This window comes from Salmo trutta, chromosome 6 (genome assembly GCF_901001165.1).
Source record: "Salmo trutta chromosome 6, fSalTru1.1, whole genome shotgun sequence".
Taxonomy (NCBI): domain Eukaryota; kingdom Metazoa; phylum Chordata; class Actinopteri; order Salmoniformes; family Salmonidae; genus Salmo; species Salmo trutta.
The window spans coordinates 37,637,805-37,773,402 of record NC_042962.1 but is presented as its reverse complement, the minus strand read 5'-3'; the positions used below and the strand labels follow the sequence as shown (position 1 = coordinate 37,773,402).

The following is a 135,598-nucleotide window of genomic DNA, read 5'->3' as shown; positions in this document are numbered from 1 at the left end:
CTTATGCTCGGACATCCCTACTTGTGTGGTAGGAAACTTGATGAGTGAGTACATTCTCCTCCTCCTCTGTCTTGTGTCCAGTGTCCTTAGTCAAAACAGGCCATGTTAGTTTCCATTGTTTTACAATGGGCTGCATTCAGGCAGGCCATGGCTGCTCCACCTCTCCTCTGGTCTGGCTGCTCTAGTGTCCTGGTCTTAATTAGCCTCCCAGGCTTACTGTAGCACTCAGCCACCGAGCCACTGGAGGCATCCCAAATGGCACCCTATTTCCTATATAGTGCATAGGGCTCTGGTCAGAAGTAGTGCACTACACAGGGAATAGGGTTCCATTTGGGACACAGGCCCCTGAGACTACTGACTCCTCCTGACTCCCATAAAACATTTCAAGGGACTTTCATCATTAATAATATCAGCCTGGCTGAGCTAATATTGAAAATTAGCAAAACATAAAAAATATGTGGTTGAGAAATCTTCATCACTCTTGTGATGTTTTAAGCAGTACCAGCTGTCACTGAGGGTTACTGTGGGAGCACGGAGACAGAGAGGAGAGAGTGAACTTTAACTTGATGACTCTGAAGAGGGACCTCCTTCCAAAAATCTGAACGAGGAGCTGGAGCTGGGCTGAGGAAGGCCATTGTATTGAAACGATTCAAAACAAATAAATACCCCAGTGATTAATGGCACTTTCATTGCTCATGCAGATGCACTTTACGACCTTTCAAAAAACATGCCGTATCTGAAAACAGATTTTTAGGAAACGTTTAAATGAGAAGCATTTGGTAACCTAAACAAGCAGATGCTTAAGCAAGCCCCTCATGTTGTGTGCTGTCTCTCTGTTTCTCTGTATTTCTTTCTCTCTGCCTCTTTCTCTCTCTGTTTCACTCTCTCTCTGTTAAATGTTTGAATTTGGAGGTTGCTGACTGGAAGGATATACATAACTAACATCATTAAACAAATGTTGCATGTTCCGCTGAAGGAAAGGAATTTATGAGATGTACAACTCCACTACATGTTTTAGCCATTGGAGAGGAGGGGCAGAGGCACCAGAGGCAGATGCACTGCTGCCTGGGAGTTCAAGGGGCATAGCATAATCCACAGTGCTTAAAAATAAAAAATATTTATTCCTCTTGTTCACGATGTCTTCCCAATGTATGCTGCTCAGTCAAGATAACTGATTAACCAATTGAAAGCATCCTCCTTGTTATCTTAAATAAATACTGTGTTTCTTGTCTTGACTGTGTTTCTGAGCCCTGTGTTGCACTTTGAAGAACATCAGGGAAAGGAAAGGGAAGTAATAACTAGTAAGATGGTTTCTCTGAGCTCTGGTCCTCTAGCCCATTGGTCATAAACCCACAGTTCAGTTGAGTGTATTAGCGGAGCCACAATCCCTCTGAGAAAGGAAACTGCCACTTTCTGTAGCCTGTTGGCTGGCACAGGTACATTATTCATGGAAAATTAGAGGTTGTGACTCCACGCCTTGGCAGAGGCAGCAATTACGTCTGGTCGGTCCCTTCCCTTTAGTCGCCATCACTGGAGATTCCGTCCTTCTTATGGCTTCATTGAAAGGGGACAGACATAGTGAAGGGATATCCCTGACTGTTGTTGACCAGTCTGTTGTCCCCAGGTTCAAGGAAATGTGAAGGCCTGGCTGCCACACCGGCTAGACTGACTAGAACCTCTGACAGATAGCATGACCCTGCTGTACAATACACGCACAGTCCAGAATTCGTACTACTGTGATGGGCTTAACCAAGGTTCAAAGGTCATATTGACTGTTTAATATACAATACAAGACAATACATTTAGTAGGAACTGGTACTGAAATATTGGGATACGAGCTGCTCAACTGTCTCAGAATGGAACTCTTCTTTTGAAGCTTCTGAAAACTTCACATCTCCCCAGGTAAAGGGTGGCTACTTTGAAAAATATAAAATATATTTAGATTTGTTTTACACTTTTTTGGTTACTACATAATTCCATATGTGTTATTTCATAGTTTTGGCGTCTTCACTATTATTCTATATGTCACGTCCTGACCAATATAAGTTGTTATTTTCTATGGTAGAGTGTTCAGGGCGTGACAGGGGATGTTTTTGTGTTTGTTCTCTAGTTCTATGTTTGAGTTTCTAGTTTATCTATTTCTATGTTGAGGTTTATTGGGTTGACCTTCAATTGGAGGCAGCTGTTCCTCGTTGCCTCTAATTGAAGGTCATATTTAGTAGGGGTGTTTTTCCCTGTTGTTTGTGGGTAGTTGTTTCCTGTTTAGTGTATGTTTACATGACAGAACTGTTTACGGTCGTTTTTGTATTAGTATTTCATAATTAAAGTAAAGTATGAGCACTTCACACGCCGCACCTTGGTCCCCTTTGTACGACCCACGTTACAGAACTACCCACCATGACTGGATCAAGCGGCGTGCCCGGGCAGAGATGGACACCTGGTCGTACGTGGAGTGGATAGAGAGGAGAAACTAGACTTGGGGGCATGTTATTGAACGATATCAGAGCCTACCAGGGAAGAACGAGAGGCAGCCCCCCCAAAAATGTTTGGGGGGGGCACACAGGTAGTTTGGCTGGGCCAGGGGTGAGCCCTGAGCCAACTCCCCGTGCTTATTGTGGTGAGCATGTGCCTGCTTCTCGCACTATCTCTCCAGTGCGCCTCCATAGTCCAGTAAGTCCTATGCCTGCTCCTCGCACTCTCCTTTCAGTGCGCAGCCATAACCCGGTACAGCCAGTGCCTGCTGTGAGCACTCGGCCATTAGTACGTCCTGGTCCTGCTCCCCCCCTAGCCCTGAGGTGCGTGTTACTAGTCTGGCGCCTCCAAAGCCAGCCCCACGCACCAGGCCTCCAGTGCGCCTGCCCAGTCCAGTACATTCTGTTCCTGCTCCCCGCACTCGCCCTCCAGTGCGCCTCCATAACCCGGTACAGCCAGTGCCTGCTGTGAGCACTCGGCCATTAGTACGTCCTGTTCCTGCTCCCCGCACTCACCCTCCAGTGCACCTCCATAACACGGTACAGCCAATGCCTGCTGTGAGCACTTGGCCATTACTGCGTCTTCCCAGTCCGGTGAGACCGATTCCTGCTCCTCGCACTCTCCCTCCAGTGCGCATCCATAGCCCGATACAGCCAGTGCCTGCTGTGAGCACTCGGCCTTCGGCGGTGGTCTGCAGCCCAGAGCCTTCGGCGGTGGCTTTTAGCCCAGAGCCTTCAGCGGTGGCTTTTAGCCCAGAGCCTTCGGTGGTGGCTTTTAACCCAGAGTCTTCGGCGGCGGCTTTTAGCCCAGAGTCTTCGGCGGCGGCTTTTAGCCCAGAGTCTTCGGTGGCGGCTTTTAGCCCAGAGTCTTCGGCGGCGGTTGGCGGTCCGAAGCCTCCGAAGATGATCCATGGTCTGGTTCCTCCGGACAAACAGAAGCGGGGGGATCAGCGGGCGGTGGGGGTACTACGCCCAGAACCAGAGCCGCTGCCATAGACATTTGGGGGGTTTTTTTGTGTTTTTTTTTTTGTTTAGTTTGCATTCGGAATCTGCACCTTTGGGGGGGGTACTGTCACATCCTGACCAATATAAGTTGTTATTTTCTACGGTAGAGTGGTCAGGGCATGACAGGGGGTGTTTTTGTGTTTGTTCTATGTTCTCTAGTTCTATGTTTGAGTTTCTAGTTTATCTATTTCTATGTTGAGGTTTATTGGGTTGACCTTCAATTGGAGGCAGCTGTTCCTCGTTGTCTCTAATTGAAGGTCATATTTAGTAGGGGTGTTTTTCCCTGTTGTTTGTGGGTAGTTGTTTCCTGTTTAGTGTATGTTCACCTGACAGAACTGTTTACGGTCGTTTTTGTATTAGTGTTTCATAATTAAAGTAAAGTATGAGCACTTCACACGCCACACCTTGGTCCCCTTTGTACTACCCACATTACACTATAATGTAGAAAATAGTACAAATAAAGAAAAATCCTGGAATGAGTAGGTGTGGCCATACATCAAGCAAGTATTTTTTTTTTCCCACAAGTATTATCAGCTTAACTATTTTGCATAGATAATTATCAGAGTCAAGTTACAAATGCTGGTAAATACTCAAATACATTCAGTAAAAAAAAAAAAAAATCACAAAAGTAGTACACTGGGCCATTACTGGTCCTGTATTAGCAGACAAAATAGACCTCTTCAGCCCATGCGAAAAAATATATATGCAAAAAAATTGCAGCACCCTGACCCACAAACTACTTCCTGCGGCTACGGGACTCAACATAGCCTCTGTTCTCAATCTGTAAATTTGGTTTTATATCATTACAGCTCTCTCACACAAACAGCTAGGGCCAGCCAGGCCTGTTTGTTGGTTGGTCAGTAGTGTGGTAGCGTGTCGTAACATTCTCCTACTGTTTGCCCAGCAGGTAGTGTGTCAGTTTCCCTCCCCACGGATCATGTGCCCTCAGAATTAAATTTTCCTTAAGGTTAAATGCTTCTTGTAATCCACTTGCATTAATGGGTGGTTTCGAGACGTTTTTAATTCTGACGTTCCCATCTATAAAGTGTAAATAACTAGCTGGCCCGACAATAAATAAACAGATAAATTAGTGGGCAAATACCACAGAGTCTGGGTCATGTTTCAGGGCTAGTAGAGTAATGTCTCCATAAAGGTCTCAACAATATTAATAAATAATACCTACATTAGTAATGACAGCCCATGTACTTTATAGGGCTTCAAGGTTTGCTCAAAGAGGAAACTTACCTGTGGTTCTACAGACCAAGTAGAGCAAGGCAGTGATGGTTAGGGCATTAGGAAACATTTTCATTAAGGGCAAGAGATTTATAGACAAATATTACTCAGTCGTTAACCTGTGGTGTTTTATCAGTAAAACTGACATTACCATTGTGTTCACGAAATTGAACTTTTGACCCAAAAGTAATAATTTACTAACATAAAGCTAATATATACTATGATAAACCCAGTCTTTACACCACAAGCTGGAATGATATAGCTGTGACATATACCTTTTGGGAAACACTGATACACTGTAGGCTGCTACTGCACATACTGTACACGTACAGTACCTTGTAAAGCTGCTCAGGCACATGCAGAGTCACACACACATGCACTAAGACAGAGATGAATTGGCGTAGACACACTCCCACACAGCTGTGAGCCATAAGCCATCCAGATTTTCTTCATTGTTCAGAATCAACCTGAGAGCTGAGCTACTTGTGGCTCCCCAACGAAAATTATATAATCCCTGAGCTTTCATCAGGGTGTTTTCATCAAGCTATCACAGGTCAGCTCTGGACAACAGAGGGAGAAACATGCAACACAGAGGAATGATACCCAATCAACACATCAACTGTGAGGTATAACAGAACTTCCTACTGAGTATCTGTAACAATGTTTTTCTGCACTTTTAAAGACACATTTATACCTGAAATGAGAGACTCTCAGAAGATTATGCTTCAGAGGTAGCTACTCAAAAGCAAAATGATTGTACTCAAGGTTTCTACTCAAAAGCTATATGAGGGCCATTCATTTGATTTCCCTGTCAATCAACCTACATGTCTCTATTACCTGTCTCTATTCCACCAATAGAATAGAGACAGGCTTCCTGATACATAACCTGTCTCTCATGTTTTGCTCTCTCTGACCCAGAATTGGATACTGTTTTTCTCCAGCTATGTTTCTGACATTAATGAATGTCCTTCCCCTCCGTGCCATGCGTCACGCTAAAGCACAGCCCAGCTTTCTGCTGTCAGTTTCTCATCTGTCTACTCAAAAAGAAAAACACACGTACAAAGAGAGTGAGCGGCATGACATTTTTTTGTCAAAGACAAAGATATGAAACAATAAAAGACACATGTGCAATGCATAAAACCTACATATTCAGGAGATTCAGAAGGCATTGATGGATTTTTAGGAGGCCATACAGTATATGTAAAGGTAAATAGAAGTAGGAAAGGTTAGAAGTGCATAGTGTGCCCAAACATTTACAGTATTCATTAACACACTATAATTGCCAGAATTGCAAGCCTCAAGGCCACTAATTGCATCTAGGATGTGTCCCAAGTTGCCCCCTATTCCCTATATAGTGAACTACTTTCAAAAGTAGCAGTGGTGGAAAAAGTACACAATTGTCATACTTCAGTAAAAGTAAAGATACCAGTACGAAAAAAAAATAAAAATAAATAAATGTATGAAATGTATGCATTCACTACTGTAAGTCGCTCTGGATAAAAGCGTCTGCTAAATGGCTAAAATGTAAATGTAAATGTAAATGTCAATAGAAAATGACTCAAGTAAAAGTGAAAGTCACCCAGTAAAATCCTACTTGAGTAAAAGTCTAAAAGTATTTTGTTTTAAATGTGCTTAAATAGCAAAAGTAAATGTAATTGCTAAAATATACTTAAGTATCAAAAGTTAAAGTCAAAAAAAATTCTAATTCCTTATATTAAGCAAACCAGATGGCACCCTTTTCTTGTTTTTTTAATTTATGGACAGACAGGGCCACGGTCCAACACTGAGACATAATTTACAAACAAAGCATGTGTTTACTGAGTCCTTCAGATCAGAGGCAGTACGGATGACCAGGGATGTTCTCTTGATAAGTGTGTGAATTAGATAATTTTCTTGTCCTGCTGAGCATTCAAAATGTAAAGAGTACTTTTGGGTGTCAGGGAAAATGTATGGAGTAAAATATACATAATTTTCATTAGGAATGTCGTGAAGTAAAAGTAAAAGTTGTCAGAAATATAAATAGTAAAGTAAAGTACAGATACCCCAAACAACTACTTATGTAGTACTTTCAAGTATTTTTACTTAAGTACTTTACACCACTGAAAAGTAGTGCACTCTGTAGGGAATAGGGGCCCATTTGGGATATAGCCCTAACAGCCCTGGGTATGCCACTAGTTTGTGGACACCCCTTCAAATTACTGAATTTGGTTATTTCAGCTGTTTATACACCTGTTGGTGTATAAAATCGAGCACACAGCCAGAAGACATTGGCAGTACTGAAGAGCTCAGTGACTTTCAATGTGGCACCGTCATAGGATACCACCTTGCCAACAAGTCTGATTTGGGATTGGCGGATGCCAGGAGAACGCTACCTACCCGAATGTATAGTGCCAACTGCAAAGTTTGGTAGAGGAGGAATAATGGTCTGGTGCTGTTTTCATGGTTCAGGACCCTTAGGTCCAGTGAAGGGAAATCTTAAAACACTACAGCATACGTTGATATTATATGCGATTATGTGCTTCCAACTTTGTGGCAACAGTTTGGGGAAGGCCCTTTCCTGTTTCAGCATGACAATGCCCCGTGCACAAAGCGAGGTCCATACAGAAATGGTTTGTCGAGATCGGTGTGGAAGAACTTGACTGGCATGCACAGAGCCCTGATCTCAACCCCATCAAACACCTTTGGGATGAATTGGAACGCCAACTGCAAGCCAGGCCAAATCACCCAACATCAGTGCCCGATCTCGCTAATGCTCTTGTGGCTAGAATGGAAGCAAGTCCCCTCAGCAATGTTCCAATGTCTAGTTGAAAGCCTTCACAGAAAAGTGGAGGCTGTTATAGCAGCAAAGGGGAGGCCAACTCATCTGTAGTAATTCTCCTTTAAGAAAACAGCCCCTTCCCACAATGACATCTCCTTCAGAAAGTGTCATCATTTGTTTGGTGCAATGCTAAATAAATAGAAACACTAGGTTTTATCTATTTTCCATGTTTTATGGTGTTAGCCTGTTCGTCTCACTGATACATTTCCACCCCGTTAGGCTAAATTATAGTGAAAATTAATCAAGTGTCAAAATGTTAAAATATACTGCTCAAAAAAATAAAGGGAACACTAAAATAACACATCCTAGATCTGAATGAATGAAATAATCGTATAAAATACTTTTTTCTTTACATAGTTGAATGTGCTGACAACAAAATCACACAAAAATAATCCATGGAAATCCAATGTATCAACCCATGGAGGTCTGGATTTGAAGTCACACTCAAAATTAAAGTGGAAAACCACACTACAGGCTGATCCAACTTTGATGTAATGTCCCTAAAACAAGTCAAAATCAGGCTCAGTAGTGTGTGTGGCCTCCACGTGCCTGTATGACCTCCCTACAACGCCTAGGCATGCTCCTGATGAGGTGGCGGATGGTCTCCTGAGGGATCTCCTCCCAGACCTGGACTAAAGCATCCGCGAACTCCTGGACAGTCTGTGGTGCAACGTGGCGTTGGTGGATGGAGCGAGACATGATGTCCCAGATGTGCTCAATTGGATTCAGGTCTGGGGAATGGGCGGGCCAGTCCATAGCATCAATGCCTTCCTCTTGCAGGAACTGCTGACACACTCCAGCCACATGAGGTCTAGCATTGTCTTGCATTAGGAAGAACCCAGAGCCAACCGCACCAGCATATGGTCTCACAAGGGGTCTGAGGATCTCATCTCGGTACCTAATGGCAGTCAGGCTACCTCTGGCGAGCACATGGAGGGCTGTGCGGCCCCCCAAAGAAATGCCACCCCACACCATGACTGACCCACCGCCAAACCGGTCATGCTGGAGGATGTTGCAGGCAGCAGAACGTTCTCCACGGCGTCTCCAGACTCTGTCACGTCTGTCACATGTGCTCAGTGTGAACTTGCTTTCATCTGTGAAGAGCACAGGGCGCCAGTGGCGAATTTGCCAATCTTGGTGTTCTCTGGCAAATGCCAAACGTCCTGCACGGTGTTGGGCTGTAAGCACAACCCCCACCTGTGGACGTCGGGCCCTCATACCACCCTCATGGAGTCTGTTTCTGACCGTTTGAGCAGACACGTGCACATTTGTGGCCTGCTGGAGGTCATTTTGCAGGGCTCTGGCAGTGCTCCTCCTGCTCCTCCTTGCACAAAGGCGGAGGTAGCGGTCCTGCTGCTGGGTTGTTGCCCTCCTACGGCCTCCTCCACGTCTCCTGATGTACTCCTCCACGGCGTCTCCAGAGTCTGGTGGAGAACGTTCTGCTGCCTGCAACATCCTCCAGCATGACCGGTTTGGCGGTGGGTCAGTCATGGTGTGGGGTGGCATTTCTTTGGGGGGCCGCACAGCCCTCCATGTGCTCGCCAGAGGTAGCCTGACTGCCATTAGGTACCGAGATGAGATCCTCAGACCCCTTGTGAGACCATATGCTGGTGCGGTTGGCCCTGGGTTCCTCCTAATGCAAGACAATGCTAGACCTCATGTGGCTGGAGTGTGTCAGCAGTTCCTGCAAGAGGAAGGCATTGATGCTATGGACTGGCCCGCCCATTCCCCAGACCTGAATCCAATTGAGCACATCTGGGACATCATGTCTCGCTCCATCCACCAACGCCACGTTGCACCACAGACTGTCCAGGAGTTTGCGGATGCTTTAGTCCAGGTCTGGGAGGAGATCCCTCAGGAGACCATCCGCCACCTCATCAGGAGCATGCCTAGGCGTTGTAGGGAGGTCATACAGGCACGTGGAGGCCACACACACTACTGAGCCTGATTTTGACTTGTTTTAGGGACATTACATCAAAGTTGGATCAGCCTGTAGTGTGGTTTTCCACTTTAATTTTGAGTGTGACTTCAAATCCAGACCTCCATGGGTTGATACATTGGATTTCCATGGATTATTTTTGTGTGATTTTGTTGTCAGCACATTCAACTATGTAAAGAAAAAAGTATTTTATACGATTATTTCATTCATTCAGATCTAGGATGTGTTATTTTAGTGTTCCCTTTATTTTTTTGAGCAGTATATTTTAACATTTTGACACTTGATTAATTTTCACTATAATTTATCCTAACGGGGTGGAAATGTATCAGTGAGACGAACAGGCTAACACCATAAAACATGGAAAATAGATAAAACCTAGTGTTTCTATTTATTTAGCATTGCACCAAACAAATGATGACACTTCCTGAAGGAGATGTCATTGTGGGAAGGGGCTGTTTTCTTAAAGGAGAATTACTACAGATGAACATGGTGGAAAGTGATATCAGGGACACAGACAATGTTAAATACAACAATAATAAATATAATAAATATTAGGGGGGAAAAAAGAAGAATTTAAATATGTCATTATTTTTTGGCTAATATTTATTGTAGAAGTTGATGAATTACACCCAGGGACATGGTAAAAATATTGACATCCACATTAAAAAAAAATCTAAATGCATAAAATTCCCTTTCAAGAGCCATAATTTTGTGTTTTTAAGGTAAAGGACACTTGATATTATGTTTAAAGCCTTTTGGAATCCAGGTTTTACTTTAAATAAAAAGTGATATGTATTTCTTGGGGACAGAAAAGGCACCACATGGTAGAATGGCCCAACTGGTAGATTTAGATATGCTGTTGAAAGGAGGAGCCACTATACATGTTAATCTCAGGGGGATATGTTGACCCTTAAAGGTGCCCCTAAAGGTCATAGATCATATCAGGAGCATGTAAAGTGAGTTACTTTCAGAAGGGGCATAGGCCGCCAAGTTAGATATCACACATAGCTAGCTTATTGAGCAAATAAACTGACCTTAATTACAGTTATTACATGACAGACTCATTCATAGTCTGTTTGCAACAATCTATTTGCAAAAGTCCCCCCCATTAAATGAAAATAAACACAAATAAACAATAATTGCATGGGTCTCTAAACATCTATATAGGTCTGCTGCTTAGTCACATACAGAGAATCACTACCTTGAATAAACCCGAAAAGGCAACAACTCTAGAGCACAGCATTTCTAACTCAGGCAGAATGGCCTTAAAGGAGCAATCTGGGATTTAAAAATCAACAAAACGGTCACCTGGTTTAAAAATCCTATAAATGGATGTACCAATCCCAGATTGCCCCTTTAAAAACGTGTGCAATTACAGTAAATGAAAGGGTTCATCATTGGTGATCAGTGATACGCTAGGCGATCTATAAAAGCACAACATTTTTCCTGAATGCCACCACACTCTACAGATATGCTGTTTTCTGTTTTCCTGCAGCAGGGCTGCATTTACGACCTTGTAAAAACCAAGGAGCATGTTAGCTCAACATAATATCAAGTGTTGCCAGAAGTGATAACATACAGCTAACGTTAAATTTTAGCATATGCAAATGTTATATAGTTGTATTTCTTAAAAGGACAACAATTTTTAAACTTGGCCTACTTTTAAACGTTAGCATTTGATAGGCTATACTCAAAACATAAGCACTCTGGCAGATTGTGCATAAAATGGAAAATGCTCAATATGAACTGATGTCTGGAATAAGAATTACATTTCAAGTCCATAATTGTAAATAACCTCGCATTTTACACGCTCCAATTGACTGCAACCTATAGCCGAAACTCATGAGCACCTGCACAGATGCAGTTGACCAAGCCAGGGACCGTTATTCTGTGAGAATGTGTTGCTTCACGTCAGACTACTCCTTCCACATACTCAAGAAAGTGTGCGTACAATAGAATGAAACAAAAATCTCACTAATATATACTTTATTGCTTAGAAATTTGATATTGAGTGCAATAATAGACCGATGGAAAAAGTCTAGCCGCGAACTAGCAGCGAAACACTGCAGCGCTGTATCCCCGATGCCTTAAGGCTGTGCGAGCGGCGGAACAGGCATAGAGCATTAACTTTATGTTCGCATGCTGGGGCTCTGTGCTAGGAAACATGAGAAGGGTGACACATTCAGATTCCCGGGCTGAGAATCGGAGGCCACTGAATAAAGCAGAGAGGCGACCGCGGTTCGTGTGGTTTCAGCTAAGGAACTTAGAACGGGAACATGTGAGCAGGGAATGGACAACTGGAAGCAGGATTACTACACACTACACAAAGACGCAGGCGGGCTGCGGTACAGGTAACTGAGACTGAGACACCGTCTGATGGGGTTTCTTATGTGTGACTACAATGGAAAAACGTCTACCTCAACATGAAAGCGCGTTACCTTATCCCCGGAATGGGATATATCTGGCAACATTGTTCCATGGTGATGGCACGGTATATCCCTCCCGTGACTGGAGTCATGTTAAGCCAGAAATATTTATCGGTATGGTAGAAGGCTACTCTAACTGTAAATCATATACCTTGACGGTTTTAAATCAAACAAAAACAATCTCAAATGTATAGCTGAACTATTTTGTGTCAGCTCAAATGCACCTCTGAAATGTCTGACGACGATAGAGAGAGATTTCATGGCAACATGTGGTGGTGTGGAATGCATTGTATCTCTAAAATCAGGGGGGAAAGGCGATGGAATGACTACGAATGAGCCCGTGAGGCTGTGGACCCATTTAGCACATCTGATGGACCGTATTTTTTCTCAATGTATTGACATTCTCTGTATGTATGGTGAGGTTGTTTTGACATTTTAGTCATTTTGTAGCCTAGTGAATATATTTTTAGTGAGTAAAATATGAAAATATCGCACACAGGAATGCTTAATGGGTTCATGGCACCGCACACCACTGCAGAGAGGGATGTGCTTTATTGAGATGGATGGTCTTTGAGTATAGTCAAGAACACTACTGTCTTTGTGGTTTCATTCAGGCTTTCGCTTATTGCGTAAATTGATCTACCATGAATTAGGATAAAATACAATGCACTTTGATTTTTGCGCATCATCATAGATTCAAAACCATAAACCCAACTTTAGTAAATGATACCAATCTGAATCTGATAACCCCAGCTGCATGAATTTTGAATCCCAATATTCCACTTGCTTCACAGGGGACTCACCGGGACACTGGGGCAGCAGCTTCAATAAGAAGTGAAGTGCAACAATATTTGAGAAATATAATTTTACGAAGCAGAGATAACAGAGGAATACCGAACCAAAGATGAATACTATTGTGTTTAACAAATTGAGTAACCAGGTCCTCTTCGATGAGAAGGCGAAGGAGGTCGAGAGGAGCAGCATCAATTATTTAGAGGTAATAGATGGACAGCATCCAGACCTTCATCCAGACCTGCTATCAAGCAATCATCAAGTTATCAAAGACAACGGCATCAGACACAGGAGGTATGTCACTCATTCAAACTTCTCATAAACAAAGCAGACAACAAAACGTGCAACAGTGTTTAGATGTTTTAATTATTGCACTTCGGTTTGCATTGTAAAGTCATATTTGGGTAAGGGAACCTTTTTGGTGGCGCAACTGAATAAGGAGTGATACACACCGTGTAAAGGTGTAAGAAGTCGATGGTGCAAGTTCGAATTGTGCAGATTCGTTTTTTTTATGATGGTGACCCCAGGTAAACAAGTGTGCTTGATGTGTAATTACGTATTTATAGTGCAAGAGGTAGGCTTTTCGAAAGCAATGTTATCTAATAATGTTTTTGGATATGTTCTAAACAGTCATTTAAATGATACATTCAGACAAAAGGTTATCTAAAGTGAAATCATAGCACATCTTAGCAAAATATTAACCACATTAGGTTTTACATGCATATTTCATTTTCCCATCAGTGCAATATAATCTTATTGTTTTAAGGAAATTGCAGGAAATTAATATTTACTATTACAACCTGGTTTGTATTTTAGGGTTGATATTCACAGATAATATACAGATGAATATCTAGGCCACCTGTGTTCAGTAGCGTGTATAAAACACTCTTCGCCTGTTTCCAATATATAAATGTGCCCTTCAACTCTGTGTGTGGTGTAGTCAATCATGGCATTTTTATTTGAGAGAGAGAGCGAGAGTAAAAAAGGATTAATGTCATGCGTTATTTTCCATCTAATCAGTATTCAGAGAGTCAAAATTCTTCTGATTGACCCATGGGCTGTTTACACTCAAGACGCAATTTATTTACAGACGTACAGTAGTCCCTTATATGTTTGGATAGGCACCAGCATCGTGATGCTGGGTGAAACACTAGTCAATTTAAGCAAACATCCTACACACCGACGGTCTCGGTCAGAGCCGGAGTTATTGAGCTACGTGTGAGAGACCGAGGGATAGATAACACAATGCCGTGAGGTGCCGCTTCGGGAGGAATATCATTACTAATGAAGAATATTCATTTAGATACGAGGTGTGTCTCGCCAAAATTCCGTACAGGCCAAAATTCCGTACAGGGGAGTAAAATGTAATTTAACATACAGATCTAGATTAGAAGGGAATTATTTGAAGAACATGAATTTCAGGCAGACTTGAAGTTAGTAGAAAATATGTTACATCTGCAGCGGAGCTTCGGAGACAGAAGATAAAGCAGGGCCATAGTGACATCTACAGGTTTAAAAATCATAGGCAGCAGATTAGAAGTATCAAGAAAAAATGTCTCCCATTTGGAGTCCCTTTCATTATCAAAGTCTGAGAATGTTTCGTTACCAAAATACGTAGGCTATTGCTCGATTTGGAAGTAGCTTATTTTGCACTTGGTTGAAAGATAGCACGTACACAGACAGCACCACGCACTGACCATAAAACGTAGCCATACTTGAGACACGTCTAGCTGCTACCATGGGTGTAAAATGGAATGTTATTATTTGTTTCATTGCGACGTTTTCGTGCTTTGCGGGAGGAGAAGCACAGCAAAGAAAACAAGCAACCAATAAAACGCTTCTCTGCGCCAGCTTAATTATAGCACACTTTGGTGAGAAAATGACACACTCTCCAACGGTCATTCAACGTGTTATGACTCTGGATAGCCTTTCTTCATCAAGTAAGACTACAACATGGACGGAATATCCACTTTAGGTCGTGTGTAAATAAACAACAATATTCTCTCTACTATGGATAAAGTACAACTCATCCACGAATTCAATCTAGGATCACGTCACTTGTTTTTTGTGTGTTTCTTTTCCCCAAAGATTTCCCCCACCCAAAATGCATTAAGATGTAGGTCTAATTATATGAAATTGATATGTTGGTAATGATAGCCTATTCCTTTATCGTTGTTTTTCAAATACGTTTTAATGAGAGGCTATCTTTAATTGATTAGCCAAATGGTATTTTGGCCTATATTAGAACTAATATAGCCTACCTCAGGTATAATTAATCTATGCACAGTGAATTAAACCCTAGGCTAAATGTAATCGATATCCGCGAGTATAAACGCAGGGTCGTTACAATATAATCGAATTAGTCTACTCTTGAGTGTAAAAGTTGTGCATCACTGATCAAGTTTTTGTCAACAACTTCTATAAAGGGAAAATACGTTGTTGCCTACGAAGAGAAATAGCAAAAATGATTTCCCCGTGTCTTAACAAAAATCTTAACAGCAATGTTTCAATATTTTCTTTAAATTCACTATTGTTTCATCATGTCAATTTCTTATAGGCCTACAGTCTGCGACCTTGACAACTACGTTATGAAAACAAAATCAGAAAAGTATGTGCCACTATTCCGCATAAATTAAACGTCAATAATATATAGATTTTTCTTAGTAGATTTGTTTCATAACGAAAATGTTTATTGACAAGGGCCTCAATTCAATTATTTAGGCCTATTTTCTCTAGAGCAGTGACTGACGAAGTTGTTGCTCTCTCTCTCGCTCTCTCTCCCTTGTGCAGGGGCCGTCAGAACAGCGGGAAGGTGCGACACAAGCGTCAGGCCCTTCAGGACATGGCGCGGCCCCTGAAGCAGTGGCTCTACAAACACAGGGACAATCCGTACCCGACTAAAACGGAGAAAATCCTGCTAGCCCTTGGCTCTCAAATGACGTTGGTCCAGGTGGGTTTTTCTCTTGTTTGAAATATTTCAAGATCTCAGAACAGTTCAACTGGAACAACAGTTTAACCACAACGTAATTTGATTGTTGTTGATATGACATTATATTGAAATGAAAATACAAACAGTATATAGATAAATAATTAGTAGTAATTATCATAGTGAAAAGGCCTAATTACAATTCATTCTAGTGTAGCCTACATTTTAATTTGTCACAGAATGGTCAATATTAAAATCATAGCATTCAGATTGCCTCTATGAATAATCCATCTTTATTTAACCTTTTATTAACCTATTATTTTCATTATGGACAATATTGACCTTGTTCATATCTCTTTTTATAGCTTGTTTATACTTGTTTGAAAATACAGCCTCGTTATAGCCTACTTGTCTTTGCAAATAGGCAGTTTGTACTTAGGTGACCTTTTAGTGTTGTGAGTCATAGAGCATAGCGTTCCTGTAGATTACTATGTTTCCATCATAAAGTGACAAACACCAGAGAGAGAGAGAGAGAGAGAGAGAGAGAGAGAGAGAGAGAGAAGGGGGAGACAGAGAGAGTGTGTGTGAGGAAGAGAGAGAGAGAGAAAGAGAGAGAGAGAGAGAGAAATAGAAAGAGCCAGAATGTGAGAGAGAGAGCAGCAACAGAATGCAACAACTGAGCTCCTCCCTATGGTATGTTCTGTCTGACATGTGGAGCTTGTACAGACCTAGGATCTTAATTTGAGACAGTTTGCTATAATGGTAAACTAATCCTGCAGCAACAGGAAATGCAAATTATTATGTGGATTATAATTCATGGACATTATTTGTAGGGGTTGATGCATTTTTCGTTAGGGCAAATCAAGTCTGACATTTTAAAGTGAAATTAGAGGCCTTTTTAAACTTTGAATACACTACAAAATTACATTTCCTCAGCAACAAAGAGTGATCAAATTAAAATCCTACATCTGCATGTTGCTGTGTCATCTGCACACAACACAAGGTCATAAATGATAGAGAGAGAGAGAGAGAGGGAGGGAGGGAGGGAGGGAGGGAGGGAGGGAGATCTAAGGCTGTCATGGTTATTTCTCCGTTCCTGTGTCGGTCGCCTAATCTGTTTTTCCTTTGGATCCTAATGAAGCTGTTTTGGGGAGAAGAATGCTTTACATGGAACACACACACTCAGGCCCACACCCCATACGGGGGTGCAATGCCATGTCATGTCATGTCATGTCATGTCTGTCTGTCTGTCTGTCTGTCTGTCTGTCTGTCTGTCTGTCTGTCTGTCTGTCTGTCTGTCTGTCTGTCTGTCTGTCTGTCTGTCTGTCTGTCTGTCTGTCTGTCTGTCTGTCTGTCTGTCTGTCTGTCTGTCTGTCTGTCTGTCTGTCTGTCTGTCTGTCTGTCTGTTTGACTCAGGGCAGTAACAAGGAACAAGGTGATGAACCCTGTGGTGTCATAACACTGTGTAATATCATCACACTGTGTTTGATATCTGTGGTGTTAACCCGTCGTTGTGATCAGGAGTGAGTCCCAAATGGCATCCTATTCCCTACATAGTGCACTACTTTTGACCAGAGCCCTATGGGCCCTCGTTAAAAGTAGTGCACTATATAGGAGAATAGGGTGCTATTTTGGATGTAGGCCAGGTGTGACACCCATCCATCCTCTCGCAGTCTCAGTCTTAATAACATATTTTCCTACAGGCTGATAAGCAAATTGCCTCAGACCTCTAAGTGCGCTCTCAGTGCTCTCAGTCTTTCTCAGCCTTCTCCAAGCCACATGTAGACGTCTCAGCTAAGGCCCCTGGTGTAACATGCCCTCAGCTAGAGACAAAGGGACGTGGGACTCTCTTCGTTAATGAGAAACATGATACTGAAACACAGGAAAGATCCAAAAAGAAGTACTCTAATATATGGCCAGTCCAACCCTTTCATAAGTTGCTTGAAGTCTATTGAGCATGAACAAATATTCTAGTATAACATCTTATGGGCTCTGGATCTTGTGAAATGGAGAAGGCAGGGTTGGGTATCATATTATTGCATTAAAGAAGACGATGCTTGAAAAAAATAATATTAGAAGGAGAGTGGCGGAATCCAGAATGAGCACATAGGACTGGGTACATTGGGTTGGAAACAAGTTAATGTAACGTTACATTCGCTGGTCCTGTCAAGCATTTGGGAGTGTTAAATGTTTGTGAATGGGATTTTGAAAGCCTTTGATATAGACTAGAGGACTAAAGATGACTAGACTAGATGAATGCTACGACCCATTTCCTCAGTGTGTCTGGGATGTCTCGGCGACTCTGGTTCAGCGGTATTATTGGTATCAGGGAACGCCATACTGCAACCTGACTCTCTCTCCGTCTCTCTCATGCCCAGGGTAAGGCAGGCCGGATGGAGGGAGGCACAGCAGACATTTCCCTAAAGGATAGTCTGTGTAATGTCATGGATGTGGGGGTGTTTTGAATCCAAACAATAATATTGATTTCTATTTTCTTTTTCTTTATTTGTCTTCCTATTTCTCTCCATTTTCTTCTCTCTCTGACTCTCCTTGTACCTTGCCCTCTGTCTTTATTTCTCTGCCGTCTCGATCTCTCTTTCTCTGTCTCTAACTCTATCTCTCTTCTGTCTCTCTCTTTATATATGTTTCTCTCTCCCTATCACTCTGTCTTTCTTACTTTCTCTCTCTCTCCCTCCCTCTCCATCTCTCAGGTCTCTAACTGGTTTGCCAACGCCAGAAGGAGGCTGAAGAACACAGTGAGACAGCCAGACCTGAGCTGGGCCCTGCGCATCAAACTCTACAACAAATACGTCCAAGGCAACGCAGAGAGACTGAGTGTCAGCAGCGATGACACCTGCTCAGAAGGTAAGCCTTAACCCTTCCCTCACTGCCAACCCATCATATTATAACATATGTCTATCTAATGAAGATAACCCTCACTGCCAGGGCCAATCTATCACATTACACCTCATACATCACATATTTCAAAAGGTAACCACCCCTCACTGCCAAAGCATCAGCTCATAACAACTCATAACATCATTCATCGAATCCTTCAAATCATATCTCTATCTCTATCTCTATCAGCACAGGAAAAAAAATTATGAAATTGTATGAAATGTATGCATTCACTACTGTAAGTCGCTCTGGATAAGAGCGTCTGCTAAATGACTAAAATGTAAATGTAAATGTAAATCTCGAAAATGAGGTCAGCCAAACCCAAGCATCTTCCTCCTCCCATATGCCTCGTATCCGACAGCTCCAGCTCCAAAGTAAGGATCCAGTCATGCATGGCCATGTGCTGGTGTTATAAATGGCCTGTCTGTGCCTGTGTCCTAAATGGCACCCTACTCCCTATATAGTGCACTACTTTTGACAAAACCCCTATGGGCTCTGGTCACACGTAGTGCACTATATAGGGAATAGGGTTCTATGTGGGATGCACAATGTGTGTCCTGGTAGACAGAAGCTGAGGTTCAGAGGCTGTGACACGCTGTCATTAAGACACCCTACTGGGCAAGCAGGGCTGAGGACTAGCTTCCCCTTCAGATCCCAGCCTGCAATTGGAAATGAGAGGCTCTGTTAGCTGTGTATTTCTCTCTCTCTCTCAGCTCTTTTCGGTGACACAGAAAAACACCCATGCACTATACTGTGGTGTCACTCAGTCTCTTAATCCCTAATTAGGTTTGTTGAGGAGGAGAGACACACAAATGTGGGCAGGGTGGAATGTCTATAGTTTGTACAGTCTTCAATTTGCATGGTGTTCTCCAGTGCCCAGAGACTTACTTCTCTTGTCATAATACAGTTCTGAACTTTTTCTCAGCTTTTCTCCCTGCCATGATCCATATACTGCTAGCCAAGCCTCTCTATCAGATCCCCCACTGTGATCTGATAGAGAGTTAGTTATGTGACTGAGGAGACCATAATCACAATGACCCTGTATTTATTCAGTCTAACTGTTAAGGTCTCGCTGTTAGATATTTCACCTCAGTGTCAGCGAGGTTGCTGTGGCAATGCCTCAACAGGAAGAGGTCAGGGGTCAGACCGAGGGAGGCTAAAGGTCACATGTAGCTCAGGTTTATGTCCGACTTGAGGAAAGGCATGAAAGAGAAATGTCAAAGGCTTAAAAAAGGAACCTTTGGCTAGCTTGTTTTACATGTCGCCTGAGGATTTCAACCTCACTCTCGGATGTGCAATGTACGCCTCGATATACGCCTCAAATATCTACTTCAGGAAGCAGGGGGAAGGAAAGCAAATTTGTCCATGTGGTTCTGATATGTAAAAGCTATAGTTATAATTTGGCCCAAACTGAATCAAAACTCAGACCTGCCGAAATTACCCAATTACAGTCTTGGCACTGACACTATCTAGAGTGGAGCTCTCTTGATTTCCCTCATCCCGAGAGGGTTACTGTTTTTCAGCAACGTGTTTTATCTTCTGTATTTTCTTTCATCGGGGGGGGGGGGGGGCAATATTTTAATTCAATCTCAGCCGCAAAGAGCTCCCTGGAAAGGATTTATTTCTGCAAAGAGTAACAGCAATGTGCTTTTTATAGAGAGGAAATGGGCTACCAACCGTTATGGTTTGGTAATGCCTTGGTCTTAAGCTGATAGCTGAGGTCTTTCTTCACTGTAGTTGTTTGAAGCCCTGCAAACTGAAGGGCATACAGAGAGGAACTAAATGTCAGATTTTTCTTTCTTTCTCTCTCTACTTTGTCTGTTTTCTTCCTCATGGCGCCCCCTGGTGTTGTAGATGGGGACAACACTCAGCGGACGCAGACGAGTGGCGTTGAGTTTAGCAAGCCCATGTACCAGAGCGTCATCAAGAAAGAGGGCGCAGCCATGATGGGGGTGGGGCTCCGGGCTGCCGCCGCCGCCTCATTGGCCGAGGACTATGTGACTCCGCCTCCCAAGTACAAGAGTAGCTTGCTCCACCGTTACCTCAATGATTCGCTGCGACACGTGATGGTAGCCAACGCCGTCATGGATGCCAGGAAGAGGAACCACTCAGGATCCTTCAGCTCCAATGAGTACGACGATGATCTCCTCTCCCCGTCATCCTCAGAAACCGAGGCAAACTTTGTTTATCGAGCTGGTAAGAGTCCTACATTCCTTCTCACATTCTTTCCTCAAGATTTAGCCGCCTGTTGCTTCTCTCTTCTCTTTTTTCTCTTTCTGTCCCCATCTGCACATTTTGTTTTAATTCCCGGTCCTCAGCCCCATCTGGCCCATTCGTTGTGAGGAAGGCGTTCTTGGGCGCTGTGACGATGTTCCACTCCCTGTTGTCCAGTTTCAACAGCCTGGTTCTGGTTCTGGTTCTCTGTACTCCCTGTTCTCACACTTTCCTTTCATTTCAGATGTGTGAAAGTTAATATGATACTTGTGGCTACTGAAATGGACCTCCTAGATACCTATAGGAAAGGATAGCCTGGCCGGAGCCTTAAATTAGTCTATTATTAGATTAAATCTGTGTCCCAAATGGCACCCTATTCCCAATTTAATGCACTACTTTTTACATTTGGGACCTGGCCAAGTCTAATATAAATCTCTCTGTGTGTTCTGTTCATACCAACAGAGAGACCCTGGTCTCGCCCTGTCTTAGGTTTGCCCCCTAATGCCAAGTATACTGTGGAATTCCCCCTTACTCCCTCGCGAACTCCCGTTCCTTTAACTGGGGTTTACGGTTTAACACTAGAGACACAATAAGACCATGTGTAACTTACTCACATTCTGACTACTGTTTAGCATGTCTTTGATCCTGCCATGAGGCCTTACTGAAAGAGAGAGAACAGGGCAGACATGGGAGGGAAACCTGTGTGTGTGTGTGTGTGTGTGTGTGTGTGTGTGTGTGTGTGTGTGTGTGTGTGTGTGTGTGTGTGTGTGTGTGTGTGTGTGTGTGTGTGTGTGTGTGTGTGTGTGTGTGTGTGTGTGCCAGCGTGTGTGAGCCAGCATCTGTGATCGTGAGCGTGCAGCTTTCCCCAAGGCGGAGCAGGGGCTCAGTGCAAATAAAACAAAAACCAAAGCTAAAGTAATACAAAACAATGGATATATTTGAGCAAGGCACATGAAACAAAGAGTGTGCATGTGAGTTTTCCACTTGGCATATGAATTTCTCACAGTGCAGTGTCCCTTAACCCCTGGTTTTAGTGCCTGTGGGCTGGCCTTCATGGTTTCATGATGTTTCACCCACAGGTTTCAGGTGCTGTTACCAATCAGACCTAATCTCACAGAGTGCTGCATGAAGTTCTTACAGTTCTTCTTCAGTTCTAGAACAACTGGGCCTCTGTTTATTAAAAAGTGCCTATAGGGAATTCAGATTGAGGTGGAAGAGTGGGATTGGGAGGGGGTAGGGTGAGGGATATTATCCAATTTTAATTCAAACTTGATCATATGGCTAAATGTGTTTTACATTGTCTGTGCGAAGGAAGGCAGAGGCGCTACAGAGGGTATTGTGTACGGCCCAGTAGATCTCTGGTGCCAAGCTTCCTGCCATTCAGGTCGGTGTCAGAGGAAGGCCCAAAAAAATGTCAAAGACTCCAGCCATAGACTGTTCTCTCTGCTACCGCACGGCAAGCTGTAACGGAGCGCCAAGTCTAGGTCCTAAAGGCTCCTTAACAGCTTCTACCCCAAACCATAAGACTGCTGAACAATTAATCAAATGGCCACCTGGACTATTTTTTACTTTAGTTTATTTAGGAAATATTTTCCTAACTTTATTTTCTTAAACTGCGTTGTTGGTTAGGGGTTGTAAGTAAGCATTTCACTGTAAGGTCTACACCTGTTGTATTCGGCGCATGTGAATTTGAAGTGATGTTTAAGCCGGATAGGGGATGCAGTCCAATGAAACTCTCCAGCGACCGCGACTGTTACAATCCTCCATCCCCATCAAATCCTTAAAACTCCCTGACCCGAAAAACTCTATTTCTCTCACTGAAACACCTGCTGAGCACGGCAGTCACCAGCCAGACACAGACAGAGAGAAATACAGAGAGCGAGCGAGCGAGAGAGAGAGAGAGCGAGAGAGAAAGAAAAAAAGAGACACAGAGACAGGGACAGAGAGAGGGGGAAGAGAGAGAGAGATGGATAGAGAAAGAGATAGAGAGAGACGGAGAAAGAGAGGAAGTGAGAGAGAGTGAGAGAGAGAAAAAGGGAGAGAAAGAGACAGAGAGATCAAAAGAGAGAAAGAGACAGAGAGAGAGAGAGAGAGAGAGAGAGAGAGAGAGAGAGAGAGAGAGAGAGAGAGAGAGAGAGAGAGAGAGAGAGAGAGAGAGAGAGAGAGAGAGAGGAGAGGCTTAACTTAGGCTTCAGCACAGGACTCAATTTAATAAGAAAAATATATAAGGAATTATTTACCTGGCCCACATAATGTTTTAATAGAAAGTAACTATTTTATCTCCATGGTAATTATAATGTCTTGGCTATGACTTCTCCCTCTTGGGTTTCTGGGCTGGCCAGCCAGGCATTATTGGGAACGGTTACATGCGAGAAAAGAAGGGAGCTTGAATCCCGATGCACGGAAAGTTATCTGAAACTTGGGCTCACAAGAAAGTTCACATGAACACCTGCTAGCCCCTCATCATCAAAACGCAGCAAAAAAGAAAACAAATTAAATTAAAGTTTAATTCTATGATTCTACATCTGATCTTGTTGTCAGAGAGAGAGCGAGAAAGAGCGAGAGGCTCAGACAGAGTAAGAGAGAGTGAAATAGAGGAAGAGAGACAGTTAGAGGGAGAGAGAAGGAGCGTTAGAGAGAGTGAGAGTAAGAAAGAAAGAAAGAATTAGAGATAGAGAGAGAATGGTTAAGCTCCAATTTGCATCATTTCCTCTGGAGTTTTTTTCTCCTGTCTGAACATTCCAGATATTTTAGTAGTGAAATAATTCCTGAGCCTTTTGACAATTACAGAGTGTCTGAAATTTCAGGCTTGAGCTGAGCTTCCTGGACTGGAGGTGTGTGTGTGTCTGAGCGTGTGAATGTGTGTGTGGGTGAGTGTGTTCGTGCGTGCCTGCATGCCTGGGCTGTAGGAGATTGAGAGACTGAGCTCTCAGAACTCTCAGAGTTCTTGGCACTGGCACATTCGTTATAAGCCCCTACCTCTGCCTCACTTCTGATTCGCTTAAGCCAAAGTGGCGTGCCCGCTGATCAGTGCCCATTGGTTAAATGTCCATTAATGGGACAATTGGTGGATGTCTGCCGTGGGTGTTATCTCTTGACTTCAGAGAGCAGTCAGACGTGGCAGGAGATGGTGAGTGTAGATTTACTATGCTTGCGTCCCAAATGGCACCCTATTCCCTACATACTTTTCCCTATGGGCTCTGGTCAAAGTAGTGCACTACATAGGAAACAGGGTGCTATTTGGGATGAAAGCTTACTCTGTCCCCGCACTCAGTGGGAAAACCAAAAGCTTTTTTTTTTGCTTGACGTAAAGAAAACATATCTCTGAAATATCCTGTTGGGAATTTCATTGAAAACAAGGAGCAGTAGAATTCCAATGCACATGCCAGTGGTTTCATGCCAAATTACCCTTTAATGGCATATTAAATGGCAGGAATCTCACTGAATGTTTTTCTTCTTGCTCACTACCAGATTTTGCCCCGTCCGATATGATATAGATCATTACACGCCAAATAATTATCTTCATTTATGCGAAAGGGGAAAGATGGAGAGAGAGATCTTTGGCAGAGGTTTCTCAGAGGTTTGACAGTGGTACATTTTCTCAGGTTCTGTTCTGCGTAGTGTAATGTACTGTATAAGTAATCACAACTGATATATCATCAATACATGACTTAGGGCTTTATTCAATCCACATCGCGGAAGTTCAGCTTTATAGCGTTTTTTAAATTTAAAGGCAACGTTCCTGCTTTAGCGGATTGAATAGCGCCCTTAATTTGTGATTTTTTGCTAGTTTTTCATATTAAGTTAATGGTGCTCTTTTTTCTTATTTACTAAACAGTTGGTTTGTTCAGCCAAGTTTCCCCAAACATATTTTATAGGTTCTGTTTAGATTGGATAAGTAGATAAATCAAGAAGAAGAAAATGATCAATTATTGTCTATTTCCCTAATTGTGTAATTTCATTTAAAATCTATTATTGTTTGTAGTTTAGTACCATGACAGCATGGTTTCTATTCCTACTAAATAGTGATAAATGTGGTTTATGTGTTTGTGATATTCCGTAGGCCCAAAACGTCTCAGTAATTTCGAGAAGAACACACTCTTTTTCCATTCAGCCATTTTCTCAGACAGACAGGGCCATTCGTTGGTTGACATTCAGGGACAACCAACACGTTATGATTGAATACCACCTGTAAAATTATTTGTAAAATACACTGGCATTAAAGTGACTTTTTACGAATGCAGGGAAGCAACATTTAACACATAGTTGAGTCTGAAATATGTTAAATGAAAACAGTAGTGTTTGACAGGGCCTCTGAGACTCATAAGGGTCTGTTGAATTAGGTCACAGCAAGTGCCAGACAGTTATTGAATCCTAGAGAATTGTAGTCTAAAAAGCTGTTTAAAAAGCACTTAAAAATCCTATCTACCTGAATGGAAATGTTTAGTAGTTTAGTAGCTGCCAGGCTGACTCGGTAGGTGCCTTGGAACAATGACAGAGCGAGAGTGTCCACCGTCCGTACCGTTTCAGTGTTTCGTGTGGCTTCTATCAAGTGTAACCGATGTGAAATGGCTAGTTAGTTAGCGGTGGTGCGTGCTAATAGCGTTTCAATCAGTGACGTCACTCGCTCTGAGACTTGAAGTAGGGTTTCCCCTTGCGTTGCAAGGGCCGCGGCTTTTGTGGCGCGATGGGTAACGATGCTTCGTGGGTGTCAGTTGTTGATGTGTGCAAGGGTCCCTGGTTCGAGCCCAGGTTGGGGCGAAGAGAGGGACGGAACCTACACTGTTACACAGGCTGCCGTCCCATACAGGTGGAAAGAAAAAGGAAACGTCTTGAACACAGTCATCATTATCAGTGGAGCTGGTCTCCTTTTCGTCTAGTCTAAAAAGCTATAGAATACTATATGCAGCTGGATATGTATCCCCCATGATCAATGAATCCTCCATGGCTGCGTTGACACAGGCAGCCCAATTCTGATATTTTGCCCAATTATTGTAGAAAGAGCTGATCTGATTGGTCAAAAGACCAATAAGTGGAAAAAGATCATAATTGGGCTGCCTGTGTAAACGCAGCCTACTACTCTCAGCACGTTTATAAAATAAACTGAGTACTGTCATGATTTATACAGCAGCAGTACAATTCCGTTGAATGGGTGGAAAGTGGAAAACGTCTGATTTTAGAAAAGAGAAATGTCTCAGACAGTAGCGTTCGTTGAGTGATGTGTAATTTAGTGAAGCTAGTTGTTAGGCGGCCACAGGGAGCGGAGAGGACAATACTTTACTGGGTCTGTATGATGACAATAAGCCTCTGTGGCTGCGTTTACACAGACAGCCCAATTCTGATATTTTTTTACCACTAATTGATCATCTGACCAATCAGGTCATCTCTTTTGCCAATAATTGGGCAAAAGATCAGAATTGGTTTGCATGTGTAAACACAGCCTTTGTGACATTGATGGATGCGGATTCCTCTTGCAGTGGCTCATCTTAGGAATCCAACTAGCCAGGCAGGGACGGGAGGACTGGCCACAGATTCCTCTTTCCACCCTTTCATAATAATAAAGGAGGAGAGGGAGAAGGGGGGAGAGGAGGGAAGGATGGAGGGAGGGAGGGAGAAGGACAGAGGCTGTTCCAAGAGAACAACGCAGCAGCCAAGACTCACTAAGGTTCAGTGTGTGTGGTGTCTCTGTGTGTGCACGTTCCTGCATGTTTGTGTGTCTGTGAGAAAGATCTTGACTTTTAGAATAAATATAAGGGGGGGGGGGGGTCCCATTCTTCCATCCCTGGCCAGATATTTCTCAGAGAGTGGAGGGGGCTGTCGGGAGAAGAAAGTGAGCGTTGCGGCTGTGATTAGTAAAAGACAGAGAGAGCGTGGTGTACACCAACCTTTCTTTCTCTTCGTCAGTATATTTTGTTGAAAGGCTGGAATGAGTGAGTGAGTGTGTGTGTGTCTATGTGTCTGGTAGAATGAAGACTTTTCAACACAAAGACAAAGCCATCTATAGTAAAACATTCATAATGGTTAGGATGTGAAGTAAATCAGTTATTTTCCACAAAGCAGAGAGTAGAGTAGAGTGGATTAGAGTAGAATATCTAATGTATTGCAACCCCATTGTGACTTTTTGGGTGTGGTGGGTACTGCTTATGGTGGCAAACAGAAGTGGAATCCTGGCTTGATTCGATCTTGATCTTGGCTTGATGTTGTGGTACAGAGTACGAAGTGTGCTAGTGAGTGGATAGGTACATGGAAAGAAAAGGAGGGCTGAGTTCGGTTGGGCTGGTTTTATATTTATAAGATAAATGTTGTCCACCACCTACCAGACAGAAATTGGGTGTGATGCTAACAGAACAGAACAGAGTAGTACAGAACAAGCCTAGTTCATTCAGACTAGAACAATCGGTTTCATAGAGAAATAAAGTGTGACAAACATGACCTAGGCTCTGTTTATAGTGAAACTCCTAACATAGATGTCAGAAGTGGGAGATTAATGACAGAGGCATTTCTCAAAAGAAAGTCATCAGCGTCAAAGTTTGAGTAGCGTCCAGATTCCCTCACCCCAAGTCTGTAGAAAACACAAATTGGTTTCATAAAAATAAAACAAACAGCCTCATGTCTAAAACAATTGTCCACAATAGTGTTCCCATGGGATGGCTGTGAAGGGAGAGAATGGCTTAATGAGAGAGTAGAAGCTGTGACCAGGAGTCAAGGCCCTCACACACACACACACAGGGAATTGCAACATATGATGTTAAGACTGCAGCACAAACATATCATATGGGTTCCAAGTTGGAACTTCCAACTTCAGAATGGGGTATTTTTTGTCCAAGAAAACACTTAAAAATCCCAAGCAAATTGTGTTTACACAAGAGTTTGGTGTACATAATTTCTTCAGTGCATTTTGTGTACTGCAAACAACTTCCATTTGTCTCCGAGGACCAGGGTTATTGAGAAAGGCTGGGAGCAGAAATAGCTTTTAGCTCTGGTTCAGATTCAGAGCAGCATGTTTTTTTTGTCTGTACCTGTTCAATTAAACAGAGGATAATGATAAAGTATCTGTTGAATAGTTTAAGAATGGGGCCTGTTCTGAATCTCACTTCGACCACTCGGTCTACGTCATCGGGTGATATCGTTACCATATTAATACATCCCCAGTGACCCATACACCTCTCTGGTCTTTAGGTCAGTGTTTGAAGTATGCACGTACTGATCCACAGATTTCAGACAAGGCTCCGATTGGAGCTTGTGTCCAACTCTCCTTAATCTCTAACCGCAGGAGGAGCAGAGCTCGCTGTCGTGATGACCGTTTCCGTGCCAACCATCTGCGGCAAACAGACATGTATGAATCTCTGTCACGCTCATCTCTGCTGTGGTTCTGATCTTCCTCTGAGATGTTGATGTGCGGTGGTGGTCGACGTCTCACACACACACAAAAGATGAGCCTTAGTTGGCTGTGACTCTGATTAGCTAGTGTTTGCTGCCACTCGTAAACATACAGACTCTCTGAAACTCAGCCATGTTTAAATACACCAAACACTATTATGTCTTCATCTCCAAAAACAAAGTGTGAAAAACATTTTTGGATTGTTATCTTTTCCCCCTATCACTGACTGCTGCATTGTGGTCTGGGAATGTTATGGTCCGTGTCATCTGCCTCCAAGTCGTAGAAAAAGTTGCAGGAATAGGAAAAAGGAAAGCTATTTTAAAACAGTTATATATAGTGTGCATGGTTAATATTTTATTCATCTGGGATTCTTAATATCTATTATAACATAGCCTGGATGTTATTACTAGCTACAGTAATATCTGGGGTTCTTACCAGAAAGACGACAATAATGTAATATTCCTAGCAGGAATACAGTGACTGCTGACCTGAATCCATGGTTGTGTCCCAAATGGCACCCTATTCCATATATGGTTACCTGCTTTTGACTAGAGCCCTGGTCAAAAGTAGTGCACTACAAAGGAAATAGGGTGTCATTTGGGATGCACACTATTACTCCCAGTACAATGGCTCCTCTGTGGCTGCAAAGTTACGACTTACTAGAGGATTAACCAACTCACCAACGTGCTGCAGCGCTCAACCAAGTCAAAGCCATGATAGATTTACAGACTGAAAACCTGAAACCTAGTGTCCATCCCAAATGGCAACCTATTCCCTATAGTGCACTATGTAGAGAATAGGGTGCCTTTTGGTACGCATCCCTAGAAAGGTGAAACGTTCTGGACTGGTTTGAATGCTAATACTCTGTAATACCACCTGCTAGTTTGGATTCACGTACTGCACTTGACTGGAATATAAAAGTTCATGCAAATTGGCAATGTAATAGAATACCATATTTTTTTATACCTATTTTGCGTTTACTCACTCACTGGTTTTGTGAACTTCTTTTTTCAATGTAAAAGTATGAACTCAAAGCCATGTCATTGTAAGCAAGGCAGGGAAGCAGCGAAAGCACATTTTCCATAAATTCTCTGTCTCTGTCTTTGTGTCTTTGTGTGAGTGTGACTGGCTTATATCTTGGCCTTGGCCCCTGGATGGCCAGTATGTGCCAGTGAGGGCCCATGGAGCCCCAGCCTCGGAGTGGCTGCCCAAGAGAGAGGTTGGAGGGTGGAGGGAGTGGCGGGAGGGCCCAGGGATGGGTTGGCAGTCCTGGGTCCAGAGAAGTGCCAAGGCATCCCTAACTTCATTCACAGACACCCCTTGACGTTATGAAAAAGTGCAGACCATTTAAAACCACCAGAAAAATAAGAGCAAAAAACCAAGCTCTTCATCGTGTCACTAGTGATAGTCTAGTTACAAGTGTCTCTCTGCCTCACTCTTTTCTCTCCTTTGTTTGTTTATTTGTTTAAGAATAAATATAGGGTCAATATAGGGTTTTTAATGTATTTTCCAACAATCATGGCTGGATAAAGAACTTCGTAAATTATTATCTGATGTGAGGGGCTAGGCGCTCTACCCTGAGAGTTAAAGTATGTGACAAGTCAGTCAAATGCATGTCATCTAGTTGATTTGATGATCATAATGTGCTGTTGACCTGTTAAGTACGCTTTCACAGGGAGGAAGAGGCAAATCTTTGGCTTCATGAACAAGTGTTCTTTGCAGGTCTTCTGTTTCCTAACATTTGTTGATGAATTTCCCACCGTGAAAATGTTTCCCCATTCCCCATTCAAATATCTTCATACAGTGCATTCGGAAAGTATTCAGACCCCTTGACTTTTTCCACATTTTGTTATGTTACTTCCTCATTCTAAAAAAGAACATTTCCTCATCAATCTACACACAATGCATCAAAACGAACATTTACATAAGTATTCAGACCCTTCGGTATGAGACTCGATATTGGGCCCAGGTGCATCCTGTTTCCATTGAGATCCTTGAGATGTTTCTACAACTTGATTGGAGTCCACCTGTGATAAATTCAATTGATTGGACATGATTTGGAAAGGCACACACCTGTCTATATAAGGTCCCACAGTTGACAGTGCATGTCAGAGCAAAAACCAAGCCATGAGGTTGACGGAATTGTCTGTAGAGCTCCGAGACAGGATTGTGTCGAGGCACAGATCTGGAGAAGGGTACCAAAAAATTGCTGCAGCATTAAAGGTCCCCAAGAACATTGTAGCCTCCATCATTCTTAAATGTAAGAAGTTTGGAACCACCAATACTCTTCCTAGAGCTGGCCACCTGGCCAAACTGAGCAATCAGGGGAGAGGGGCCAGCATCATGCTGTGGGGATATTTTTCAGTGGCAGGGACTGGGAGATAAGTCAGGATCGAGGGAAAGATGAACGGAGCAAAGTACAGAGAGCTCCTTGACGAAAACCTGCTCCAGAGCGCTCAGGACCTCAGACTGTGGCGAAGGTTCACCTTCCAACAGGAAAACAACCCTAAGCACACAGCCAAGGAAACGGAGGAGTTGTTTCGGGACAAGTCTCTGAATGTCCTTGAGTGGCCAAGCCAGAGCCCGGACTTGAACACGATCTAACAGCTCTGAAGAGACCTGAAAGTAGCTGTGCAGCGACACTCCCCATCCAACCCGACAGGGCTTGAGTAGATCTGCAGAGAAGAATAGGAGAAATTCCCCAAATACGGGTGTGCCAAGCTTGCAGCGTCATGCCCAAGAAGACTCGAGGCTGTAATCGCTGCCAAAGGTGCTTCAACAAAGTACTGAGTAAAGGGTCTGAATACTTATGTAAATGTGATATTTACGTTTTTTTATACATTTGCAAACATTATAAAAACCTGTTTTTGCTTTGTCATTATGGGGTATTGTGTGTAGATTGATGTGGGAAAAAAATGAGTTAATCAATTTTAGAATAAAGCTGTAACGTAACAAAATGTGGAAAAAGTCAAGAGGTCTGAATACTTTCCAAATGCACTGTAGATACCGCCCCCATTTTTACCCCAATCAACATAAAACATGCGTTCACTGCACAGGAGGCTGCTGAGGGGAGAACGGCTTATAATAATGGCCGGAAAGGAGCAAATGTAATGGCATCAAACACCTGTAAACCAAGTGTTTGATGTATTTCATACCATTTCACCAATTCCACTCCAGTCATTACCACGAGCCCGTTCTCCCCAATTAAGGTGCCACAAACCTCCTGTGATTCACTGTAAACGCTGCATATGTCAGCTCATTGGGAAATTATCTTTAAATTCCTATCGCGCAATCTGTAGCGCTTCCGCGATACAGATTGAATAGAGCCCTAACCCTTTTATCAGAGATTTTAATTGAAATTTGAGACAGAGAAATACTTTTTCTAATGTTTGCAAGTATGGCCCGTTATTGTCAGCAACATTTTTTTTTCTAAGTTAACAGCGTTAACTTGGCCCATAATGTCTCTTTTCCAGTAAGTTGTGCTGAAAGCTTGGTTGTGGACTGAAAGGCTTTCTCTCTGTTAGAGATGACAGCAGTCAGGATTACTCATCTCTAAGGATGCTTCTCAAATAGCACCCTATTTCATATACAGTGCACTGCTTTTGACCATGGCCCATAGGGCTTTGGTCAAAAGTAGTACACTATGTAGAGAATAAGGTGCTATTTGGGACGGAATCTAATACTGTAACTCCTGAGTCATCACATACTGATTGACCTTCTCCAGTTAGCGGAGAGACATGATTGGATGATCACAGCGCTGTCCAGCTCTCCATTGGTCGGTTGACCTCTGGTCTATCAGTGGAGTGTCTGTGATTGCGTCCGTCCCATCTGTGATGTATATTTATTCTCGTTTGTCTGGCTTTCAGGAGCTGCACGGGTAATAGGCTGAGCTCACTGATCACTAATCTAGCGCAGCCTTTGGTTTGGTTTGTGCACCAGAGGCTGGTGTGGTGTGTTTATTGTTGTGTGTCGCTAACAACAGCACCAGCTGGTTGTGATAAAACATACCCATCCTCTCTAAGCAGGTGGACTTTATTCCCACTCTCATTTGTCAGTTTGTTGTTGATTGTTTTTGCTCCAATGTTTTGTTTCTACATTTTCCTCTGTATTCACTCTCCCCTATTACCCGCAGTGATGTTAAGTGAACAAATATTTTTGGACTTTCACCTCCACGCCAGAAACCATCAAACTTCTTTCCCCTCGCTGATCTTTAAAAAAAGTCTATGAAATCCTGCTGTCAGTATAACAGAAAGGCAACAGCAAAGTTAACTGCTTGACTTTCAGTTCAGTAGCAAAGAAGGACAAAAAAAAAACAAAAGAACAGAAAAATAATAAAAGGTCCCGCTATGGTTTATTGACAATTTATAGTTTGTTTGGCACGGTCATTGTTTAAAAAAATCAGTTTTAGATGTTTTAGGCAAAGGAGGTTGGAAATAGAGTTTTAGCTTGAGATGGTCCATTTCCAGCTCAGCTCTCCATCCGTCGTTCCCTTCCCGGGGGCGGTGGCCCTGCTGGGCTCTGGCCTGGGTCTGGGTCAGGGATTCTGGGTAAACCACGCTTGTAGCCCCACCCTCTGCTACACTCTTGCTCCTAACCTGCAGGAGGCGTCACACAAACACAGCTTTTATGAGACTTTGAGGGGATTCAATGGCATCTGGACACTGGCTGCCCTGCTCTGAAACACGCTGGACTGGAACCCACAACGGCTTTTCAGCCTCGCTGCACAGAGAGAGTGTCCAGATGCCATTGCTTGATTTATCTTGCCTACTGCAATTGATCCAATAGAAAAGTATTTGACAGATTGCAAGTAGTATTTGGACACAGGTCAACTGCAGATATTCCCTTTTAGCCTACTAAACAGTCAGGCTCTGTAAACACCACAACGCAGATTACAGTAACTACAAGACAAAAGATGCAAAAAGGTGTCTTGTAGCAATACCATAATCCCTTGTAGGGTATTATTTTAATATCTTTGTTGTCTTTTGTTGTCTGCTGTATGGCTTGTCGTCATTAGCAACCAATCCATACCCTTCCTGACACCATAGTAAACATTGTGCTAATATATCCATGTAGGAACATTACAACGTAACAGTTTACAGCACATTAAAACAATGTAATTGGGATGTAATTACATAGCTGTTATTATACAGAATGAATGAATGAATGAATGAATGGAGCATATTTTAAGTCAGTCCCAGTCCTGTCTCTAGCACTGGTATTAGTCAGGGAGACTAGATAGAGATACATGTACTTGAAATATGCTGGAATATACTAAACCATTGGCACCTGAGCCGTAGAGAAAACAGAGTGCTTGCTCCCCCACTATCAAAATAGGGGAAGCAAACATGTTTTTGCACCTTGTCACACTTATCGTTGTCGTCTGACGATATAGCGAAATCATCGTCGGAAAAGGAGGACCAATATGCAGCAGAATTGACAATGCTCATCTTGAAGTTTATTAACTCAGAAGTGAACACAAAAAATAATAAACAACGTACTCACGATTTACTAGACAGTCCTGTTAGGCTCACACACACTAAACAAGAAACAATCTCCCACAAATGACACACACAAACACACCCTAATATATAGGACTCTCAATCAAAGGCAAAGAGGAAACACCTGCCTTCAATTGAGAGTCCCAACCCCAATTAACCAAACATAGAAACACACTCACTAGACTACACATAGAAATACATAAACATAGACCATAAACCAAAAACCCGGAAATACTAAATCAAACGCCCTACTACCAAAACACCACCCCGAACCACATAAAACAAATACCACTGCCACGTCCTGACCAAACTACAATAACAATTAACCCTTATACTGGCCAGGACGTGACACACCTCCACTTTTCTTACCATAAAATTATCGTATTTCATTGGGTAATTTGTCATTTCCACTGATTACTAATGTAGAGTAGACCCCTGCAAATTCCTGTGAAGTATTACAGCAGTCTAATAAAGTAGAAGAAGGGTTTTCACCTAATATTGTGAGATAAAGTAAAAATTAGGTCAATTCAATCAGAAGTCAGAGAGCAAAGCTGGAAAGGGAAAGGAGGGAGAAGAAGAAAAAACATTGTAATAATTTCAAGGCTTTTAAATGGCCTGTGAAGCCGTGGAAGAAATGCTTGTTCTTGACATATAACAGATATAGTTTTTCCTCGCGAAAGCAAAGGCAGAAACATAATTGCATTTGTTTTGGCTGGACTGCCTGTGAACAGTCAATCTGAAGCACCTTAAACACAGTGTGTTAGTGTACGTCACTCCAGTCAGAGGAAGAGTGAGAGAAAGAGGAAAGAGAGAGAGAGAAAGAACTGGTGAGACTGATAAAGAGAGAAGGAAAGAGTGTGAGAGAGAGCAAAAGAGAGGGGAGAGACTCAAGAGATGAAGTGAGAGATAAGAACCAAAAGAAAAAGGAAAAGAGGGAGAGAGAGATGTGGCCAGACGAGTATTCAGGAATGTTCTAAAGAGTTGAAACCCAAGCTGCGGTTTGTTCTCTTTGTAATCGCCTCACAACTTTCTCTCTCCCTCTCTCGCTCTCTCTCTCTGTCTTTCCCCCCTCTCTTTCTTAGAATCTCAAACAAGGTGAGGTGAGTTTATCCCCTTAAAGACCATCTCTCTCTGTGGAGTTAAACTATTACTGAGAAAAACAGGAAACAACAGGAAATGTCATAATCAGCTTCGTATCAGCCTGGGGTTGTGCAGGTCAGTGCGGGTCACGGCACATGTGAACGTTTTCGGAAAACAAGCAGCCAGCGAGGAGAGAAAGGCGTTTGGAATGATTAGGTGTTTTGCTGTTTGGCCCTGCAGGAGTCTGTATTCCCGGTCTGGACTCCGGATTTAGGTCTTTGGAAAAATGAACGGGTGAGGTGAAAGGCAGCGGTGCGCAGCGGTGAAATCCGTCTGTCCATTCTCCGGTGTCGGAGGGGTTCTTGGGACCCTTGCAGGAGGAAGTGAGGACATGGTTTTCCAGCTCCACAGTTGTGTAGGAGAAATGACTGTAACTAACAACTCTGTCCCCACCCGACCCTCCTTCCCTGCTAGTTAGAAGTGTGGGAACAAATTCCAGTGCAAATGTGCGATGGGAATTTTCATTAGTGTAAAAAACGTTCAAAATGACTTGCGGTGTTGGCGGTACAAGTGGCTGCTTGTTAAAGGGACTCATACTTGTTACGAACATTTTCTTTAAGGGGACATGCGGTGCGAGGCGAGCGTCTGTCTCTCCTCCATGTCTCTGAGTCTATGGGGCGATCTGGGAGGGCAATCATCGTAAATGAAAGCAGCTGGCGTCCACATGAGAGAGAAAGAGGGAGAGAGAGGGAGAGAGAGAGAGAAATGGAAGAAAAAGAAAGAGAGATAGAGCCTCACCTCACCCAAATCAGTCGCCTGGTCTAGACTAATGCTCAACTCAAACACAGGACAGCCAATTACTGATTATCTAAGCAAAGAATTCTGGGTATTACTGTACAAATTCTTCAGAGAAAGGCACAATTCTCCACAGCAAATCTGACAGACCTGAAGCTTTGTGGTAGTGTTAACTTTAGCACAGACACTCACGGGTTCCCTCTTAGTTTCATCTCTCTCCCCTCACACCCTCCCTCCTTAAAAGCACCTCATTGGCCTTAGCCATGTGTTTTGTTAATTCAAAATGTGAGCCTGAAGGCTTCATGAGCAGGAAATCCAGATGCTCTGGTCTCTTTTAATGGGCTTGGAGGGTGCCAAGCCAGTGTCATCATCATCACTGGCTAGAACTCGCCGCTAGGCAGAGGCTAGCCCTGGACCCAAACACTGCCCTCTTACACCACCACCCCACCCTCCCACCCTACTTCCTACCCCCTCTCGAAGATCTCTACAGCTTGGCAGCTAGTAAGAGTACATGAGTCCTGCTGTTGCGGCTGTGCCACCATTACCCAAAACACACAAGCACTCACACACATATAGACATACACTCACACACATACGCTCACACATGCACGAACGCAAGCATGCACACAAACACACACACACACACACAGAATCTCACACGCCATCATAACAGCCCTTCTACCTTAAGGTCTGTCTGGTAATCTCACAGTGAGAACACAGAACATTAGATGGGCCTGGTTGTGAACAGACCGGTTGACTGACTTCATTGTTTTATTCCTGACTAATGTTTTTCATATGAGCTATAAATGGCTCCTATTTGTGTATGTGTGTGTCGGTAAAGCATATGCAGATACATATCTCTATTTCCATCTCTCTCTCTCTCTCTCTCTCTCTCTCTCATTTTCTCTGACAACACAATCATATATTCTCAGTCTCATTTATTTTCAAAGGAAAGTATTAGAGTATACAGTTTGGGATTCATAAATATCAGAAAGTGCAGTTGTGTTATTCATGTCAAAATATGGTTGTTACAGTGCCTTTTTAGTTTTTTAAATATGTCCATTAGTACATGGCTACTATTTGTTTTGACATCTGAATCAGGAGCGGAAACAGAGAAACACATGTTACTGCAGCGCGCGCACGCACACGCACGCACGCACGCACGCACGCACGCACACACACACACACACACACACACACACACACACACACACACACACACACACACACACACCCCACCTCACCAGCCCTCAAGAAAATCCTTAATTAAGCCTCATTGACCTCTGGGTGTGCGTCATTAAATTAACCTATTTTACTGTTGTGATTCCAGAAACCATGGATCATGGATCAAGTAAATGTGACAAGTGAGTGTATTTTACAGATACCTTCTGTATGTTTTCGTGCTCCCTCTGACATTGTTTTTTCTCTCTCTATGATTATTAACTACTTGTAGAACTCCCCCTCCTTCCTCCAACTCTGCGTTTGTTCTGCCTCTCTTCTCTGTGTGTGTATTGTTCACCTCTTTCTCATCCAACTCTGCATTCTCTCCTCTGCGTTGTGTGTAGTTTCCCATCTTCTAACTCTGTGACGTTCTCTGTGTGTGTTGTGAGAGAAAATGCAGTTAGAGGACAGCATACAGGTAGACACAGACACTGTGTTCTTTCTCTGCTCTCTCTCTCTCTCTCTTTGTGCAATGTTCTCCTTCTTCTGACTGCGTTCTTAGTCTCTCTTCCTGCATGCTGTGTAATGTTTTCCCTCCTCTAAATCTGTGTTCTCTCTTTGTGTTATTTAGTGTCCCCTCCTCTAACTCTGCGTCCGTTCTCTCTGTGTGTTGTGTTCAGGGGTGGCGTTCTGAAGGAGAAGGTACGGGGCAAAGACGAGACGTACTGGAAAGAGATCAACGCAGCCATGGCCTTGACTAACCTGGCGCAGGGAAAGGACAGCAATGCATCAGGGACGACTAGCTGCATCATCCAGAAGTCCTCTCATATATCAGAAGTAAAGACTGTCAAAGTGCCTCTGGTGCAGAAGTACTAGCGCCTATCACATTGCTGTCTGTCTCCAACTTATCTTCCCTTCCACTCTCTATGCAACACCAACATTCCCTCTGAAAACTCACTCTGAAGAGTTAGTCAAAAAACAAAACAAGAAACAAGTACTCTTTTCTTTTGTTCTGTTTGTTTTATGTCAGTATAAATGCAACAGAACTTGTGACAACCTATTTTGTGTCGGTCGATGTGTTTTTTTTTTTTACCTGCAGTACATGCATTAGACAAGTGTTGATATGATCATCTTTAACTGCATTATTCTGTTCTCAACGAGACACTTTTGTAATGTTAACTTATTCGCATTTTTATACTCCGAAATTTGTATTGTACTTTTGCCAAAGTGCCTTTTGGAAGCAGAGCAACACACCCTGTGTGGTAAATAATGTATAGACAGAGTGTCTCTGGGAACATAAAGGACTATTTGAAGTGGCTAGAGGAATGAAGTAGAAATATATGGTCATATAAGCTTCTTCTGAAGCGGTCCCTTTCTCCCTGATATGTGCCTTAGAACTTGGATGAATTTAGCTCATCATCGAGGCACCGCTGTTAAATAACATCTGAACTGATCTAATTTATCAAGACACACACCATGTTAAGCCACATCTCCCTGATGGCATTGTGTATGTTTTGTCTGAGTCCTCATTATGACTGTAAATTGAACACTGTTATATCTCAGACAGAATACAACAGACCTGCCAACAATAACTGTGAATATATATAAAGTTCACTCCAGTACAGCCAAACACACTAACACTGACATGAAGCCCTCGAGGGTTAGAATCGATAGGATAGCAGCAGATCCACTGTTCTGTTGATAGTCACCACCATCATCATATTTTCCACAGCTTGCCCTTGGGGTTTTATTTTCCAAAGAGGAAGTATTCTTATCAAGGCTTTAGCCTGGAAAGCCCAAGCAAATGTTGAACTAGCACCATCATCCAGGCACGCGCACATGCACATACACACGCAGGCAGGCGCACACAGTCACACACACACACACACCTGGTCGAAGGTTTGGTCGGCAAAGTGCTGTTTAAACAAAGAGTGGCATGAACTAAAGGGATGCTTTTGTTTCTGTTATCAGTGTTGTATTATATGAACTACAGTGTCGCTGCCTTCTCTTCTCACATGTTTCCGTTCAGAGCAAGGTACTTCAACAGTGAAAAAAACACTAGCTCACCAGGCCGTTTGATCCTACACTCCTCCTCAGCTGTTTAGAATCACATTCAAATTGCTGTTTACAAGAAGAGAGAGCGAGCGAGAGACTTACTGTTTGACCTAATTCTTTTTGAAATTGCCTTTTCAGTATTATCTCTTTGTCAGAAGGCAAAGCAACAAGTGTTCAAGTATTTGTTATTGTGAGTTTGTTTATTGCAGCGGTTGTTCTGTTCCTATCAAAGTTTTACTTAGCCATACCGCATTAAGTGTTGTTTTTTTGACCGAATGGAAAGAATCCTCCTTAAATACTTATAAAGTATGTACAGTGCATATGTTATTTACATTGTAGCAACCCGATGCCAAGTACGCAACCGAGAGAAATCAAGTTGGACTCTTTGAGTAACTGTAGTCGGTCATTTTCTGCCGACTCACTAATTGTATGTATATCTTCAAGGTACTGTTTATGTGTCAAAATGTACACTTCTTTATTCTCTCTGCTGTTTGGGCCCTTTGTTTGACAACCTAGACTGTGCTTGTGATCAAGGGGTGATTGAGAAAAGCTGCACAAAGTTACTTTTAGAAACAACTCTTAATCTTGAATGTGCAAACCGTTATAAGCTGCACTTAGCTCTCTGTTCTCCACTAGAAAGAAACAGAAGAAAAGCCGTCACTGAGAATTTATGGGATTGAGTTTAGTGGAAAAACAATGTGTTGATTATACATATCTTGTTAAACCACGCACACACACACATACACACACTTATTTTTGTTAGCGTACCTATGGTAGCAGCGTAATAATATAAGGAATCACACTAGCCAATCCCCAGGCACTATATTCTCATGCGGGAGACTTCGGTCCACATGTGTTTTTTATACACCTGATCCTGTAAGAGGCGCTCTAGGGTAACCTTTTCCCTCGCTCAGTGTGTTAATAATCCACCCATATGTTTAGCTGGGGCACAACCCTCACACCTCACAGGGAATGCAGCCCATTCCATACGGAATACAACCCCCTTCATACGGAACACAGTTGCCAGAGAGACTAAGGCTTCTAAAGCACAGAACAGAACAGCCATTGTTATACCTGTAGGCACTCAGCAACTACCCTGAGTGTACAAAACATTAAGAACACCTCGTCTGAGGGCAAAGGGGAGGGGGGGTGCAGCTCAATATTAGGAAGGTTTTCCTAATGTTCAGTGTACTCAGTGTAAAACTGTACCCCAAAGCTTCGGTTCGGTATGATAGATATTTTCCTTTCCTGTGCACAAACACATGCTTTCAAACAACAACTGACAAACGGAGAGCAATTTACTTTTGTCATATTTTTGAAAATCTATAAATTATTAAGGATTGTAAAAAAAAAAGAAGCTGGTGACAATAGTCGTTTTTTTATTGTTAAGTTATATGAGTTCGAATTTTTTGATAGAGACTGGATTGTTATCCAATGACCAAATGCATAATATCTCATTGTATTGTCTGATTTCGCTTTTATGTAACATTTACTTTCGTTATACTATGGTTACTTCCACAAAACATTGAATAAACCCTTGAAGAAATTGTATGATATTGCCTTAGTGCTCAATTTGCGATCCTGAGAAAAATATATATTAATGGAAAATATATAAACTTTTAAAAAAAATTGTTCAACCATTGGGTTATTTTTCTGTCAACTTTTGAACATGAAAAAACAACAATGTTATTTTGTTTTTATTTTGATAACAAATATGAAACTCTTGCATCAGTAAATTTGACATGAAATAGAAAGATTTAGAAGAAACTACACTGTGTGTATTTGTCTGACAAAACAACATAAACTCAACAGTGTTATCTGCTAAAAACCTCGTCCTTCCCTCCCAGCCCGGTCTTGTTTGCTGGATAATTCCCTCAACATACAGCCTCGCGAAAATATAATGTAGCAATTGATCTCTGATTGGGCCCCGGTTCAAACACAGGCTGTTGACGTATTTTGCTTTCTTCTGTGAATTATTCTGAAAAGGCAACCCATTAATTAAGCTACATACAATTGTCTGGTTTCTGTTCAGTAAGTATTGAAACACTAAAGACAAATACAAGGCAGGAGAGCATGAATTATGTAATGTAATTTCCTAAGTGAAAAAACGTCACCCACCGCTGTTCTGATGGTCTTAATTCTTCCCATGACCATGTCCCAAATCACACCCCATTCCCATTCCCAGAGCCCTGGTCAAAGTAGTGAATAAGGTGCCATTTGGGACGCAGGCCATGATTCAACAACAGATGTGGGACATGTTTATTTACAAAACAGGAGGGATGTGGTTTTCTAAAGAGCATTTTCAGAGCTAAACAAACAAATCAGACAACCCCTCAGTGGGATGTCTCTGTCGCCGCATATACACGGTTACACTGGGCCGCGGTGTTTGGTATCACTGGTCTTGTTTCACTTCCTTCATTGGGATTCTCAAACATTGCTTCCAGAAAGTTGTGCCTTCTTTATGCGTTGTGGACATTGACTTATTACAGCATCAACTTTTTTCTAACCTATTGTGGTGAATAAATGTGCATTGTATACAATGCTATTGAGACAATGTGGAGAGTGGACAATCAAGCCTTTGTGAAGGGATCATGCTGTCTCCCCTCCACAGTGAAGCTGAAGGAAGAGTGAATTCATGGCACAGAGGTGAGCCACTAGATGTGTCCTTGTCCTCTGGGTGTGGTGTTCTCCTCTTCCTTTCCTCTCCTCTTTAGCTTATTTTAATGGCTCTACCATGCCACCACTGCTCTGCTCGCCACCCAAACCTGAGCCCTACCGCGGGGTCGGGTCCAAGGTACTCTCACTCCCGGGGGGGGGGGGTTAGAGGGAGACAGAGAGAGAGAAAGAGAGAGGGAGGTATAGGGAAAGGGGGAAAGGGAGAGACAGAAAGGAAGAGACAGAGCGAGAGAAACATATACAGAGGCAGAGAGAGAATGAGAGACAGACAGATGGAGAGAGAAAAAAGACAGAAAAAGAGAGTCTAAAGGAGTCCTTCCCAAGCCAATGGCAGTGAACACTAAACACCCCAAGCTGCATGGTGCTGCCCGGCCCTGGAAAGCCCTCCACCCCATGGTTCCATCTGTCAGTCATGACCAATCAGACGAGGGCTCTATGAAGGGCCAGCGGCTCAGCGAGGGACCACTGGGAATCCACTGGATACACATGATCCCGGACCCAAAGCCAGCTGGAGCTAACCTCTGCCTCTCTCTTTCTCTTTCTGGAGCTTACTGCTCTCTCCCCCCGTCTCCCTTCCCCCCCCCCACTCTCTCTCTCTATCTTTATCCGTCTCTCAGACAGCTATCCCTGACACTTGCCAAAATAATTATATCAGGTGTTTTGACCCATCTCTCTGTTCTCATCTCTCATTAAGTGACCTGGCAAAACACCCACATATGAGCAATAGTTTCCATCGAAAATACTAAGCGATATTCCATCATGTTTTCTTTTTTCCTTTGTCTCCCAAATGGCACTCTATTCCCTATATAGTATACTACTTTTGACCTGGGCAAATGGGGCTGTATTCAAAATTAGTGCACTATGTAGGGAATAGGGTCTCATTTGGGGCAAAGTTTTGTGTTTGTCTGGTGGGCTTGAAGTTGAAGACACCCATTTGCTGAAAGATTTCAAAAGCGGCGCGTAACTATGAGCTGTTATCTCAGAGCGGGAGATGGACAAGTGGAGATGCTCGCTTGGCGGACGACTTGACTTGACAGATTCCAGGTCACCTTGTTTTTACCCCGGACAGAAAAGGAATTCAACTCAGATAGCGTAATAGGAAGACCACACGGGATTGAATCCAAGAACCAAATACGTTATTCCTGAAATTCCATGAAATTAAAAAAAGAGTAAAGTATTTCCTATTTTTTGATGAGGAAATCTAACCTCTTCACCATACTGAAGTAATTAGTTACTTTGCAGAGGAGAGGATGCTCCAACAGTAAGTTCATTAGATCCAGTCCTTACTGTGTCCCAAATGGCACCCCATTCAATATGTAGTGCACACATTTTGACCAGGACTCATAGGGCTCTGATCAAAAGTAGTGCAGTAATAATGAATAGGGTGCATTTAGGACACATACCTTGTTGTGCATCCACTCAGTACGCTTGGAGACAAATATAAACAGAAAAGTACATTCAGCTTGTAATTCATAAATTCCTCAACTAATTTATTGATTACAAATGTGTCTGGCTTTGCAATCATCTCAGTAATATGTCTTGCCGTTTTTTCATGTGTCTTTTTAATACATCATATAAGTTGAGGAGGCTTTACCATCATACAAAGGTGAGGGGGCTTTCAAAGCCACGTGAACAATGCTGTAGGAGTCTCAACTCTCATGATAAGGAGTGTCGACAAGACACACAGGAGTCAATGGACAAGACACACAGGAGTCAATGGGTCAAAAAGTGTCAACAGTTAAAATCTTAGAACTGTTGAGACAAGACTGATATACCCTACCCTGACCTAAAGACAATGTTATACTACAAATAAGACTAAATCAAAACACTCTAATTACTATAACAAATCAGAGGTTCATTTATATTCATAAAGGAATTACGTAATACAGGAATTGTTATCCGAGTATGATATGTGAAATGAGAAAAGTTTAACTCCTTTCATTGAAATCCAGAATTTCTAATGGCAGGATGACTATTGTTAAGAGCCACACTGAGAAGGTTTATTTATATTACATTACTTAATTATTTCCCCAAGAGTATGAGAGATGAATACTGGTGTTGTTTTATCCCCATCATTTTTTATTGAATTAAATCCACAGATGTTTAACTCATCTCCTGTTTTTATTATTTCAACTCATAGGATTCATAAAATACATTTATAGATATATATTTTTTAAATCATCCCACCCCTTACTGGCAATCTGATAGCATGTAAAATAAATAATGTCATAAAATCAAATAAATTAATATTAGGAAAGGGGGATACCTAGTCAGTTGTACAACTGAATGCATTCAACTGAAATGTGTCTTCCACATTTAACCCAACCCCTCTGAATCAGAGAGGTGTGGGGGGCTGCCTTTATTGACTTCCACATCATCGGCGCCCGTGGGGGAACAATGGGCTAACTGCCTTGCTCAGGGGCAGATCGACAGATCGGTGACTCGATCCAGCAACCTTTCAGTTACCGGCCCAACGCTCCTATCCACCAGGCTACCGGCCACCCATAGTAAATCTACTGAACAATACATCATTATAGTCTCAGAAATAGGGACAAATTATTGATACACATTCATGGATGTAAAGGGACGTTGGTTAAGAGTTCAGAAACATCCGCTGCTGCTTTTTTCCATGTGTCCAGAGTGGACCATGGCTGTGGAGAGCTCTATAAGTACAATTTCCTTAAATGTGAGCAGCCATTGTTGCAATGGTAACTGATGAGGTTGAATCCACCTTTGTTCAATCATTATCTTAGTAGCTGTGGTTCCTGCCAACCACACTATCAGTTGGCGTTCTGACGAGCACAAATCAGAGTCATCACAAAGCAACATCACTACTGGATCTAATGGCAGTATTTTATCTATAAGGACAGAAATGACGCCGTTGACTTTCCCCCAGAGTTCAACCACCCCCTGGCATTTACACAACACATTCTGAAAAGTACCAAGGTCCCCTGTGGTGCAGAACTCACATAATGGCGATGGATTTTGAGGTGTTAGAAAGGTTCTATGGCAAATGTTTTAATTAATTAATTGGTGATTGGGGTTTTTAGATGATCCAGATATATTTTTCTATACTGTCTCCCAATACATTTGTCTGTCAGCAAGTGTAAAATCCTTTTCCCATACAGTGGATAGAGTTAATGTTTTTTTGTGCTGCTAGAATTAATTGACTATAGATATCAGAATCAACTCCTTTTGAGGGGCGTCTTTCCGTTAGAAGTTTGACCAATGGGTGTACTGTTAGTTCTGCTCCCCAGGGGACCCCATAGGATCTCATGGATAGGCGGAGTTGAAGGTAAAGACAAAATGATGAACCTGGGACATTAAAACACTGGCGGATTTCCTGGAAACTGAGGAGTCCATTCAAATTGAATATGTCTTTGAAAATATAAATACCCTTCTTAGACCAAGAGTCTGATGTGTGTCTTACACACTAAGAATTCTTTATTATGTCATATAGGAGAGTATGAATGCCATTTAAGATTAGATCTCATATGCTTCTCTGTAGCTTTCCACACATTTACTGAATATGCTATAATATGTCCAAATAACGCAATTTTTTTAGGAGTCAATCCAGAAAATAATACATCTTGTAATCTAATTGGTTTAAACTATTAACTTTTCTATAGCACACCAAGGAACAGAAGCCTCTGGGTATAACCAGGTCTTCAGGAAATTCATTTGGAATGATAGGTGATACAATTTTAGATTTGGAACTACAAGTCCACCACTTTTGTTCTCTGTGGTGTTGCATATTTAATCTGTTGTCTCTTTCTCCCCCAAATGAACTTCTTTATGACAGAGTCAAGTTTAGAGCAATAGTCTATAAGAGGAGTCAGTGGTAACATGGAACCCATAAAATTGATATGAGGGAGGACATTAATTTTAATTATTGAGATTCTAAAGAAGTTGACATAGCGGACCATCTTTGTATGTCTTTTGAAGGGGTTCTAAATAGTTCTTCCTGCAGTAGTGTGAATAGAGGAGGATACGGTAATGCATAAGTTGTTGATTTGTTTCTTCACTGGAATCATGGGTGGTAGTTGCACGCTTCCCATAGCTGAGTTAAGATGTAGTAGTGCTTATTTAGACCAGCTGATCTTGTAACCAAATGAAAGTGAAAGTCACCCAGTAAAATTCTACTTGAGTAAAAGTTTTAAAGTATTTGGTTTTAAGTATAATTAAGTATCAAACGTAAAAGAATGAATCATTTAAAATGTCCTTATATTAAGCAAACCATACGACACAATTTTCTTGTTCTTTTAATTTATGGATAGCCAGGGGCACACTTCAATACTCAGACATAATTTACAAACAAAGAATTTGTGTTTAATGAGTCTGCCAGATCAGAGGCAGTAGGGATGACCAGAGATGCCCTCTTCGATTTGTATCGCAGACGTTCAGCGCCGTAGCGCGACTGAAATTGAAAGCAATGTTCCCACATTCGCCTGAGACTGCATTCACGGTAAATGCTGCATGTGTCGACTCAATCGGAAATCGCCGTAACATTTTCAAGCGCGCTATAGTGCTGAACTTCGGAGATACGTATTAAATCGAGCTCTAAGTTTCCACTACAAAGACCATAACACGTTGTGATGCAATTGTCTTTCATATACACTCAATACCCCAGTGGACACCTTGAGAAGATCATTATAAAATTGCATCCAAAACGCTAAACAAATCCGTTATGCACAGCCACATGTAGTGGGATTCCTTGAGTGTTTATTTCAGAATAATTCCTGTGAATTTCCTCCCCTGTATCCCAGGTCTTAGTCCAGCCAGGAGTCACACATAGCCTACAGCTATAGCAGAAGTGTAACACACACACACACACACACACACACACACACACACACACACACACACACACACACACACACACACACACACACACACACACACACACACACACACACACACAGAGCAAGAAAAAGTCAGGTTGAGCTGCGTGTCCCCTCAGCTTTTTCCTAACCTTCATAATCCCCTCTTCATAATTGACCTGTTGTTGTTCTCCTGAGACGGACCTGGCGAAACAGCTGCTACAAACAAAGTCAAGCTTTTACACACGCACACACACACACACACACATACGCACACTTTGCCAAAACGAGGTAAAGAGAACCAGATTACCAGTAGATACAAGTAGCAGATGGCCAAATCCACATTATTGATAGTTTGACTTAAAACAGCCTGTAGATCCCTACTGAGAGAAAATATAAGACTCTTACCAACATGACTTGGCTGCTCTTAAAGTATCTCCTTTCATAAATCATCATCACTTAGACCCAGTTATTGTCTTCACCTCACCATTTATTTATTATTTAACTAGGCAAGTCAGTTAAGAACAAATTCTTACTTACAATGACAGCCCACCGGGGAACAGTGGGTTAACTGCCTTGTTCGGGGAAGAACGACAGATTTTTACCTTGTCAGCTCAGGGATTTGATCCAGAAACCTTTCGGTTACTGGCCCAACACTCTAACCACTAAGCTACCTGCCCCCTCATGCTGGCCCAAGGTCATAAGAGCATGTATAAAAACAGCTATAACTAGGTATAACTCAGTTTCTGAATGTCATCATCGAAGGAAATATAGAACCTATGCTATCAGCAAGACCCATGATTTAGTTCAGTGTACTTTCCTCATTCTCCCAATTTCCCTTGGATTAAGTATTCTCTGTTCAGTCTATTCTTCAGGATTAAATAACCTCTGGATTTGGTGTTCTCTGTGTAGTCCTCGTCTTGTTCCATGGTAAAGAGGAAGTCACTAAAATATTTCTATACTCAAGTTTCAAAAAATATTTGCCATTCCATGTCCACGGACAGTGAAGGTTGGGTTAAGTCAGAGATGTCCCACATGCACCAGTTCAGCAGAAGAAGTAACATTGGGCAAGCATCAGAACAGGAGCCATAACCACTCATAATATAATGACAACTGGGAGATCAAAAATAAGGAAGAGAAGAGGAAAAAAAGTTTGGGTCTATGTTTCTGTACTGTGTGTAGTATTTGTTAAAGGGATACTTTGGGATTTTGGCAATGATGCCCTTTATCTACTTCACCAGAGTCAGATGAACTCATGGATACCGTCTCTGCATCCATTATAAAGGAAGTCAGCGTTAGCTTTGCGAGCCAATGCTAACTAGTATTTGCACAATGACTGGAAGTAGACAATAGACTTCCATCAGTATACCACTGTCATGACGTTGCCCTCTTTGGGTACAGCGAGCACAGTTGACCCCCCTCCCTCTGCACCAGGCCTTTACTATGCACCATCCCCTGACCTCTATACTTCTGACACCAGGCTCTGTGAGAGCGGTCGTAAATTCCTATGAGGAAATTCTCTCCTCATGGCCACAGTATAGAGAACAAAGGATTCTTCCACCTCACAGAATTGGAGAACCGAACGACATTTATGTTCTGGAGAAGGTATAAAAGATCGGTGAAGAATCCAGCTACGAACTCGTTCGTTTGATACAATTTTGAGAAACTCATGAGACAAAATACGGCATATTACCATAATAATGTTTATATACTAGCCTCAGCTATGAGACTTACATCTAAATGGTTGTATTAAATTAATGAATAAGGATAAAGCTATTTGGAATATGTTGGGATGCTTGTAAGATGTTAATGTGAGATAATTTTATTTTCTGTTTAAAGTTTTACCAAGTCTTCGGCACGACCCCATGAACAGACGAGACCTGGCGTCATTAGACAGCCTTTTTCTGTCATTCCGAATAAAACCCCCACCCAGGGTTTCTATCACCATTACGAGTTGGCTAATAGGTTTGACCATGCATCCCTCTACTGAACTTTAACCATACCACGTGGTTAAACTATTAGACTATCGATACAGAATAAGAACAAGTCTTTGATATTAATTACTAGTCTGCAGCTAGGAACTCGGTTTCATTGAATGCGACAACCGCCGGAAACATCTGTCCTATAACGACATGAATGAATGTCGCTTTGAAAGATCCATTCTAACCGAGAGAGAGGGAGAGAGAACTCTCCAACAGAACGACCTTTCCAACAAAGATCCCGACGACACACTGAGTGTAAATATATATATATTGATTGCAATTGTTCCCAAATGAGTGAGCGTTCATGTGCAAAGGATTAGCAGTTCAATTGTATAATATTCAATTCCGAACCATCCCTTTTGTTTAACAAGCCGCCATGCCGGTTTAGCCCACTAGGGCACATTCCTCTACCATTTCTTTGTAACGATACCTACTGTTTTGTATGCCTTTCTGTGAATTACTTAGTTTAGTACATAAATGATTTTAAGACAATTGATGTATGGATGACTCATAGTGAAGACTGGGTTCGTGCAGATAACCAACAATTTACGACGTTTGGAATGAGACTGACGAGGTAAAGAATACATCATAAATCAGAAGACTCAGATCAGATATAATGATATCTGAAAGTTATATTAGGAAAATTATAACTTTGTAACCTGAATATTTTCCTTTGTGCCCCTACTTCCTAGTTAATTACAATTACACGATCAATCAGTTTAATCGCGTAATAATAATTACAGACAGTTATTTGATAAACATGTCTTCAGTTTTAATGATGCCAAAGACACGACACCACCCTGCATCACACTGCTGGCTTGCCTCTGAAGCTAAACATGGTTGGTCCTGGATGGGAGATTAGATGCTGCTGGAAGTTTTGTGGAGGGCCAGTAAGAGGCACTCTTTCCTATGGTCTAAAAAATATCCCAATGCCCATGGGCAGTGATCACCGGCAAGAATGAGGCAGCCTATAGGGATGAGGTTAGAGAAAACAACCTCTCTTTCAATGTGAGCAAGACAAAGGAGCTGAACGTGGACTGTAGGAAAAGGAGGGCTGTACAGGCCCCCATTAACATCGATGGGTATGAAGTGGAGCGGGTCGAGAGTTTCAAGTTCCTTGGTGTCCACATCACCAACTAAGTATTATGGTACAAACACACCAAGACAGTTGTGAAGAGGGCACGACAACACCTTTTCCCCCTCAGGAGACTGCCATGGGTCCCCTGAGCCTCAAAAAGTTCTAACGCTGCACCATCGAGAGCATCCTGATTGGTTGCATTACCGCTTGGTATGGCAACTGCTCGGCATCTGACTGGAAGGCGCAACAGAGGGTAGTGCGTACGGCCCAGTACATCACTGGGGCCAAGCTTCCTGACATCCAGGACCTATATACTAAGGAGGTGTCAGATGAAGGCCCAAAATATTGTCAAAGACTCCAGTCACCCAAGTCATAGACTGTTCTCTCAGCTACTGCACGGCAAGCGGGTACCTGAGCGGCAAGTCTAGGACCAAAATAATCCTTAACAGCTTCTACCCCAAGCCATAAGACTGGTGAACAACTAAACTAATCAAATGGCCACCCACACTATTTACATTGAACCCCCCGGGGGCCATTGCCCTGTGTTGGATGCAGTCCTTCGGATCGGATGTTAAACAGGTGTCCTGTCTCTCTATGGTCACTAAAGATCCCATGGTACTTATTGTAAGAGTAGGGGTGTTAACCCCGGTGTCCTGTCTAAATTCCCAATTTGGCACTCATACCATCATGGTCACCTAAACATCCTCAGCTTCCAATTACCTCATTTATCCCCTCTCCTCTCCCCTGTACCTATTCCACAGGTAATTTCTGTAAATTCAAATGTGGTCTCAGTCAACTTACATGTTAAAAATTGTGCTAACGCCAGTTAGAAACTGTGCTTACACCAGTTAGCAACTTCCTTCAAACTGCATACAGAGACATAAAAATGGTATCCATGAGTTCATCTGAATCTGGGTAGGTAGATAAAGGGCTTCATTGCTAAAATCCTGAAGTGTCCCTTTAAAAGTTAAGTAAATTCCTGACTACAGTCGAGTTAAACCACGTCAATGCAGCAGATGTAAAAAATGGCAGCTGCTGAAGGAATGTGGCTTGGCAGGGATGAGGATGGTTGGGGAGACTGTGGCCCTGTCCCAAATGACAACGTATTCCCTACATAGTGAAATCCTTTCGACAAGAGTCCTGTTGGCCCTGGTCAAAAGTAATGCATTATATAGGGAAAAGGGTGCCATTTGTGACAGGCCTGTAAGGCCCCCTCACGTTAACAATGTGTTTAGAAACACAAAGATACATTGTTGATGGACAGAGTTTGCCTCTCCCTGTTTGAATCGCATGTCGGCATGTACAGGGTATCATATCTCATTGACTGGTGCATGGAACAAATTATACACAAAGGCTTCCATGTGTCCAGACCATACTCCTAGGATAGTTTTCTATAAAATAATATTAGAAATATTGAGAATGAGTAGATCTCCTATTATGGCACTGGACACGCCCGCACGCGCACACGCACGCACGCACGCACGCACGCACGCACACACACACACACACACACACACACACACACACACACACAGAGACACACACACACACACACATAGTGTTGATTGAATTGCATTGAAGCATGCTGAGGACTTATATAGAGAAAGGTACTCTCCTCTGGTGATCTGTCTGGGGAGCTAGAGAGAGAGAGGGAAACTAAACCTGGCAGGCAGCATGGCATCAGTGTGCACCCAGTTCTCAGGGCCAGCAAATAAATACGACTCACAACGCTCCAGCCTGGACAAGCCGCCAAAACGGTAATGTTACCATGAATATGGAATCAAATGGCCATATGGAATCATGTAGTAACCAACAAAAAGTGATAAACAATTCTAAATAGATTTCAGATTTTAGATTCTTCAAATTAGCCACCCTTTGCCTTGATGACAGCTTTGCACACTCTTGGCATTCTCTCAACCAGCTTCACATGGAATGCTTTTCCAACAGTCTTGAAGGACTTCCCCACATATGCTGAGCAAACAGCCCTTACACAGCCTGGGTGGTGTGTTGGGTCATTGTCCTGTTGAAAAAAAATGATAGTCCCACTAAGCGCGAACCAGATGGGATGGCGTATCGCTGCAGAATGCTATGGTAGCCATACTGGTAGCCAAGTGTGCTTTAAATTCTAAATAAATTACTGACAGTGTCACCAGCAAAGCGCCCCCACACCATCACACCTCCTCATCCATGCTTCACGGTGGAAACCACACATGCGGAGATCATCCGTTCTACTACTCTGCATCTCACAAAGACACAACGGTTGGAACCAAAAATCTAAAATTTGACCAAAGGACAGATTTCAACTCAAATCAAAAATCAAATTAAATATTATTAGTCACATGCGCCGAATAAAATACTTACTGACGGGCCCCTAAACAACAATGCAGTTTAAAAAGAGAAAAGAAATACGAAAAAGAAATAGAAGTAACAAGTAATTAAAGAGTAGCAGTAAAATAGCAACAGCGAGACTATATACAAGGGGGTACCGGTACAGAGTCAATGTGCGGGGACACCGGTTAGTCGAGGTAATTGAGGTAATATGAATATGTAGGTAGAGCTATTAAAGAGATAACAACAGAGAGTAGCAGCAGTGTAAAAGAGGGGGGGGGGGGGGTAGCCATTTAGTCTGGGCAGCCATTTGATTAGATGTTCAGGAGTCTTATGGCTTGGGGGTAGAAGCTGTTTAGAAGCCTATTGTATCTAGACATGGCGCTCCGTGACTATGCTTGCCGTGTGGTAGCATAGAGAACAGTCTATAACTAGGGTGGCTGGAGTCTTTGACAATGTTTAGGGCCTTCCTCTGACAAAGCCTTGTATAGAGGTTCTGGATGGCAAGGAAGCTTTTCCCCAGTGATGTACTGGGCCATACGCACTACCCTCTGAAGTGCCTTGCAGTCGGAGGCCGAGCAGTTACCATACCAGGCAGTGATGCAACCAGTCAGGATGCTCTCGATGGTGCAGCTGTCGAACCTTTTGAGGGTCTGAGGATCCTTGCCAAATCTTTTCAGTCTCCTGAGGAGGAATAGGTTTTCTCGTGCCCTCTTCACGAATGTCTTAGTGTGCTTGGACCATGTTAGTTTGTTGGTGATGTGGACACCAAGGAACTTGAAGCTCTCAACCTGCTCCACTACAGCCCCGTCGATGAGAATAGGGGCGTGCTCGGTCTTCTTTTTCCTATTGTCCACAATCATCTCCTCTGTCTTGATCACGTTGAGGGAGAGGTTGTTTGCCTGGCACCACATGGCCAGGTCTCTGACCTCCTCCCTATAGGCTGTCTCGTCGTTGTCGGTGATCAGGCCTACCACTGTTGTGTCATCGGCAAACTAAACGATGGTGTTGGAGTCGTGCCTGGCCGTGCAGTCATGAGTGAACAGGGAGGCACGCACCCCTCAGGGGCCCCTGTGTTAAGCATCAGCGTGGCGGATGTGTTGTTACCAACCCTTACCACCTGGGGGTGGAATGTCAGGAAGTCCAGGATCCAGTCGCAGAGGGAGGTGTTTATTCCCAGAGTGCTTAGCATAGTGATGAGCTTTGAGGGAACTATGGTGTTGAACGCTGAGCCTTAGTCAATGAATAGCATTCTCACGTATGTGTTCCTTTTGTCCAGGTGGGAAAAGGCAGTGTGGAGTGCAGTAGAGATTGCATCATCTGTGGATCTGTTAGGGCGGTATGCAATAATAATTGTGTTGATGTGAGCTATGACCAGCCTTTCAAAGCACTTCGTGGCTACAGGCGTGAGTGCTATGGGTCGGTGGTCATTTAGGCAGGTTACCTTAGTGTTCTTGGGCACAGGGACTATGGTGGTCTGCTTAAAACATGTTGGTATTACAGACTCGGACAGGGAGAGGTTGAAAATGTCAGTGAAGACACTTGGCAGTTGGTCAGCGCATGCTCGCAGTACACGTCCTGATAATCCGTCTGGCCCTGTGGCCTTGTGAATGCTGACCTGTTTAAAGGTCTTGCTCACATTGGCTGCGGAGAGCGTTATCACACAGTCTTCGGAACAGCTGGTGCTATCATGCATGTTTCAGTGTTATTTGCCTCGAAGGGAGCATAGAAGTAGTTTAATCATCTGGTAGGCTCATGTCACTGGGCAGCTCTCGGCTGTGCTTCCCTTTGTAGTCTGTAATATTTTGCAAGCCCTGCCACATATGATGAGCATCAGAGTTGGTGTAGTACGATTCGATCTTTGTCCTGTGTTGATGCTTTGCCTGTTTGATGGTACGTCGGAGGGCATGGCGGGATTTCTTATAAGCTTCCGGGTTAGAGTCCCGCTCCTTGAAAGCGGCAGCGCTAGCCTTTAGTTCAGTGCGGATGTTGCCTGTAATCCATGGCTTCTGGTTGGGGTATGTACGTACGGTCACTGTGGGGACGACGTCGTCGATACACTTATTGATGAAGCCAATTACTGATGTTGTGTACTCCTCAATGCCATTGGAGGATTTCCTGAACATATTCCAGTCTGTGCTAGCAAAACTGTCCTGCAGCTTAGCATCTGCTTCATCTGACCACTTTTGTATTGATCAAGTCATTGGTGCTTCCTACTTAAATTTTTGCTTGTAAGCAGGAATCATGAGGATAGAATTATGGTCAGATTTGCCAAATGGAGGTCGAGGGAGAGCTTTGTATGCATCTCTGTGTGTGGAGTAATGATGGTAAAGAGTTTTTCCCCTCTGGATGCACATTTAACATTGGTAAGACCAATTTAAGTTTCCCTGCATTAACGTCCCCGGCCACTAGGAGCATCACCTCTGGGTGAGCGTTTTCCTGTTTGCGTATTGCGGAATACAGCTCATTGAGTGTGGTCTTAGTGCCAGCATCAGTCTGTGGTGGTATGTAGACAGCTACAAAAAATACAGATGAAAACTCTCTTGGTAGATAGTATGGTCTACAGCTTATCATGAGATACTCTACCTCAGGCGAGCAAAACCTCGACACTTCCTTAGATATCGTGCACCAGCTGTTATTTACAAAATACAGAGTCCACCGGTCTAATGTCCATTGCTCATGTTTCTTGGCCAAGCAAGTCTCTTCTTCTTAATGGTGTCCTTTAGTAGTGGTTTCTATGTAGAAATTTGACCATGAAGGCTTGAATCACGCAGTCTCCTCTGAACAGTTGATGTTGAGATCTGTCTGTCACTTGAACTCTGTGAAGCATTTATTTGGGCTGCAATTTCTGAGGCTGGTAACTCTAACGAACTTATCCTCTGCAGGAGAGGTAACTGTTCATTTTCCATTCCTGTGGTGTTCCTCATGACAGCCAAAATCAGAGCTCTTGATGGTTTTTGCGACTGCACTGGAAATGTTCCGCATTTACTGACCTTCATGTCTGAAAGTAATGAGAGGGCTGTCGTTTCTCTTTTGCTTACTTGAGCTTTTCTTGCCATAATATGGACTTGGTCTTTTACCAAATAGGGCTATCTTCTGTATACCACCCCTACCTTGTCACAATACAACTCAAACGCATTAAAAAGGAAAGAAATTCCACAAATTAACTTTTAACAAGGCACACCTGTTAATTGAAATGCATTCCAGGTGACTACCTCATGAAGCTGGTTGAGAGAATGCCAAGAGTGTGCAAAGCTGTCATCAAGGCAAAGGGTGGCTACTTTGAAGAATCTCAAATATAAAATATATTTAGATTTGCACTTTTTTGGTTACTACATGATTCCATATGTGTTATTTCATAGTTTTGATGTCTTCACTATTATTCTACATTGTAGAAAATAGTAACAATATAGTAAAGACCTTGAATGAGTATGTGTGTCCAAACTTTTGACTGGTATTGTATATATACTGTTTACAGTGCATTCGGAAAACATTCAGACCCCTTTACTTTTTCCACATTTTGTTACGTTACAGCCTTATTCTAAAATGTATTAAATTGTTTTTTCCCTCATCAATCTACTCACAATACCCCATAATGACAAAGCAAAAACAGGTTTTTAGAATTTTTGCTAATGTATTAAAATAAAAAACTGAAATATGTCATTTACGTAAGTATTCATACCCTTTACTTAGTACTTTGTTGAAGCACATTTGGCAGCAATTACAGCCTTGAGTCTGATTGGTATGATGCTACAAGCTTAGCACACCTGTATTTGGGGAGTTTCTCCCAGTCTTCTCTGCACATCCTCTCAAGTTCTGTCAGGTTGGATGGGGAGCGTCGCTGCACAGCTATTTTCAGGTCTCTCCAGAGATGTTCGATCGGGTTCAAGTCCGGGCTCTGGGGGAAAAAAAAGCGATTTAATCAATTTTAGAATAAGACTGTGACGTAACAAAATCTGGAAATATATATACATACACACACTACCGTTCAAAAGTCTGAGGTCACTTAGAAATGGCGTTGTTGTTGAAAGAAAAGCAACATTGTTAATGTTGTAAATGACTATTGTAGCTGGAAACGGCTGATCTTTAATGGAATATCTACATAGGCGTACAGAGGCCCATTATCAGCAACCATCACTCCTGTGTTCCAATGGCACAATGTGTTAGCTAATCCAAGTTTATCATTTTAAAAGGCTAATTGATCATTAGAAAACCCTTTTGCAATTATGCTAGCATAGCTGAAAACTGTTGTTCTGATTAAAGAAGCAATAAAACTGGCCTTCTTCTCCAGAGTATCTGGAGCATCAGCATTTGTGGGTTCGATTACAGACTCAAAATGGCCAGAAACAAAGAACTTTCCTCTGAAACTCGTTTGTCTATTCTTGTTCTGAGAATTTAAGGCTATTCCATGCGAGAAATTTCCAAGAATCGGAAGATCTCGTAGAATGCTGTGTACTACTCCCTTCACAGAACAGCGCAAACTGTCTCTAACCAGAATAGAAAGAGGAGTGGGAGGCCCCGGTGCACAACTGAGCAAGAGGACAAGTACATTAGCGTGTCTAGTTTGAGAAACAGACGCCTCACAAGCCCTCAACTGGCAGCATCATTAAATAGTACTTGCAAAACACCAGTCTCAAGGTCAACTGTGAAGAGGCGACTCCGGGATGCTGGCCTTCTAGGCAGAGTTTCTCTGTCCAGTGTCTGTGTTCTTTTGCCTATCTTAACCTTTTCTTTTTATTGGCCAGTCTGAGATATGTCTTTTTCTTTGCAACTCTGCCTAGAAGGCCAGGGAAATTTCTAAGTGACCCCAAACTTTTGAACCGTAGTGTATGTTATGTATTAAGAGTGTGTGTATCTATGTGTGTGTGTGTATATGATGAGCTGTATAGTCTATACTTTATGTCTATATGTACAGCGTAAAGTGTATGTGGAATGTTGGTGTGTATGTTTGTCTATGTGTGCACACAACATATGTAAAATGTCATGGCAGAGATGTCTGGATTTCATGGTCTCACTGTTGGAGATTCACAGTTGAATGAAGCTGGAGTTATGATGCACTCTGCACAGCCATTCTACTTCACTGGCCTGAAATGTATCATCCAGCCAGCGATATATTAAATATTACCCAATTGAGGAGTGTGTTCACAGGGAGCTTGCCTATCAAGATGCATAGCTCATCATCCACCTTATAAGCTCATTCAATTATCACGGTCAGGTTGGGTACTGTGACTACAGAAGATAAAGAATAGCCTTGCAAACACTGAAGCAAGAATGGCATTGGGTAAGCCAGACATAACTAGAGGGCTTTGATTGTATTATAGAGTGTGATTGATTATTCCGCTTCTTTGAATCAACATCAAATGTATCTCTATACACGTTTTCCTTGTACAGTGGCTTCTGCCTGACATAATTTGCGTCCAAAATGGCAGTCAATTCCCTTTATAGTGCACTACTTTTGACCAGGGCCCATAGTGGTTCACTATATGGAATAGGGTGCCATTTGGGATGCCTCATCCTCATGTATATCATTCCAACCCCAGATGCTCTGGCATGTGTCAGGGATGAGTTTTGCGTTGATGCCTCCAATTTAAATGACAGCTATTGAATCTTACACAGCCCATCTCCTTCAGATGAGTCCTCACTTAATAGAAATAAAGAGCTACTGTAGGTAGATCTATACGGGCATATGATATATATGCACTGAGTGTACAAAACATTAGGAACACCTTCCTAATAATATGATTGAGTTGCACCCCCCTTTGCCCTCAGAACAGCCTCAATTCGCTGGGGCATGAACTACAAGGTGTTGAATGCGTTGAAAAGTTGTGTCAAGTTGGATGGATGTCCTTTGGGTGGTGGACCATTCTTCATACGCACAGGAAACTGTTGAGTGTGAAAAACCCAGCAGCGTTGCTGTTCTTGACACATAAACCGGTGCACCTGGCACCTACTACCATACCCCGTTCAAAGGTACTTCAATCTTTTGTTTTGCCCATTCACCCTCTGAATGGCACATACACAATCCATGTCTCAATTGTCTCGAAGCTTAAAAATCCTTCTTTGACCTGTCTCCTTCCCTTCATTTACACTGATTGAAGTGAATTTAACAGGTTACATTAATAAGGGATCATAGCTTTCACCTGGATTCAGTCTATGTCATGGAAAGAGCAGGTGTTCCTAATGTTTCAGTGTAGATTTATACAGTATTATGTAGGGTAGCCCAACAATAGCTCGTTATAATATAACCAATGATCTCTAACATCAATAAGAGAATAGTTCATAAGAACTTTAAAAAATGTATTCCTTATTATACACTGTTAATAATACATGTCTGGTTTTTGTTTTTAGAATGAACCTAATAAAACTAACATTGTGGGTGGAAATGAGATCTCAGATGATTTTTTAGCACCTTATCCGGTCATATGTTCACTGATCAATCTATGATGGTAGCCTGGTTCTGACCCCTGTATGGCTGTCATTTCAGTTGCAGTGCTTTACACTGAGAGCAAGAGAAAATAAATCAAGGAGAAAACAGGGGGAGACCACTGAAGTGGTCCAAAACAGAATCTAGATGACAATAAACCACCTCAAAAGTGCATTTGAAGCTGGGAGAGACAGACAGAGGAGGGGAGTGGGGACAACATCAATAACGGTCGACTGTGTGTGTATGTGTTGGTGTGAGTGTGTGTGTGTGCGAGACTCTGATTCTTCTGTGTCCGGGAGACTACTATGAGCTACCAGAGGTGTGGACTCGAGTCACATGATTTAGACTCGAGTCACATGATTTAGACTCGAGTCACAAATATGATGACTTGCAACTCGACTTTAATTTTAACACCAATGACTCGTGACTTAACTTGGACTTGAGCCTTTTGACTCAACCTGACTTGATACCCTCCTCATGCGCAGATATTGAAAATTATGCTATTAAGAAAAGTGTGCAGTGCATCAACTCTTCATTTAACAGATTACAGTTTGAATCAGATAGCAGCCAATCAAATTGTGCCAGCTGAGAAAAAGTTGCGCGTGGAGTGAGGAGGAACGTCGGCGGGTGAAGCCCTTGAAAAGATGATACCCAAAATTATTATTTTAGGATATAAAGATTACGCTCTATCAACAAAAAACGGATTGCAACTTGCAAAACATGCGGTAAGAAAATTACAGACGGAGGCGCAACAGTTTCCAACTTTGTTCGACATTTGAAGCTGCACAAAGAACGGTAAGTCGTGGCTAATATAGCCGACAGCTATATAATTTATATCTTTGCTAGAGTAGCATGTAGGCTAACGTAACATTAAATGAATGAGCCTCCACACAGTCAGTCAGTGCGGGAACGTGAACATTGCACCCAAGATTGAGCTACAACTGGCTAGGCAGTTGGTAGCCTAAATCCTTGCCTGATGTTACTGCTGTTCCTAAAACCATTGACATATGTTAACATACTGTAACCACACACAGAGAGGGTGTGTGTGTGTGTGTGTGTGTGTGTGTGTGTGTGTGTGTGTGTGTGTGTGTGTTAAGGTTGGGCGATTGTGTACAAGCCTACATCGCCCGATTGCGCCCCATATCGATCATTGATAGTCGATCGCTATGGGGGGGGGGGGGGGGGGGGGGTCTTTTCATGGCTACCCATGTATTTCCATGGAAATATGAAGTAATAAATATATATATTTTTAAAAGCATTCATCATTTGCGTAAATGTAATATACTAACTCTTACTCTTGTTAAAAATATGAAATGGTATTACATTTGGTGAAGAGCACATTATGACTTCTTTAGGACTCGAAACTCAAAGTTTAGGACTTGAGACTTGACTTGTCGGTCTTGACTTGAGACTTGACTCGGACTTGCCTGTCTTGACTTGGGACTTGACTTGAGTGCTAAGACTTGAGACTTACTTGTGACTTGTAAAACAATGACTTGGTCCCACCTCTGTGAGCTACAATACAGTACTGGATCCCTTAAGCTCTGAGGTGGGAGTGGGACACTGATGACCTAACTGAACTATATGCGCTACTGTCTGCTGCTTGATTGGACGAATGTAAATATTTGAACTCTTGGAAATGTGCCTGCTGTGATCGAGGCCAAAGTATCCAACACCATAAATGAGTTCAGAGCCAACGCACGCGCAGACACGCACACACGCACGCAAGCACACACAGCCTGTCTGGTTAGCAAGCCACAGCTAATGTGAGGTGTCATTTTTCCAGCTTCTACATCTGCCACTAACTAACATAAGCTGTGTCCCAAATGGCACTCTATTCCCTTTATAGTGCACTATAAAGGGAAGGTTGTGTGTGTCACAGTGCATGGGCATCGAGGAATGTTATTATGGTGCTATTCTGAACATATTGTTTGTGAAAGCTGATGTAATGTTAGACGTGGAGAGTGTTTTGGAGCCGGTGCCACTCTGTGTTAAGCCAGGCTCAGGCCCAGCAGGTTACTAATGTCCTCCACATTACGGCCCAAGGTGGGCGAGGTGTAGACAAAACAGCTAAGCCCAAACACCCCCGGCAATGAACGCACACAAACAGACGTGCACACACAAATACATGCATATGTGCACGCGCGCGCACACACACACAGCTTGTCTGGTTAGCAAGCAACAGCTAATGTGATGTGTCAGCTACATCTGTCACTAACTAACATAACCTGCATCCCATATGGCACTCTATTCCCTTTAAAGTGCACTACTTTTGACCAGGATCCATAGGGCTCTTGTCAAAAGTGCTGCATTATATATGGAATAGGGTGCCATTTGGGACGCAAGCATACAGTGTGCGTTCTCCAGTATGCGTTCTCTTGCCATTGTAAATTATTCCACTGTATTAATAAAACTACCGTAAATTCCGGACTATAAGCCGCAACTTTTTTCCCAGGCTTTGAACCTCGCGGCTTAAACAATGACGCGGCTAATATATGGATTTTTCCCACTTTCAAGTTTTTTTCTCTCCAAAAAACACATTCTGTGACGTGATCAGTTTTTTGGCGGCATGAAGCTTTCATTAGGCCAATGAAATTTCCGAACGGGTTAAGGTCAAACAACTTTTTTGTTTACTGTTTAGATTAAATCGAGCGCTCTCAAACTTCCCATCATTCTGATTACGGTAGTCATTTTGTCACCCTCATCATGGCAAAGGCACGGAGAAATGCATATGACGCAGCTTTCAAGTTGAAGGCGATTGATCTGGCTGTTGGAAAAGGAAATAGAGCTGCTGCATGGGAGCTTGGTCTTAATGAGTCGATGATAAGACGTTGGAAACAGCAGCGTGAGGAATTGACTCAGTGCAAAAAGACAAAGCTTACTGCAAATGTTTTATTGTTTGTTACAAGCAGTGTTTCGTTAAAGCCTATTTATTTTTGATACAAGCCGTGTTTCGTTAAAGCCTGTGTAAAGTTCATTTGTTTCAATGTACCGGTAGGCACCTGCGGCTTATAGACATGTGCGGCTTATTTATGTTCAAAAAAATAAATGTAAATTCAGTGGGTGCGGCTTATATTCAGGCGCGCTTAATAGTCCGGAAATTACGGTAGTAAAATGAAAGTCCTGAGAGTGTCCTAAATAGGTCCTGATATGGTCCTCAGTGATAACCTGGTAACTCCCAGAGAACTAGACAAATGTCCCCCAGAGGATGTTCCCTTGGGACCATCACGCAACGTTCTTAGAATGTTCTCAGAACGTCAGTGGGATAACGTCACGCTGAAACGCTTAAGCGCCATAATGGGACCGTCGCCGAATGTCGTCTGTTTGCTGGGTAGTCTCTCCTGACAGACTTAACATAAATGCAACAGAGATTTGGTTCTTGTTTCTGAGATTAGTCAGACAGACTACAGTTTTCCTTTTGAATCTGTTTGAAATAAATTCTCTAAATGAAGTGGATATGAGATACATTAAGCAAAACTCAAATACAGTACAGTACTTTTGATGTGTCTTTCTATGTGCAACTCATCTTCTATAGTTTATTTATAGAGCAAGAGCTGTATTCTACCGGGGGGGGGAGGGAAGAGAGTTGGAGAGAGAGAGAGAGATTATATTTAGCCGGTGGTAGTCTAGAAAGCGGTTGAGGTCAGGGCCTGTCTGGGTTTTCAAATTCAATTGTCCGTCTTACATCTTAAAGAACCTGAGCTTCCTGTGGTTCAGGATAATAAAAGTAACATCAAGTTACATCCTGAGCACAATAGACCACTTGAAACAGACATGTTGGAAAAACATACAGTGATTAAGCAAACACCCTGCATAAACCAAAAGTGGCAAATAAGCAACCGACAAAAATGGCAAAGCAACTGACCAAAGTGTCAGAGCAACCAACAAAAGTGGCAAAGCTACCAACTAAAAGTCAAGCGTCAAAGGTTTACTACCACTTAACAACTTAAGTCCAGGGCGGCACGCCTATCCAACATTTGAATGATGGAGAGCGTTTCAGTTCTTGAGGAGATTTTCATGAAGTAAGTAACTCTGTATATTTCCCACCCAGTCAGACTTACACGCCTCATCAAATCCAGACAAACTACATGGACTTCTGGTCTTTGAGGGTTGTGATGAATTCACTGGTATAGCCCCAAAAACCAGATCAGCCTGGCAAAAGAAAATAAACAGGGCAGGATTATTTATCCAAAATAATGAATTTGTTTCTATACATGCCAATCATATCGCCCAAAGAGGGTTTAATAATATAAAAACAATTTCAAGACAAAGACGGGTGGAGATGGAAGTGTGGCAGTAAAACATGCTGCTTTTCCATTGATGGAAATGTGTTTCAGGCATGTGGAAAGCTTACACCCAACCCATGTTGATACAATGTGATTAGTTTATTATAGAATCCAATAAGCTTGGATATTTGCTTCCATGTTGTAGTAGCACGAGTCCAGATCCGACCAGAGGGCTTTTTGTGAGATGCGGTGTGGGTGAATGACAGCACGGTCAAAGTATTCCGGGGAGAGCCAGAATGGCCAGAAATATGCCACACGGGAGCGGATAAAAAGGGGAATTATGGGTAGATGAATGATGGTACTCATCCTTCCATTTTGTTTCCATAGGATGGTGGTGTATGTGTGTGTGTGCCTGTCATAGAATGTGTGTGTGTGCCCCTCATCTGTCCTTCTCTGAGCCCTGTGCTTATTAACACAGTAACCCGAGGCCAGGATGAAAGACTCTCCCGTAGAGAAAGGAGCTTCCGCTGTATGGGTGAGTTGTCACTGGACTCCCTCTCCCTTGCTTTCTTTAGGGGTCTTTACATAGAAGTCAGTGTTTCCAAAATAACAAGTATAGGTTACAATACAATCATTTAGGTATAAATTAGATTGACAGTTTCAAATCCTGAGGAAAATCAATAACAACTGCATTACAAGTCAAATGGACTTAGGCTAAAGGTTTGCACCAAACATGGGTAGAGGTTTCCTACTCACCCAAGGTCAGGGATAATTAACTAATGGGCTGCACCAGTCTGATTGAAAGGTGATCTTGTAGACCTGGTACCGCAGAGGATGTGGCCACATCTCTCAGAGGAGGACAGAATCTAACTTCAGTGGACCCTATTCTACTCTAACCCTGTAAGTCGTACCATTGTGCCAACAAAATCTCTATTCATAAAAATACTTCATAGTCTTACAGTTAGGGCTGTGACGGTCATGGAATTTGGGATGACGGTTATTAGTCAGCAAAACGACCGCGGTCACCATAATAATCGTTAAAATAGCAACAATAACAAAAAAAGCACAAAAATGAGGGCCGTACATCTCAGACAGAGGGACCAGTCAAATAGTGAAACAAGAAGCTCCTGATGAAATACCAGGAGACAGAGTGTAAAGCGACTACAACAATCTAAACAGGAGATTTAACATAATTAGGGTGTTTCCACCTACATTGACAGTCTCATAAGTTCTGGGGCTGTTGGTTGTATTACCTCAGAGGCTTCTGGTACAGAGAGGGGTTACGTCCCAAATGGCACCCTGTTTCCTTTATAGTGCACTATAGAAGTGCACTATATAAGAAATAGGGTGCCATTTGGGACCTAACCAGCGTAACCTAAGAGAGGAGAGTGCCGGGGAGCTTTTCTGAAGCTCGAGCTGGAACTTACTGACTTCAGAGGATAGAGGAACCTGGATGGAAGGGCATTTTCCTCTACCTCACTTCAGAATGTAAACACTTGATCAGTCTGCAGACGCACAGGTGCCTTACAGGCTACCCTTTTCACACTACTGAGCTGAGCTGAGCCCAGCCGAGCTGTACTGCTCTGGCCTGCTCACGCATCCAACATACCTGCTGGAATTGTGCTGAAAAGGACAATGTGAATCAGGGAATCAGATCCAGAACAGTACGGTTTGATTCAAGTCTGCACAATAGTATTGGAAAGTGTAGCTTATTAGTCAAGACCCAATACAGTGCCGACTCCCAAGTACTCCCCTATCACTTTCACACACACCACTCTGTTCCTCCTCATGGTTAACCCATTAGCCTTAATATTGGGGGGAATGACTCTGAACTTACAATGGCTAGCCCCAAGTCGTTGTATTTTTTTTATTGTGCTTTATGTAATTTGCCTCATGACTCCTGCATGCTTTGTTGACTATGAACTTGCTTGTTTACCAAACTGTGGGACAGAGTGTTGTCACGCCCTGACCAGGTGAACTCGGGTATATTGGGTCAGGGTGTGTCATGTTAGGTATTTTTCCTTGGTTTGTGTTTTGTTTACGTTTTAGCCTTGTGTAGGCTCTAGGTGAGTTATTTCTATGTTGGGTTCTGTCGATTCCCAATCAGAGACAGCTGTCGCTAATTGTCTCTGATTGGGATCACATTTAAGTTGCTGTTTTCCCCACGCTGTTTGTGGGGTGTTGTCTCTTTGTTTGAGCACGTAACGTATCGGCATTTTTCTTGATTTTTGTGTACATGTTTAATTCCAGTGTGTTGAATAAACATGTGTTCGCTCCCAGCTGCGTTTTGGTCCGCTTCCTCGTCACCAGGCGACGAACGTTACAACTGTTTCTTCCCACACTCGGGACTCTGACTCTCTATTGGTTACAGGGACTCTTGACCTCCCATCCAATTCTAACCACCTCTCGCCGGCTTTGTATTCATGTTACTTGATGAAATTGCTGTACAATATGATCGTTACCATCTAATGCACATTCAAATGTCATAAATCAACATTGCAGAGCTCTCCCTGTCCTCTGTCATGCCCTGCTTGTATTACTACTGATGATATCTGGAAATGTGCATGTACATCCTGGCCCATCTACTGTTGCTAGCGCCAATTCTGATGTGCTCTGATATCTGCTTCACTGATTTCTGCTCTTGTAAAAGCCTGGGTTTTCTGCACGTTAACACTAGAAGCTTATTACCTAAAATTGTTCAATTGAAAGTGTGGGTTCACAGCTCCAATCTAGATGTGTTGGTCATTACTGAGACGAGGTTAAGAAAGAGTGTTTTGAACACTGATGTTAACCTTTCAGGATATAATCTTTTTCGGCAAGACAGATTTTCCAAAGGTTGTGGAGGGGCAATCTTTACCAAGGAACACCTTCAGTGCTTGGTTGTCTCCACCAAGTCTGTCCCCAAACAATTAGATATTCTGGTTTTAAGCATTAAACTTTCAAATAGCTCTTTGTTGACTGTTGCTGGGTGTTATTGTCCACCATCAGCACCGGCCTGTATCCTAAATGCCCTAAGCGCTGTCCTGGCCCCTTACACCAAGTCTGAATTTGTCCTGCTAGGTGACCTAAACTGGGAAATGCTTAAACCACCTGAAAAAATCCTAAAGCATGGGACTCCCTAAATCTTTCTCAGATTATTACCAAAACACCCAAAAAAGCCTACTCTCCCTTGATGTTATCCTCACAAATAATCCTGATAGGTATCAGTCTGTTTTAGTTAATGACCTTAGTGATCACTGTTTTACAGCCTGTGTTTGTAATGACTGCTCAGTGAAATGACCTGTCCTGATTTGCCAGACGCTTGATAAAAAACTTGAATGAGCAAGCTTTCCTCCATGACCTGGCCTCTGTAAATTGGTATAGAATCAGCTTGATCCCTCTGTTGAAAATGCTTGGACCTTCTTTGTTGATATTTTCAGAGGTATTGTTAACAAACACAACCACATAAAGAAAATAAGAATTAAAAACAGGTTCAGCTGCTGGTTCGACTGTGATCTGGCAGAGATACTCAACCTCAAGAATTCCATTTGGCGAAAGGCTCGGCACACGCATACTCAGGCTGACTGGCTCTACTTCAGGCAAAAGAGAAATAAGTGCACTCAGGCTATCCGGGAAGGCCAAAGCTAGTTACTTTAAGGAGCAGTTCTATCTCTGTGGGTGTAACCCCAAGAAGTTCTGGAAAATGGGAAAAGAGCTGGAGAATAAACACTCCTCATGTATCTTAATGTTGATGATGTAGTTGTTACTGACAAGGAGCACATGACTGAGCTCTTTAATCAGCACTTCATTATGTTAGGATTCCTATTTGACTCAGCCATTTCTCCTTGCCCGTCCAACATCTCAACTCCCACCCCTTCTAATGCGACTAGCCCTGATGCTCCTCCCTCCTTTTCCCCTGCCCGCTACAAAGTTTCTCCCTGCAGGCGTTCACTGAGTCCAAGGTGCTAAAGGAGCTCCTTAAACTTGACCCCCCCAAAATATCTGGGTCAGATGGTTTAGACCCTTTCTTCTTTAATGGCGCTCAAATATATTTTATTTTGTTTTAGATACTTTGAGCAATTGATTGAGGTCTGCCTGGAGAGTGCAAGATGGACAGGGTTTGCGTTTTTGGAAATGGATACTATTTGAACTCAGGTCTGGGTTTTGAGGTTGTGGTGGGTGAGCACCCTCTGGGACAAATGTGCCTTCTATTTGGAAGTTAGCAGTGCCTGCCTTGGCAACCTCTATTCTGTGTAATAAAGCAGATATTTAGGTTGAGAATAAGATGAATGCTACATTATGTACGAGCTAGGTCTCTGTTGATGCTAGAGACATTCCGTTATGTCGTAGGTCTGTGTTGGTGTTTGACTGAGACATATTTTGAGACTAACTGCCTTTGCAGAGCGGTGAGAACGGAGGTTAGCGGGTAGCAGTCAGCTCTGCCAGCCCTTTCATAATCACACAGGAATGATGCACATCCCAGTCAAACCCACCGCACCAGGGTAAAAGAGTTATTGCCATAGTGCTGTTTCCTGAACCTCTGCCCAAAAGATGATTTAGATACATCACAGGCCTGGGAGCCAACGGAAGAGTCCTTGGACTGTTTTTAAAACAAACACACGTCTACGTATCTACGTCTCCATTCTGTATCTATAAAACTGAGGAATTCAAATTCTGAAAAAATTAAACGGGCAAGAAAAAAATAACTTCCTCTCACCAAATGATGACATTTCCAAGTCCGACATGGTAAGTAGTCTAGGTCGTTTTCCACGAGACTTCTTGGATGAGGTGAAGTACAATTACTGTGTGAAGATTTATATTAAGTTAATAGGGTCTGGCGCTTTGTTTTACAATAGGCGAAGGCTCCTTAGCTTGGGCAGGAATAAGCATTAACTTCAGAATCCTTTAAAAAGCATTTTATTCACTTAATACATAGGGTGGTTTTATAATTGTAATATGGATACATTAAAATTGTACAATCCATACAGGAATTATTTTTCATAGAATTCCTAAATACACACATTCATTTACAATGTGTTTACATGTTGTCACATAAGCAAAAAAATAACAGAACAGAGTTCAAGAGTTAGTCTGTTTCAATCAAAGCAGACATTAGTTCAGGACAAATAGACCATATAATATCCCAATGTAGTATACTCTATAAATCTGTTTGGAAGTTTCTGGATGCAGGTAAATCTAACTAGTGTTAAGTGTGGTTCACACAGTCCAAGATTGTGTCCGAAATAGAACCCTATATAGAGCGCTACTTTAGACCAGCTTGGTCAAAAGTAGTGCACCATATAGGCAATCGGGAGCCATTTGGGACACAACCCAAATGTCTCTGCAAGTCATTCCCAGACTAAACATGAATAAAATAAGAATTCTCATGCAATTAAGGATGAATAATTATATTCTGATTAGATATACTGTAAAGGCATCTGTGTAACTCCTGGCACAAATATAGGTCATAGGTATGGCCACCCAAAACTACATTTCCCAAACACATTCTGGCACTCAAGTAGGGCTGGGCGGTATACCGTATTTTACCTAATACCGGTATTGATGCACTTACCAGTTTGAGTTTTTACTTTACCTTCTATAATGGTATTTCTGTTTGGTTTGTTAACTCCGGCTCGTATAATTTTTAGAGTTTACTCCATTTTCAACTTGAGTTGTCTCTCTCCATCTGCTGCATGCCGCTAACCACACTAAGCCAAGCCCCATCACTTAAGAGAGCAGTTGCTCGACATGCTGCTTTCCACAAGCATTCTATACACTATTAGTTTGTGTATCTTACTGTCCGCAAACTACTACCTACTAGTTTGTCTTTTCATAGCAAGGTGTGCTAAAAGTATCTTATCGGCGCAGAATAGGCGAAGCATGATTATGTTGGCTAGCTAGCTACATTAAGTTAGGTAACATTTAATTAGGGTCACCTGGAAACACTGACCAACACTTGGGTTCCTAGCCTGTCAATAATTCCTCTGATTTATTCATTCGTCATGTCAAACAATGTATTCAAGGTGCTGCCCACTATATTCCAACTATAGAATTAGAATAATTATTACATTTCCATCACTCCAACAGTTCACTGGGCCTATATTTTTTTCCCCCCATATCATCCTGGGTGGCACAGTGTAGAAATTATAATAAAAGTGCAGGAAACATAGAAATTAATCAAAATGCTGAAAATGTATTTTTTTTGGAGTTGGATTGAACAATATAAACGGAGAAAGAGAACTCTGCAAAAAACATTTGTACAGGGTTTAAGCCTCTTTAATTTCAGATTTCAATGGAAACACCCATATGACTCATTGTATTCTTTAATATAAAACACTTTTCCTTTTGTATTTTTTTCCCCCCCACATAGGGATGAATTATGAAAAGCTGAAGCTAGGCTATAGTGTTGATATTTACTAATATCATCTGTCTGAGTGGCAGATGGGCTGTGACCAAACAGGCTATTAGAACAACTAGAAACAGCAGCGGTTGATCGTTTAGTTCCTTTTTCATAACACACACAATGGAAAGCCACCCCCCAGTGCCTGCCAATCTGTTTGATTTTTAAACCCTTCAAAAACACGCTGAAAGTTTGGAGTCCAAGTCAATAAACATAGTAAAACTTCATTCCAGAAACTTGGTAACTATTACTTTTGAACAAAATAGGTTTGTGGACAAAAGAGAGACTCATGTTGTGGGACTGAGTGGTGAAAGGGAATACAAGACGACTTGGGCTGATAAGACTATAAAACACAGAGCTGTTAGGAGAGTGAGCACTGGAGGATGACAAAGGTTGCATGATCACACAGGCAGATACACCGGAGAATCAGCTCTGCAGCCAACACACACTAGTTGTGCTTGCCTTGCTAAGAGGAACAAAGTGCTAAGAGAGAGAAAATAGGGGGAATCTACAAAGAGGGGAGGGCAAAGAACATTTGTAAAAAACGTGATTGAGAACAGGTGATTAAAAAAAAAGATCCTTGCTAAATAAGCATAATACCCCCATGTGCTATTGATGGTATTGTGTTTTTCCTCACTATTCATTACCAAGTCATACACTCATTAATTTTCTCCATTCCGGTCATTGGACAAAGAGACAGACAGGGAAGACGACTTATAAATAGCATTATAGCCATGATACAAGGAAGTGTGCAAACGGCAATGTCCCTATGAATGATCACAGCCAGGAAGCTTAGGGTGCTGGTCAGGAGCAGCCCTGCTTCACACCACACCTCAGGGGCTGATGGGGGAAATAGTCTGAATACCATAGCCTTCATAGTCCTCTTCAAAGGACATCAGCCATTAGTCTTTCAAGTGTGCGTGTATGTGATTTTTGTATATGTATGTGAGTATGTGTTGTCTACACCAGGGAGCAGTAGCCCCCACAGCTACCCCCTGCAGCCTGGTCCTGCCTGCCCAGCTGGACTCCTCGGCCCTGCGTCTCGCTCTCCCACAGTCCCGGGGTCTGGATGATCTTCTCAACCAGCTCCTCAAATGCACACTGCACCCCATCTCGCGTCTTCGCACTGGCCTCTGGCCCACACGAGAGAGAGAGACAGAAAAAGAAAGGATACAGACAACTGCCAGTGACTGGCTGCTTCATCATCTCATCTAGCTGCTGAAAATATACTGAAACCAGAATGTGTAATTTTCCTGAAGAATCCTTGTGTGCCTCCCCTGTGCATAGGGCCCAACAACGCCATTTACCCGTGACCATATTCATGACAGAGCACAGACTCTTAATGTTTAATTAGAATGTGCTCCCCTGTGCTATAATTGGATAATTTCAACATCAGGAAGTTATTTTAGCTAAAATAAAAATAAAAATTAAAAGTTTGCAGTTACTCAGCCGTAAACTCTTGATTGGTAGAAGTTAATTTCTGTTCTGATTGCTTAATGGAATAGTGAAGACATGGACAAGTAGTTCATACACTACTTTGTTGTCTTGTTGGGAAAGTGGTCAACATTATTGTTTCTTAAAGTGGAGAGAAAAAAAGTAGTTGACGCGGTTACTAAAACAGCCGTATCTCCGGATTGGTAGAAGGTATCTCTGTTCTGATTCATTATTTATTCCAATGTTGGTCTCACTGCTCTATAACACATAGCGTGTGTGGTTATCATATGAAAATGATCTAAAATGTAACGCAAAAGCATGGTAAATGTACACTAATTTCAAAAGTCATTAAATTGCTTTATTCAAATAAATCCTGTAAAATGTGTCCACAAGAGCCAAGGGTTTGACCATGAATCAATGTGAAAAAATGTTAGAGGACAAAAAAAAAAGTTAAAAATAGAACTAGGCAAACATTTCAATCCAAGTATGAGAGATATCCAAAAAGCAGATTCCCCTGCATAACGGTCTACGATAACTCATGCCCCGGGTCAGTCCGAGAGGGGAGAAGAGAGGGGAATCTTCTCAGCTCCTGGCTTACCTATAAACAGCATGGAATGTTTTCTTGCAAACTTCAGGCCTTCGTTCCTGTCCAGTTCGCGGTTTTCCTAAAACAAAGAATAGTCATCTTTTATGAGGTCTGTCCGGCATACCTGTCAGCTATGGGGAATATGACTGGGCTGGGAATACAGGAAACATAGTAGTCCAGTCAGTCCCACAGACAAAGGCTAGTACTACACAGTACTGTAAATGATGTCTACTCAAGTTATTACTACAGGGTCAACAACAACAACCAAGGACATATAATGGTGGAAGATGAGCATGACATGAATACATGATATGTAATTACATGTTTAAAATAACACAAACTTATGGAACTAAACCCAGAGAAAACAGTTGGTGGAACATGTGAAAATTTTTAAAAACTGCTGTGGGCCACATGGGCTCGAGCTGTGTTTAAAATATGAGGACATACACACTAAGACCTCTTCTCTCAGTTCAGTGGGACACAACTGGATGGGGGAGGTAATATTATTAACCATACATTCCAGCTCAAATTGGTAACACACCCATGTAGTAACAATGTTATTAGTGATGCACCGATGTGACATTTTTGGCCGATACCAATAGCCGATATTTTCCTTGCCCAAAAAAAACGATACTTTTTTTGCAGCTTTCTAGTACAGTTAAATAGTTAACACACACATGGATGCAGCGGTCTAAGGCACTGCATCTCAGTGCAAGAGGCGTCACTACAGTCCCTGGTTTGAATCCAGGGTGTATCACATCGGCTCGTGATTGGGAGTCCCATAAGGCGACGCACAATTGGCCCAGCGTCATTCGAACTGTTATTGTAAATAAGAATTTGTTCTTAACGGACTTACCTAGTTAAATAAAGGTGAAATAAAATAAATAAACAATGATTACACTTGTATTTCATATGGCACAACGATTCATCGATACATATTCTATAATGCTGTTAAAGTTCTCGCGCGCACCAACAGTGATGGTCATAAAAAAAAAATGCAAACAATGTAGTTCCTCCCCAAAAACATAGCAACACGACAATCTGTTTCAGTAGCTATATTTAGCTAGCTAACTATATATGTAGGTGTCATCTAAAATAACCCTAATTTATAAGACAGTTCTTATTTGATTAATGGTGGTCGGACCCATCTATGTGAAGCTAGCCACAATAAGGATTAGCCACAATAGTGGACTTTGCTGTTAGCCTTTAAAATAAAAGTATGGCATAATTCTACTATTTGTATTACTGTCAATGGCATACTTTTATTTTGAAGGCAATCCGCAAAACTCCACTATTGGGCCTAATCCTTGTGGCTAGCTTCACAACACATAACCCGGTCCGGCCGAGCCTCACTAGCCAGATGAAGCTAGCTGGCAGCTTATAACCTTAGCTTTGGGCACCAGGGTTAAGTAGCTGGCTAGCTATTTATTTTCATGAACTGAAGTTCAATTTCAATAGGCGAACAACAAGTGGCAACCTAGCTAATACTTAGTCACAAGGATTCCTAAATCATTGATAAGAATTATGAAAATGACTGCAGTTTCTACTGGTCATTGTTTTCAGGCTGGTTGTATTGGTGATAGCTATGGACTAAGCTAACGCTAGCTGCCCAAGAAGTTGCAGTTGAACAAATGATGCTTTATTACCAACGCGGTATTGTAAACACATTGTTTCTGGCCGGTGATTGCAGACTTTTTTTGTACAGCTTTGACAGTGCTACTGTATCTTTTTTGACACGCAAAGACCCAAAGGGTGTTCCGTAGTATGTATGTCGTGAAGCTAATAGCAGTGACGCTATTACTGTGTAACTCCGGTAGGGCAACATCTGAAAAATAACACACTTGGTAGTGTGTACTGTTGCTTGACCAGTCAGCGGAAGCCAACATTACCCATGACAGATAACGGTTGATTGTCAAGGGCAAGGAATTCCATTATCTTGGCTTTAATGGATTTCACCTTTGAGTGGTCTCGCTGAAATTTTCTTACTCTTTCAAATGACTGCTTGATCCACACAGCAGACATTCTGGGCTAGGTTAAGAATACTGTGTTGCACGTGTAGCACAACATTTTACGTGGCGTCATTACGTCATGTACCAACGTTATATAGGTATGCACGGTATCGTTGACAGCGGCTTTTAACATCGGGCTGATACCGATTTTTGCATTTTTAGCTAATATTGGCCGATTCCGATATGTTCACCGATATATTGTGCATCCCTAGTTGTTATTGTAGTATTTACTGGATTACTACACAGGCATAAAATAAAAACTTAATGTAAAGTGTTACCCTCATACTTAAACAGAAAGCATTCCACAAATTGTATAATGTACGCAATAAAGTATGTGTTGTCATTCTGAAGACGGAATCCCTTGTTACCTGTAAACTATAAACTAACATTTCTGTGGGGAAAAACTAATTCTGATTGGCTCCCCAGTGAGTGGGCCTACGCCCTTGCAGGCCGACCCATGGCCTGCCCAGTCATGTGAAATCCATAGATGAGGGCCTAATTTATTTATTTCAATTGACTGATTTCCTTCTATGAAGTGTAACTCAGTAAAATATTTGAAATTGTTGCGTTTATATCCACATACACAGCCATGCGAAAGTATTCACCCCCCTTGGCATTTTTCCTATTTTGTTGCCTTACAACCTGGAATTAAAATACATTTTTGGGGGGGGTTTGGATCATTTGATTTACACAACATGCCTACCACTTTGAAGATGAACAATATTTTTGTGAAACAAACAAGAAAAAAGACAAAAAAACGGAAAACTTGAGCGTGCATAACTATCCACCCCCCCATAGACAATACTTTGTAGAGCCACCTTTTGCAGCAATTACAGCTGCAAATCTCTTGGGACACGTCTCTATAAGCTTGGCACATCTAGCCATTGGGATTTTTGCCCATTCTTCAAGGCAAAACTGCTTCAGCTCCTTCAAGTTGGATGGGTTCCTTCTGGTGTACAGCAATCTTTAAGTCATACCACAGATACTCAATTGGATTGAGGGCTGGGCTTTGACTAGGCCATTCCAAGACATTTAAATGTTTCCCCTTAAACCACTCGAGTGTTGCTTTAGCAGTATGCTTTGTCCTTTAGCAGTATGTCATTGTCCTGCTAGAAGGTGAACCTCCGTCCCAGTCTCAAATCTCTGGAACACTGAAACAGGTTTCCCTCAAGAATCTCCCGGTATTTAGCACCATCCATCATTCCTTCAATTCTGACCAGTTTCCCAGTCCCTGCCGATGAAAAATATCCCCACAGCATGATGCTGCCACCACCATGCTTCACTGTGGGGATGTTGTTCTTGGGGTGATGAGAGGTGTGGGTGCTGGGTTTGTGCCAGACATAGCGTTTTCCTTGATGGCCAAAAAGCTCAATTTTAGTCTCATCTGACCAGAGTACCTTCTTCCATATGTCTGGGGAGTCTCCCACACGCTTTTTGGCGAACACCAAACGTGTTTCCTTATTTTCTTCTTTAAGAAACAACTTTTTTTCTAGCCACTCTTCCGTAAAGCCCAGCTCTGTGGAGCGTACGGCTTAAAGTGGTCCTATTGGCAGATACTCCGATCTCCACTGTGGAGCTTTGCAGTTCCTTCAGGGTTATCTTTGGTCTCTTTTTTGCCTCTGATTAATGCCCTCCTTGCCTGGTCTGTGAGTTTTGGTGGGTGGCCCTCTCTTGGCAGGTTTGTTGTGGTGCTACATTCTTAAAAAAATAAGTATAACAGATTTAATGGCGCTCCGTGGGATGTTCAGTTTCGGATATTTTTTTGTAACCAAACCCTGATCTGTACTTCTCCACAACTTTGTCTCTGACCTGTTTGGAGAGCTCCTTGGTCTTCATGGTGCCGCTTGCTTGGTGGTGCCCCTTGCCGAGTGTTGTTGCAGACTCTGGTGCCTTTCAGAACAGGTGTATATATACACTGAAATCATGTGACAGATCATGTGACACTTAGACTGCACACACGTGGACTTCATTTTACTAATTATGTGACTTCTGAAGGTAATTGGTTGTACCAGATCTTATTTAGGGGCTTTATAGCAAAGGGGGTGAATACATATGCACAGACCATTTAAAAAAACAAAAACAAAAAATGTAATTTCACCAATTTGAACTATTTTGTTTATGTCCATTACATGAAATCCAAATAAAAATAAATTTAAAATACAGGTTGTAATGCAACAAAATAGGAAAAACGCCAAGGGGGGTGAATACTTTGGTAAGGCACTGTATGTGTGTATGTGTATATATGCATGTGTGTATGTGTGTATGTGTATATATGCATGTGTATGTATGTATATATATATATATATATATATATATATATATATATATATATATATATATATATATATATATATATATATGTATATATATATGTATATGTATATATATATGTATATATATATATATACACACACACACACACACTGCTCAAAAAAATAAAGGGAACACTTAAATAACACATCCTAGATCTGAATGAAAGAAATAATCTTATTAAATACTTTTTTCTTTACATAGTTGAATGTGCTGACAACAAAATCACACAAAAATAATCAATGGAAACCCAATTTATCAACCCATGGAGGTCTGGATTTGGAGTCACACTCAAAATGAAAGTGGAAAACCACACTACAGGCTGATCCAACTTTGATGTAATGTCCCTAAAACAAGTAAAAATTAGGCTCAGTAGTGTGTGTGGCCTCCACGTGCCTGTATGACCTCCCTACAACGCCTGGGCATGCTCCTGATGAGGTGGCGGATGGTCTCCTGAGGGATCTCCTCCCAGACCTGGACTAAAGCATCCACCAACTCCTGGACAGTCTGTGGTGCAACGTGGCGTTGGTGGATGGAGCGAGACATGATGTCTCAGATGTGCTCAATTGGATTCAGGTCTGGGGAACGGGCGGGCCAGTCCATAGCATCAATGCCTTCCTCTTGCAGGAACTGCTGACACACTCCAGCCACATGAGGTCTAGCATTGTCTTGCATTAGGAGGAACCCAGGGCCAACCGCACCAGCATATGGTCTCACAAGGGGTCTGAGGATCTCATCTCGGTACCTAATGGCAGTCAGGCTACCTCTGGCGAGCACATGGAGGGCTGTGCGGCCCCCCAAAGAAATGCCACCCCACACCATGACTGACCCACCGCCAAACTGGTCATGCTGGAGGATGTTGCAGGCAGCAGAACGTTCTCCACGGCGTCTCCAGACTCTGTCATGTCTGTCATGTGCTCAGTGTGAACCTGCTTTCATCTGTGAAGAGCACAGGGCGCCAGTGGCAAATTTGCCAATCTTGGTGTTCTCTGGCAAATGCCAAACGTCCTGCACGGTGTTGGGCTGTAAGCACAACCCCCACCTGTGGACGTCGGGCCCTCATACTACCCTCATGGAGTCTGTTTCTGACCGTTTGAGCAGACACATGCACATTTGTGGCTTGCTGGAGGTCATTTTGCAGGGCTCTGGCAGTGCTTCTCCTGCTCCTCCTTGCACAAAGGCGGAGGTAGCGGTCCTGCTGCTGGGTTGTTGCCCTCCTACGGCCTCCTCCACGTCTCCTGATGTACTGGCCTGTGTCCTGGTAGCGCCTCCATGCTCTGGACACTACGCTGACAGACACAGCAAACCTTCTTGCCACAGCTCGCATTGATGTGCCATCCTGGATGAGCTGCACTACCTGAGCCACTTGTGTGGGTTGTAGACTCCGTATCATGCTACCACTAGAGTGAAAGCACCGCCAGCATTCAAAAGTGACCAAAACATCAGCCAGGAAGCATAGGAACTGAGAAGTGGTCTGTGGTCACCACCTGCAGAACCACTCCTTTATTGGGGGTGTCTTGCTAACTGCCTATAATTTCCACCTGTTGTCTATTCCATTTGCACAAAAGCATGTGAAATTTATTGTCAATCAGTGTTGCTTCCTAAGTGGACAGTTTGATTTCACAGAAGTGTGATTGACTTGGAGTTACATTGTGTTGTTTAAGTGTTCCCTTTATTTTTTTGAGCAGTATATATATATATATATATATATATATATATATATATATATACACTCACCTTATCAATTTTGTTCCCGACCAGCATCTTGATGAGGTCATTCCTTGTACAGTACGTCTCCAGCTCATTGAGCCAGTTGTCCAGCTTGGTGAAAGTATCCCGTCGTGTTACGTCATACACTGAGGGAGAGATAAGAGACGAGATGCTCGGTCAGAAACATTTGATTTCTTCTGTCACCAGAAGGCTGCAGGACATACTGTCATTGAGGGGGGCCATTTGACCTTTCAAACAATGTTCCAGGATAACCCGAAATATGTAAAACGTACAGATTCTGGTGTTTTTATAATTGAATAGGCCTAAGCTTAGGGCTGGCACCGCCATAACTCTTGGGGAACGAACAGCTGACTGAAGACGGGCTGGCCAATTACTGTCATCCAATTACCGTTCCCCCTAATTTCATGACCGTCACAGCCCTACCTGACCTGTGTATCAACATAGTGAGTTACAACACTGGTCCTGATCTTAATAGGAACTGAAATGATGAGGTAGGGTTGCAAAATCCCAGTAACTTTAACCAAATTCCAGTTTTTCAGAAATCCTGGTTGGAGGATTCCTAGATTTCCTGCTAACTTGCCCTCCTGATACTGGGAATTTTCAAACATGATTTCTGGAAAACCTGGGAATTGTGCAACTCTAAGATGAGGAAAAAGATACCTACTTTCATTTCGAGTGGGAGCTCTACTTCATCCGTGGTGTTAACCACTATATCATAGCCTCCACACATCGTGTGCTTTGGAGGATGTCTGCTTTAGCGTTAAGAGTAGTAAAGTCTGTTCCAGAGAGTAAGGAAGAGGACAGGACAGGATGAAAATCCATCACTGTCTTTATGGTGGCTGTACGGACCAACGGTGGCTGACTGCATCTAAAGCGTCTGAATTATGAAGTTGTTTGCTCACCCAGGATGACTCCCTGAGCGCCCCGGTAGTAACTAGGCGTCAGGGTTCGGAAACGCTCCTGGCCAGCCGTGTCCTGCAAAACACAACCATTACAGTTCTGGAGTCTGGACCATAACAGCTCTGGGCACATCAAAACACAACCATAACCCTCTCAGCTATCATGCTCTGGACACATGGGGAGGAAGATATGGTGGTGTGACTAGGACAGAAGCATAATAAGTGATGCAGGACCAGGACTAAAGCATAAAGATACATTTGACTGCCATTTATCATTGATGGTTGGTGCTCAGAATGCTGTACATGATCGCTATCTTGTGGACATTTAGTGAACAACATTTTAAGCGGAAGGAATGGGAATTCAGCAATGTGATAATTTTTTCACTAAACCTTAAAAAAACACATACCTAGGAGGTAGAACTGTCAACAACAATACAATTGAATGTGCAGCCCAAACCAGCTCCTTACCAGTCGGAATTTCTAAGTTCAGAGGACAGAAGAATACATACCCATATTGCCAACTTTGCCTTGTTCCCATCCACTGAAATGGTCTTCACTTTGAAATCAACGCCTGCACGAACACACACAAAATATCACAGATGATTCATCACACAAGTCATATACGCCAAGAATATGAATCAAGAAGAAGTATGATGATATTATGTGATTCATTTAAACTGAATGGTCAAAAACATTCATAGGCCTACATACCACACAATATGTGTCTTAACTAAAACTGACCCTTCCACTAGTCAAGACAGGGTCTCAGCCTTGTGCACTTAAATTATGATGCGAGTCCTGATTTAAAACTACACAGGGAATATGTGGTTTAATATGTAAAGATCAAACAAATACAGCAGCTTTCAATAAAAAAAAAAACTCAGTGACATCGCTCAGAAGTGTAATGATTCATTCTTTAAAATCCCCTCCGTTCGGCAAGAGAAATACATTTACATAAAATAACAGCGCTGTGCTCGTCACACTCAATGAGTAAATCTCTATGACTTTTTTCAGCGCACATAGCATGAAGCGTTTGGCTGGACGTATTGCCCATAGTTTTAGCACATACTGAAAGATTTATCAAGAAAAACATATCATTGGGATGGAGTTGTTTCTGTCTGGACCAGGACCCAGACAAGATCCAAAACAGAGTGGGGGGGGGGGGGGGGGGGGGGGAACATCAGCCTCCCATTTTCCTACACCACACGACCCAGTAGGTTGTCAATCATGGCCCCTCGTTCTTCTCCGAGCCCAGCAGGGTTGCTCCACTTCTGTCGCCAGTCACGTAGCGCGCCGAGCAAGTGACAATTTACACTAAACAGTCCTGCTGGCCTACAGGCCGTGGTGTTTAGCACACACTACAGCAGTTCACCAAGTGCCATGATGCAGCATCTGATTGATATATCATCAACCCAACAATAGCTCACCATACTATATACATTTTACTCACACAGCATATTGTAAAATATACTGTGTCCGTAAAATGTATATAGTATGTAGCGTATAAGCTGGAAGTAGATGCCTAAGTGTTGTTGTCCATTAGTTTACTCCAATTAGGGGAGGGTTAAAATAATACAATAAATATATACACACACACTTAGAAATGTTCTTGTTTTTGAAAGAAAAGCATATTTTTTGTCCATTAAAACATAACATTTATCAGAAATACAGTTTAGACATTGTTAATGTTCTAAATTACCATTTTAGCTGGAAACAACTGATTTTTAATAGAATATCTACATAGGCGTCCAGAGGCCCATTATCAGCAACCATCACTACTGTTCCAATGGCACGTTGTGTTAGCTAATCCAAGTTTATCATTTTAAAAGGCTAATTGATCATTAGAAAACCCTTTTGCAATTATGTTAGCACAGCTGAAAACTGTCGTGCTGATTAAAGAAGCAATAAAACTGTCCCTCTTTAGACCAGTTGAGTATCTGGAGCATCAGCATTTATGGGTTCGATTGCAGGCTCAAAATGGCCAGAAACAAGGAACTTTCTTCTGAAACTCGTCAGTCTATTCTTGTTCTGAGAAATTAAGGCTACTCCATGCGAGAAACTGAAGATCTCGTACAATGCTGTGTACTACTCCCTTCACAGAACAGCGCAAACTGGCTCTAACCAGAATAGAAAGAGTGGGAGGCCCCGGTGCACAACTGAGCAAGAGGACAAGTACTTTAGAATGCCTAGTTGGAGAAACAGAGTCACAACAGAGCCTCACAAGTCCTCAACTGGCAGCTTCATTATATAGTACCTGCAAAACACCAGTCTCAATGTCAAAGGTGAAGAGGCAACTCCGGGATGCTGGCCTTCTAAGTTCACAACAATGTTTCTGTAGCGCTAATTGGTTTGCAAAACAAATGCCCACTGGATTGATGCAAATAATCATATCATCATTCTGACAGGTAGGCATTGGCTACTTTGAAGTTAACATTTAATTGAGAAGGTTAATGGGAAAGCCTTTCCATCTCTACCAGAAGGATATCATTAGCACTGCACACATACATAGATAGGGGCATTCCTGTGCCGTTTCAGAAAGTTGCAAGAAAATACAAGTCACTGATGTATTTTGTTCTTGTCTTATGATTAACTTGACAAATTAATGCACTTCTAATAAATTCTAATAGATTTAGTTGATTTTCAATAAAAAAAATGTATATTGTTGAATTCCATTTTAATGTCTGGATTCTGTCCGCAATGCAGATTTTATAGGGCCCTAAACATAGTGAACAACAGCCAAAGGCACCAAGTCAGTAGCAGTGCCAAGTATTTTCCCCAGGTTAATAGATTACAGACAAACAGTGTCTGAGGTACTGCTTTTAGGCTATTTATGAGATATTCATCTGAATCTCTCATCACCATAGTAGTTGTTGAATAATAGGGAGGTATTTGTATTTGGTTTACTCTATTTAATGTCAAAGGGGCAATACAAACCATGTGTTCCAATACAGATTTATTTAACACGATGCTACAAAATTAGAGCAACTCTCAAATAAGATGTCTACAGAGACCTCGGAATGTTTATGCCAATATGACAAATTTATAGTGAACTGTTGTGTTTCGACACCCACCATCTCTGATTGTTCTGAAATTGTTTCTTTTGTTAGATAAGATTAGCATTCCTGCAACATTTTTTTGATTAAATAGAATTTGATCTGAGAAATTAAGCTAATTGATTGCACTCAAATTGTCCATTTTAATTTATAGAATTCATATGTTCCTGGGGGCCGGAACATAATTACAAATCATTTATAGACTGCAATTTCACAGCAAGAATCACAAACAGATATAATAATAATTGACAAAAACATGATAATTTCAAACCTTACATTTGTATACGATCACGTGTCTCTCTATTATTCGTGGGAATACTTGGGAACAGATTTCCAAAAATAAAATAACTGGTGTTTTTATTTTATATATTTTTTCTCTCAAAAACCTGAGGGGGGCCAAATAAAATCACCTGGGTTTTTTTTAGATACATTTTTAGATACTTCAGGATGATTTGCATTTGAAACAGTGGAAAACTAAACCAAAGCATGGATTACTGTCATACCTTGTCCAGTGTCATTGGGTGAACTATCCCTTTTACGTTGGGGGGAGGTTAAAAAAAACAGCCTGGAACAGCACCATCTAGTGGTCAGAAACTGGTAATGACGTAGACTGAGAGATAAACCTTTCAACTTCAATAACTCATTTCTCTGAACAGGGGAAAAAAACATCACCAAATTCACTGGTTATACATTACATAGGAGGAAGAAACAATACTGTGAGCCGAAGCTCCATACTACTTGTCAGACATAGAGAAGTGATACCATATACTTGTTGTTGGGGTGGGATTGGTGTGGGGAGATCGTTGGTGGCTTTTGACAATTTATTTGGATTCCTCATGCCTAACTCTTGGTCCAAATCGGATGTTAGGTACTATATTTATTGGATATTATATGAATCTTCTAAATTAAAATGGCCAATTTGGGTGAAATCAATTAGCTTAAATTCTCAGAGATCAAATTATATTTCATCAAAATAATGTTGCAGGAATGCTAATCTTATCTAAACTACAGAAATAATTTCAGAACAATCAGATGGTAGGTGTCATGCTTGATGAAATGACATGGAATGACCCTGTTTCTTTATACCACAGCTGTCAAACTCATTCTACAGAAGGTAGAGTGTCTACAGGTTTTCACTCCTCCCTTGTACTTGATTGATGAATTAAGGTCACTAATTAGCAAGGAACTCCCCACACCTGGTTGTCTAGGGCTTAATTGAAAGGAAAAACAAAAACCTGCAGATACTAGGCTCTCCATGAAATGAGTTTGACACCCCTGCTTTATAAAAAGAGAGGAAGGAATAAGCAGGAATTGAGTGGTTTTCAGCAACAAATCACAAGGGACTTGTATCAATGTGGGGAGTAGCGTAGCTAGACTTCTATGGGGACATCTGTTTGGCAAATATATTAAGTTGGCCAAGTAAAATAGGAGTGAGGCATGCCTACCTCTCTGGGAATCCACAGGCATGTATGGTTGTTTCAACAAAAACTACATTGTGCAGTCAGAATAACTTCAGAGAAATCACATTATAGTAAAAAAAGAAGAAAACCAACTTTTTTTCATGTCACCCCACCCCAGTAGTAATCAATAGCACTATGGATGTTTTGCCTGTCTTGCACTTCTTCCACTAAGTCACTCCTGGCTGTTAACCGTCTCAAGGCTACCTGAAAATAATAATAGGGGTGTCTTTGAAGAGTCGTTTAATACATTTTGCTATTCTGATATAATTTACAGATACGTGAAGGAAATAAAGAATTATCCTTTTCCCAAACCATGTATTTCACCATCAGATGAATTACTCATTCACTGTAAACCGGGTCATATCTCAAATTCATTTTGTTGAATACTAGTTAGTGAGTACAAGTTATACATTTTTTTATGTAACTTTTAGGCAACCCAACTTATTTTTTCTTCATACAGTAAGAAATTACTTACCTATTGTTGCTGCTAATTCCGGGTCAAATGTGTCATCTGTGAATCTCAAGAGAAGACTGCAAAAAAAGAAACAAAAGACATTAACAGGGAACTTGATGAAACCTTACCATGTCTCTTCTATGGCCGATACTTAGAAAACATTTAATTTGACATGTGAGTCAACACTTAGAGTTTTTAGAGTAGGCCTACATAACACATTTGAAATGAGGGCAAACTCCACAAAGTCAAATAGACAAGGGAACTTTTAATGGTATTGTACAGAGTCTGTGTTTGGTTTCCAATTTGCCTAGATATCGCTAAATGAAAATCAACCCTGCCCTGGGGAGCTAAATGGAGTCGTCGCCCCCCCCCAGGTCTATTTATTGCAAAATGATTGGACATGAGAACAAAGGTCTACATATTCAACACAACAACAACCAGACATCAGATTACATCATTACTTGCTGCATGGTCAGAGGGTCAGTGTTCAGTTGTGAGTCACTAATCAAGTGCTAGGAACTGAATCACAGGGCTTATGATGTAGCTAATCCTTCTTATTTCCAGTCAACCCAAACACAGATAATAGCCTAATGCTCAAATATTCTTATTCAACCATACTCTAATTTCCTTCATCCATATTCATAAGAAATTGCTTCATCAGATAGAATGTCAGAACAATGACTGATCATTGTTTTATGTCTCAGTAGCCTGATACCTCAGTAGCAATGCGGTTAGGCTAAATAATAGCACAACAGCAGTGCAACAGGCCAATTTGTCTGGTAGAATGGAACCTCTTCTCTGCTAGGGATATTTCTAATGATTTGAAGACCTAGGCAGAGGGTGGAAAATAGAGAATGAGATCATTTATTTAATCAAAAAATAATTATATATATATATATATACACACACACACACACACACACACACACACACAATGTCAGATATGAGCACGGAGTCTATTAAATTCAAACAAGTAAAAAATACAAGGTAGAGGAAGATAACCAAAACAGCCAGTTGAAACACTAGCCTTGGCCTACATTGTTCATACCAATAGTTACACTTACTGTATCCTCATCAAGAAATGGCATTGATTTTTATGAGTCTATAGTTAACTAAACATTTTTTTACAAAAAAAAAAAGAAGAGGACTGTTTACTGAAATCATAGAATTTCAATGTCTGATAGGCAGTAAACCCTCCCTCACCAGTCAGGTGGAAGGAATATCTAGTTTCACTCTACCGTTGGGTCGTTTCTTTAATTAAACTCATTTATTTGATTATTTCGAGAAAATTAAGGCTGTCTGGTCTGGACCAAAGGCATTGCATGAAAATGACATCTGCTACAAGACCATGGTGCTTGTCTACGGAGCTGTGAGGGGAGCGGCACCTCCGTACCTTCAGGCTCTGATCAGTCCCTACACCCAAAGAAGGGCACTGCGTTCATCCACCTCTGGCCTGCTCGCCTCCCTACCTCTGCGGAAGCACAGTTCCCGCTCAGCCCAGTCAAAACTGGTCGCTGCTCTGGCACCCCAATGGTGGAACAAGCTCCCTCACAACGCCAGGACAGCGGAGTCAATCACCACCTTCCGGAGACACCTGAAACCCCACCTCTTTAAGGAATACCTGGGATAGGATTAAGTAATCCTTCTACCCCCCCCACCCCACCCTCCCCCCCAAAAAGATATAGATGTACTATTGTAAAGTGGTTGTTCCACTGGATATCATAAGGAGAATGCACCAATTTGTAAGTCGCTCTGGATAAGAGCGTCTGCTAAATTACATAAATGTAAAATGTACTCCCCATGCTGTAGTAATAAAGCATAGGACACGTGCCATCTTGGTTTTTAGGAGCATATACCCATGTGGGTAATTGAAAAATTAACTGAGGTCCACACCCCAGTCCAGTTGGTAGTGCACCTTAAAGTTGGTTGCCAACCTCCATATAAAGTCCAAAGAAGAAGCCTGAAGGAGGAGAGATTACTAGAAATGAACTCAGTTTATCCTTTTATCTGTGGATTAATTGTCAGAGTAGAGGACTTGTGCATTCAGGTAAAATAACCCAATGTTTATATCCCTGGACAAATTAGCTAGCAACACCAAGCTAGCTAGCTAAATTGCCATACATGTTTCATGCTTTTCGACCTGTCCCCAAATTAATATATTTGGTTCAGAGTTTGTTTTGATATTTCAACCTGTGTGTGTCCTGATTGCATCTGGTGTGGGTGGACAAAATCAACATGCGCGTGCGGTCTGGTCAGCATGTTAGAGTCATTGGATGAAGGCATCTTCTGTAGGGGGGAGTTTTGATAAGATCCTCATCTTTCATTATAGCAAGATGGAAAAAAGGGTTAAATTGATACACACCATTTTGGTCACACATGGCAATATCTCCATGTTACAATGCTTGTTTATGGAAAACAGACGGAAGACCACTCTTAACACCTGTGTGTACGCGTAACTCGGGAAGTGTAGCAGAAGTGTAGTTTCAGTGGATGGAGGCAACCAGAGATGTATGGATCTGTGCAAAACTGCTACAGTAAGTGTATATTTTTAATTGTAAGGATTCCTTCTCACTGAGCCATATCGCAAGCTAAGATTGAGGTTTCTAAATATTAAAAAAAACAATATCGGGATTGTAGTTCAAATGAGGCAGTCGTGGGCAAAGCTAATGGCTGAGAGCTGTAGGGAGAGTTTAAGAACTAACATTACTCAGACATACCAGAATTCTTTCTAGCAGTCTAAGAGCCAGAGATATACACAGCTTGGTAACTACAATATACTCCATGTTGGCACCAACCATTGCATAACAATAACATTCTACTTTTTATATATATATATATATATATATATATATATATATATATATATTTTTAAACATATGGTGCCAACATAGCAACCATTAACATTATATTCTCAGTTGAGTTTGCCAAACTCTAGCTAAGCATTGGCCAAACTTTTTAGATATGCTAAGGCATTGGTCTTCACGTAAGCATTTGTATCACTCAGGACACATAGCTAAACTCTGCTGTCATGCGAGGCAGGGTTTATCACTTCGCTGACACTTTTCCTAATAAGTGAAATCACTTACTGATGTGACTACTGAAGGTAGATCAATACATGTGCTTTATCAAACTGTGTGAACATGTAATTACAGCCACCCTAGTTGTTCTCCACTTAAACACAACGTTCCACGCAGCAAGCTAGCAAATGTTGTTAGCTAGCTGATGTGGCATAGCAAACAACTGTGTTACATTAGCCTGTTCGCTGTGGTCCACTAATATACATTCGTTTTTGCTTTGTTGACAAGTTCTTCTTAACTGACAAAATATTGACATTTAATTATTGGGCATGTTTTTAAACGAGACAACATTAGCTCCTAGCTAATCGTCCGAGCTAACAGTTAGCTCTACAACAACTTCACTCAGCTAACGTCAGTTGGTTACTGTAGCCTTCTTACCTGGACTTCCCAACGCCACTTTCTCCAATTATTAATATTTTCAGTGTTGTCAAAACGTCGTCTTCCATCTTCCTGTCCTATTATAGTTTCAATTCAACGGGTAGCTGTAAAATACAACCCCAGAAGTGTTGTTTGTCAGCCGGGGAGCTGAATGATTAGACAACCAACACTTTCTCGCACTTCCGGTTTCCTTGGTAGACTTCCGGTACAATGTTGAGTGAGTTCTCTTCTTTTCAAAGTTACACATCTAACTTTGCAAACTGCTTTTCATAATAATATAGTTGATTAACAGGCAAAATGTGATGTATTTCTTGTTTTTAAAAAAATACATTTTCCATCAAACTATGGCTTCCCATAATAAAACCACAGACAGGAAGGAGCTAGTTACAAGTATCTTTGATCAAACCATGCCTCCTCTTTCTAGAACCAACGTAGCAAAGCTAAAATAAAATAAGCATTCCATGTCATTTAGGTACTTATTTAATAAATAAATTTAGAAACAGCAGTGGGAAAAGTGAACATAATATTGAAATAAAAGGCACTTTAAAAACAAGATGTGGTATTTTGAGGAGTTTTTGTATTTTAAAACAATTCCAAGAGGCCTTTCACTTAATACTGATCTTACACAAGCACTGCAGATGAGGGGTTACCCCAGCCCAATGATTTCAAAAGGGGGAAACAACAGATTAAAACAAGCTAACTTGTATCAATCAGTATGCTTTAAGAACAAAGTTTACAATTTGTTAAACATTGATCAACATGAAACACATGGAATAAGGCTTTGCAAAGAAGGCAGATATTTGGCTTTGCTAGTAATGAGTACAGAAAAGGACCTGAGGTTGAATACTGAAATCTTATAGAATAAAACTAAATTATACTAAAAATAAATGGAACTTCTAATTTTGTCACAAATGCATGTCAATTGATTATGTAATTAAGTGATTTACATTTCTTTATCCCATTAATACAAGTGGTTTTAATCCCTTTAAAATAGCCTGTTTATGACAGTTTTATGAAATCATTCATTTTTCTTTTCAGTCCTTTTGCAAGGCAAATCCTGTTCTCATCAATAGTGCAATAACCTTTAACATCTAAACATCAATGCTTCCCATGTATTAGTTCTTAGCACATCTTCACACATTACATGGAATGCATCCCAAATATAGCACCTTATTCCCCATGTAGTGCACTACTTTTGACCAGGGGGCCTATAGGTTTGGTCAAAAGTAGCAAGCTATAAACGGAATTGGGTGCCATTTGGGATGCACATGTTACCTGATGACTATGTTAGAATCATTCAATGATTTTCCATGATTGACAATGAATGCTATTGATGTGATCTTTAAAAACTACCCCAAATGATGAATCCAGATTCTTGCAATCATGCTTGATGGATGACTAATTTATCCACAAATTAATAAGTATATAGCCCTGTCTGAGCCAGAACGGCCCATATGACAGGAGCCCATCTCCTGTTTCTGTAGTGTGAGGCAGGTTGATATACAAGTACACCCCCTGGACAGGATGCTAGTCTATCGCAAGGCAAAATCAATGTTTACTACATATGTACCCTATGGTTGAAAAAATACTTCACAGCCATAATGCAAAATATTGGTATGCTTTAGTCTCAGGTGCTGTCTAACACTCAATGGCACAATAATAACAAGTCCATGAAGAGAAAGAGAGCACTCTCTGTGCCCATATGGGTATGGTCTCTGAAAGGCACAACCCATGGCCCATACCAGTCCTGTGGCAAAAACCTTATTTCTAACCAATTCTTCAAGAAAAAAAGCACCTTAAAGTATATACACATAACAACTAACTGTACATTTTAAAAGACAATGATTGCATAGAAAATAAACTGTTAGTAAGAAGACCAAATGTAGTGGCCAAATGTAACGTTATAATACTGAAGCGACAAGAAGAAGAAATTACCAAAGACAAAAATTACACCCCCCCCATACCTCTCATGCCCTAGAACTATATTTGCATACAGTGTTGTTCTGAGAGAACTGAAACTCCATCATTTGCCTTCATATTTGGGGTTGACCACTGTCGTAACAGCACTCTTGTAGATGGGATTTTCTCCCTGGAAGGCACAAGAGAAACAAGAAGAAAACGTTAGAATTGTAATTTACAGTCATTATATATGTACAGTGAGGGGAAAAAAAGTATTTGATCCCCTGCTGATTTTGTGCCTTTGCCCACTGACAAAGAAATGATCAGTCTATAATTTTAATGGTAGGAGCACTCCCTCTTAAAGGGAGTGCTCCTAATCTCAGTTTGTTACCTGTATTAAAGACACCTGTCCACAGAAGAAATCAATCAGATTCCAAAACTCTCCACCATGGCCAAGACTAAAGAGCTCTCCAAGGATGTCAGGGACAAGATTGTAGACCTACAAGGCTGGAATGGGCTACAAGACCATCGCCAAGCAGCTTGGTGAGAAGGTGACAACAGTTGGTGCGATTATTCGCAAATGGAAGAAACACAAAAGAACTGTCAATCTTCCTCGGCCTGGGGCTCCATGCAAGATCTCACCTCGTGGAGTTGCAATGATCATGAGAACGGCGAATCAGCCCAGAACAACACGGGAGGATCTTATCAATGATCTCAAGGCAGCTGGGACCATAGTCACCAAGAAAACAATTGGTAACACACTACGCCGTGAAGGACTGAAATCCTGCAGCACCCGCAAGGTCCCCCTGCTCAAGAAAGCACATATACATGCCTGTCTGAAGTTTGCCAATGAACATCTGAATGACTCGGAGGACAACTGGTGAAAGTGTTGTGGTCAGATGAGACCAAAATGGAGCTCTTTGGCATCAACTCAACTCGCCGTGTTTGGAGGAGGAGGAATGCTGCCTATGACCCCAAGAACACCATCCCCACCGTCAAATATGGAGGTGGAAACATTATGCTTTGGGGGTGTTTTTCTGCTAAGGGGACAGGCCAACTTCACCGCATCAAAGGAACGATGGACAGGGCCATGTACCGTCAAATCTTGGTTGAGAACCTCCTTCCCTCAGCCAGGGCATTGAAAATGGGTCGTGGATGGGTATTCCAGCATGACAATGACCCAAAACACACGGCCAAGGCAACAAAGGAGTGGCTCAAGAAGAAAGACATTAAGGTCCTGGAGTGGCCTAGCCAGTCTCCAGACCTTAATCCCATAGAAAATCTGTGGAGGGAGCTGAATGTTCCAGTTGCCAAACATCAGCCTTGAAACCTTAATGACTTGGAGAAGATCTGCAAAGAGGAGTGGGACAAAATCCCTCCTGAGATGTGTGCAAACCTGGTGGCCAACTACAAGAAACATCTGACCTCTGATTGCCAACAAGGGTTTTGTCACCAAGTACTAAGTCATGTTTTTCAGAGGGGTCAAATACTTATTTCCCTCATTAAAATACAAATCATTTTATAACATTTTTGACATGCGCTTTTCTGGATTTTTTTGTTGTTATTCTGTCTCGCACTGTTCAAATAAACCTACCATTAAAATATAGACCGATCATTTCTTTGTCAGTGGGCAAATGTACAAAATCAGCAGGGGATCAAATACTTTTTTCCCTCACTGTAACATGTCAGTCATAAGACAAAAGTTGCAATTTATGAGGAAAAAAACCCACAGGAAAATCCGAGCCCATTTAGAATATCAAATGATTATCAAGCATTCTTTGGAAAGATCATGCCATCATATGGATATCTTGGTGTCATTTTGAGTAAGCATTCATGTGTTGTCATCCAGGTAACACTGTTAGAAGAAATATCAACAATCGTCTCAGACACATGCCATTTCAATCATAGCTTCAAATATGACACAATGTACATACTGTGGTTAAACTGAAGTGTAATATGCTTATATGTGATGACCTGTTACAGTACTTACCTCTAGTCAAACTATTAACAGAGGGGACAGTTTACAGTATATGGGTTTATTGTTGGTTTTAATATACCATCGTTGATCTTTCTGTACAGTTTCCTCAACTGACTTACTTGGCCCAAAGAGTGACCAAATGAAAGCCAGAATTATTGAGATTGATGAAATAGTGACAGCTTACAGTACATTGACAAAAACAAAGAAACACACAAATAAAACAAACAGGAAACCCATGCAGGAAAACAGACGAGAAAGTAAATACAAACTTATAGAACCGCAGCTTTACGTCCATAGATTGGATTCTGGAACTTATTAATAGGGCTCTTATATATAGGATTCTCTTGCTATGGGTAGAGAGAGTGGGACAGACATTTCAGAACAGGAAAAAACAACAGAAGAGAAACAGAGACAGAATGAAATGAAATCATGGGTAAAGACAAATGAGAAGGAATGAAACAATGATATACGGAAAAGAGGTAAAAAGTAAATAAAAATAAGAATCCCTAGAGAAAGGAGTATTTCTACATCAGCATCAGAGGCTCAGAAGTTGAGAATCATTAAGAGTGCTGGGAAGATTCCCTTGCTACAGTTGAAGTCGGAAGTTTACATACACTTAGGTTGGAGTCATTAAAACTCGTTTTTCAACAACTCCACAAATTCCTTGTTAACAAACTATAGTTTTGGCAAGTAGTTAGGACATCTACTGTGTGCATGACACAAGTAATTTTTCCAACAATTGCTTACAGACAGATTATTTCACTGTATCACAATCCCAGTGGGTCAGAAGTTTACAAACATTAATTTGACTGTGCCTTTAAACAGCTTGGAAAATTCCCGAAAATGATGTCAAGCTTTAGAAACTTCTGATAGGCTAATTGACATAATTTGAGTCAATTGGAGGTGTACCTGTGGATGTATTTCAAGGCCTACCTTCAAACTTAGTGCCTCTTTGCTTCACATCATGGGAAAATCAAAAGAAATCAGCCAAGACCTCAGTAAAAAAATGTAGACCTCCACAAGTCTGGTTCATCTGTGGGAGCAATTTCCAAACACCTGAAGGTACAACGTTCATCTGTACAAACAATAGTAAGCAAGTATAAACACCATGGGACAACGCAGCCGTCATACCGCTCAGAAAGGAGACGCGTTCTGTCTCCTAGAGATGAACGTACTTTGTTGCTCTCGTTGGCTGGCCCTCGCTTCATACTCATCGCCAAACCCACTGGCTCCAGGTCATCTACAAGACCCTGCTAGGTAAAGTTCCCCCTTAGCAGCACCCACCTGTAGCCCACGCTGTAGCCCACGCTCCAGCAGGTATATCTCTCTGGTCACCCCCAAAGCCAATTCCTCCTTCCGCCGCCTCTCCTTCCAGTTCTCTGCTGCCAATGACTGGAACGAACTACAAAAATCTCTGAAACTGGAAACACTTATCTCCCTCACTAGCTTTAAGCAACAGCTGTCAGAGCAGCTCACAGATTACTGCACCTGTACATAGCCCATCTATAATTTAGCCCAAACAACTACATCTTCCCCTACTGTATTTATTTATTTAGCTCCTTTGCACCCAATTATTTCTACTTTGCACTTTCTTCCACTGCAAATCTACCATTCCAGTGTTTTACTTGCTATATTGTATTTACTTCGCCAGCATGGCCTTTTTTTGCCTTTACCTCCCTTATTTCACCTCATTTGCTCACTTTGTATATAGACTTATTTTTCTACTATATTATTGACTGTATGTTTGTTTTACTCCATGTGTAACTCTGTGTTGTTGTACGTGTCAAACTGCTTGCTTTATCTTGGCCAGTTCGCAATTGTAAATGAGAACTTGTTCTCAACTTGCCTACCTGGTTAAATAAAGGTGAAATAAATCAAATTAAAAAAATAACCTGAAAGGCCGCTCAGCAAGGAAGAAGTCACTGCTCCAAAACCTAAAAAAAAAAGCCAGACTACGGTTTGCAACTGCACATGGGGACAAAGATTGTACTTTTTGGAGAAATGTCCTCTGGTCTGATGAAACAAAAATAGAACTGTTTGGCCATAATGACCATCGTTATGTTTGGAAGAAAAAGGGGGAGGCTTGCAAGCCGAAGAACACCATCCCAACCGTGAAGCACTGGGGTGGCAGCATCATATTGTGGAGGTGCTTTGCTGCAGGAGGGACTGGTGCACTTCACAAAATAGATGGCATCATGAGGATGGAAAATTATGTGGATATATTGAAGCAACATCTCAAGACATCAGTCAGGAAGTTAAAGCTTGGTTGCAATTGGGTCTTCCAAATGGACAATGACCCCAAGCATACTTCCAAAATTGTGGCAAAATGGCTTAAGGACAACAAAGTCAAGGTATTGGAGTGGCCATCACAAAGCCCTGATCTCAATCCTATATAAAATTTGTGGGCAGAACTGAAAAAACATGTGCGAGCAAGGAGGACTACAAGCCTGACTCAGTTACACCAGCTCTGTCAAGAGGCATGGGCCAAAATTCACCCAACTTATTGTGGGAAGCTTGTGGAAGGCTACCTGAAACGTTTGACTCAAGTTAAACAATTGAAAGGCAATGTTACCAAATACTAATTGAGTGTATGTACATTTCTGACCCACTGGGAATGTGAACGAAATAAATAAAAGCTGAAATAAATAAATTCTCTACTATTATTCGGACATTTCACTTTCTTAAAATAAAGTGGTGTTCCTAACTGACCTAAGAGAGTGACTTTTTACAAGGATTAAATGTCAGGAATTGTGAAACTGAGTTTAAATGTATTTGGCTAAGGTGTATGTAAACTTCCGACTTCAACTGTATATGTGTACAAGTCAGGTCAGACTGCTCTCTCATACAGTCATTGATGTCTGAGGTCTTCTCCATGTACCATAATGAGAGGGTCTAGAAGCCTCAGCGCCCTGCCCATTTCACCAGAGAAGCTCTCACATGTGGCTGGTCTGAAAGAGTAATTAGGACGTGCTGAATCATCAAGCATTTTGGAAATCCTGGGTCACATTCATTAGGGCATATCGTAGCAAAATGCTTTGCAATGGAAAAGGGATATGAGTGTTTCTTACAGACAATTCCATGTAGTACTCTGTCTGTTTTCTTACATTTGGTGCTGTTAGGTTCTAATTCTCAGAGTAAATAACTCAACAGACACTATGAAAGCTTAACCAAGTTTAATTCTTCCCAGAGGATCAATACAGCCGCATTAGACAAAACATGTATCCACCACCACAAGTGTGTGTATATATATATATATATATATATATATATATATATATATATATATATATATATACTCCAATTTTAGGCACTCCTCCTTCTCTCCAATCCTTACATCTATTATGGTTCGACAGAAAGACGAAGTAATAGGGTAATAAACCATAATTTCTCCCTTAAGGGGATTTGACCTGACCTCAACCCCTCATTTGCCTCATCCACAGATGTCCATCCGTATCCCCTATAGCAATCCTGTGACTTCCTCACATCCACCCAACACATTCCAAAGCCATCTGGCTCCTACAGATAACCATTAACTTCTGATGTAAAAACCCCAGAATCTAACAGTGCCTAATGAATACCACCCTGCTGTCCAGAATTTAACCTCTGCCCGCTGTGTGGTTAACACGACACTAGATGGCAGAAGAACACCACCAACCAAACTAGGCTTCTGCAGCAACTCCCAGGAAAAGACAGATGTACAGTACCAGTCAAAAGTTTGAACACACCCACTCATTGAAAGATTTTTCTTTGTTTACTATTTTCTACATTGTAGAATAATAGTGAAGAACTCATAAATACTATAAAATAACACATGGAAACGTGTAGTAACCAAAAACAGTGTAAAACAAATCAAAACATATGAGATTTTTAAAAGTAGCCACCCTTTGCCTTAATGACAGCTTTGCACACTCTTGGCATTCTCTCAACCAGCTTCATGAGGTAGTCACCTGGAATGCATTTCAATTAACAGGTGTGCCTTGTTAAAAGTTAATTTGTGGAATTTCTTTCCTTAATGCGTTTGGGCCAATCAGTTGTGTTGTGACAAGGTAGGGGTGGTATACAGTATATAGCCCTATTTGGTAAAATACCAAGTCCATATTATGGCAAGAAGAGCTCAAATAAGGAAAGAGAAACGACAGTCCATCATTACTTTAAGACATGAAGGTCCGTCAATTCGGAACAATTCAAGAACTTTGAAAGTTTCTTCAAGCGCAGTCGCAAAAACCATAAAGCGCTATGATGAAACAGGCTCTCATGAGGACCGCCACAGCAAAGGAAGACCCAGAGTTACCTCTGCTGCAGAAGACAAGTTCATTAGTTAACTGCACCTCAGATTGCAGCTTAATAGAGTTCAAGTAACAGACATCTCAACATCAACTGTTCAGAGGAGACTGCGTGAATCAGACCTAAATGGACAATTTGCTGCAAAGAAACCACTACTGAAGGACACCAATAAGAAGAAGAGACTTGCTTGGGCCAAGAAACACAACCAATGGACATTAGACCGGTGGAAATCTGTCCTTCAGTCTGACGAGTCCAAATTTGAGATTTTTGGATCCAACCGCCGTGTCTTTGTGAGACGCAGAGTAGGTGAATGGATGATCTCTGAATGTGTGGATCCCACTGAAGCATGGAGGAGGTGGTGTGATTGTGCTTTGCTGGTGACACTGTCAGTGATTTATTTAGAATTCAAGATACAATTAACCAGCATGGCTACCACAGCATTCTGCAGCGATACGCCATCTCGTTTGCGCTTAGTGGGACTATCATTTGTTTTTCAACAGGACAATTACCCAACACACCTCCAGGCTGTGTAAGGGTTATTTGACCAATAAGGAGAGTGATGGAGTACTGCATCATGTGACCTGGCCCCCACAATCACCCGACCTCAACCCAATTGAGATGATTTGGGATGAGTTGGACCGCAGAGTGAAGGAAAAGCAGCCAACAAGTGCTCTGCATGTATGGGAACTTCTTCAAGACTGTTGAAATGCATTCCTCATGAAGCTGGGTGAGAGAATGCCAACAGTATGCAAAGCTGTCATCAAGGCAAAGGGTGGCTACTTGGAATAATCTCATAACTAATATATTTTCATTTGTTTAACACTTGTTTGCTTACTACATGATTCCATATGTGTTCTTTCATAGTTTTGATATCTTCACTATTATTCTACAATGTAGAAAATAGTAAAAATGAAGAAAAACCCATTGAATGAGTAGGTTTGTCCAAACTTTTGACTGGTACTGTATGTGTATTCAGGGACCTTCACATTCCAAAAAGGCTTCTGTTTTTTAGTTTCTCTATTTTGCACAGAGATTACTTCAAACTTCTAAGATATTTATTTTGAAATTGAGTAGGACTGTCTGCGTCTTATAAAATCATCATCATCAACAGGTCTGTTACAGTCATCAAAGGTTGAGAGAGTACAACACTGTTTCCAACTCTATATTTCTCTAGGAGTCCATTCTCTGTTTAAGAGATTCACACGGTGGTCATATCTATAACACCTGTTTTCCATGTCTCAATCAACCTACTGAAATTAGTCAGGGAGAATATAAACTAAGACCGGCAAAAATACATAATCGCCATTACAAACTTCTCAAAGATGGCTGCCTGGTACTGTGTCTACTATTCACTCTTACCGTGTCCCATTTAGCATTCATCTTCTCCTTTTCAAACTTGGCGAACTCCCTCCTGTCGTGGATGATCATGAGCAGCTTCCAAATGAGCAGCAAAGCCAGGCCGATCAGCACAATGCCCGCCACAACGCCAGCCACGATGGGGATGATGTCCGGGCCCGCAGGGCAGTCTGGAACACAGACAGGGAAACCCACAGCAAGAAAATTAAGTTAGCCCAATATTTTTTTGGGTATTTAACCAGGCAAGTCAGCTGATGTAAAATCAAATTCATATACACAATTACGTTCTGATTTGCATTATACTGCATCTAGGACAAGGAACTTCTGGTCAGTTCTTCACGGTCAGGGCAAGAACTCCTTGCTCTAATCACAACACTACTCAATGGATAAAACAAATAAACCTATTTTTCACTCTGTTATATCCTCAGCCACAATGCCATGCCATAGACTGCATATTCTCTCACCTAGTGTTTCCACCACATGGACCTCCTTCTCTGTGTTGTTGTTGACAGCGTAGGTGTAGTAGAACCAGCAGTCATTGGCATCCCTCTCCTTACAGTGCATCAGGGGGAAGGCCTGTCCTGGCTGGGGCAGCTTGTCTCGGTCCTTCACCTTGATCAGGTTGAAGTAGCTACAGTCCCTCTCACACGTCTCCTTCTTTTCCCCCGTCCCAAAGGCCCTGCACTGAACACACTCCCTGTGGAAGACAGGACATTGACATTAAACTCTGTACAGATGGAGTAACACATGCAGGTAGTCTCACATTGGGATTCCTAGACTTATAACATATTCACTTGTCTATTGGAATGCAAGAAAGCTAAATATTGAGGTTTATGCAAGCGTCTATAGTGGGCAATGCTGTTAGCATATTTTTTCTATCTAGAACCTAAAAGGGTTCTTCAGCTGTCCCCATAGGAGGACCCTTTGAAGAACCCTGTTTGGTTCCAGGTAGAACCCTTTTGGGTTTTGGGAACCCAAAAGGGTTCTATGTTGAATCAAAAAGGGTTTTCTCTGGAAGCAAAAAGGGTTATTCTATGGGGACAGCCGAATAACCCTTTTATCTAAGAGTGTAACTCGCACTAGTGGTTTTAGATATCACAGTCGTCTAAACGGTCCATAGTTCCCTTTTTTGGAATGATTGGAAGAAAGGAAACAGCGGTCACAAAAATAATGGAGGTTAAGTCGGTTTAAATGAAGAAAGCTAGATGCCTATTTAAAAAGGTTATGAGGCAAACTTAAGGCCGAGGAAAGAGAGAAGGAATCAGTCCCTTAAAAAAAAGAACGGGGGGAAAAAAAGCAGAATTATTTTCAACCATTACAATAAACCTTTATGTAATACACATATAACATTCCCACAAGGAAATACAGCAAATAGTTGTTTTTTTCATTGTTAAAACAATATAATGATCAAATACAATTAATTAATTCCTTTATTCAACTCACTTGTGTTCTGCGCAGACTCCTGGACAGGTGGGACAGATCTCACAGGTAGGCCCCTGGAACTTGGGGTCAGTGCACTTGCAGGTGCCACACTCACAGGTGCCCCGGCCATTACAGATCTGCTTGTTAGAGGCCAGGCAGGTTGTGGTGTCCAGAGAACAGTCACAGGCACTGCCCGTCCAGTTGGCATCACAGATACACACCCTGCACTCACAACGACCATGTCCTGCCACAACACACACAGGGTCAGAGATGAGAGATTACCCTGCAAAGATCAAATACAATCACAGATAAAAAAGGCTGACATTAACGAGGGTAAATCTAATTTCATAACGGGCAATGATCTGTAATTTCATTGGAAATGGGCTCATTATAACCACAAACGATCACAAGGTCACTCATTTGTGTGCAGAGCAGGATGTCACACTTGTCTTCAGATGGTAGAGCTTGGCCATCATTTCACAGTAAGCATAATCTGTAATGATATCATTTAACGCATTTATCTTCTTCGACACATGCATATTGCACACCACAGCAGCTCAACTGATGACTTACCTCCACAGAGTTTGTTGTTGGAGCGGTCACAGTTAAAGTTGTCACAATCGCAGAACTTTCCACTGTAGCGTTCCTCTGGGTTCTCCCTCTTCTTACACTCGCAGGTTCCACACACACAGTCTCCGTTGTTGCTGCAGATGTCTGTACCATTGTCTTTACGACAGTTCTTATCCAGGTCTTCACTGGTCACTTCGTTGGTGCTGCACTCACAATGTCTACCTATACGGCCCTCGTTGCACCTGAGCGACAATAAAGAAAATCAAATGTAATCCTTTTTTACAACAACATGCCAATATTGTAGAATATTCAGACAAACCGATGCAATACACCGGAAATCAGTTACATATCAATGGACTATAGAATTAGATTTACAATGCATTATACATACAGTATCAAACATACTGTACACTTTCTCTATGCCATGGACAGTATTACAATATGAAAGGTAAATAAGGGTTAAGATCTTCTGCCTGTGAAACATAAGTGCCTTACCTGCAGGCTCCACATTCATATGTCCCGTTGCCGTTGTGGCAGATTTCACTGTTCTCAGTGCCGTTTTTGTGACAGTCACATTCACAGATGAAGTTCAGAGCGATCTCCACCTCCTCTGTGAACCCAAGGGGTTTGATCTTGATGGTCTCTGGTTTGCCCATCTTAGGACACTGCTTAGCTGTGATGCTTATGTTGAAAGACACCTACAGATAAGTGATGAAGGAATGCATTCACACTAAGGGCACACTAATTACATTTCATAATAAAAAAACGATGCATTTGACTAGTCGGACATCTAATAATGGACAAATCCAATGCACTTGGTCAGAAAACTGAAATAACTGAACCCGAAAGATGAAAAAATAGATCTATATTTAGAATAGAAAACAATTGCGGATGTTTTGGTTACCACCTCGTCTCCAATGGAGATGTTAGAACATTTTCTTCCCATCTCTCCCTCACCAGTCACTCCGTTCTTGCAGCGTGACTGGTACGTGATGGTAACTCCCTCAGCTAGCTTACTGTTCTCCAGAATCACCTCTGAGGAAAGAGACTACCACACAAAAAACAAGAGTTAGCCCACTGCAAATATACTATATTCAGTAATCTACAGTTTTTAAAATGCATATTTGAAAATTTTCCCATACAAAGAACAGTTCAGACAGAGACGTGATGACTTTAAAGTAACAACAGCAGCACGGTTTTTGCCAACTATTTTGAGATTGAAAGTATTAGTGAGATTGTGTGCAGCAGTGCATATTGTCTAGTAAACAATCCAATTCAATTTATACTTACATTGTAGGCATCAATAATGAGGTTGATAACGTTGCTGGAGTTTGCAGAGAGTGTCCCCACTGCAGACTTAGGAATGAGATTCTTCAACTCCTGAGTAGAGAGAGAACACCGTAGAGTAAATTATCTAGTATGTCAATATGAATCATCTACAATCGTGGCCAAAAGTTTTGAGAATGACACAAATATTAACTTCCACAAAGTTTGCTGCTTCAGTGTCTTTAGATATTTTTGTCAGATGTTACTATGGAATACTGAAGTATAATTACACACATTTCATAAGTGTCAAAGGCTTTAATTGACAATTACATGAAGTTGATGCAAAGAGTCAATATTTGCAGTGTTGACCCTTCTTTTTCAAGACCTCTGCAATCCGCCCCTGGCGTGCTGTCAATTAATTTCTGGGCCACATCCTGACTGATGGCAACCCATTCTTGCATAATCAATGCTTGGAGTTTGTCAGAATTTGTGGGATTTTGTTTGTCCGTCCGCCTCTTGAGGATTGACCATAAATTCTCAGTGGGATTAAGGTCTGGGGAGTTTCCTGGCCATGGACCCAAAATATCGATATTTTGTTCCCCGAGCCACTTAGTTATGACTTTTGCCTTATGGCAAGGTGCTCCATCATGCCGGAAAAGGCATTGTTCGTCACCAAACTGTTCCTGGATGGTTGGGAGAAGTTGCTCTCAGAGGATGTGTTGGTACCATTCTTTATTCATGGCTGTGTTCTTAGGCAAAATTGTGAGTGAGCCCACTCCCTTGTCTGAGTAGCAACCCCACACATGAATGGTCTCAGGATGCTTTACTGTTGGCATAACACAGGACTGGTGGTAGCGCTCACCTTGTCTTCTCCGGACAAGCTTTTTTCCGGATGCCCCAAACAATCGGAAAAGGGGATTCATTAGAGAAAATGACTTTACCCCAGTCCTCAGCAGTCCAATCCCTGTACCTTTTGCAGAATATCAGTCTGTTCCTGATAACTAACGGACTACAAAAGAAAAATCATCCCCATCGCGGATCACGATGCCTTGCTCCCAGACAGACTAAACAACTTTTTTTGCTCGCTTTGAGGACAATACAGTGCCACTAACACGGCCCGCTACCAAAACCTGCGGGCTCTCCTTCACTGCAGCCAACGTGAGTAAAACATTTAAACGTGTTAACCCTCGCAAGGCTGCAGGCCCAGATGGCATCCCCGGCCGTGTCCTCAGAGCATGCGCAGACCAGCTGGCTGGTGTGTTTACAGACATATTCAATCAATCCTTATCCCAGTCTGTTGTCCCCACATGCTTCAAGAGGGCCATCATTGTTCCTGTTCCCAAGAAAGATAAGGTATCTGAGCTAAATGACTACCGCCCTGTAGCACTCACTTCCGTCATCATGAAGTGCTTTGAGAGACTAGTCAAGGATCATATCACCTCCACCCTACCTGACACCCTAGACCCACTCCAATTTGCTTACCGACCCAATAGGTCCACAGATGACGCAATCGCCATCACACTGCCCTAACCCATCTGGACAAGAGGAATACCTATGTAAGAATGCTGTTCATCGATTACAACTCAGCATTTAACACCATAGTACCCTCCAAACTTGTCATTAAGCTTGAGACCCTGGGTCTCGACCCCGCCCTGTGCAACTGGGTCCTGGACTTCCTGACGGGCTGCCCCCAGGTGGTGAGGGTAGGTAACAACATCTCCACCCCGCTGATCCTCAACACTGGGTCCCCACAAGGGTGCGTTCTCAGCCCTCTCCTGTACTCCCTGTTCACCCACGACTGCGTGGCCATGCACACATCCAACTCAATCATCAAGTTTGCAGACGACACAACAGTGGTAGGCTTGATTACCAACAACGATGAGACGGCCTACGGGGAGGAGGTGGGGGCCCTCTGAGTGTGGTGTCAGGAAAATAACCTTGCACTCATTGTCAACAAAACAAAAGAGATGATCGTGGACTTCAGGAAACAGCAGAGGGAGCAGCCCCCTATCTACATTGACGGGACAGTAGTGGAGAGGGTGGAGAGTTTTAAGTTCCTCGGCGTACACATCACGGACAAACTGAAATGGTCCACCCACACAGACAGCGTGGTGAAGAAGGCGAGGTCAGTACAGGTGCATCAAAGCTGGAACCGAGAGACTGAAAAACAGCTTCTATCTCAAGGCCATCAGACTGTTCAACAGCCATCACTAACATTGAGTGGCTGCTGCCAACATACTGACTCAACTCAAGCCACTTTAATAATGGGAAAATTTATGTAATCAATTTATCACTAGCCACTTTATATTATTTATATAGATAATGTTTACATAACCTACATTATTCATCTCATATGTATATACTGTACGCTATACCATCTACTGCATCTTGATGTATTAGATGAATCACTAGCCACTTTAAACAATGCCACTTTAATGTTTTTATAACCTACATTACTCATCTCATATGTATATACTGTACTCTATGCCATCCTGATGTATCACTAGCCACCTTAAACAATGCCGCTTTATATGTTTTCATACCCTACAATACTCATTTCATATGTATATACTGTACTCCAAACCAGCTATTACATCTTGCCTACGCTGTTCGGCCATCACTCATTTATATATTTTTATGTACATATTCGTATTCATTCCTTTACACTTGTGTGTACAAGGTAGTTGTGGAATTGGTAGATTACTTGTTAGATATTACTGCATGGTCGGAACTAGAAGCACAAGCATTTCGCTACACTTGCAATAACACCTGCTAACCATGTGTATGCGACAAATACATTTGATTTGATGTTTTTCCTGGAGAGAAGAGGCTTCTTTGCTACCCTTCTTGACACCAGGCCATCCTCCAAAAGGTCTTCGCCTCACTGTGTGTGCAGATGCACTCACACCTGCCTGCTGCCATTCCTGAGCAAGCTCTGTACTGGTGGTGCCCCGATCCCGCAGCTGAATCAACTTTAGGAGACGGTCCTGGCACTTGCTGGACTTTCTTGGGCACCCTGAAGCCTTCTTCACAACAATTGAACCGCTCTCCTTGAAGTTCTTGATGATCCGATAAATGGTTGATTTAGGTGCAATCTTACTGGCAGCAATATCCTTGCCTGTGAAGCCCTTTTTGTGCAAAGCAATGATGACGGCACGTGTTTCCTTACAGGTAACCATGGTTGACAGAGGAAGAACAATGATTCCAAGCACCACCCTCCTTTTGAAGCTTCCAGTCTGTTATTCGAACTCAATCAGCATGACAGAGTGATCTCCAGCCTTGTCCTCGTCAACACTCACACCTGTGTTAACGAGTGAATCACTGATATGATGTCAGCTGGTCCTTTTGTGGCAGGGCTGAAATGCAGTGGAAATGTTTTTTGAGGATTCAGTTCATTTGCATGGCAAAGAAGGAATTTGCAATTAATCTGATCACTCTTCACAACATTCTGGAGTATATGCAAATTGCCATCATACAAACTGAGGCAGCAGACTTTGTGAAAATTAATATTTGTGTCATTCTCAAAACTTTTGGCCACGACTGTAGATCTCTACATAATCACTGCACCAGAAAAGGTTGCCTGACCATTTAGATTGGAGAGTAGTTTGATTGTGGTCTGCAAACACGTAGTTGTAAGGTCTGAATCTAAAGTTAAAACTATTTAGTGTTGTGACATTCTACATTTCGACAAAGATCCAAGTCAAAGTCTGTATTAAAATGTCACCATATTCCTTAAACAATGCACTATCTAGTGCACTATATACATTGCCTTCGGAAAGTATTCAGACCCCTTGACTTTTTCCACATTTTGTTACGTTACAGCCTTATTGTAAAATGGATAAAATATATATCCTCAGCATTCAACACACAATACCCCATTATGACAAAGCCAAAACAGGTTTAGACATTTTTGCAAATTTATTAAAAATAAACAAAAACCTTAAGTATTCATACGCTTTGCTATGAGACTCAAAATTGAGCTCAGTTGCATCCTGATGTTACTACAACTTCATTGGAGTCCACTTGTGGTAAATTCAATTGATTGGACATAGTTTGGAAAGGCACACACCTGTCTATATAAAAGGTCCCACAGTTGACCGTGCATGTCAGAGTAAAAACCAAGACCTGAGGTCAAAGGAATTGTCTGTAGAGCTTCGAGACAGGACTGTGTCAAGGCACAGATCTTGGGAAGGCTACCAAAAAAGACTCTTCCGAACGGGAGAAGGGCCTTAGTCAGGGAGGTGACCAAGAACCCGATGGTCACTCAACCTCAAGATTCTCTGGTCTGATGAAACCAAGATTGAACTCTTTGGCCTGAAGGCCAAGCGTCACGTCTGAAGGAAACCTGGCACCATCCCTATGGTGAAGCATGGTGGTGGCAGCATCAAGCTGTGGGGGTGTTCTTCAGCCGCAGGGACTGGGAAACTAGTCAGGATTGAGGCAAATATGAGCGGAGCAAAGTACAGAGAGATCTAACAGGACAACGACCCTAAGCACACAGCCAAGACAATGCAGGAGTGGCTTTGGGATAAGTCTCTAAATGTCCTTGAGTGGCCCAGCCAGAGTTTGGACTTGAACTCGATCAATCATCTCTGGAGAGACCTGAAAATAGCTGTGCAGCAATGCTCCCCATCCAACCTGACAGAGCTTGAGAGGATCTGCAGAGAAGAACGGGAGAAACTCCCCAAATATGGGTCCGCCAGGCTTGTAGCGTCATACTCAAGAAGACTCAAGGCTGTAATTGCTGCCAAAGGTGCTTCAACAAAGTACAGAGTAAAGTATCTGAAATACTTATGGATTTCTTTTTTCTTTTTTATAAATTAGCAAAAATGTGTAAACCTGTTTTTGCTTTGTCATTATGGGGTATTGTGTGTAGATTGATGAAGAGAATACGGCTGTAACCTAACCTCTCCCGAGGTTGACAAACATTGTCCAAGCATTGGGACTGATGTGGATATAATGAAGGAATATTGTCGAACTCCAGGCAGACATCTAAATGGCTTGAAAAGCAGTAGAGGGCAAAAGGGAACATTCAGAGGCTTGTGTCCCAAATGGCACCCTATAAAGTGCACTACAAAAGTAGTAGTGCAATAAATAGGGAAATTGTTGCCATTTGGGACACAACCACATGTTACCCGTAAAAAGGAGCAGATGCTGCAGAGCAAAGGTAAATGTTTCTCTGCTCTTCAAAGGGTTTGGGCTTCCTCCAACCTCCAACAGAGAAGCACAGAAACTCGAAAATAAATGTTTTCCACACACACAGGAACAACTGACTGACCTTGTAAACAGGCTGGAACTCCTCTGTGATGGCAAAGATTGTCTGGATGTTGTTGTCACTTAGTTTCTGAACCAGATGGGCGATGGAGGGGTAGTCCTGTTACAGGGAGACAATTAGTAAGTACAGGTACCAGGTTAGCCCTTTGATGACATCACTAAGGCAAGTAGCCCATAACCTTCAAATCTTGTCATATTCAAAATACAGACCACACAGAAGACAAAGAAAAAGCCACAATACATACAGTAAATAGCAGTGTATTATTTAAGAAATAATGCCTAAGAACCCGGGCATTACAGTGTGACAACTCCCGACAAGGGCTGTTCTAAGGCCCGGAGTGAAGGAATAATTCCTGGGTTCCAGGGCATTATTGTTTTAGTTATTTCCTCATCTTTTGACCCAGTCTTAATTCTATTCATTCGACATTGCTATGCTAAACAAATCATTGGCATGTACAGTTGAAGTCGGAAGTTTACATACACCTTAACCAAATACATTTAAACTCAGTTTTTCACAATTACTGACATTTAATCCTAGTAAAAAGTCCTTGTCTTAGATCACCACCTTATTTTAAAAATGTAAAATGTCAGAATAATAGTAGAGAATGATTTATTTCAGCTTTTATTTATTTCGTTCACATTCCCAGTGGGTCAGAAATGTACATACACTCAATTAGTATTTGGTAGCATTACCTTTCAATTGTTTAACTTGGGTCAAACGTTTCGGGTAACCTTCCCACAATAAGTTGGGTTAATTTTGGCCCATTCCTCCTGACAGAGCTGGTGTAACTGAGTCAGGTTTGTAGACCTTCTTGCTAGCACACGCTTTTTCTGTTCTGCCCACAAATCTTCTATAGGATTGAGGTCAGGGCTTTGTGATGGCCACTCCAATACCTTGACTTTGTTGTCCTTAAGCCATTTTTCCACAACATTGGAAGTATGTTTGGGGTCATTGTCCATTTGGAAGAGCCATTTGCAACCAAGCTTTAACTTCCTGACTGATGTCTTGAGATGTTGCTTCAATATATCCACATAATTGTCCATCCTCATGATGCCATCTATTTTGTGAAGTGCACCAGTCCCTCCTGCAGCAAAGCACCCCTACAACATGATGCTACCACCCCAGTGCTTCACGGTTGGGATAGGGTTCTTCGGCTTGCAAGCCTCCCCCTTTTTCCTCCAAACATAACGATGGTCATTATGGCCAAACAGTTCTATTTTTGTTTCATCAGACCAGAGGACATTTCTCCAAAAAGTACGATCTTTGTCCCCATGTGCAGTTGCAAACCATAGTCTGGCTTTTTTATGGCGGCTTTGGAGCAGTGGCTTCTTCCTTGCTGAGCGGCCTTTCAGGTTATGTCGATATAGGACTCGTTTTATAGATACTTTTGTACCGGTTTCCTCCAGCATCTTCACAATGGCCTTTGCTGCTTTTCTGGGATTGATTTGCACTTTTCGCACCAAAGTACTTTCACCTCAAAGGGACCGAACGCGTCTCCTTCCTGAGTGGTATGACGGCTGCGTTGTCCCATGGTGTTTATACTTGCGTACTATTGTTTGTACAGATGAACGTGGTACCTTCAGGCGTTTGGAAATTGCTCCCAAGGATGAACCAGACTTGTGGAGGTCTACAATTTATTTTCTGAGGTCTTGGCTGATTTTCTTTTGATTTTCCCATGATGTCAAGCAAAGAGGCACTGAGTTTGAAGGTAGGCTTTGAAATACATCCACAGGTACACCTCCAATAGGCTAATTGACATCATGAGTCAATCAGAAGCTTCTAAAGCCATTACATTTTCTGGAATTTTCCAAGCTGTTTAAAGGCACAGTCAACTTAGTGTATGTAAACTTCTGACCCACTGGAATTGTGATACAGTGAATTCATTATAAGTGAAATAATCTGTCTGTAAACAATTGTTGGAAAAAAATACTTGTGTCATGCACAAAGTAGATGTCCTAACCGACTTGCCAAAACTATAGTTCGTTATCAAGAAATATGTGGAGTGGTTGAAAAACACGAGTTTTAATAACTCCAACCAAAGTGTATGTAAACTTCCGACTTCAACTGTAGCTAGGTAGCATAGATTCAATGATGATAAGAGACAAGAACTTCAATAAATAATGACAATACTGTAAACATCCAATAGGCCTACATAGGCAAGAACTATTATGGTTGGCGAGTCCGAGCTAACCAAGCTGGTGATGTTAATAGTGATGTTTCCGTTGATGGCACATGAGTGGAAGAACTGTCCATTCTCCTGGCGCTGGTGGTGACAGTCAGTGCTTACCTAACACCGAACCCAAACCGGCTACGCGCGTGCGCCATCGTGCATACATTTATTTTGTCCCCCCACACCAAACGCGATCACGACACGGTAGGTTAAAATATCAAAACAAACTCTGAACCAATTACATTAATTTGGGGATTGGTCAAAAAGCATGAAACATTTATGGCAATTTAGATAGCTTGCACTTGCTAGCTAATTTGTCCTGGGATATAAACATTGAGTTGTTATTTTACCTGAAATGCACAAGGTCCTCTACTCCGACAAATAATCCACACATAAAATGGTCAACCGAATCGTTTCTAGTCATCTCTCCTCCTTCTAGGCTTTTTCTTCTCTTGACTTTATATTGTGATTGTCTACTTTCATAAATTAGGTGCATTACCGCTTCTGACCTCATTCGTCTTTCAGTCACCCACATGGGTATAACCCAGTGCTTCTCAATAATTTTCTGTTACGCCCCCCCCCCCAGGAAGAAGTAAACATTTCGCGCCCCCCCAACTCTCCGCCGCGACTGTAAATAGTATCATTTGTCTATAAAATTGTTATAAGTACACCTCTGCATAACATTGTATCCTTATTAACATTAAAGAAAAAGAAAAATATAGATCAACTTACAACAAAGAATAACTTTATTAACATTGTTTTTTTTAGTTTGTAACAGAAAAGACTTCAAGTGCATCAATTTGCCTGAAATTTAAAAAAAAATTAAACCCTTATTTAAACTGTAAACATTTTTTGACCATTTTGATACTGAAAAATAAAATAAAATATAATCAATAAATAATAATAAATTCAAATTGATCAGCAACATTAATTCAGGAGCACAATATATGAAACATTTTGACCTATAAAACAAAAATGAATAAAACAATTTGTGCAGATTTTTTTTTTTATCAAAATGAGGAAGTCAGGATTAATGGCTACAACGAGCACGTTTTGCAGAGCACAGCTTTTCGAAGCGGGGTTTGAAGCATGATACTGCAACTCTCAGCTCCTGCTCAATGTTTAGCTGGGACCTGTACTTGGTCTTCAGTGCAGCAACAGCAGAGAAGCCAGTCTCACAAAGATAAGATGTTGCAAAAGGAAGAAGAATGCCCATGGCCCTCTGCCCTAAGAGTGGATACTGCCTCTCTACACTCAGCCAGAATTCACTCAGTGTCTGTGATGTGAACCTCAGTCTGAATGTGGAGTCAGACGTCATTTCAATGAACTGGTCCTCCTCTGCAGAGCTGAAACCAGTTGGAGCTGGTGCATTGAAAGGATCTCTCACCCAGTCATATTGGGAACTGTTTTCAGGGAAGTACTTTTTAAAGAATCCCATCAGTGATGAAATATGCTCCTTAATATATGGAATCACTGAGGTGGCATCATAGTCAGTAGTGTCAACAAATTCATGCAGGTTCTCGAATGAATCAGTATTTCCTTCATCAAGTCGCCTGCCCCACATTGCAAGCTTTCGAGTGAAAGAGCTGATCTTGTCTGTGACCTGAGGGAGGTGTTTATCTTTCCCTTGAAGCTGTAGATTTAGTTAATTTAGCTCCTCACTCAGGTAGGCCAGTTTTGCCAGGAAGTTCTCATCACTACATTTTTCTGTGATGTCATACTTGTGCTCCTGCTCCAAAAACATTCGTATCTGCTCTCTGAGCTCAAAAACTCGGGACAAGACTTTTCCTCGTGACAGCCACCTTGCTTCACTGTGAAACAGCACAGCTTGATGTTCAGCTCCCATCTCCTCACAGATAGCAGAGAAGACTCTTGTTTTTAGTGGTCTGGTCTTTATACAATTGACTACACCTACAATGTCAGTCATAACCTCACTTAATTCAGAGGAAAGGTGCCTTGATGCCAGTGCTTCTCTGTGTATAACACAGTGTGTCCACTCAGCATTAGGTGAGGCCTTCTTGATGAGTGCCCGAAGTCCTTTTCTCATCCCTGCCATGGTCTGTGCACCATCACTGCAAACACCAATGCAGTTCACCCACTTTAGCCCATTCTCAGTCAGGAAGCAGTCCAGCATTTTGAATAGCTCTTCAGCTGTGGCTCTGTCTCTGACATATTTACAAAAAAGTAGATCCTCACACAGGGAGTTTGTCATGTCAAAACGTACATAAGTGATAAACAAACAGTCTTTGTTGCTGTCAGTTGCTTCATCGAACTGTAAGGCAAAACGTTTGTCTTTATCTACCAGCTGTTCTTTAAGATCGTTAGCAATGTCATTTATACGTCTGGCGACAGTGTCATTGGACAGAGGGATAGTTTTTATTTTTGCAGCACTTGCGTCATCCAGCATGACAGAGACCATGTCTAATGCTGCAGGCAGTATCAGCTCCTCTGCTATGGAGTGGTTTTTTTTTGCACTGAGCAATTTGGTACGCCACCTTATATGATGCTAACAGTGCTCGCTGGTTTACTGAAGTAGCATTCACAAAGCGGGACGATTGTTGACAATATTCGGCACGTAAAAACTCAAGCGCCTTATCAGTGTGATTGGGGTGTAATGTCTTTAAAGTGACGCCTTAATTTATTTGGCTTCATGCTGTCCGCTGCCAACATTTTTAGACACAGTAAACATACCGGTCTTTCCTCGTCTCCCACCGTAGTCACAGTGAAGCCAAGCGCTACATACGCTTCGTCATATTTCCTCGTCTTAGCTTTCGGGAGACTTACGTTTGTCTCATTATCTCCGTCTCTCTCCGCCTTTCTTTTCATTTCTGTTAAATAGTTTTCCATGGTGTCTCTTAAGGGTTTGTTATCTGCACTTCACATCTCCTGCTCTGTGCTGTGTGCTCTTGTTCGGTTAAAAAAATAAATCCCCGCGGCAAGAAAAAGCATGTTCCCCGGGGTCACGCGCCCCCCCTGGCATCGCTCCGAGCCCCCCCAGGGGGGCGCGCCCCACTATTTGAGAAGGACTGGTATAACCAATGAGATGGCACGTGGGTACCTGCTTCTATAAACCAATGAGGAGATGGGAGAGGCAGGACTTGTAGCGCGAGCTGCGTCACAAATAGAACTGACTTCTATTTTAGCCCTTGGCAACGCAGACTCAATAATTGAATAATATAGATTTCTAAATTTATTTTGCAAAGCTGGCGCAGTGAGATTGAACAGAGTAAACAGGCATTTCAAGGCATAGACACCGGCTGGAAAGCAGTTTTAACCCATCATCATTCAGGATTAGAATCACCCGTTGTATAAAACACTACATTATGTATTATTATACATACATAGTAGTGGCTCATGGTGTACATGTTGTTCTCCAGGTGGCATTTCCCATCGTTGGGCAGAACAATCCCTCCCAGTTTCCCATCTCCAGCAAAGTGGAAGCCAGCATCAGTGGAAAACACCAGCAGACGGGTGACGTTCCTCCAGCCAATGTGCTCCTGGGAGGAGGGAGAGAGAGAGGGGCCCATACAAACTCATTGTAAAATAAAACCACATACAGAAAAAGGACACAGCTTACAGAAATACCAGAGAACAAAACTACAAGACATAGGAAAGATTCAGGAAATATATTTAATAAACTAGGAACAGCTATGTAAGAGGTTAAAACTTCTTAGGGCTAGGCGTCCAGCTAGCGGGACAAATTCCGGTGAAACTGGAGGGCATGCAATTCAAATAAATAATCATAGAAATTATGGATATTTAACATTTAGGTACATACAAGTGTCTTATATCGGTTGAAAGATTAACAAGAATTTAAGCTAACTGCACTGTCCGATTTACAGTAGCTATTACAACGAAAGCATGCCATGTGATTGTTTGAGGACGGCGCCCCACATCAAATATTTTTCCACCGGCACAGGTTTCATAAATTCACAAATGGCGATTTAAATATTCCCTTTTTTTAAATCTTCCTCTGATTTGTCATCCAAAGGGTCCCAGCTATAACATGTAGTGTTGTTTTGTTAAATAAAATCCTTCTTTATATCCCAAAAAGTCTGTTTAGTTGGCGCCATCGATTTGAGTAATCCACTCGTTCAACATGCAGAGAAAGGAATCCGAAAATCTACCCCTAAACTTTGTTTCAACAAATCAAAATAGGTTTCTATTTACTCCTCAGATACCCTAAAATGTAATCAAACTATAATTTTTCTTACGGAAAGAAGTATGTTCAATAAGAAACCGATTTTAGCAGGTGCGTCTTGTCTTCATGGCGCGCCCAAACACGAATTTCCAAGACTGTGTTCCTGAACTAAAACTCATATTTCTTATTCGTTTTGGAAGATACAAGCCTAAAACCTTGAACATAGACTGCTGACACCCTGTGGAAACCATAGGAATTGCATCCTGGGAGCTAGAATTCAGTATGCCCCTATACTTTCCATTGTAAGAGCATGGTCTTTCAAAAAATAAATTCTGGTTGGTTTTTCTTTGGATTTTCTCCTTCCATATCTATTGTGTTATAGTCTCCTACATAATTTTAACATTTCTACAAATGACAAAGTGTTTTATTTCCAATGGCACCAATTATATGCATATCCTGTCTTCAGGACCTGACCAACAGGCAGTTTACTTTGGGCACGTCAGTCAGGTGGTAATTGAGAAAAAAGGGGCCTAGTTAAGTACTGCAGTGCATCTCCTCCTCATGGACTGCACCAGATTTGCCAGTTCTTGCTGTGAGATGTTACCCCACTCTTCCACCAAGGCACCTGCAAGATCCCAGGCATTTCTTAGAGGAATGGCCCTAGCCCTCACCCTCCGATCCAACAAGTCCCAGATGTGTTCAATGTGATTGAGATCCGGGCTCTTCGTTGGCCATGGCAGAGCACTGACATTCCTGTCTTGCAGGAAATCAGGCACGGAACGAGCAGTATGGCTGGTGGCATTGTCATGCTGGAGGGTCATGTCAGGATGAGCCTGCAGGAAGGGTACCACATGAGGGAGGAGGATGTTTTCCACGTAACGCACAGTGTTGAGATTGCCTGCAACGACAACAAGCTCAGTTCGATGATGCTGTGACACACCGCCCCAGACCATGATGGACCCTCCACCTCCAAATCGATCCCGCTCCAGAGTACAGGCCTCGGTGTAACGCGAATCTGACCATCACCCCTGGTGAGACAAAACAGCGACTCATCAGTGAAGAGCACTTTTTGCCAGTCCTGTCTGGTCCAGCGACGGTGGGTTTGTGCCCATACCGACGTTGTTTGTTGCCAGTGATGTCTGGTGAGGACCTGCTTTACAAACAGGCCTACAAGCCCTCAGTCCAGCCTCTCTCAGCCTATTGCGGACAGTCTGAGCACTGATGGAGGGATTGTGCATTCCTGGTGTAACTCGGGCAGTTATTGTTGCCATCCTGTACCTGTCCCGCAGGTGTGATGTTCGGATGTACTGATCCTGTGCAGGTGTTGTTACACGTGGTCTGCCACTGCAAGGACGATCAGCTGACCGTCCTGTTTCCCTGTAGCGCTGTCTTAGGCGTCTAACAGTACGGACATTGCAATTTATTGCCCTGGCCACATCTGCAGTCCTCAAGCCTCCTTGCAGCATGCCTAAGGCACGTTCACGCAGATGAGCAGGGACCCTGGGCTACTTTCTTTTGGTGTTTTTTTCAGAGTCAGTTGAAAGGCCTCTAGTTTTCATAACTGTGACCTTAATTGCCTACCGTCTGTTAGCTGTTAGTGTCTTAACGATCGTTCCACAGGTGCACGTTCATTAATTGTTTATGGTTCATTGAACAAGCATGGGAAACATGTTTAAACCCTTTACAATGAAGATCTGAATTTATTTGGATTTTTATGAATTATCTTTGAAAAACAATGTCCTGAAAAAGGAACGTTTATATTGACTCAAGACAAAGAGGAGTAAGTAAGTATGTTTATTGTCACTGTGAATTGATCTTGTGGTACCAGACCCCAACACCCTATTCTCATTTGAGAATGGCTGGAGTGGAGGCTAACTGGAATCTAAGAGAAAGACGTTTTATAAAACCTCAATGTTTGAGAGTTCATTCACTCTAGGGTGCTAAACTGCTATTTCAAAGGGCTAATGCAGCTGGTGGCCACACCAGATACCGACTGTTACTTTTGATTTGACCCCCCCTTTGTTCAAGGACACATTATTCAATTTCTATTAGTCACATGTCTGTGGAACTTGTTCAGTTTGTTGAACTTGTTCAGTTTGTTGAATCTTATGTTCATACAAATATTTACACATGTTAAGTTTGCTGAAAATAAACAGTTGACAGTGAGAGGACGTTTCTATATTTGCTGAGTTTAAAACCCTGATAAAATGATTATTTGAATAATTACAGTACACTTACTCATTCAAGGGTTTTTCTTTATATTTACTATTTTCTACATTGTAGAATAATAGTGAAGACATTAAAACTATGAAGTAACACATATGGAATCATGTAGTAACCCAAAAAAGTGTTAAACAAATATATTTTCGATTCTTCAAAGTAGCCACCCTTTGCCTTGATGACAGCTTTGCACACTTTTGGCATTCTCTCAACCAGCTTCACCTGGAATGCTTTTCCAACAGCCTTGACAGCCTTCACTCCGTGGTCCAATTCATCCCAAAACATCTCAATTGGGTTGAGGTCGGTGATTGTGGGGGGCCAGGTCATCTGAAGCAGCACTCATTTACTCTCCTTCTTGTTCAAATAGCCCTTACACGGCCTGGAGATGTGTTGGGTCATTGTCCTGTTGAAAAACAAATGATAGTCCCACTAAGAGCAAACCAGATGGGATGGCGTATCGCTGCAGAATGCTGTGGTAGCCATGCTAGTTAAGTGTGTCTTGAATTGTAAATGAATCACTGACAGTGTCACCAGCAAAGCACCCCCACACAAACACCTCCTCTATGCTTCACGGTGGGTACCACACATGCGGAGATCATCCGTTCACCTACTCTGCATCTCACAAAGACACGGAGGTTGGACTCATCAGACCAAAGGACAGATTTCCACCGGTCTAATGTCCACTGCTCGTGTTTCTTGGCCCAGGCAAGTATCTTCTTCTTATTGGTGTCTTTTAGTAGTGGATTCTTTGCAGCAATTTGACCATGAAGGCCTGATTCACACAGTCTCATCTGAACAGTTGATGTTGAAATTTGTCTGTTACTTGAAATCTGTGAAGCATTTATTTGGGCTACAATCTGAGGTGCAGCTAACTCTAATGAACTTATCCTCTGCAGCAGAGGTAACTCTGGGTCTTCCTTTCCTGTTGCGGTCCTTATGAGAACCAGTTTCATCATAGCGCTTGATGGTTTTTGTGACTGCACTTGAAGAAACTTTCAAAGTTCTTGAAATTTTCCGGATTGATTGACTTTCATGTCTTAAAGTTGTTAGGTTGTAATTATCAGAGTAAGAACTCAATGGACACTGAAAGCTCAAATCAAGTTTATTCTTCCCAAAGGATCGAACAGCTGAATAGACGACGACATTTCATACAAGCACTGATATTTAACCCTTTCTCCTATGCTGAGTCTCCTCCAGATCTGAACAGCCAATGCATCTCTGTTGCTAGACAGAACCTTAGTGATATCTGTTCTTCCTCACTTCATCTGACCTGACCTGTGCCCCAATGTGCTCACTCCTCCCCAACTCATGTCTGTCATGGTGACTGGTACCAGACTGTGTCTCTTCTCCTCCCAGAGGATCCCTCCCATAGGATCCCTGATGGCTAACAATAACATATCCTGACATAATGTAAACATTATACATTACCCTCTCTAAATCAGTGACATTAATAAGTATATTTCATATTCTCAGAACCCAACAAAGTAATGATGGATTGTCGTTTCTCTTTGTTTATTTGAGCTGTTCTATACAACCCCATACCTTGTCACAACACAACTGATTGTTTCAAAGGAAATTCCACAAATTAACAAGGCACACATGTTAACTGAAATGCATTCCAGGTGACTATTTCATGAAGCTGGTTGAGAGAATGCCAAGAGTGTCATCAAGGCAAAGGGTGGCTACTTTGAATAATATATTTTGATTAGTTAGACACTTGTTTTTTTATTTCATATGTGGTTATGTCATAGTTTTGATGTCTTCACTATTATTCTACAATGTAGAAAATTGTGAAAATAAAGAAAAACCCTGAAATGAGTAGATGTGTCCAAACTTTTGACTGGTACTGTATATTATAATAATAACATAATACTTACACCACAGACAGCCACTTGCATGATGGCATCAAAGCCTCCCTCTGGTGAGTCCAGGTTTCCAGAGATCTGCTGTTGTCCCACCAGGGTGTTGAACTCCTGTCCATTGCTGGTCAGCTTCAGGACATTCTTATAGCTGAATGGACTGGTGCAGTTCTGGTCCCCAGTACAGGGGTTCAGCAGCTTGGCTGGGGTGGTGCTTATGTAAGGCATCACAGTTTTCTCAACAAAGGAACCAAAACCTAGAAAAGAAGAAGAGAAGATATCCAGCTCACATATAAACTGTATTGGTAAGGAGACAGGACACCAATTTGTTAGCTTCAGAACATCTTTACTAAGATAAAACTGGATATGTTACACATAACATTATGGGTATTGTAGAAAATGTATAATTATGCAATATGCACCCAAACAGCACTGAAAGCAGAAGAGATCAAGTTGTTGTGGAGGAAAAGTTAAAAGAAATATGGACATCCCCATTCCTCATACCATGGGCAGATTCATAATCTTACCAATTCTGAAATCAGATGTAATCTTTGACATCTCCAGCATCAGCTGTGTTCCCAGGTTCTTTACATTTTCCAGATCATCCTTCATTGAGTAGGAGAGGTCCATCAGGTAGTAGAGGTCGATGGGGTAATCCTCAGCTCGTTTGAACTTCAGATTAAAAGACTGGGGTTCACCTACAGTATACAAACAGAGGCAAGGTTAAACCAGGGACTATGGATGAAAATTTGCACTTTTGCTAACTCTGGCATATTTATATTGATGTTAACACTGAAATGTTGATTAAGGTGCATTGTCCCTGTCAAATAAGCCTCTGGCACAGAAGAGTGCAAGGAGCACTCCTTCCTTCCACATCATAATAACAGCTGTACAGTTGATAGCTTAAACTCTCAAAGAAAATAGAGGATACTGTAACTAATCAACATAACAGTGGAAGACCACAGAAAATATCAGGAAACAGCAACCCTCAGCAAAATTGCTTCAGCAATGATCAAATGGGAAGTTATGGCTAAAACAAAGTTAACTAAGACTGCGTCCCAAATGCCACCCTATTCCCAATATGAGGCACTACTTTTTGACCAGAACGAAAAGTAGTAGAACTAAATAGGGAAAAGGTTGCCAGTTGGGATGCACCATTATCAAAGTTCCTACCAGATCTGAGGCTAAGGGTGAGTTTCTGGGGCTGGATCTGTGTGATATCCTCTGGTCTGAGTTTCTTTGCTCCCTTGTTGCGGTTGGTCACAGCCTTGTTCTTCAGGATCCACTGGCTGCCTCGGGGGTTCTCTACCTTGGCGCCGCCGCAACCTCTCTTCCTCAGGGATTCCAGCTCGTCACAGCGGGTCGACGTGGCCTCACCCTGCTTAAGAAACTCCTGGGGGAGAGGGAGGAGGTTAATCAGTATCATGACAAATTGCATTATGCACTCAGAGGGAATCCACCCAAAATGTAAGGTCCTTATTTTCTGAAAATATATTTCCTACACTCCAAAGCAGGTTATAAAGGTTATAAACAATATTGCCTGACACACTAGTGTTGTAATTACAAGGGACAGTTTAGATGACATACTTCTCTCCTTGATTGCATACGAGTTCTAATGCTGAGTCAGTTACAGTAACAATGCAGTAACAAAGTTATTGACAAATTCAAATCCACATACTGGGTCTGTGCACCATCCACATTTCGCTCCCACTTGAATACACTCCCCACAGGATTTGGCATTGGCCTTGATGCACTCGTTCCCTTCTGAAGGTTGAAGAGAAGCAAACTCATTATAGACTCCTAAAGACTAAGCAGGCAAAAAGCCCCAGTGTTTACACATTGTTTAATTTAGAATTAGGAAAACTGTGCGGCTCAGAGAGAACAGTAATTGGAGCCAGAACGGAATATTCCGCTGTTCCATAGTTCTATGATGTCCTCACTACTAAGCTCCAAAAAGCCTAGGTAGAGCTGCTTCTTCTTCTGACGAATGATATCATTACATTACAGCAGCATGCTCGCTTTGCTTCGACTCACCCATGGAAAATCAGGCTATTAGTCACCATTCTGTATTTTATGTAGTCCTACATCGTTTATGACATAATATGATTATATGATGTACTGTGTAGTCAGTGTACAGAAACAGAATACTGATGTTACTGTTGAGGATTGATTTTGTCTAACAAGGTGGAAGTTAAAGTAAGTAGGACAGAAACTTGAGATATGAGAGAGAATAACTTTACCTTGCTGCGCACTGCTGTAACAAATGACTGCTAACAATGTTGATATCAGAAGTAGCTTCAGGTCCATCTGAAAAATAAAACGGATACAACATCATGAGGTTAGTGTGAGGATACAGTAAAAGCTAGCAGTGAATACTGTGTTTCTGTTTACATTTGTAGTACAAATAGAAGACATTAGGCTGGATACCAGTTAATTGATATAACCTTAGGGCCCAGAGTTCTTGATGGTCAGGTGGTCACATGGTCTGGAGCCCTAAACAGTGCCTTCAGAAACTATTCACACCCTTTTATTTTTCCACATTTTGTTGTGTTACAGACTGGATTTAAAATTGATTAAATTGAGATTTTGAGTCACAGGCCTACACACAATACCCCATAATGTCAAAGTGGAATTATGTTTTTAGAAATGTCTACAACTTAATAAAAAATGAAAAGCTTAAATGTCTTGAGCCAAATATTATTCAACCCCTTTGTTATGGCAAGCCTAAATAAGAACAAGAGTCAACATTTGCTTAACAAGTCACATAAGTTGTATGGACTCACTCTGTGTGCAGAAATAGTGTTTAACACGATTTTTGAATGACTACCTCATCTCTGTACCCCCAAACAGACGCCTCACAAGTCCTCAAATGGTAGCTTCATTAAACCCGCAAAACACCAGAAATTGAGCTCAAGTGCATCTTGTTTCCATTGATCATCCTTGAGATGTTTCTACAAATTGATTGGACATGATTTGGAAAGGCACACACCTGTCTATATAAGGTCCCACAGTTGACAGTGCATGTCAGAGCAAAACCCAAGTTATGAGGTTGAAGGAACTGTCTGTAGAGCTCTGAGATAGGATTGTGTAGAGGGGAAGGGTACAAAAACATTTCTGCTGCATAGTAGGTCCACAAGAACACAGTGGCCTCAATCATTCTTAAATGGAAGAAGATTCGAACCACCAAGACTCTCCCTAGAGCTGGCCGCCTGGCCAAACTGAGCAATTGGGGGAGAAGGGCCTTGGTCAGGTAGGTGACCAAGATCCCGATGGTCACTCTGACTGAGCTCCAGAGTTCCTCTGTGGAGATGGGAAAGCCTTCCAGAAGGACAACCAACTCTGCAGCATTCCACCAAATCAGGCCTTTATGGTAGATTGGCCAGATGGAAGCCACTCCTCAGTAAAAGGCACATGACAGCCCGCTTGGAGTTTGCCAAAAGGCACCTAAAGGATTCTCAGACCATGAGACCAAGACCAAGATTAAACTCTTTGGCCTGAATGCCAAGTGTCACGTCTGGAAGAAATCTGGCACCGTCCCTACGGTGAAGCACGGTGGTGGCAGCATTATGCTGTGGGGATGATTTTCAGGGCAGGGATTGGGAGACTAGTCAGGATCGAGGCAAAGATGAACGGAGCAAAGTACAGCGAAATCCTGCTCCAATGAAAACCTGCTCCAGAGCACTCAGGACCTCAGGTTCACCTTCCAACAGGACAATGACCATAACCACACAGCTAAGACAACGCAGGAGTGGTTTCGGGACAAGTCTCTGAATGTTCTTGAGTGGCCCAGCCAGAGCCCGGACTTGAACCTGATAGAACATCTCTGGAGAGACCTGAAAATAGCTGTGCAGCGACGCTCCCCATCAAACCTGACAGAGCTTGAGAGGATCTGCAGAGAAGACTGGGAGAAACTCCCCAAATACAGATGTGCCAAGCTTGTAGCGTCATACCAATCAGACTCGAGGCTGTGATAGCTGCCAAAGGTGCTTCAGCAAAGTACTGAGTAAGGGTCTGAATACTTATGTAAATGTGATATTAGTATTTTATCAAAATTACAAGTTTGCTGAACATCTAGGTCACAACAATAGACAAACACTGTCTGCTTAAACTAATGACACACAAACAATTATACGTTTTCATGTCTTTATTGAACACACCGTGTTAACATTCACAGTGCAGGGTGGAAAAGTATGTAAACCCTTGGGTTTAATAACTGGTAGACACTCCTTTGGCAACAATAACCTCAACCAAACGTTCTCTGTAGTTGTGAATCAGACCTGCACAACGGTCAGGGTGAATTTTGGACCATTGCTCTTCACAAAACTGTTTCAGTTCAGCAATATTCTTGGGATGTCTGGTGTGAACTGCTCTCGGAGGTCATGCCACTCCAGAAGGCGTATTTTCTTCTGTTGAAGCCATTCTGTTGTTGATTTACTTCTGTGTTTTGGGTCATTTCCTGTTGGATCACCCAACTTCTGTTGAGCTTCAATTGGCGGACAGATAGCCTAACATTCTCTTGCAAAATGTTTTTTTTTGGACAGCAGTGGCTTCTTCCGTGGTGTCCTTCCATGAACACCATTCTTGTTTAGTGTTTTATGTATGTAAGCTCGTCAAGAGATGTTAGCATGTTCCAGGGATTTCTATAAGTCTTTAGCTGACACTCTAGGATAATTTTTAACCTCATTGAGCATTCTGCGCTGTGCTCTTGCAGTCATCTTTGCAGGGTGGCCACTCCTAGGGAGAGCAGCAACAGTGCTGAACTTTCTCCATTTAAAGGCAATTTGTCTTACCGTGGACTGATGAACATCAATGATTTTATAGATACTTTTGTAACCCTTTCCAGCTTCATGCAAGGCAACAATTCTTAGGTCTTCTGCGATCTCTTTTGTTCGAGGCATGGTTCACATCAGGCAATGCTTCTTGTGAGTAGCATACTCTAGGGTGGAGGCCGGCTAGTGATGGCTATTTAACAGTCTGATGGCGTTGAGATGGAAGCTGTTGTTCAGTCTCTCAGTCTCAGCTTTGATCCACCTGTACTGACCTCACTTTCTGGATGATAGCAAGGTGAACAGGCCGTGGCTTGGGTGGTTGATGTCCTTGATAATTTTTTTGGCCTTCCTGTGACATCTGGTGCTGTAGGTGTCCTGGAGGGCAGGCAGTGTGCCACCGGTGATACATTGGGCAGACCGCACCACCCTCTGGAGAGCCCTGCGGTTGCGGGCGATGCAGTTGCCATACCAGATGGCGATACAGCCTTACAGGATGCTCTCAATGGGGCATCTGTAAAGTTTGTGATGGTTTTGCAGGCCAAGCCAAATTTCTTCAGCCTCCTGTGGTTAAAGAGGCACTGTTGCACATTTTTCACCACACTGTCTGTGTTAGTGGACCACTTCAGGTTGTCAGAGAAGTATACACCGAGGAACTTGAACATTAAACCTCCACTGTGGCCCCGTTGATGTGGATGTGCTCTCTCTGCTGTCTCCTGAAGTCCACGATCAGCTCCTTCATTTTGTTGATGTTGAGGGAGAGGTTATTTTCTTGGCACCACTTCACAAGGGCCTTCACCTCCTCCCTCTAGGCTTTCTCGTCATTGTTGGTAAGCAGGCCTACTGCTGTTGTGTTGTCTGCAAACTTGAGGATTGAGTTGTAGGCGTACGTGGCCACGCAGTCATGGGTGAACAGGGAGTACAGAGGGGGCTGAGCCCCTGTGTTGAGGATCAGCGAAGTGAAGGTGTTGTTTCCTACTTTCACCACCTTGGGGTGGCCTGTCAGGAAGTCCAGGAACCAGTTGCACAGGGCGGGGTTCAGACCCAGGGCCCTGAGCTTAATGATGAGCTTGGAGGGTACTATGGTGTTGAAGGCTGAGCTGAAGTCAATGAACAGCATTCTTATTTGTATTCCTCTTGTCCAGATGGGATAGGGCAGTGTGCAGTGTGATGGCGATTGCATTGACTGTGGATCTATTAGGGTGGTATGCAAATTGGAGTGAAATTGAAAACGGGCGAAGAAGCATTTTAGCTTGTCCGGGAGCAAGACGTCGGTGTCCGCTACTTGGCTGGTTTTCCCTTTGTAATCTGTGATTATCTGGAGTCCCTGCCACGTAGATCTTGTGTCTGAGCCATTAAATTGCGATTCCACTTTGTCGCTGTACTGATGTTTGCCTGTTTGATTGCCTTACGGAAGGTATAACTGCACTGTTTGTATTCAACCATATTCCCAGTCACTTTGCCGTGGTTAATGTGGTGGTTTGCGCTTTCAGTTTTGCTCGATGCATCTATCCGCGGTTTTTGGTTTGGGTAAGTTTTAATAGTTACAGTGAGAACAACATGCCCTATACACATCCTGATGAACTCAGTCACTGCATCAGTGCATACGTCAATGTTATTCTCAGAGGCAACCCAGGAACATATTGCAGTCTGCTTGATCAAAACAATATAGAAACTTGGATTCCGATTGGTCAGACCAGCTTTGAATAGACCTTAGCACAGGTACTTCCTGTTTCAGTTTCTGCCTATAGGAAGGGAGAAGCAGGATGGAGTCGTGATCTGATTTGCCGAAGGGAGGGTGGGGGAGGGCCTTGTAGCCATCCGGGAAGGGAAAGTAACAATGGTCTTGAGTTTTTGACGTGCGAGTCCCATAGGCAATGTGTTGATAGAACTTCGGTAGCGTTTTCCTCAAATTTTCTTTGTTAAAGTCCCCGGCTTCAATAAATGCGGCCTCAGGATATGTAGTTTCCAGTTTGCAAAGTCCAGTATAGTTCCTTGAGGGCCGTCGTGGTATCGGCTTGAGGGGGAATATACACGGCTGTGACTATAACCGAAGAGATTTTTCTTGAGAGGTCATTTGATTATGAGGTATTCTAGGTCAGGTGAACAAAAGGACTTGAGTTCCTGTACATTATCACAATCACACCATGAGTAGTTAATCATGAAACATACACCTCTGCCTTTCTTCTTCCCAGAGAGTTCTTTATTCCTGTCTGCGTGATGTACTGAGAACCCAGCTCGCTGTAGGAACAGGGACAGTATATCCGGAGAGAGCCATGATTCTGTGAAACACAGTATGTTAAAGTCCCTGATGTGTCTCTGAAAGGAGAACCTCACCCTGAGTTTGTCTACTTAATTGTAGACGAGCTTGTGTACTTAGGAGCTAGATAAAGAGCTGCCATGTCTATCAACGCCATCTTCTGTAATAGTACTAGGCTATTATACTGTGATGTAACTAACTAAATACATAGCCTCTCTGTAACATGTAATATTAGAGGAAGATTTGATTAGCTAACGTTGCGCCTGTACACAGGTTTATTCCCTGCTAGCTAACGTTAGCAAGCTAGTTAGCTCATAATCAAGCAAACCTGACAACATGTTTGATGCATGTTGCCAGCTTGCTTTCAATAATGTTTCAACTCGAACTGGATAGCTACTGTCCTTGTTTGTTGTAATTCTTGGGCAAAGACACACCCACATTAAACCACACCTCCAAGACAACTCTTGTTTACCTTCAGTCATGGCTGCTAGCATTTCTTAATGAACATTAAAGAAAAACAAGGCCAAATCAGGAAGTGCAGTCACCCTTTAACAGTTTGAAGACTCTGCTAAGTGGGCAATGCTACAGGAAAAGGGATAGGCACAGCATACATCACAGAATCCCCTAGGGTGGAAGAGGGAGTTGAGAGTGGAAGAGGGGGTTGAGAAAGCACTGGGTGGAAGAGGAGGTTGAGAGTGCACCAATATGGAGAATTTAGAAGAATTTATGTCCAACTTCCTGTCTCAGTTCAACACACCAACCCTAGGGATTACACTTCAGGACAATCCTCTGCAAATGCCTATCTACTGAGGACATCCGTCCAACATAGAACTGATAATCATCAGCATGCTGAACTTGTGTTACAATAACGCTGGTACGAGCAGCCGGCCAGAGATACAGAAGCTAGTTATGAATTTGGATTCCTCCCCATTTTACACACCATCAAAATGTGTGGTAGGGACCTGTCATAGGACCCAAATATACAGTATACCCCTGACCTGTCAATGACACCAGTCGCTAGGTAGAGTTACTGCCTTAAGAGTGCTGCTGTATTTTCAGTGCTATACATGGTGAGGAGGGAGTTCTGGCAGTCAGTACTGTATGGTGTTGAGTGACGCATTCCTTAGCGCCTCTGTGTGTGTGTGTGTACTCCATCATGTTCTATACAGAGCCTAACTGCACAGACAGCCTGTCTGCGACCCCCAGATTAGACTGAATAGCTGACTTGCTGACAGACTGACTGATTGTTGGACTGGCTGACTGATAGACTGACTGGCTGGCTAACTGGCTGACTGATCTTAGAAGAGCCACAATTAGTTCTTCTGCCATGGCATTACCCAACTTCTGTGTTACACTAATGCAACTGACCAAAGGTCCTTCAGTCAGGTTAAGGCCAACAGCCTACGGCTCCAAACTCTAAAGGAATGTATCCTAGACCTAATAAATCTAAGCTAATAATCTATAATGTGATTCAGTTGTTGATGTCTTTGTGTTAGAGACTAAATGTTGTAAATGTTGCTACTTTAGCTGAGTGCTTCAGCAAAAGTTGAAGTTCACGCAACACCGATTTGAGCCCAAAATGTCTTGCACCTACTTTGTACCAGATCAAATAATCATATGAGATCTCTGGACAGTGTAAATGAAGATAATTTATATGTTTTTGGTCAGAAACAAATCCCCAGCCCCTGTTATTTTATCCAACATTCTTGTTGGTTTGACTTTTAGTCCAGCACAGAGTTCCAAGGAAACGTTTGAATGAGAAAATATGCCTGTAAAATGCCAGCGAGGTGTCAAGTTAGAAAAACAACAAGGCTACTTCTATTCTACGAAGCTTAGCAGCTGGAGACAGGAATGTTCTTCAAGTTTTCTGAGGGACTAGGGACATGGCAGCAAAACATAAGATAACATTTAGACCAACACAATGGTACTACCCCTTATCGAAGATGATAACCCTACACAATACTGATTTTGAGGGGTTGCATCTTAAGCTCATGAGGGTAACTTAACTTAAGAATCAGTACCTCCTGGAAAGATCTTTCACTGGGCAGATATACAACACAGGGGCCAACAGGATGGAGGGGGGATTGAAACTATTATGGGAACTTGACTTAACAACCAAATTGCTCAAAGTATTTGCCTCCTCTGGGGGTGGAACAAAAACAGACAGATCTCCAGTTAAACTCAACCATGTCCAAAACCAGACATAGATCACTGGTGCTTAGACAGTGTGGTAGTGGGGCAGCTCTCTCAAACATCATCATCCAGGTGACACACACACACACACACACACACACACACACACACACACACACACACACACAAACCCTCTCATCAACTCATTGCGGTGTTCAAGAGAGGAGAGGTGATACATGATGGTGGTGAGTACCATGACTAAAAAGGACACGACCTGAGCTCACAGGCAATTCTCTGGGATAAGATACTCTCAGCAGTCAGACCAGGATAGTAGCTGCCTGCCTGGTGCCTGCACTTCATTGGGGAAACCAGAGCACTCACATCCATGTTCCTGAGCCAAGTAGAGCTTCCATATTTGGACAGGCACCAGTTGTCATGCCCCATCTCTCCTACCGCAATGTTCCCTCTACCTGGTATTTTCCCCATGATAACCACCCTTTCCCTTCAAAAAACATACAGCCCACTCGGAGCACTCTCCCTGTTTTTTTTATTTAGCTGGCCTCTTGGCCAGGTCTCCCTTGTAAAATAGGTTTTCTAGGACTTCAATGGAGCTTCCTGGATAAATAAAGACTTTTTTTTTTAAAAAGCTGACCAATCGTGTATAAAGCTGGATGGGAGAGGGTTAAAAACAATCTCTGCATGTCTAGATTGTTGAAAGCTGTGTGACTCTAAGCATCAGATTGAGTCACTCGCAGCCCTTAGTCACGACTGATCGAGTAGCTTTATTTGTCAGCTCCTTTGCTTTAGAGATATCTACACGTCAGCAAATGCTTCCTAGCAGCAGCAGCAATAATGGTAGAATCACAAATACCAAGCTAGCTGCTTTTTTGGGTAAAGCAAAGGGATAACTTGGCAGTACTCCACTTTGACAATGCTCCAGAGAGAGCTTGCATTGGGATTTCTCCTTCTCCAGCCATGAAAAGAAGGAATGGAAAAGGAAAAACAGGAAAAGAAGGTTTTGTAACAGGGAAAGGGCTGCCTTAAGTCCAGAGAAAATAACTTTTACAGTGACTGCGCCACTCTGGTCCCTCCCTCCTTCTCCCTCCCCTTTATGCTCATCCCCCATCTCGACAGACCCTCTTATGACAGACAAAAGCAATGGGAGAATCTCCTATGAATTTCCTTGATTTCTCACGTCCTCTGTCCTTGCCTCCTTCTCAACCCATTGGAAGAGAAGGTCAGAGGGGAGTGGACCTATTCTCTGAGTAGGAGAGGCTGAGCCGAGACGATCCCGATAAGGTCCTCACTGTCCCAAATTGCCAGCATGCTTTGAGAGCCCGTGTAGATCCTACTAATGAGAGCTCTTCAGTCACAGAATAGAATAAAGAATGGAACAGAATAGAAATCCGCCATATTAAAATATATAGCCTACACAAACACAATTCCACTGGAATATCCACAGAAAATTCACTCAATGTTTGAAAGCTGATTCCAGTAGCAATAACAACAGATGTTTTAAAAATACAACTTTTAGAAGAATATTGACCGGAAGGTACTTTAGCTCCCTGCAGTCCTTCAAAAATCTATAGCATTTACGCCTTTCTAGTGCGTTTTCAATTAAGCCTATTTTTGTCTCCCCCTCTTCAAAAATACATCTGCCTCTCGTCTTGCAAAACTAATAATTATCCTAATAATACAATTCCCCAGTTGAAATTATCATTAGGCCTATAACAAGGACTACTAGGCCAAAAAAAGAACAACCCAAAATATCTGGAGCATGGCCAAGTTCACACTACTAACTATTTCTGACTCACCCACGTGGTTTTCACACTCAGATAATAATCAACCATCTCACAGACTAGGCCTATGAGCATTATGCTTAGTGTAAGAAGCACAAACCCCCCCCAAAAAGTATCTATTTGCCATACCATCTCAAATAATGAATCCATAATATCATTCCGGCAAGGGGAAATAGAGACATTTCATTTAATCTGAATCTTAGCTAACAGATACCAATCCCTTCCATACACAACCTATTTCTGTGGTACTCATAGTACTTGAGTTTCTTTCCTGTTGCACACCCATGGCCCCAGATTCCCCCAAAGAACAGCTAAGCTATGATAATGAGTCCACCTGTACAGAGATAAAATAAGGGAGATGAATACTATGATCCTGGGGGCTTGCTCTCTGGGCTGGAGTTCAGACCAGCAGCAGTTGCAGCAGCAGTTTTAGTCAGACCTGGGTTCAAATACCATTTGAAATCAATGAAATACTTTGAACCTTTGCTCTAGAATGCCTGGAGTGTCAGATGGGTGGTGTTTGCCATTTACAGACTATACTATTGGTCCATTAAGCCAGGCAAGCTCAATCAACATTTACATTTACGTCATTTAGCAGACGCTCTTATCCAGAGCGACTTACAAATTGGTGCATTCACCTTATGATATCCAGTGGAACAACCACTTTACAATAGTACATCTATATCTTTTTGGGGGGGGAGGGGGGGGTTACTTAATCCTATCCCAGGTATTCCTAAAAGAGGTGGGGTTTCAGGTGTCTCCGGAAGGTGGTGATTGACTCCGCTGTCCTGGCATCGTGAGGGAGCTTGTTCCACCATTGGGTGCCAGAGCAGCGAACAGTTTTGACTGGGCTGACCGGGAACTGTGCTTCCGCAGAGGTAGGGAGGCGAGCAGGCCAGAGGTGGATGAACGCAGTGCCCTTCTTTGGGTGTAGGGACTGATCAGAGCCTGAAGGTACGGAGGTGCCGTTCCCCTCACAGCTCCGTAGGCAAGCACCATGGTCTTGTAGCAGATGCGAGCTTCAACTGGAAGCCAGTGGAGTGTGCGGAGGAGCGGGGTGACGTGAGAGAACTTGGGAAGGTTGAACACCAGACGGGCTGCGGCGTTCTGGATGAGTTGTAGGGGTTTGATGGCACAGGCAGGGAGCCCCGCCAACAGCGAGTTGCAGTAATCCAGACGGGAGATGACAAGTGCCTGGATTAGGACCTGCGCCGCTTCCTGTGTGAGGCAGGGTCGTACTCTGCGAATGTTGTAGAGCGTGAACCTACAGGATCGGGTCACTGCCTTGATGTTAGCAGAGAACGACAGGGTGTTGTCCAGGGTCACGCCAAGGCTCTTAGCACTCTGGGAGGAGGACACAATGGAGTTGTCAATCGTGATGGCGAGATCATGGAACGGGCAGTCCTTCCCCGGGAGGAAGAGCAGCTCCGTCTTGCCGAGGTTCAGCTTGAGGTGGTGATCCGTCATCCACACTGATATGTCTGCCAGACATACAGAGATGCGATTCGCCACCTGGTTATCAGAAGGAGGAAAGGAGAAGATTAATTGTGTGTCGTCTGCGTAGCAATGATAGGAGAGACCATGTGAGGATATGACAGAGCCAAGTGACTTGGTGTATAGCGAGAATAGGAGAGGGCCTAGAACTGAGCCCTGGGGGACACCAGTGGTGAGAGCACGTGGTGCGGAGACGGATTCTCGCCATGCCACCTGGTAGGAGCGACCTGTCAGGTAGGACGCAATCCAAGAGTGAGCCGCCCCGGAGATGCCCAACTCGAAGAGGAGGATCTGATGGTTCACAGTATCAAAGGCAGCAGATAGGTCTAGAAGGATGAGAGAGCGTTAGCTTTAGCAGTGCGGAGAGCCTCCGTGACACAGAGAAGAGCAGTCTCAGTTGAATGACAAGTCTTGAAACCTGACTGATTTGGATCAAGAAGGTCATTCTGAGAGAGATAGCAAGAGAGCTGGCCAAGGATGGCACGCTCAAGAGTTTTGGAGAGGAAAGAAAGAAGGGATACTGGTCTGTAGTTGTTGACATCGGAGGGATCGAGTGTAGGTTTTTTGAGAAGGGGTGCAACTCTCGCTCTCTTGAAGACGGAAGGGACGTAACCAGCGGTCAAGGATGAGTTGATCAAGCATATTTGAAATGATTTCAAAATAGTATTTGAACCCAGGTCTGACAGGAGTACAGTGAGACATCTCTCTCTGCATTTGTTTGCTGAATTGGCCCTTCCTTTGCTGGAACACAGGAAGCTCATCCCAATCACACAGGAAGACAGCCGGCATGCTGCCTGGCAATAGGCCACATCTTTAAATCTATCCATCCACAGTGATTTAAGTTCTGGAAAACACAGCACAGCAACAAGACAATTCACTGCTACCACAACCACCCAGAGCGTATCTTTAATGGATAATAGTTGCAGAAATGAATATAAGAGAAGGTCTCGCACAAAGAATAAATTAATTTGACAAATAAAGGATGGTTTGGGTAGCTATTCGAAACATCATGGCAGAAGACAGATGACCATTAAAGGAGTAAATATTTACTATGAGAAGTGATTGATCAGTTTCTCAAAGCCTTGATGTTGGATCAGGATCAACACAGATGCTCATATCGGGGATTAGTAAAGTCCCTCAGCCTGCCGTAGGAAATCCTGCTTGCTGCCTGCTACTGTGTTCCCAGTTGAGCTAAGGACTAATTTACTAAAGTTGTTAAAGATGTTAATAATAAGCCAGTAATAATAGAAGTTGAATAAAGAGTACCTTATAAAACCCATTAAATGGATCATTCTTGTGCAATTTATATTGATAGAAAAACCTCAATGTAGCCTATCATTATTTTAGGCTATCGGGCATTAGCGCGGTAGCTTTAGGGCCTAACTGTACGCTTGCCAAATAGCCTATACACCAATCGGAAAATGCTTTTGAGAACGGGCAGAACAAGTGAACTTCGTTCCACGGAGGCAAAAAGGTCAATGGCGGAGTTCAATAATTCAATAAGAAAAAAGCTTTGAAATGAAGAGTTCAAAATGAAGAGAAGGGAGGGCAAGAAAAGTAATGTTTGGGAAAGATTTAGTGAAGTGGTAAAAGAGGATGATAGCAGTGCCTGCCGATACCATAACTCCACCTCACCATGGGGCACACTGTTCACAACGTTAACATCAGCCAACCGCTCGCCAACAAGACCCCGTACACACCGTCTGCCAGGTACAGTTGAAACCAGGATTCATCTGTGAAGAGCACAATTCTCCAGCGTGCCAGTGATGAGGATGTCATGCATGCAGATGAGCTTCCCTGAGACGGTTTCTGATAGTTTGTGCAGAAATCCTTCGGTTGTGCAAACCCACAGTTTCATCAGCTGTTCGGGTGACTGGTCTCAGACGGTCCCGCAGGTGAAGAAGCTGGATGTGGAGGTCCTGGGCTGGAATGGTTACATGCGGTCTGCGCTTGTGAGTCCAAGTGGGCGTACTGCCAAATTTAAAACAACGTTGGAGGCGGCTTATGGTAGAGAAATGAACATGAACAACAGTCCATGCCAATTTCACGCTCCCTCAAAACTTGAGACATCTGTGGCATTGTGTTGTGTGACATAACGTCAAATTTTAGAGTGGCCTTTTATTGTCCCTAGCACAAGGTGCACCTGTGTATTGATCATGTTGTTTAATCAGCTTCTTGATATGCCACACCTGTCAGGTGGATGGATTATCTTTACAAAGGAGAAATGCTCACTAACAGGAATGTAAACAAATTTAATTGACAGAAGCTTTTCATGAGTATGGGAAAATTCTGGGATCAGCTTATGAAATGGATCCAACACTTTAAATTGTGTTTATATTTGTTTCAGTGTATTTATGACATTCTGGTGAGCAAGGTTTTATTTAGTCTCATAGGGCAACATGTAATGACAGAAGAGAAGCTGCATGTATCTAATTATAGACAAGTTGACCAACAAATAGCCTACCAAAATGTTATAAATTATAAGCAGAAATATAACTGAATCAGGCAAAATAAATCTGCACTCCCAGTCAAAAAATCTTTCCGCCGTCTCTGACTGTAGTCTACAGCGCATTTTCTGTTAGTGGGTTAGGGTGCGGTGCGGGCTTCAGATTTTCACATGTAGTCTGGCAATTGCGGATGGGTTATTAGCAATTTCAGGCGAATGAGGGTAAACAAACAGCTGACCCGTGCACCACTAATGTGCACGCAGACACACACACTAAATCAAAACTTAACACGATAACAGCTGAGCAGAGAAGAACACACAGGCTGTCCAACAGAAGCTAACATACCACAAGTGTTAGGACTACAGAACACAGACCATAGCTTGTGTGAAAACTCACTGTATTAGCCTAGGAATGAAATCTCTGCAGGCCTAGAACAGTAAGCACTCACTACTTCCTCCTGGAATCATTGGAGAATTTTTTTTTCTACTTTCATTGCAAGACAATATGTAATTTTTTTCAAAAGCTGCAATTGAATGTTGTGTTGGGTTTTGCATTCTTCTACTCACCTGAAATGGCGCAAAGCATTGATTCTTCATCCATGTTATGTCTTACTAAAGCAAATGAAAAGCTAGCATTTGTAACAGGGGGAAAAGCCATTTTGAACAGAACTGCATTGAATCCTATAGCCTACAAACGTTTACATTTCTGGGCTATAGGCTAAAGGAAAATATGCAACTGAGTGACCATGCATGACCCTTGAGGTCTCAGAGTTCTGTAGGAACAGAATCTTCTAAGCGAGGACCATGCCAAGATAAGGCTGTCATGAAATTGAAGGCTATCATGGGTTGAATTAAGGATTTGTTCTGTCCCTTCAATGTCCTTTAAAGATCAACATTTAACAAATATCATTCATGAAGCTTGAACACAGGCACTTTGTTCATTTCAGTATACTTGTGCATAGAGTATAGATAAGAATACCATGGCAATGACGGTCTGGTAAATGTTCAGTAATCCGTTATCTTAAACAAAGATATACTGTATGGTGTAACTTTAAATTAAAACAAATTTAAACTCCTCCAAAATAGAACGTTCACGTAGCAAAGCACTGTAAACCCCCAAAATGTGCAAGGCCTCAATTCCACATAAAGCTCTCAAATGTTCAAACTGTCATAACAATAAACAACATCTGACTACACACAGGCTGAGATAATATGGCTATACAGAGCCTGAGATCATCCCACTCTATTATTTACTAACAATATAAGGAGTTTGGCCCATTTTCAACACAGACCTCCTGTAGCCTTGCCAGGTTGACTAAACCAAGGCTCTATCCCAAATGGCATCCCATTCCCCTATGGATCCTGGTCAAAAGTAGTGCACTACATAGGGAATAGGGTTCCACTTGCACAACCTTAACCACACCCTTTCTCTGAGTGGTTTTGATGCCGTTTTTAGACCTGGACGTGGAAATCACAAAATGGCTCTGTCAGAGGGGAGTGGGAGGGCATTAGGGCTACACTTTATTTAAACTACTGAGGAGGTCAAACCTAAACTCAAAGCCCTAACCCACAATTTCCACACACAAAATGGCAATTATAACCCAGACAACACACATACTTTTATAAGAGTGGAAATCAATCCGATATAGGCTTGACCATAGAAATCCTATAATTCATGGTTCTATATGTAATCCAATGGCTAAACACAGTAAATAATGACTATTCTTATACCTTTATCTCATTCAGATACATTGCAATAGAGCAGTTTATTTCTAACATCAGCATGAGATGATTTCAAAATTAGACTGAAATATGACTAAAAATCAAGTTGAGAACTAATTATGAATTCTAAATTTGTCCACTCTCCCACGGTTAAAGTCCTTAGGTGATGTGCTAGTTAGAGCAGACAGTGATTTACTGACAAACAAAACATGATAACCACATTGTTATCATATGTTTGTTATAGAGTCAGACTACTCCTTGTTGTGTGTTATGGGTGTAACAGGCAGGCCTTGTACTACTTGTTTTCTAAACAAATCTCCCCTTTCAGCACAAATCATGTGTTGGAGTAGCAGCAGATATAGTGCACATTCATCACTTCCATCTCAGAGGGACAGGAGGTCTATGTCTCACACACACAAAACATTACATGACCCCCAGAACGGCAGGGCGGGGTCTTCTGTCAGTGAATCTGTAAATCAGATGAAAAGCCAGCCCTCCAGCAGCTGTTATCTGGGGTTGGAAGTCACACACATTCAGCTGGTAGATCTCCAGCCTAGCATCTCCTACAGTACCTACTGCCTCCACCCTCCATCTCTCCTAACACACACACCACTCACACACACACACACAATGTCCCACGTGTAAACACACACACCCATTCTCTCTTCTTCTCCCTCAATTAGCCCTAATTCCTTCGCCTCCTCCCTTCCTCTACTTTCCTTCCTCCCTCATTCCATCCCTTCCCACCACTCCATTCCCTTAATTAAACTCTAGCCACACGGAGAAGTCAGCTCGCCTCGGCCGGCTGTATTTACAAGGTTAAAGAAAACCACACGCTCGTGCACACACAAACACAACAGACATGATACATGAGATTAAATGGGGGCCTTTTTCGGCTTGATCCAATTAATGTGACAGCCTGCACATTGCACAACATCTCACTCCTCCTTCCAAAAATAAAATAAAATTGTATTGATCGCATACACATATTTAGCAATGTTATTAGAGGTGTAGCAAAATGCTTGTGTTCCTAGCGCCAACAGCGGAGTAGTATCTAACAATTCACAACAATACACACAAATCTAAACGTAAAAGAATGGAATTAAGAAATATATAAATATTAGGATGAGCAATGTCGGAGTGGCATTGACTAGAATACAGTAGAATACATAATATACATATGATATGAGTAAAACAGTATGTAAACATTATTAAAGTGCCCAGTGTTCCATTATTAAAGTGTCCAGTGATTCCATGTCTATGTACATAGGGCAGCTGCCTCTAAGGTGCAGGGTTGAGTAACCGTGTGGTAGCTGGCCAGTGACCGTGACTAAGTTCAGGGCAGGATACTGGGTGGAGGCCTGCCTGTGATGGCTATTTAACAGTCTGATGGCCTTGAGATATAAGCTGTTTTTCAGTCTCTCGGTCCCAGCTTTGATCCACCTGTACTGACCTCGCCTTCTGGATGATAGTGGGGTGAACAGGCCGTGCCTCGGGTGGTTGATGTCCTTGATTATCTTTTTGGCCCTTCCTGTGACATCTGGTGCTGTAGGTGTCCTGGAGGGCAGGCAGTTTGCCCCCAGTGATGTGTTGGGCAGACCGCACCACCCTCTGGAGAGCCCTGCGGTTGCGGGAGGTCCAGTTGCCATACTAGGCGGTGATACAGCCCAACAGCATGCTCTCAGTGATGCATCTAAGAGTTTGTGAGGGTCTTAGGGGCCAAGACAAATTTCTTCAGACTCCTGAGGTTGAAGAGGCGCTGTTGCACCTTCATCACTACACTATCTGTGTTGGTGGACCATATCAGATTGTCAGTGATGTTTACACCGAGGAACTTGAAGCTTTTCACCTTATCCACTGCGGTCCCGCCGATGTGGATGGGGGCGAGCTCCCATTGCTGTCTCCTGAAGTCCACAATCAACTCCTTCATTTTGTTGACATTGAGTTATTTTCCTGGAACCCCTCTGCCAGGGCCCTCACCTCCTCCCTGTAGGATGTCTCATCATTGTTGGTACTCACGTCCTACTACAGTTGTGTCCTCTGTATACTTGATGATTGAGTTGGAGGCGTGCGTGGCCACGCAGTCATGGGTGAACAGGGAGCCCTAGGAGGGGGCTGAGCACGCACCCTTGTGGGGCCCCAATGTTAAGGATCAGTGTAGTGACGTTTTTTCTTCCTAACTTCACCACCTGGGGGTGGCCTGTCAGGAAGTCCAGGACCCAGTTGCACAGGGCGGGGTTTAAACCCAGGGCCCTGAGCTTAATGATGAGCTTGGAGGGTACTGTGGTGTTGAAGGCTGAGCTGTAGTTAATAAACAGCATTCTTACATAGGTATTCCTCTTGTCCAGATGGGATAGGGCAGTGTGCAGTGTGTTGGCAATCCCAATAGATCTGTGGATCTGGATCGGGCAGTATGCAAATTGAAGTGGGTGTAGGGTAAGTTGGACGTGATATCATCCTTACTTACCATCTTACATTATAAAGGGCAACTGAATGTCTGAAGCTGTTGCGTTTGTAAGCTGATTGGTGGTGGATCAAAGAAAATGACATTGACTGTATCAGGAGAGAGAGAGATGTCACTCTATAAGACTAAAAGGAGGCTGAGTGTGTAGACTTGTTTGTTTTGAAGTCATAACCACTGGCTGTGTTCTTCTTTGGGACACACCTAGCCCTGATGTTATCTACGTGTCATGACCCGAACACACATCTCAACACACACACACACACACACACACACACACACGCAGTGGCCTTCTCAGCATACACAAACCGATCTCTCAAGCATCAACACCACCACACATTTAATGTGATGATGACCATCAACAGAAGCAGCTTTGTGGCCTTAGTCTATAAGATTATTTATTGTTAATTTGACACAGACCTACTTGTATGAGACACGGATCATGTGTGATCACAAGGAGCTAACTTCTTCATCCCTTAACTGTGACAATTTTTTTTGTATAATTAAACAATATTGGCCATTATAAACTGGGTGGGTCGAGCCCTGAATGCTGATTGGCTGACAGCCATGGTATATCGGGGTATGACAAAACATTTATTTTTACTGCTCTAATTATGTTGGCAAACAGTTTCTAATAGCAATAAGGCACCTCGGGGGTTTGTGATATACGGCAAATATACCACGGCTAAGGGCTGTGTCCAGGCACTCTGTATTGCGTCGTTCTTAAGAACAGCCCTTAGCCGTGGTATATTGGCCATATACCACACCTTCTCTGGCCTTATTGCTTAAATATACCACGCCTAAGGGCTGTTCTTAGACACAATGCAGAGTGCCTGGAAGCAGACCTTTGCAGTGGCATATTGGTCATATACTACAAACCTCAGAGGTTCATTATTGCTATTATAAACCGGTTACCAACATAAATATAACAGTAAAAACATACCACAGATTTCAGCCAATCAGCATCCAGGAGCCAAACTAACCAGTTTATTATCTATTATAGACCTGTGGCCCACAATGTAGGGCAGGCATCAAGCACAGTAGCCTATCCAACGCGCCTACAAAAACGGCAAGATTATCATGAGGATGACATATTCGTTGTTGAATAAAAAAAACATGTTGTTCGAAACACTATTTAAAAACAACATTTGAACCAAAACATATTTATCTGTACCAGATCATGTGAAGATTCAACCTCAACAAAAAAAAAAGATCCATCTGGAACAGATATTCTCTCTCCACCCAACATATTTATTCTGGTCCAAATTGGAAGACTACCAAGATCCTACTGTCTGCCTGTAAAAAACTTGAATTCTAGATAGGATATCCATCATCCAAGTCCTTCATCCATGTGGAAAAAGAATAGACTTTGGTTGGAGAGTAATCAACGAACGGATAAAAACAGGGTTCATACAATTATCAAATTATAACATTTACCTTCTCCTCGTGATTTATTGCCGAGGCAACATACGTAAATGTATCTATCCTTTTTAAAATATCCGTAGTGACCGCTACCCAGCGTAGACACAGCAACAATTGCCTTGTTGGCAAAGGGAGCTACTTTCTCCTCCTGCAAAAAGTCACGGTCGATTTACTCCCCCACGGGTCATTCCTTAAACAGTTACTCCATTGCGAAAGGGAAAAATATTGTCTACTATTTGGTTGTATAAAAGTGTACTTATTTGATATATTTAGTATTTTCCAGTAGCCGCGAACCTCTTTTTCTTCGCAAAATTAGATGAAGAGACAAGTCCGCAGTGCCCTCCTCTGAACGAAGCCCCAATTTCACAGGAAAAGCCGGCGACGTCATGAATTTAAGACACGCCCATATTCTATTACAGGCTATTATCCGTTATTATGGACATGGCTACTGGTGACATGTATGATGAGCGTAATGAAAGTTCTCCCAAAACTAACCCTGGAATTGCCCCCTCTTGTCAAATACATTTTCTGAATGTTGTGTATGGATGGGTTTTTGTTATGTACCCTATTACATAGCCTGTTCAGTCTCTCTCCTTTATAAGGTACCTAATTTTTTATGGATATTGTATGTTTAATATATATATATATATATATATATA

At 42.3% G+C, this 135,598-nt stretch overlaps 3 protein-coding genes and 1 long non-coding RNA gene across 9 annotated transcripts; 1 reads left to right on the top strand and 3 right to left on the bottom strand.

Annotated features, from left to right (window-relative positions):
* The first annotated feature begins 11,657 nt into the window (after positions 1-11,657).
* LOC115195890 (homeobox protein Mohawk) lies at positions 11,658-40,243 on the top strand. 2 transcript variants are annotated; one of them, XM_029756234.1, is made up of 8 exons: positions 11,658-11,817; positions 12,687-12,978; positions 15,242-15,292; positions 15,475-15,634; positions 18,322-18,475; positions 20,363-20,704; positions 36,807-36,840; positions 37,318-40,243. In XM_029756234.1, the coding sequence occupies exons 2-8, from the start codon at positions 12,797-12,799 to the stop codon at positions 37,511-37,513; spliced, it is 1,119 nt and encodes a 372-aa protein (XP_029612094.1). In that variant the 5' UTR covers positions 11,658-11,817; positions 12,687-12,796; the 3' UTR covers positions 37,514-40,243. The 2 variants fall into 2 exon arrangements, with proteins under 2 accessions (XP_029612094.1, XP_029612095.1); XM_029756235.1 differs by lacking the exon at positions 15,242-15,292 and having other exon boundaries at positions 11,659-11,817.
* Positions 32,433-55,397, bottom strand: LOC115195891 (uncharacterized). 2 transcript variants are annotated; one of them, XR_003878770.1, is made up of 2 exons: positions 55,344-55,397; positions 32,433-32,698 (listed from the first exon to the last, which is right to left on the bottom strand). It is a non-coding gene; the product is annotated as an uncharacterized LOC115195891 (long non-coding RNA). The 2 variants fall into 2 exon arrangements; XR_003878769.1 differs by lacking the exon at positions 55,344-55,397 and adding an exon at positions 36,996-37,389.
* Positions 55,398-67,106: 11,709 nt separating this feature from the next.
* Positions 67,107-86,219, bottom strand: LOC115195889 (ras-related protein Rab-18). Its single transcript, XM_029756233.1, has 7 exons — positions 85,997-86,219; positions 82,563-82,618; positions 78,084-78,145; positions 77,578-77,650; positions 76,682-76,800; positions 70,638-70,704; positions 67,107-69,738 (listed from the first exon to the last, which is right to left on the bottom strand). The coding sequence occupies exons 1-7, from the start codon at positions 86,062-86,064 to the stop codon at positions 69,566-69,568; spliced, it is 618 nt and encodes a 205-aa protein (XP_029612093.1). The 5' UTR covers positions 86,065-86,219; the 3' UTR covers positions 67,107-69,565.
* Positions 86,220-86,458: 239 nt separating this feature from the next.
* Positions 86,459-135,325, bottom strand: LOC115195888 (integrin beta-1). Of its 4 annotated transcripts, none has more exons than XM_029756229.1 (17): positions 134,955-135,325; positions 116,677-116,743; positions 116,115-116,200; positions 115,610-115,829; positions 114,964-115,134; positions 114,455-114,693; positions 109,558-109,713; positions 104,050-104,145; positions 98,796-98,885; positions 98,410-98,553; positions 98,001-98,203; positions 97,509-97,747; positions 96,957-97,179; positions 95,978-96,210; positions 95,517-95,683; positions 90,143-90,220; positions 86,459-88,085 (listed from the first exon to the last, which is right to left on the bottom strand). In XM_029756229.1, the coding sequence occupies exons 2-16, from the start codon at positions 116,741-116,743 to the stop codon at positions 90,143-90,145; spliced, it is 2,412 nt and encodes an 803-aa protein (XP_029612089.1). In that variant the 5' UTR covers positions 134,955-135,325; the 3' UTR covers positions 86,459-88,085. The 4 variants fall into 4 exon arrangements, with proteins under 4 accessions (XP_029612089.1, XP_029612090.1, XP_029612091.1 ...); XM_029756230.1 differs by having other exon boundaries at positions 98,413-98,553; XM_029756231.1 differs by lacking the exon at positions 90,143-90,220.
* Positions 135,326-135,598: the final 273 nt, after the last annotated feature.

Excerpts from the sequence above, each read along its gene's own strand:
- LOC115195889 (XM_029756233.1), bottom strand. The coding sequence starts at position 86,064 with ATGGAAGACGACGTTTTGACAACACTGAAAATATTAATAATTGGAGAA. Across the intron at positions 82,619-85,996 it reads AGTGGCGTTGGGAAGTCCAG|TCTTCTCTTGAGATTCACAG; the intron begins GTAAGAAGGCTA and ends CTTTTTTTGCAG. Across the intron at positions 77,651-78,083 it reads AGGCAAAGTTGGCAATATGG|GACACGGCTGGCCAGGAGCG; the intron begins GTATGTATTCTT and ends TGTGTTTTGCAG.
- LOC115195888 (XM_029756229.1), bottom strand. The coding sequence starts at position 116,743 with ATGGACCTGAAGCTACTTCTGATATCAACATTGTTAGCAGTCATTTGT. Across the intron at positions 115,135-115,609 it reads CACCCTTAGCCTCAGATCTG|GTGAACCCCAGTCTTTTAAT; the intron begins GTAGGAACTTTG and ends TGTATACTGTAG. Across the intron at positions 97,748-98,000 it reads TATGAATGTGGAGCCTGCAG|GTGCAACGAGGGCCGTATAG; the intron begins GTAAGGCACTTA and ends ATTGTCGCTCAG.
- LOC115195890 (XM_029756234.1), top strand. The coding sequence starts at position 12,797 with ATGAATACTATTGTGTTTAACAAATTGAGTAACCAGGTCCTCTTCGAT. Across the intron at positions 15,293-15,474 it reads ATGAAAACAAAATCAGAAAA|GGGCCGTCAGAACAGCGGGA; the intron begins GTATGTGCCACT and ends TCCCTTGTGCAG. Across the intron at positions 18,476-20,362 it reads CGATGACACCTGCTCAGAAG|ATGGGGACAACACTCAGCGG; the intron begins GTAAGCCTTAAC and ends CTGGTGTTGTAG.